Source organism: Cygnus olor, chromosome 3, assembly GCF_009769625.2.
Source record: "Cygnus olor isolate bCygOlo1 chromosome 3, bCygOlo1.pri.v2, whole genome shotgun sequence".
NCBI classification, from domain to species: domain Eukaryota; kingdom Metazoa; phylum Chordata; class Aves; order Anseriformes; family Anatidae; genus Cygnus; species Cygnus olor.
The window spans coordinates 88,691,078-88,795,442 of record NC_049171.1 but is presented as its reverse complement, the minus strand read 5'-3'; the positions used below and the strand labels follow the sequence as shown (position 1 = coordinate 88,795,442).

The following is a 104,365-nucleotide window of genomic DNA, read 5'->3' as shown; positions in this document are numbered from 1 at the left end:
AGGGACACATCCCGTGGCCCCTGTTGGGGGGAGACGGCCGCACCCCCTCCTCGCCTACCCATGCTGCCAGCTACAGGGACAGCCCCGGAGCCCCAGGGATTCATAAAATCCCTCTCTTGCTGGCCTTGGTGGCAGCTGTGCTGGCCGGGACGGTGTCGGGGAGCACGGGTGACAAGCGAGCCCCAGCCCCATGCGGGAGGAATGCAGGCGCTGGGTGCCGGGGGAGGCGAGCGCTATAAATAGTTTGTTTAACGCACCGTGGCCAGGCCCCAAAAGCATTCCCCGTGCTGCCGGCAGCTGCTGAAAAAGGCCGAACCCAGCAGCTGCCGGGCGGCACTCAGCCCCCGGGACCCCCCGGCCCTCCCCAGGGGCAGCGTGCCCACGGGGTCCCCGCTCCCCTCGCCGGGTGGCCGGACCCACGGTGTCCCTCGGGCTCACCGGGGAGCTGCCTTGGTGGTGGGGCTGCTCCCCACACCAGCACCCGGCTGTCGGTGCAGGAGGATGGGGAGGGGGCTTTGTCACCCCTCCAGCCCTCTGCTGGCACAAAGGCCCCTTGTGCCCACGGGAATGACATTCCTGCGGCTGCGGGATGCGAGGGGAAGACGGGGCCGGAGCCTGGGGCAGCTGCTGGGGACAGGTGGGGACGGCCACGGTCCTGTATTAGGCGGGGGGGGGGACAGACACGAGCAGCTGGAGGGGGACCCCCGGGCGGGTGAGCACCCAGGAAGGGGTGCTTCGTGGGGGGGGGAACGAGCCGAGCCACGTCGTGGCATTAGCTGGCAGCTGGGCCCCCACCTGCTGCCCCCCTCCCCACAAATGCCGGGCTGCCAGCTGCTGGGCTGGGGAGGGAAAGGATCGGGCAGCTGGTGCCTACAGGGAGGGAGGGGAAGGGCTCCTGGTGCCGCCGTACGGGGACAGCTGTCACCCCAAAGCCGGGCCGCAGCCTGCCCCACAATGGGGCCAGTGTGCGCGAGGGGGCCCGCGGCTGGGACAGCGGTGACAGCTATCTGCGCCTTCCCCTGCCCGCCCCACCCAGGCGTGGGGACGAGGAGCAGGGAGCCTGGACGAGGGACACGGGGATGGGGACACTCCTGTTCCAGACTCTGGCACCCCCAGGGCTGCGATGCCCACGCCATGCACGCACTTTTGTCCCCAGCTGCAGCCTGCACGGCCCCAAAGGAAGCAAAAGCCACCACCGGCCTCCCCGTCCCTACCCAGGGCCGAGCTGTGCCCCCTCTCTCCCCACCCGCCCCAAGCCCCAGCACCCACCACACGCGCCCCCAGAGCTGCCCCTCACTGGGGGGCTCCTGCGGTCAGCAAGGAGGAGGCCGAGCCGCCCATCCAACGGAGCTCGTTTTATTACCCGGAGCAGGGTCAGCGGGGCGAGGAAGCGGAGCTGCCGGGCGGCAGCAGTGGTTATTGCTGCAAGCTCGTCCTCCGGGGCCGCCGGGTCGGGGGGCAGCCGACTGGCCTGCCTGCCTCGGATGGGCCCTCGCCCACCGCCATGCTGGAGCCACCCCCTTCCCACACAGGAGAAGACGAGGACGGAGAAGTGCAAATATAGTGGCACTGGAGCCATCTAGGTGATCTGTGTGCTCGGTGGAGGAACCCAGGGGAAGAGGGGAGGGGAGGGTGAGAGGATGAGGGAGAAGAAGGGGGAAAACCAACAACTGTGTGCTGGAGAAACGCCCCGAACCACCACCACCACCACCACCCCCCCTTGTGTTCCCTCCCCGGCCCTGCTGGGGGGCAGGAGCCCAACCCCACCATCCCCAGCAGCAGGGGGAGAGGCCAGGGCAGCCCTGGGGGAAAGGCTGGGGTGGGGGCATGGCTGTGCTGCGTGGCTGTGCCCACGTGGGAGGAGAGGAGCCCCACGTGCCGTGCTACGTGGAGGGGGAGCCCCCAGAAATTCAGGGCTTACGTGATGGGGCAAAGCGGGGCGGAGGGCGGGGAGGTGGGAGGGAGATGGTGAAGGCCACGCAGAAAGCAGCCTCGGCTGGAGGAAGCTGACCAGCCAGGGCTCCACGCTTTGGTCGTTCTTAGCAGGGAGGAGTGCAAGGGAAGGGCTTCAGGGAGCGCAGACCTTCCTCCTCCCCACGGCCTGACTTCCCCAGCAGGGCAGCCCTGGTTTTCCAGGACCTGGCTGCCCCTGCCCAAGCAAGGCAGCACCTGCTGATGCCCCCTGGCATGCACAAGGGGTCAGGTAACGCGTGCCAGAGGGGATAGGACAGCACTAGAGCGGGCGACACAAGCCCTCCCTCTCACCCCCACAGCTCCTCTCCCTTCTGGGCAGCTGGCCCCAGCTTTCCCCCTCCCTCCCTCGCTCGCCTCCGAAGCTAGGTGCGGTGACCTCCAGGCACCCCCTCCTGCTTGCCCTCCTCCTCTTCTGGGGTGGGACGAGAGGAGGGGAGAGGTGGAAAACAAGCCCAGCCCAGAAGAGGAGAAGGGCGTCCCCTGCCCGCCTTTCCCCACGCCGAATGCTCCATGGGCGCGGGTGGAGCGAGGCTCACTGGGAGGCAGGGCTGGTGGCTTGGCGTGGGACGGAGCGAGGGGAGGGAGATTGTCCTGTGGCCCCGGACCCGAAGGGAGGCACTTGGAGGGGGCCTGGCCCGCCGGGGTGTCCTAGGCACAGCGGATCAGTCCTGGCTCCTAGCCACACATCGTCAGCAGCAGCCACTGGGAAGGAGAAAGAGGGGGTGAGCAGGGGCTGGTGCACACCGACCCGGCAGCCCACATGAGACCCGAAGCAGCTCCCTTGCCCAGCCCTCGATCTTTTAGGGGTTCTTCCCCAACCCACGGGGACAAAAGGCCTTCCTACCACCCCCCGCAGGTGCCCCACTCGCTTTCGTGTCACCCCCTTGTCTCCACACCCCGCCAGCCCAGGGCACCGTGCCGAGCTCTCACCTCGGCGAAGTTCATGACGGCGGTGCCCGTGCCCTCGGGGTCCATGCTGCGGAAGAACCCTGCAGGGGCACAGGAGCGAGGTGAGCAGCCCGTCCCCCCTGTCCGTCCGTCCCCCTGTCCGTCCGTCCCCGCCCTCCCCACCCGGGGCAGCACTCACTGAACATGGCCTCCAGCTTGACCAGGCAGCAGACGAAGTTGTCGAAGTCCACGCCCATGTCGGCGTCTGCGTAGCGGGCCACCACCACCTGGTGCAGCTTGTTGTTCAGCTTGAAACCTGCGAGGTGGAGAGCGCTCAGCACCCACGGGGGCAGAAGAGGATGCAACTGGGGAAGCCCCCACCCCGCCCAAGGAAGGGAGGGACGCTCTCCCTGGAGCTACAGACCACCGCCGGATGATTCTTAGCTCAACGATCCACCTCAGGCCTCTGCTTTTGCCAGGATGGGACCCTTAGGGTCAGACAGGGACGTAGGCTGGGACAACCCTGCATGCATCCCTAACTCTGAGGATGCCAGCAACCAGCATGGATGGGTAGGAGAGACACGGGCCACATCTCGCTATGACAAGTTGGCTCAAAGCTCACGATAGAGGCTGGTCCCACGCTTCTCCAGCTACCCGGGACAGGGCTCCTACAGCTTCCCTCCACCCAGCCCAGCCTCGCCCTCCCCAGACCCACCAGCTGACTCCAGTGCCATGCGCATCTCGTAGGAGCTCATGGTGCCCGACTTATCCAGGTCGTGCTGGCGGAAGATCGTCTGCAAAAAGCCATCACAGAGGACGTGAAGGGCAGGCTCTCCCCCGGCCATCCCCCCCACACCCCAGAGGGGTGCTTCCCCCTGCGCCCCACTCACCAGCCAGCTCCGGATCTTGTTCCAGAGGATCTGGAACTCCACCAGCCCCAGGCGGGCGCTGCCGTCCTTCTGGGGAGCAGAGAGGGTCAAGGAGAAAGCGGCCAGCAGAGGGGCGGAGTAGCAGAGCAGGCACAGACAGAGCAAAGCAAGCGGATCCTGGCCTCTTTAGGTGAGAGGAAGCATTTCAGCCAGGCCACGCTCAGCCTGCCCAGCTCTTTTTTTCCAGCTTCCCCTCTCCTTCCTGCTGCGTAAGCAAGATCAGAGCCTGCGAGCCAAAGGGAAAGCTCGATGCTTAAACCAGCTGCGGCGCCACTCACCAGGAAATTTGGCTGTACTTTGTCTGCAGGGAGCACACTGCTGTGGTGTGCCCAGAGCAAAAACAGGCTGGCGTGCAAACGGGATGCTGCAGGGCATGGCTGGAGAAGGGCTTGGAGCCGCTTCTCTGCCCTCGCCTGACCCCTCAACCACACGACCTTGTGGGAGCAGGAGAACAGCCCGTGGCTCCTCTCCTTTTGCTCTACACCTCTCATCCTCCACCACTGGAGGAGACTTTTTTTGGGGGGAAAGAACACCAGGTGCTCAGGCACCAGGTGGTGCACGCAGCCATCCCTGGATCACCCTCGGTGCAGCCACGAGGAGCCTTTCCCCCTTCCCCCGGCTGCACAGCCCTGGCACAACCAGGCAGCCAAGCCCCAGTTCCCACGGAGAAGTTTCCCAGGCACCACGCCGCGCGCCAGGAAAGCTGTCCCCTGCCCCCAGTGCCAAGAGGATACATCCATCAGGTTGACCATGTTGCGGCAGGAGTCCAGGCTGAACCCGTCTGTCTTCAGGTCTTTGTCTGAGGAGGAGGAGGAGGAGGGGGGGATACGTGCATCAAAACACGGCCTGCTTAACGGGCCCGGGCCACGGGGAACGAAGAGGGGAAAGAGGGCAGCACTCACGTCTAGCGATGACTCTGTTCAGAATAGTCCTGAGCTCGAAGACGCTGATTTCCATGTCCTGCAGCAGCAGCAGCAGCGTTAGCAGCACCCCTTGCCTCCCCCTGCCCCTCTGGGGCAGAGGGCTGCTCCCCACCCCACTCCCGCCCACACATCCGCGCCTTATTCACAAAACAGCAGGGTGCCACCACATTCCCTGCGTGCCTGGAAGAGCCTGGGCCACAGCTGACCTCCCCTTCCCCAAAATCTGCTCCCATCACACCGTCCCTGGGGACGGCTGGGCTGAGCTGCAGCATTTACTTGTCTGGTGGGTGGCACCAAGAGGCCCCTGGGACGTCATGAGTCCAGAGGAGCCCTTCTTTAGGAAGCCCCTGCTCTCTGCAGTCTGATGGCAAGGGGTCCCGTCCCTTCCCCACCCCAGGGACCTGCCGGGGGCTTCCCAAAGCTTGGCGTGACACAGCTGTACCCACCTCTCCTGCCAGCTGCTGAAACATGTTCTTGAAGCCATCCTCTATGTCATCCTCGGTTATTTCCTCCTGAAGCCAGAAAGGGAGGTTAGCGATCAAATAAAGGCACTGCCCTGCCTCAGAGGCTCAGCAAACATTTGAGGTGGATGAGAAGCCGCTCTCACCTTTGTTCCTTCCCGTGTCCCCATCACCTTGAACCTCCCAGCCCACCTCTGCCACAGAGGCATCCCAAACCCACACAGCCACCTCCTGCCCACAGCTCCCAGCCCCAAAGCCTCAGCACCAACTGAAGGAGAGTGGTGGCCCCTACCTCATCTGCCAGATCTGCAGAGATCTCCTCGTCCAGCTCCCTGGGGGCACAAAGGGGGGAAAGCAGTGAGGGGAGGGCAGTGGGGTCTGCCCCACGGCTCACGGGTACAGGGCTGGCCTGGGCCATCTCGTCCCGTAGCCAGGCAAAGGTGTGGGAGTTGGCCGAAGGCTTTGCAGCAGGGACTCACGCCGTGTCCGACTGCTTCTCGGTGAAGACCCGCAGGACGAAGTCGGCCTCCTTGTGCGGCTCAAAGGTGGAGGGCACAACGATGTACTCGCCAGGGGGCAGACGGATCTGGTTGCTCACCTCCCGCAGGTTGATGAAGGTCTCGGAGCGCGCCCGCGACTGGTTTCGCAGGAAGAAGTCCTTCTTCAAGTGCACGTTCTGGCTGCCCTGGGCCTGGGGAGCACACGCACTTGTGGGCAACAGCCCTGCCAGACAGGGACCCGCAGGGTCTGGGGCTGGAAGAGGGGCACAAATCCAGCTGCCCCACGCCCCTGCAGCTGCCCCGTGGAGGAGCTCTGGGTGTCCTGCCCAGCACGGACCACCCATCCTACGTGAATCCGCCCAGCACCCTTTAGCATCCCAAGCACTGCCAGCCTGGTGGGAATCCCAATCCCCAGGGCGTACACATGCTGCGTTAACCCACTCCTGCCTGCTCCTGTGCAACCTTCCAAGAGCTCTGGCAGCTTAGGACGTACCTCCTCGGGAACCTGCAGGCAGAGAAGAGAGAAAATCAGAACCCCTGTACCTGCACCCTCTCTCTTAGGGCAACAGGATGGGGTATCGCTGACCCACAGACTGGCCAAGGTCCAGGGAGCAGGTCCCATGGAGGTAGCACTGGGGTGGGGGTTACCTCGTAGACAGCGAAGCCGATGGTGTGCATGTCGCCCCCCACTCGCCGCTCCCGCCGCCGGTGCTTCTGCATCAGGGCCACCAAGAAGCTGCAGGCCACCTCGTCGTCCCCAGGGTCATCATCCTCTTCCAGCAGCTTGATCTTAAACTGGGGGTTGATCCAGAACGTGGCTGCGAGGAAGGACACACGGGTGAGATACCTGGCCTCAGCGATGCCACCAAGAGCGGAGCCGCGGGAGGGCGAGGTACCTGGGTGATTTCTGCAGCCCCCAGCAGTGCTCCCCCGGCGCCACGTGCCCTCGAACACCTGCGTGTGCCACCTGCTGAGCTCGTCCTTGGTGAGGGCGTCTGGTGTGAGGTTGCAGATCTCCAGCCTGGAGAACTCCCTCATGAAGTCCCGGAAAGACATCCTGTGGGGAAGCAGGCAGGGGCTGAGGCCATGACGTGGCTGGGGAACGCAAACAGCTCTGGATTCAGCTGTGGCTATCTTTACTAGGTGGAAAGAGTAGATGGGAACCGCCCCAAACCCGCTTCTCAGGGCAGTGAGCTGAACGCTGGGTGCCCTGTGGTGAGACAGGGCTCATGAGCCAGGCTGCCTCTGGTGGGGATGGCACCCCTGCAGTCCTTCACCCCATGAACCTCACTCTTTGAGCCCCCAAAACACCCCGCAGCACGGAGTCCCACATCAGGCTTCCAACATCTGCCTAAGCTGCTGCTCACTGGGTAACCCTTCGTTTTCGTGATTTGGTAAGAAGCAAGTAACTCCTTCCTGCTCACTCTGCATTTCCAGTCCCTTCTCAAGTGTTCGGGCTCCCTCTTTGGCCACTAGAAGAGTCACAGCCAACGTTTTTAGAGAATTACAGGGTGCCAAGATCATCTACACTGAGCAGTCACAACTCATTTAAAGCCCAGTGCTGGGTTTGTACAATAAGGGATGATTGTCCTTCTTAGGAATTTATTTGTGCTTAATTTCCTTGAAGGAAGGGAAATCATTAACTAGATCAGGTAAGAAAATGTTACAGGCTTTCTGGTAGCGGAAACACAAATGATAAACGCAGGTCATGCGCTTTAGGAGAAACACTAAGATCTCTCCTGGGCTCCTCTGCTCGTTCCCAAGCTGGATGCTGAAGAAGAGCAGCCCTTTGCTCTGGCACTCACCAGAACTCTCCATCCTCCATCTTCAGCTGAAGCTCTTCCCTGTCGCTGGGGTCGATGTTGTCCCACTCGGGGGAGCTGGAATAATCAGAAAAGACCATCAGACGAGGACTCCTCAAGGTGAACTGAGACAATCTCAGTGCTACGCGCTTTGGAGCTGGCCCTCAACCGAACCCCTCCCTCACGCTGTGAACTTCCCCGCAGCAGTGTCACGCGAGATACGTCCCAGTTGTTTTTGTGTGCTGCCTGCCAGCAGCTCAGCTGAAGTCCCAGCTGAACTCACCCATCGCTCCAGGCTCCCGTCCACTCCACCTGACCCCAGGGGTTCCTGATGCGGATGAGCTGTTCCTGCTGACCCCGGTAGTTCACCTGCCAGTCATCAGACGCAGGAAGTTAAACCCATGCCACCGGCCATGGCATTTTAGGGCTATTAAGGTCTCATGCAGCCAACTCACATCTCTGAAGGCTGTGACGGAATAGGCATGGCCCTTCACCAGCTTCTTGAAGGTCACCGCTTCCATATCAAAGGCGCTTGTGATCTGAAAAGAACGTGCAAAGCTCAAGTGAATATGATTAAATTCATGCAGTTCTATCCCCACCCTTTTTGAGGGGAGTCTGGGAGACTGCATGGAGAATGACCCTTGCTTTGTAATGCTCCAGCCAAGGGAAGGAGCTCCCTGTACTCGAAAGCTGTTGACCGAGGACAATTTAAAGCCAGTTTCTCTGCCAGAGGACCCCGAAGACCCATCATGAAACCACCCAAACTCCAGAAAGCGTAAGAAAAGGTTTCATGCTTCCCAAAACACAGAACTGTCACTAGGAGCAGAGATTGTCCTTGTGGGTTCCAAATCTCAGAACAGGTTACACAACGGATCATGGTGGTGCACAGCTACTGCTGGGTGCAGCAGTCTCTTTAGCACAAGTACACCCCAGCCACACGTTCAGCGCTGGCAGCAGCTGACCCTGGTGGAGCTGCGTTTGTTCCCACTTTGAATTGCAAATCCAAGGGGTACGGCTGTCAGCGGGGACGGGGATGATGCGCTGTGTTGTTTGTGGCTGAGAGGGAGCAGATGGAAGAGCCCGTTCCAGGTGATTTGCAGATGTTGACCCGAGACATGGCCAGAGCTCTAGGCAGACCCTTGCTCAGCGGCCTGGCCCGAGACGGACATTTCCCACTCCGTTAAAGTGAGACCATTCCCAGGCACCAGGGTGTAGCCTCCGTGCCCACGGGCTGTCACACTGGCTCTGGGTGGGAACGGTGCTCTGCTAGGAGGAGAAAGAAGTCACCTCCCACCCAGTGTCCCAGCAAAAGCACTTACGTCGATGGAGCAGCCCAGCAGGGACCCCCTCTCCAGCGCCTTGCGGATGATGTGGCCCATGTTGCGTGGCGCCCGCTTGAGGTCGTACATCTCCGCCACGCCGCCGGTGAAGTCCTCAAAGCCCTCGGTGGTGCTGCCTCCTGAAAGTGCCTCGTAGCAGCCGTTCAGCCTGAGCACGGGGCAGCGAGAGGGGCACGTGAGGTGTCAAGGGCACACCGTGCTGCCGCTCTGCCCCGTCCCCTATTGCACTTGTGCCCGCTGTGGTGGGACTCACTTGGCATAGGCCTTCTCCAGCAGAGCACTCCAGAACTCGGTGCACTCCGCTGAATGCACGAACAGGAGCTCCCCATCCTTGGTGGGCAGCTGATCATCCACCACCACGTCCACCCACTCGCCGAACTGCCAGATCTGGGGAGAAGACAGGGGTGAGCAGGACAGAGGTGCACCCTGAGCACGCCCCCAGACAGCCCATCCTGCCCCCAGCCCACCGCGCAGGGCCAGGAGCTCCCAGCCCACCTGGAAGTGGAAGATGCCGGCGTAGTCCTCCTGGAAGCTCTGCCCGTGGGGCACCACGCGGTGCAGGAGCTCCTCGTTGAGCGTGAGGGAGCCGATGGCAGCCAGAAGCCAGCAGTCACCTGGGCAAGGAGAGGAAAACGGCGTGAGCTCCTGCTGCTTCCTTAGCCAGGGGGTGGAGATGGTTCGTTCAGCCTGCCCCCACACATCTTGGTGCCCTGCACCAGCCCTGGCCACCCAGCTTGCTGTGTGGGTCTTGAATCTCTCAGGTGTCTCCACCACCAGCCTGTTCCCCTGCCACACGTCCAGCTTTGGCAATGAACCTCGCTCCTAGCCCACACAGAGTAACAGCAGGTGCTTGGAAAGCAGCATTAGCTCAAGGCAGAGAGGGAGCAACCCTCCCTGACCAAAAAAACCTCCCTGGCCTGTGTCCACACCATCACATAGCCAGCATCAACTGCCCCTCCTGCAGTCATTTGCCTAGACCCTCCTGGATGCCCTCCACACCTCAGGACAGTGAGTTCTGCAGCGCAGTTATGCTTTGCACTTAAAGAAAAGTCTTCCCCTGTTTTCAGTCACCAAGTGAGACATTTAACACTGGTGCCATGGCTTCAAGTTGCAAGAAATAACACCGCACTTCTCCTTCCAAGTGCTCTTAACCACAAGTGCTGCTCTAGGCCAGCACTCCTTTTTAAATTCTTTCCCTTGGTTCCCCTTCCTCTTTCGCCTCTAAAGCCTGTCATACATTAGCCTTGAGCATGGATAACCTGTACGGGGCTGTGTTTAGACAAAATGGCATTTCAAACTCTGCCCTCCTAGTGACCAATTGAGAAACACCGCAGTGCTCTGGGCTGTTACATGCTCCAGTTACCACCTCAGGTTTGTCCAAATTGCTGGCTGCATTAAATGTGGTCAGTCCTGAAACCTGCGTGCTGTGCTAAGGTGCACAATGCTCAGCTTGGTCGAGATCAGGAAAACACTGCTGAAGGCAGCCAGATCTGGTTTTGATGGTCCCTGAATTGCAGTTACCAGCCCACCCAGCCCATTTGCCCTACTCTCCTGGCCTCAGCACCTTGGCTTGGGCGACACCCCTGGGGAAAGGACATATCACCACTTCTCCCACGTAGCTCTGCTTTCAGTTTCCTTCTGCCACACCGTGTTGCTTTGCAAGCACTCTGTCACGAGCAGCACATCCTCACCTCACTTTATTACTCCCAGCTACCATCCCTCGCCATTTACCAAGGCAGAGAACTCTTTGGAGCAGCTCCTGGCCTTGTTGGCAGCACACGCAGGGCACAGATCTCCCCTCATCTTGGCACGGTCAGGCTGTGCATGCATCAACCCATTTCTGTAAGGCTTTAACCTAGAGCCAGCAGGAGTCATGAAGTGCCCCCCCACCTTACAGCTTCCACTGCACTACATGGGGAAGGAGCACAGGGATGGTTGCACGTGAAAACGCACTGCTCTTTGGTCCAAGACCTGGGGACAGATCTCCAGCACTCACCCAGAGCCCCCTGGCAGATATCCGTCCGGGTTGCACCGCCAACGATGAACTGAGGGTCACCCACTAATTCCTGCAGGAGGAGGAGAGAATCAGATGGTGGACCTCAGCAGGACGTGTGCTTCTGTGAGGCTGTACCCACCGCAGCTCTGACCCAGGAGGAAGGGTGTATTGCCCCACAGCGATGTGCCCACCTGCCCTCTGCCAGGGAACGCTGCTCGACTGCCACCCCAAGGCCACCACAGCAAAAAAAGGCAAGATCCCCTTCAGCAGGAAACAGCTAGACAGACTGCTGGGCATTCCCCTTGCAACCCCAAAAGTCCCAGTCGCCGAGGGTGACTGAGCCATGCTATGACATCTAAAAGCAGTGGCACAGCCCACCCATCTTCAAGCCCAGGCCTGCTGCCTAGAGGCTGAAGGGCTTGCCAGACACGATGCTCTTCTGGGCACTGCTCTATTTCCTTGGGGAAGGGGCTGTGAAGCACCCGGGGGACTCAAGCACAGTGAGGAGCAGACCAGAGCCAGGCTGCAGCTTGGCAAACCGTGTTAATGAGGATATTGCAGGCGAGGGATACGAGCCCAGTGTGAGGAGAAGCGAGCCCAAAGCTTACCGAGGGGCGCTTCCACTCCACCCCCCGCGTCTTGCTGGAGTGCGGCCCCAGCTCCTTGAACCCGAGGGCGGAGGGGCCGGCTGGGAACTGGGGGTCCCTGAAGAGGGTTCCGCTCTCGATGCACTCCTGTTTGAGGGCCTCATAGTCCTGGTTGAGGTACTTGATGGCGTTGTGGTGCTGGCCGACCCCCTCGGCTCTCAGGCGGTCCCGCTCCAGCCGGGCAGCGATCCCCCCGAAGGGCATCATGGCTGGGCACCGGCAGCGCTACCTCTGCCTCCGCTCCTTGAGGAAAAACAAGCACCGTGAGGCCACAGCAGGGCACGGGCCTGTCTGACTGCCAGCACAAGAAGCATCCCCAGCAGGACCTGGCTTCGGGAGGACCTCCCCAAGCCCCATCCCCGGTGCAGACAGCGGTGCCTGGCTGCTCAGAAGTGGGCCGTGGCCTCCTGCCCAGCTATTTAAGCCTCTCCCCAGGCCTAAGACGCTTGCATCTGGCTCCCGGCGCAGCTTTCTGGACTCGCAGGACCTTCCCCATCCCTGCTCGCTGGCTCCTCCTCGCCCGCCGGGCTGTTCCTCTGCCTGGAAAGCCTGAGCACTGAGTCAATGGGACGGGGAAGGGAGGAGCGCCTCGGGGAGCCGAGAGGCTCCATGTCGGGCGGTGAGGGAAGGAAGAGGCGGGATGGCCCTTCCCCACCACGCAGGGTGACTCAAGTCCCGCTCGCTGAGGAGCGGCCTCCCGGGGGGCACAGCGGGGTGCAGCGGGACAGGGCGCAGGCTGCGGGGCCTGGCAGCACCGGCACCGTCCGCCTCGGCCCCTCCATGCACCGGGCTGAGCCTCCCAGGGGGACGCGGGCGCGGTGCAGGTTATTCTTAGCCCTGTTACTGAAAATACCCCGGGGAGGTTGTGTCTGGTGGCAGGCCGGGGTCACGCAAGCGCAGAGCGAGGAGGAAGGCTGCGGACCCACGGGTGGGACGAGATCGTGCGCGTCGCGGGGCGGTGGGACGTGGTGGCGGGGGGCTTCCCCGTGGCGATGCCGAGATGCTGCCGGCCCCACTACGGGCAGGGAAAGGCAGACAGCGGTCTGGAGAGGAGCCCAGCCCAGGCCGCCCTTCCACGCCACGCAACGCCCGACCGCAACGGGGGGGGGCTTTGCGGGGCTGGCGGCACCGCCACCAGCAGCGGGACACTGCGGTCCCCGCGGGGCACAACACCGGGCACGCAGAGAGACGGCGCCGGGCAGCACCGTCCCGGAGACCCCCCCCCCTAAATCCCGCAGACCCCAAACCCCGCCGCCACCCCCCCGGAGGACGCGGGGCTGCCGCAGCGGGGAGGGGCACTGCTCGGCTCGGCTCGGCACGGCACGACTCGGCCCGGCTCCGGAGCAGCCCCCCCGCAAGCCCACCGGGGACAAGGGGGGGACGCAGGGACTCACCGCTCGCCCCGCACGGAAGCTGCCACCGCCCCGCCCGGCCCTGCCCGGCTCGGCACGGCCCGGCGCGGTTCGGCGCGGCTCGTCCCGGCGGAAGGAGGGCTCTGGGCGGGCAGGATGTGGCGGTGGGCGGCGGCGTTAAAGGCGCAGCCCTGGGGCCGGGCTCCCCGCTCGCCCACCCCACGCGTGTCAGTCCCCCCCACCTCCCCCCCCCCCCCCCCCCCCCGTGACTCAGCGCCGCGCTATGCGGGCGGTGCCCCCGCCTGGCCCGGCCCGGCCCAGCCCGGCCCGACCCCCTGCTCGTCCCGGCCCTGCCTTGTCACCCCTCGGCGGCCCTTCTAAGCGGCTTTCCTCGCTGGCTCCTGTAATCCTTCCCCCGCTGGGGAGCGGCGTCCTCAGGCAGCGGCACGCTTTGCGGGCCGCCTTCCCCAAGCTTTGCCTCGCAGCGCTGCCTCTGCCCGCGCCCAGGAGTCGCCCCTTCCCCGTCCTTGGGCTGCGGGAAGCCAGTTTTTTTTGTCCCCAGGTGGGAAGAGAGCCGGGGGCGCGGGCCGAGCTAACCCGCGCCTTGCTGCGCCCTACCCAACGCAACCGGCGCGCCTGGCCGGGGGCCAGGGCACCAGCCGCTGGGGAAACACCCTGGCTGGGAGCACACCCGGCTCCGTGGGGCTGTCCGGCAGCCCTCGGCTCCCCTCTCCACCTGAACCAAGCTGGGAGACGCGGTCACGAACGGGGACCCCGCGAGCGGCACCGCGCACCCTGCTGCCGGGGTGGCAGGGTTGGGCTGACGTCCGCTATGCCCACCCCAACCCCAAGGCACGCAGCTCTGGGGATGAGGCCGGCTCCCCCCCTCCACACACATTTAGCAGCAGGGCGGGCAGGGAGCCTGCCAGGCTGGGAAGGACGCACCGTGAGAGCCCACAGGCCCGGCTGGGCAGGGCTTGCAGGCGCAGGGGGAGCCCGCAAGCCCCCGGTCCCTGGCAGCACGCATGCTCTGAGCCCTGCTGCAGCCTCCCCTCCCAGCTCCCACCCCCTGCACAAAGAAAGACCGCAAGAACAACAGCTCCTTTTTTTTCATTTTTTTTTTTTTCTTTTGTACACAAATATATACAGGGTATTATACACATCTCTACACAGACGGCGCCAATCCCAACACAGGTCTCCGCGGGCAGCGCCCCAAGAGCAGCCCGGGGTTGCGGGCACCGAGACCGCAGCACCGCGGGCAGCCTGCCGCAGCGGGGCGCGGGGCACGGGCAGCAGGCGGGTGCACAGACACGGACACGGGATCAATACCCTCCTCGCCCCAGCCTGGCACCCAGCCAGGAGCTCTCATCTTGCATGCCCACCCCTGGAAGGGAGGGGTGGCAAACACCGTGCCTCTCCGTACCGGCACGTACTCCAGCCCCGACCTGCCCTCTCCACACCTCCAAGACCCACATTTCGTCTCCTCCACGCCCCCTTTCCTCCGGGCCTGGGGTTCCTATAGAGAGGTGTACAGGGAAGTCAGCTACACCCTCCCTGGAGCAGCCCCGTGTCTCAGGCTCCCCTCCTCTAACAGGGGGCAAGGGGAGAAAAGCCAGCGGTGCTGAGGGCCTGTCCCCACAGCAGGGCTGGGGAGGGCTGACGCTTTTCTTGTTCGGGTCCGTAAAGTGCTTTGAGCTCCAGGGCCAGAGTTGGTGACTGAAAAGGTAAACCGCTGTCCCCTTCCTCCCGGCCCCGGGAGGGCCTGCAGGGCACAGCTCCAGCGAGCCAGAGCAGGAGCAGGCCCCGCAGCCGCTGGGCAGAGGGAAGGGGCAGCGTCAGCGATGAGCACCAAACAGGATGGTGGCAGGGGGTTGAGGGAAATAAATATAGCTCAGTAGCAGGGAGATTTATTATTTTCCTTTACATTTTACACAAGGGGAGGAGGGGAAAGCAATTGAGGGCAACGGGTGCTGACCAGAAACCTCCTCGCAAGAACCTCCACACAAGGTCAAACCTCCCCGCCGGGTGCCAGGGGCTCCAGTCCACCTCTCCTGCCTGCGCCCACCTCCGCAGCCACCCAGGGCCCCTCTCCCATCCTTCCTGTCCCCTCTGTGGCCCCGGGACACAGCTATCACCAGAGAGGGGACAAGGGCAGAAGCAGGCAAGGAACAGCCCCAGGCAGGTGATCAGCCCATTGCTGCATAGGGCCAAAGAGCTATAGCCTAGGCCCTTTTCTCCCCTCTCCATAGCACCCAGGAGACCCCCAAAACAGCCCTCCCGTGCCTGACCGTACTGTGCAGACCCAGGGCAGAAAAGGGATCCACAGTCTGACACAGAAGTCAGGTTGGTTTTTGCTTGAAAGGGGAGGAAAATGTGCAAAAAATGCCACTTAAAATGATGCTGCAGTCCCCCACCTGTGCCCTCGGGGAGCAGGGGCACGATTTAGGGGAGAGGCTGCCTGCGCCTCCTCCTGCCTGCGAGAACCACCCTGGGCACCCCTCACCCTGCAAGGGGTTGCCCCCGTGCTGCTCCCCCAGGGTGACAGCAGTCCCACGGCGGGGTGAGGCTGTCGCCTGCCCGCTGCACACGGGGACTTCTCCGTCACCCCCTCCCCAGCACCTAGCATGTCACCCCATGGGGACACGTGGGCACGGGGAGGAGGGAAGGCAGCACTGCACGTGCAGGTGGAACAAAGCCACCCCATCGTCTTACTGGGGGCTTCCAATACATCAATTAAAGCTTTGTTTGTCACCTTCCTGCAAATCTAATAAATTATTAGTGTTTATGTTTCTCACCAGGAGGACGGGGGGACAGAAGGGGCAGCCAACGAGGCCCCGGAGGTGCCCCTTGTCCCCAGACCCCTCCCCAAAGCACCCAGCCTCCCTTCTCTCCTGGGGTGCTGGCAGGGTCATGGTCCCTTCCTCCCCAGCCCCTGGGGGTCTGCGGTCCGGGTACGTGTTAACAAAGGTAGCTAGTGAACAGCAAGCCCGCAGAGCGGCGCGGAGGTGGAGGCAGGGAAGCAGAGAGCCAGGGGCAGGGCCCCTGCCCTCGCTGAAGGTGGTGGCCCCAGGGGTGGGCGAGGGCTGCGGCTGGCCCCCTCCCCATCTCTGCGCTCCCTTCGGTTTCTCTCTCCCCGTCTCGGCGGGCGCAGCCTGCCCCGCTCCTGGGCCTCCATCCCCTCCTCCCTCCTGCCCTCCCTCCGCAGTCCCTACTGGCGGATCTCATTCTCTATCAGGCTGTCCTCACAAGACTGGAAATCCGTGTCGTTCATGCCGTCGGCGGTGATGAGCTCCTCATCCTGCGACCCCTGCTCCTCCGACTCGGTCGCTTCACCCTCCGGGGAGGAGTCCTGCAGCACTTGGGCGATGTACTTCTGCTGGGGCAAGGGGGGACAGCAGAAACACGCGTGAGCCCAGGCAGCTTCCTGCAGCCCCTGGGGCTCGGGCAGCAGAGCACAAAAGGGTGAAGCAAAATGCAAGCGGGAGGTTGAGCATTAAGGAGCCCGAAGATGCTGAACAAGGAGACTGAGCAATTGGATTCACTGCCCCAGCCAAGAGAGAGGCAGAAAATGCACACACGGCACCCAGGCAGCAGAAGGAAAGGGATGTGTATGTGTGCATGGGGTGTTACAACTCATCACCCAGCTCAGGTGAGGGGCACAGGGCCCAACACCTGCCTCCCACTCTTGTCGGGAGATTCTGGGTGCTGCCTCAGAAAGGCGAGAAGCAAGGAGGGAAAGTCTGTGGACGTTGCCTCCCCCTTTCCTAAACCCAGGTGAGGAGTGCGCCAGGGCCCGGAGGTAGGGACAGGAACTCACAGTGGATTTGGGAGCCGGCAGATTAGTGGCAGGTCTCCCGTTCTGCCTGCTTTCTATGGTGTCCACCTCTGTGTGTTCAATCTGGAGAGGAAAAGGTGAGATTAAGAGAAAGCTGAGGAGACACATTTGTAGCAGCCACACTCCAGCAAGGCTGCCCTTGACCTCTGCACAGGCACAGGAGCAGCGTACACATGGCAAAGACAGCATCCAGCTCCAGGAAGCTTCCTTGGGAACCTTTGCCACGAAGCTGGTGAAGAGATGCTCTACCAGGGAACAGGCTGGGACATCCCCCTCTCCCCCCAAGCCCATTTCACTGCTCAGCTGCACTCCCAAGGGAAGGACCCCCCCACACCCTCGAACCCCTGCCCAGCACCCCAGCTCACCTTGTAATTGTGAGCGCTGAGGTATTTGAAGTGCCCGAAGCAGACGTGACACAGGCAGATCACAATGGTGATCACGAGGACCACAAAGGTGAACATGGAAGTGGGAGCCAGGAACCCTGAGGCAAATAAAAGCCAACGTAAAGTTGTCAGAGCCCGACGGACAGGGGGAGGGCCACCTGCAGCCCAGCCTGGCCAGGGAAGCTGCTCAGCTGGATGCCTCCCAGCCCAGCACTCACCTGTGCGCACAGTGGAGAAGAAGAGGAGCCAGAAGAGGCAGAGGATAGGGGCTGCCACCACTTGGTTCACAGCCCCTGAATGGATCTTCTTGTCCAGCTTGGCAGGCAGGTAGGCATAATACAGGTTGTACCGGTCCACCAGGTGCTTGAGCAGCATGTACATGAGCCCTGAGGGAGAGGGGAGAGATGTCAGGAGGGAATCAACCTCTTTCCCAGTGCCTCGGGGCTAAAGGACATATTTCACCCCCAACGCAGGGAGGCAGAGGGGTGTCGCTTACCAAAGGGGACGATGATGGGGCAGGTGATACTATAGGTCATGACCACAGTGAAGACGCACATCATCCAGGCGTAAGCAGCCCCAAACTGGAACTCGTACGCCTGGTGCTGCCGGAGAGAGCAGAGACCCCTCTGTGGGTGCGACACCCAGCGCTTGGCGAGCCCCGGGGCACACGGCCCCCAGCACGGCACCTTCAGGGGAGGCCCCAAACCTCCCCCAGCCCCACCACTTACTCGCTTGACGTTCCTCCGCTCGGCGGCCGAGCGGGCCAGGCAGAGGCGAATCATGTACATCAGCAGGCCGGGGATGCGCAGCAGGTCCATGGCGTTCCCGATGAAGGCGGAGGCGATGACGTAGTTGACGAAGAAGGCCCCGTTGTCAGGCAGGAACACGCACCTGGGGAGCGAAGAGCAGGCTGCAGGAGATGCTCCCCCGCCACCTGGGGGACCAGGTCCTGGGTGCCACCTTTGGATGCCGCCAAGAACCCCCCCCCCATTGCAAAGAAGGGGCTTTCTTCCCTGCTCCACTTACTCAAATCGCACTGTGGCTTCAGCAAGGAATTTTTTGTCAAACAGCCAGCGGAAAAACACATCCAAGCTGTGGGGGAAGGGGGTGGGAAGAAAAGAGAAACAGTCAGAAGCAGGGGTATACAGACATAGACATGCAAGTGTATGGAAACTGCTCTAAAAAGACCCAAAGCTCTGACCACAGGCCTCATTGTTCCCTCTTAGGATATGTCATTGGCAGTTATGTAAATCAGACACTGGGAAAACCAGTTACAGGACACAAAAAGGGATGTAAGACTTCCCATTCTCAGGCATGTTTTTCTCAGTTTGCCCTGATCCATCAGTATTTTCCTCTCTGCTCCTGGGAGAGGTTGTTTGGGTGAAACAACTATGGGTTACTGACCACAGGAGAAACCACTCAGGTACACGGTAACCTCACAGAAATAAGAGAAACCAATCTCATTTCCCCCCCATTCTATATTTTTTGACATAAAACTGTACAATCCTCTGGCACCTCTAGGGCAAATGATTTCAGTGGAGTACAGAGATCCACATGCAGCAGCGGGACTGAATTTGTCCTCAGAAAGAAGTGTGACCTGTTTACTGGTATACAGCCAAATGCAAATCCTATGAGAACATTTACCTGCCTAGGTCACAAGGTTAAAAGCAGCAAGACATTTTAAACCTGACTGGGAAACTTTGCTGTAGTCACCCACTGGAAAGGCAATTTTTCTGTCTCTGTTGGAGGGCAGAAACCTATTTCTATTCTCAGAAACCGCTCAATTTAGCCAGCGAGGGGCTGTACCCTGAATTTATGGAATGTAGATTCCCCCACCCCACAACGCATAAAGAACTCCCTGTCACAGTAGATCCCCCCCATCCTGCTTCCACCTCCCAGTTTTCCTTTCTTCTCTGTCACACAGCTGCTCTGCCTTGCCCCTAGTCAGTGCTGAGAGCCCATGCTGACTCCTGGCAGCTGAAGCGCCACTGTCACAGGACATTTCTATAACCCCTGCAGGAGGATTTGGGGCTTGCATCCAGCAGGATTCACATTTCCTTAGCCTACAAATAAGAAGACCACCCAGCCGAGCAGTACGACGTACTCAGTTCTGGCTGAAGTGGGGGAAGTTGCTAGTTTTGTGTAAAAGTGTGCACATGTAAAACACAGGGGCGGGAAGTGTCTCCTTCACCAGCATGCCTCAAGCAGATTTTTTATGAGCATCCATCAACCACCTCAGGTTTTGTTGCTTTTCTAGGAACACCCAGGGAAGGGTGGCCAGGACATTTGTGCAGCAGGGCAAGGAGGCGTTGCAGGAGGACCACCAGAGGCGCATCTCAACCACGCTCCAGGTCTCTGTGCTTGCTTGCCCTTCCCTCCACACCTACCTGCTCAGGCCCAGCGAGGGCAGCAGCAAGACCATGAAGATGAGGAAGGTGTAACACTTGTGCATGGTGGTCCTGTTCTCTCCAGACCTGAGGGCGGAGAGAAGGCCGTTAACATTGTCACTCCAGCAGCACGGGGGGTTGAGCAGAGACATGCCCCCGTGCAGCAGAGGTGGGGAGCCCACTGAGTGTGCCCTGCCTGGCCACAGAGGCAGGGGGCTATCGCAGAGGGCTGGGAGGAGCAGCAAAGAGAAAGCTGAAGGCAGGTGGATGCTTTTTTGGGAATAAGCAGCTTCAGTAATCTGCAGCTGCCAGAGACACCAGGTGAAAGGAGCTTATGTTCTCACACATGGTGAGGCCCAGAAGGCTGGAGAAGGGCAGAGCTGCCTAGGAGCCCAGCGTCCCACCCCGCAGCTGGGGCACTGCGTCTTGTACATAAATTGTCTTGTACATAAATTGTCTTGTACATAAATTGTCTTGTACATAAACGCACATTAAAAATACCACAAATGGTTTCACTGAGAGGGATCTGTAAAGGTGATCTGTTCCAGGAGGGACTCTGCTCTCCCATTCCCAACAGACTGCCAAAACTGCTGAGACAGGCTTCCCTTGTACATTCCACATCCACCCCAAGCAGCCTGCCCTAAGCACTGCCACCCTTCTCATCGTCAGGCACTTCCCAGTGTCTAACCCAAATCCCAGCCTTGCCTCTACTGGTACATGAATATGCCCCTTTCCCTCCAAGCTCTGTTCTTGAGTCCTGGTTCTTCCCCCTTTCCTCACGGGCTCTCCCAGACCTTTTATCATCTTGTTCACTCTTTAGAGGAGACTGCAAGCATCTCTGCAGTCCTCAGAGCTGGTGACATCCTCCTCACCAGCGTTTACAACACAGAGCAAAAAAGCTCCACGCATCCTGCAGGACACGTGCCTCACAAATAGCGTGTTTGCTAGTACCGTGCACTTCAAATACTTCAAATTCCCCACTGCCAGAAACCATGGCAACTAAGGCAATTTTCCCTTGGAAAAGCTATGTCCTACACACGGGTACAGGCACAGCACACCTGCATGCTCACCTTAGCCAAGGCTTCCCTTACCGCCTGCATTTCTCATAGCTTTTAGCCCCAACTCCTCCCAGCCTTCCTCCTCTTGCAGATGTACGTCGAGCTCTGCTTAAACTACCCCATACTGTGCAACACCCAGCTAATGGCTGGCAGAAGAGCCAGCAGACCCCAAGGCGACCAAGAGGTGCCACATGACACCACGCTGGGGGTGGACGACAGGAACCCAAGCAAGAGGAACCAGTCAGCAGCCTTCCCTCAGTGGGAAGTGTCGAGATGCCAGGCAGCAGACTGGCAGGGCCGGGAACAGGCACTGGCTGTTCTTACCTCGTCCAGTGCGCTTCGAAGAAGGCAGAGTAATACACAATGGTGGGCAGCAGAGCAGAGAAGCACCACAGCAGCAGCGTGGGGAAGAACTGAGTGATGATGGGGTTCTGCAATGAGGAAGAGAAGAGACCACGCGTTACATGCGATGTGGCAGCTCTCGTGCCCGTCACAGGAGCTGCCTTTGCTGATGCGGAGTCCCCAGCTGCCACTGCACCCTGGCCAGGCTTAGCACCCCTTCCTGGATGCCGGGAGCACATGGCAGGGTGCTAGCCCCTTCCCGGGGGACATCTCTCTTGCTCTCAGGCTGAAGGGACCTGAGGCATGCTGACAACCTCTCCCACTGCCCCTTCCCCTGCAGGGGCTGTTGTGCCTCAGGGTGGCGGGTTCAGTGCTACCCATCCTGCGCCCTTCTCTGAAGGCCTTACGTTGAGGTACTCCACAGGCTTGGTGACGTTGAACTTGTCCATTGTGGTGATGATAATTGCAGGGGTGGTGAGGAAGAAGAGGAGGATGAAGAGGACCACATTGATCACCAGGCAGCGGATCCACCAGATGAAGCCCCGGATGGAGAGGTGTTCCCTGGGTGGGGTGAGGGGGGGAAGAGGGCATCAGAAACAGCCATACCAAGCATCACACACGTTCACGACACAGCCCGGCCTGCATCAACAGGGCCTGGGGCACGAACCCAAGCTTTCCCCTTCTGAGTCAGGGCACAACTCCGGCTCAGCCAGGCAAGAACAACTCCTTTAGCTATCATAGTGTGAGGGTGTGCCCCTTTCTCATCATTGGGGACCCGAAGAACCCCACAGCCGCTCACCAGTAGATGTTCTGTGGGTCAGGGGCATAGCTGACAGTCCAGTTGGAAACGTGAAGGGACTCGCTGCAGGAAGAGGCCTTGGGCTCCCCGCGGCATGCACAGCCCTGGCACTTGCAAGCGTTGAAGTCTTTGAGGATTCTGGAGAAGAAGAGAACAGTGGAGATGGTGACACATAGGGCTAGCAGGGACAAGTTGAGGTGAATGCCCTGGGGCTGGGATCTCTGATTTAAAGGGAGAGCTGTGAGACATCACCTTCCTGGAAAGGGCAGAACCCCTTGCAAGACTCACATGGCTGTGATGGTCTCGTTGTGGAAGGTGACGAAGGCCATCCCTAGAGGCTTCTCGTTCACCTTCTCCTTCTCCCGCTTGTAGTCATCTTTGAGTTTCTCCTCCAGCTTAGTGTAGTACTCGATTGCCTCCACCTGGGCAGAGGGACAGATGTTAGAGCAGAGACCTGAGGATGCAAGCCAGCGTGGACAGTACAGGGACCCAATGCTCATGTTACCCTTCTGCCCAATATCTCCAGCTCTCCCCATACCTCCTCACAGCCCCTGATGACACAGCAGCACAGGTGGCCGCAGGGCTTAGGGTTGATCATAGATGGGGTGTTCTCCTTGCCCTGCAGGTTGGTGAAATAGATTCGCCCGCGCTCAGCTTTCTTTCTGAAGCAGGAGAGTGGAAAGAAAAAAAAAAAGGTGCTCAGAAAAGCTTTCATGGCATAAGATTTGCAGGAGAAGCACCTGGAATGAACTCACTCCCCACCTCCTGTGCAGCCTCACCCCAGCCCTGCCCTCTCTCCCAAACCAGGGGCTGCTTACCTCTCCGCATCAAGGAACATCAGCCGGGCCACATCATAGCAGGGACGTGCCTCCAGCACGGTGCAGTTGGCATAGGCCTCCCTGCAGACAGAAAATACCAGCTCCTCACACACAGCATCAAAGCTGTACCTCAGAGCAAAGCCCACATGTTCAGGCCTTCCTCCTGCCTTGGGATGAACAGCAGCAAAAGCTTGCTGGACAGAAGGAGAGCCTGCAGGCTCTGCTGCCTGTAGTGGGAGCAATGTGAGGGGCAATGGAAGAGAAACTTCGTTTTTTTTCCTCCTTTTTTCTTTTCGGGGGGGGGGGTGGGGGAAGGGGTCAATTAAAAAAGAAGATACAATTTTCTACAAAGAGCATGATCAATGGAGAAGCAGCAGCAAAGCATCCCACGGGTATTGCTGGAGCGCCTCCTGCCTGCTTCTCACACCTCTGAAGCCGAGCACTTCTCATCACGTGCCCTGTCTCACCACTTACCATGCTGACCCCCTATGGCTCTGCAAGATATAGCTGGGCACATCCCAAGATGCTGCATATAGGGATAAAAATTTGCACAGAAAAATAGCAGCAAGATGCCCAAAATGAAAGTGCTCACTGATTTTGACTGCTTCCCCCTCCCCCCCGATGTATTATTGCCATTTCAGGTAACACTAGCACCACTGCACTAAAACATCTGTTACGGAGCAGCCTTCAGTTAGGAACACAGTCAGACTCACTCAAAATGCTTCTTGATCTTTTCTGGCTCGGCATATTTTGAAATCCCATTGATGAAGAGAGTTCGCTTCACCTGGAGGGAAGAGAGCGCAGATAGGTATGGGTGGTATGAAAGACCAGACTGCGGAAAAAAAAAAAAAAAAGTCAACCCCAAGGCCCTGGCCTGAGCTAGGAGTAGGAGAAGGCAGCCCCCACACTTGCAGAACCTTTGCTCCCCATCTCCTATGCTGCTGCTAGCTGTTGGCATTTCACACCCTGATGTGCTGCAGGATGATGGTGTGGGGGCTCGCAATGCAGCCGCCTCAACAGAAATAGGGATGTTAGTAAGAAACAAGGCAAAGACAACTGGAGAAGAGCCCCAAACCCACACAGCAGCTGGAACAACTGAGGAAGACATAGGGCACTCCACATGTCCACCCAGCTCAGGCCTCTCTCATTTCCCCACACGGCATCAGGACCGCTGCACTGGAGGAGATCTGCCTTTGGCCAGGCAGAACAACACGTCAGCCCCGAATTGCTGCAGGAAGCGGGGGTGCTTGGCACCCTCTCCCAGACCGCCCAACTTGACAGGAGGCCAGGGGAAGCTGTGCCTGGGCGAGCGCCCAGCTCCTGCTCACCAAGTCGTCCTCCTTGTAGCGCATCTTGGAGGTGTGCCGGCGCATGCTGTACACCGTCAGCAGCAGGTACAGGAAGGCGAAGGACGTGTGCAGCCACAGCAGGTTATTCCTGGCACAAGAGAGACCGTGCTTAAAGCCAACGCAAGGCTGCCACTGCACCCTGGCCCTTAGGGACCTCCCCACAAAGTCTCTGGGGCCACGAGGAGTGTTACTGGCAAAGCATCCACAGGCCCTGCCAACAGCCTCCAGGAGCTCGATCTGGAAGTAGGGGCAGGGACAGCAGCCTCACGGGAAGGGCAGAAATGCAGCCTTCAAGGAGGTAAGGCTCTGCAGCACGTGGGCATCCAGAAAACGCACCCTGAGGGCCACAATTACCCATCCCATCCCTGCCCACACCTACCCGGAGTTCAGGTTAGCGATCGTCGTCCTCCCAAAGCTGTAAGCGTTGTTTTCTGGGGAGAAAGGCAGACGGGCACGTTCAGTTACACCGAGGGGCTGGGGCACCGAGCTCTACTGGGGAGGGGCATGGCAGGGACCTCACCTGCAAAGCACCCCAAAACCCAAGCTGCCCAGGACAACCCTATGGATACCCCAAGCCCAAAGTGGGACAGGACTGAGGGTTTCTCTCTGTTACCCCCGTCCTAACCTCTGCTCCTCCCTGGCGGACCAGGGCTCCCCGCTCTCACCTAGCAGGTCCCCTGAGAAGTTGACGGGTAACACAATGCCCACGGAGAGCACGCCCACGGCCACCAGCAGCCCGATGATGTGCCTCTGGAAGGACAGGTAGTGCACCGCGTCGCCCCCGCACTTGTCCCGAATCTCGTCATCCCTGCCAGGGAGAGAAAGACAATCAGGCAATCTCCTCCAGCACTTGAGGGCATGCAGGAAAGCACAGGGTGACGGCTGCCCACACGGTGTGAACCCACAAACCACCCCTGGATCAAGCTCTACAGCTGCAGCCAGGCCCTGGGTAGGGACTCCAGCACCTGACCATGAACCAGCCCAGGAAGAAACCTGCCTGTGCAAAGCTCACTGCAGCTCCACTCCCCATGCTGCTGCCCTCTGCAGGGCAGCTGAGCCCATGTGAGCCACACCTAATACGCATCCTTAAGGTGGGTCCCATCTCCCCCCTTGCTAAGGTACAGGACTGCTGATGTGGCCCCACAGAGCTCTGAAACCTAGAAATGCTTAGGAGAGCACCCCTGAGCATCATCATGTGTCTCCCCGTATCCTCCAGTCCACCCTTCGCTGCCGTGGGACTTCCTTGGACAACAGTGCCCCTAGCAGGAGCCTCAGGGAGAGCAGCAGACTGTTTCTGAGATGGGATTGAGACAGAGGTGACCTGGGCTGGGATTTCTTCTCTGTCACCTTGGGTTTGGCTCTGGGACTCCTCATCTAGCCCCGTCTTTTCCTGTCCTCTCCACACAGCCTGCTGCAGCCCCTTCTCTGAAGGGCACCCAAGGGGAACGACTTCATGCAGCTGCATTGTGCTGGCTGTCCCAGCCCGTGCGCTGCCTCTGCTTCTCCCCGCTGTGGGTCCCCCCTGCAGGCAGGTCCCGGGGCACTTACTTTATCCTGAAGATGGCCGTCAGCCAGGAACAGAAGCCCTGTGCAGAGAGAAGACAGGAGGGGCTCACATCACTCTGCGCTCCCTTCTCCCTCCTTCAAAGGCCTGGGAGTCCTTGCACCTCCACAAACCTCACCAAAGAGGGGCCAGACCACAAGCATCTACCCAGACATGCAGAGCCATGGGGACAGGCCCAGGTGAAGGAGGTGACAACTTTACTCCATGGGCCACAAAACAGGCTGGACTCTGCCACGTGGCTGTCCCCCACCAAGTAGCTTGGCCTCCCAGGAAAGCCATGGACTCCCGGATAGCGCAAAAGCTCTCCACAGCCCAGGGATGCCCAGAAAAATCATCACACAGGTACTTCAGCCACAGCCCTGGACAGGAGCTCTGCAGGGGCTGGGAGGGCAGAGCAGGCTAAGCCAGTGCTCCTCAGAGGACACCTAAGGAGAGGAATGTCTCTGGGATGTGGTGGGCGGGAGGTGAAATCCCCAGTGGTCCTACTGAGCCGCACCTCCCCTTCAGAGAGGACTGCAGCAAAAAAGGTAGACGGCAGCATGAGGAGGAGCCAGGCAGTTTTCCCCCCTGCAAGTAGGGTTTCCAAAGCTACGATTACAGACAGGAGAGATGCCCACCAAGCCACGCGGATGTACAGCCTACTGATTTAAGCACACGACTAGAAGCCATGTGGTTACCACGTCTCCACGGGCTCTGTACCATGCTCTCGTACCACAAGGTGTGGGACCTAAGGCTCCGGGATGAGCAAGCAGTGCTGCTTCTGAAGAGCCCTCAGTTCCCACAAGCTGTGGCCCCCAGGCTGCTCACGAGCAAGGGGTGTTTGCCTCCTGCCACTACTCACGTTGTCCCTCTGGTCAAAGTCCACGGAGCTGGAGACGGAGGTGAGGCGCTCGTAGCGGTCATGGTTGTCGGAGTGCAGAGCGGAGGCTACGCTACAATGACAAAGTTGAGGGAGGGAGTCAGAAGGTGAGGGTGAGAGGAGGCAGCTTGGCCAGGAACCGAGAGCACCCAGAAGGCCAGCGGTTAATTCGGGTCAGTTTGCCCCAGGTGAGACGGAGGAGAGAGGACAGCCTCGAAGAGCAGAGGGTAGCAGTAAGCAGAGACCCCTCCTCGGGCGGCACTGCGTGATGGTGCCCGGAGCATGGGGCTGGGCTCTGGCAGCCTCACCGGGCTCAGCTGTAGGTGCTGCTCCCTCTGTGCCCGCATTATGCGTCAGCCCCTGCAAGGAGGGGCTGGGGGCAGCTGCCACAGGGGGAGATCGTGTCTGTTTAGTGCAGAGTTTAGAGAGGGAGGAGGATACGTGAAGGAAAGGGCGCCACAAGAGGGGACAGGCTTCAGGTGAGGGCTGCTGTCTTCCCTTCTGCAACGCAACCGCGGAGACAAACCCAGCAGGGAGGGCTGCAGACACCAGGAGGCAGAAAGCAGCCACTGGGGAGCAGAAGAGCAGGGTGAGTCACATCCCAGCCACGGCTCCCTGCCCGGCAGGCCTCTGCTCTGAGATGTCTGGCCATCCCTCCGGGGCACAGAGCAGACACTGTGACCAGATGAGGTGTTCAATCACGCTGTGTTATAGCGGTGTGCAACCAGCAAAAAGGGCAGAGGAGCCTCCTGCCCCGGTGGGGAAAGCAGGGAAGGAGCTCCAAGAGGCCCTGGCATCAGCTCCCCAGTCCCTGTGGCACCAGCACCCGCAGAGCTCGGTTGCCTCAGGAAAAAGGATGGACGGGAGTCTGGTGGACCACATCCCCACTATAGCAGTGCTTCAGTGCAGGGAAGCCCAGGGAAAGAAGAAAAATGAGCCAGGCTCAGCCCAGCTGCTCCTCAGCCTCGTCTGGGTCTGCTGCCTGCAGAGGTCCCCAGAGAGGGAGCAGGGAGGCAGCTAGAAGCAAATGGCTGTGGGCTGAGGGGCAGGAGAGGTGACTATCCCAAACCGCTGCGCTCCAGACACAGGCAGGGACCTAGATGAAGAACCTGCAGCATCCAAGGCGGATAACAGCCCCCAGTATGAATAAAGGTGGAGGGTAGGCTGGCAAAGGAGACGGGAAAATGGTCCAGAGACCTAAATTAAATAGCACTTGTAAGGTGACAACATCAGGCTGGGACCTTGGAGGTGCGAGAAGGGATATGGCTGATCTGAGGGCTAGAAGTAAAGGGACAGAAAAAAAGATGAAAACACAGTTTCTCTGTAACCAGTACAGGCTCAAGAAGGATCAGATGGACAAGAACCTAGAGAAGAAACAGGCGAGAGACTAGCACTAGAGACAAGGTGGTGACACTAGGGGGAAGAAAACAAAGACACTTGTGACCCTGCAGAAGGGAAGAGGATGGGACACGTGGCCTCTCTCGCAGAGCGGAGCAGCACCTGCTGAGTCCTTAGCTGGAAGCAACACCCAGAGGGGAAAGGAGATTAGCTGAAGGTCACGGGTCTACAGGAGAACAGATTAGACGGCAGCGTACAGCCCTGCAACTGCACGGCCCGACGCCTTGCTCTGCTGCAGGGACAGCTCAAGCTTCAACCAAGCTCTGGGACCCTCAGCCCTTTAAAATCCCCAAGACCCTGAAGCTGGGCACAGGGAAAGGGTGAATTTCTGCTGTCTGCAGCCCTGAGGAGACCCAGCATGCTGACTACGGTGTGCCTCTGGCTCCTCGGTGCTGGAAAAGCACAGAGCAGGGCAGAGAAACACTAGAGAGCGTAACTGCGAAGAGAGGCGTGACTCATGGCTCTCACGATAAGACTACCTCTCACGATAAGACTAACCCAGCTCCATTCCGGGGGATGCAGAGACCATAACCAGGACAACTGGCAGTGCTGTGAAGATGGTGGGTGCCGACCTTGCCAAGGATGGGAAGCTGAAGATGGAGCTTCAGGGGTACCTGTATCTAGCTGGAGGCTTTTTAAAGCAAAGCACTAACAAAGCAAGTGAGAGGTGGATGGGTTGCACTATGCCTGGGTGACAGCAGAGAGCCCCAGCAAGCTCAGGTGAGCAATGGGAAGAGGAACAAGCGGACCCCTGGAGAGGGACAAGCGCTCAGGAGGATAACGGAGGTGACCAAACCCCCGTGCAAGGCCACATCCTGAGCCTCAGAGCATGAGGGCTCTGCTACCTTTAACGTGTTAGCACCCAAGAGCCGCCAGACATACCTGAAGCAGGGCCAACCACTAGTGAAACATTCAAGCGTGAGCAAGGCATCCCCTCTTGTGCCATGTACCACAGCTACCAGCACCTTTGCTTCCACAACTCCGATTGCTCTGCTCCTTCGGGAGCAAAGAGTAGCCACAAAAATATGGCAATGGAGTGACCACCTCAGGCTCTGTGCTGCGGGCTGGCTCCTCTGCAGCGTGTACCGCTCGGCACGTCAGCAAGGCAGGGGAACCATCCTTACTTAGGCAAAAACGCAGCAAGAAAGAGGAAAGAGCAGGGAGGAAGGGTCTGTGACAGTGCTTAGCCGACAGCCAGCTGCAGTCCCTGCGAGTACCCCGTGGGTAATGCCAGGCCAAGGTGCTGGAGGATGCCCTCAGCAGGGCTGAGGCAGGAAGCCTGCTTCTGCTGCATGGGGAGATGCTGCCTTGCAGGGCATGGCGCCAGCCTGGGGTGGGTGATAAGGGACAAGAGCCAGCACTTACTTCGGCCCTGGCAGCCTCGCAGGGGTGAAGGAAAGAGAAAAGTCATATAAGGGCCTGCCAGATGCACCATGCACCTCGGTGCTCCTGCAGCGAGCCTGAGAGCAGCCCTCGTGGCTCACCAGCATGAGGTATGGACCAGGCAAAGGAGGCTGCCCTCTGCCTGGGTGACCCCAGTATGCCACAGGGTCAGGTTGATTTCCAGCTACTCCATCACAGCTACGTTTATTTCCATCAGACAGCAGGACACTGGCAGGTACAGCAGGGTGCATGACATGGCACCCTCTGCCTCAACTGGCAGCTTCTTGGCGCTGCTGCATGCAGGGAGCATCTAAGGGCTACGAGGGGAAAACCAGGGAGTGCCCAGCTGTGGTAGGTGGCTGACACAAAGGGGAGGGGAGGAGAAGTGTGAATCCCCCGAGAGACACAAATCCAAGCCCTGAGCTCCCAGCCACTTAGATTAGTTCAGAAGCAAGAGAGAAAACTGCAAAAGAAGAGAGAGAGAGAGAGAGAGAGAGAGAGAGAGAGAGAGAGAGAGAGAGAGAGAGAGAAAGAGAAAGAGAGAAAGAGAGAAGAAACAAGACCCTGAAAAAACAACATACTATTCCCGCTCCTCTCGCTCCGTCTGCCAGCGTCGGCGCCTGGGGGCACAGAAACAGAAAAGGAGAGGTTACAACCAGGGGAGCGAGCGCTGGGGCCCCTCCGTCGCAGGGCACTGTGCACCCAGCAGGGCTCCACGCCGTCCTGAGGAAGAGAAACCTGCTGGTGGTGAGGCCGGGGAAGGAGACCTTCCCTCTAGAGCTTGATGCTGCCCTGAGCCACAGCACCCTAAAGCCTGCAGGGGCTGCCCAGCTGCTCTCCAAGTTCCCTGTCATCCCCTCTCCTCCCTGTCCCAGGCAGCTGACACACATCTGTCACGAGTCAAAAATCCTGGTCCCCCAAAACACTCATCCTGCCTCTTTGGATGGGCAGCCTCTGCAGCAGGAGCTCCTCCCGAGGATCCCAAACCCGGCGGCATCACTTGTACCAAACTCATCTGAATTGGTAGCACCAAAGGAACTGAACAGGCCAGAGCTCAGCCCTGTCCCAGCCTTCGGGTGCGCTGAGCTCACGGAGCTGATCAAGTGGAAGAAGCGCCAGCCACCGCCAGCGTTAGACCGCACTTTGCCTCCTGCGCGTGACAAAACAACGCAAAGCAAACCGTCCCTGGAGCCCGTATAATGCAGAGATGCAGACCACCGAACAACCTCTCTGCTTCCTCAAGGGGAGTTCCTTGTTCAGCACTGGAGGAAGACAATTGTCCTTCCCGTTGCTGACAGCAAAAGCAGGAATAGCAAGGTATGCTCCCAAAAGGAGCCCCAAACATCAGCCTCCAACACAGAATCACCATCACCAAGGGGCCCTGACTTTTGCTAGGAGACACAGTAGCCCAAACACACCTTAGGCAGGGAGGATGAGCACCAAGACTGATGTTTTAGCACCTGGGATGCAAGCTAAACCCCCACTTGCACAGGAGCAGATAACACAGGCCCTACAGCTCCCCTGCCTGCTTCGCCACGGTGCTACCTTCCTGACAAACTAGCTCCACGCACTGCCTCCAGAAGCGAAACGAGAGGGTTGCTGGACACGTCCCCTCTGCCATCCCTGCTCTGTCCCCACAGAGAGGTCCACGCAGCCCTGTCCTGTTGTGTCATGCTCCCAGTGTCAGCACAGGTCTCCTGCTGCAGAGCACGGGAGGGATGAGCTGCAGCTTGTTCACTTTTCACCCTGCCAAAAACGCCTGGTGGCCCACCCCTTTCACCTTGGGGAGAAAGAGCTACCTGGGATGAGCTCCATATCTGCACCCTTCTTTTCAGCCTCTGCTGTCGGGGCAGGTCCCTGCTCCAGCTGCACACACATCACACACTCACGCTGCCAGCCAGGCATCCTGGCCATCCCTGCCTGCCGCCCTTCCTGCCTTAGCTCCGAGAGCAATGCCACCACACCTGGAAGCGCAGCGTGGCAAGAGCTACAGCCAGCAAAGCCACTTCCAGAGGCTTAGCAAAGCCTTCACCGTGGCAGTCCTCGCCATTCCTGTGACCTCTTCTCCTCTCTCCTCCCTCTCGTGTTTTCTTTTCTTCCCCCCTCTCCCATGCTTACCTGTCAGCATCGGTCACCAGGGCCAGGCGTCCGTAGTCCCAAGCAACTTTACGCAAAATCGAGAAGACAAACAGCAGTGCCTGGAAGAGAGCAAAGGGAGAGCCGTGAGACAAAGCATCACCCAGAACATTATCTCTTTGTCCTCCGCCTGCAGAAGTGCGGGAACGGGGTTAGGAGGGGACAGAGCTGCTCAGAGGCCATGGGACAGCATGAGTTCCCGGGGCTGTTGAAATCGTGCCGTCTGGGTGGCGGGTTGGATGCGGGAGGCAGAGGTCGGGATGCAATACACAACTGCTAAATCGGCCACAGGACTGAAAAAGCCCTCAGGTCCCAAGGAGGTGAGATTATGGCTGCAATGTCTGTCGTCCTTCAGTTCCCACGGAGGAACAAGCCAAAGCTCTGGGTTGGTAAGGCTGCAGGGACTTGGCACCGTAATTATGCAGCGGTACTGGGGTTAAGTCAAGGCCGAGGAACACGACCAGGGCCGCAAAACCAGCCAGCAGCAAAGTCAGGGATGGAATTCGGGACCTCCAGCTCTAACCACTAGGCCACGGTCCTCCCCTTCCTGACTACCTCAGGGGGAGAAGGTGCCAAAGCAGCAGCAGGCAGACTTACGAGAAAGCACATAAAGTCGAGGGCTAGGACGGTGGGCACCCCGCCGAAGGGCAGCCCCTGCAGCACGGTGCTGCGGATGCGGGCGCTGTAGCAGTAATCCTTGGTGCTGTTGCTGCAGGAGGCGGCTTTGCAGGTGCCCCCTGCTGAGCCCAGGGTGGCGATCACGTAGGGAAGCATCTCTACAGCTTCATCGTCTTCCCTGGGGAAGGGAGAGAAAGGGCTGGTTAGATGTGTGCCTGCTGGGTAACGGCACAGCCCCGCTAGAGCTGGGGGCCAGGAGCTGGTCCCGCTGCGCACACTCCCAGAGCCTCCCTTGCCTGCTCCCCAGCTCCCATGTCTTTTTGGCGCAACTCTTCCTCACCGACTACTCCTTTTCCCAAAGGTACTGTCTCCCCGCACCTTCCCCCTCAGCAGGGAGGGCATTTAGCTACAGGAAAGAACAAAAAGGGTGGGGTGGGCGTTAAGTCACGCCTGGGTGATGGAAACGAACTGCTACGGGACAGTTGCTGCATCATGATCCCACCATTTCCTTTGCCTGGCTGCGTGCCATTAGCTTTATGAGGCTGAATCACCGCGCTCTGCTCGCTGCAGGCCTCAGCCCCACGCTCCCAGGGCCCCCATCAGAGGCTGGTTCCACCTCCTCTGCGTTTTTTCCTTCCTCTGACTTGCAAGCGCTGCACAGAGGACAGAGAGGAGACTCACGATCTGCTGTTTAGCTGGCAAAATTTTTTTTTTTTTTTTTTAACCCAGCGCCCTCCCCAAAATGCTACGAGACCCTGGGCTGTGCTGCAGCCAGCACAGTGGCATCACTGGAGATGGGGAGATCTTCCTCCCCCTGCACAGAGCAGCTCCACGGGAAACGCAGAGAGGACCATGCCCAGAAGGCAGCGGGAAAGCAGCAGGCGGCCAAGCCACGGGATGGCAGCTGGCAATTAGCTGGGGAGCAGCCAGGGGAACGCACCCTGGCTGAACCAGCGAGGACTCGGAGCTCCACAGGAGGCTGCGAGAGCGATGGCAGCTGGCAGAAGAAGGGACAGCAGGCTGCAGGGGAGCCTGCCACCAAGCAGCCCCGTGAGAGCATCACCACCAGGCCAGGGACTCGGCCGAGGGAAGCTGTGCGCTTCGGAGCGGGAATGGTCGTGCCCCTCTGCTTTTACCTGAGCGCCAGCCTAGAGGGCCCGCTGCAAAGAGAAATACTTGTCGCCCCTCTTTTTGGGGGAAATCTCACAATCTTTGAGGTCTGAATGCCTATCTTGCTGCAACGAGTTCCAGGTGTTGGTTGCATCAAGTAAAAGACCGTGCTGTCCCACCCCAACTCCGCTCCCTAGGATGCCTTCCCTGAGTCTCCTCCTGGGACACCTACCACAAAATCCCCTCTCCTTCCCACGGCACGGGTTTCCTCCTGCTCCAGCCCCCCTCACCACACACCCCAAGCACTGCCCGCCCTCTCCTGACCCCTACGGCAACGCAACCAGGAGCGCACACCATAGCCTGGCGGTGGGAGACGACCTTGGCTCCCAGGACAGCGTTCTGACGCTCTCAGCACCTCTTACGCAATTCCTCCTGCGTCTGACCGTGATTTACTCCTCCGATCGCATCCTCACATGTTGAGGAAAAGTGCCTCGATGACCGGCCCGCGGCGGCCTCGCCCCCAGTAGCCGCGCTAATTTAGAGGCCAGCGCTGTCCCAGGACAAATCCTTCCTTCCAGTACGCCTTGCTCCGCACTTCTCGGTATCGACCTTCTCCTCCCCTCACGGCACTTTGCAGCCCGTCACTTTGGCATCATTTCATCCTGACAAACCTGAAAGCCCTGCAGCTTTCGGGTACCCCACTACACACCTTTTCTGGGTCGTTAATAGCGGAGAACCTCGTCCTTGTGCTTTCTATCACGCTGGGAATTGCTCAGCCACTCCTGGGCTCTTTCTGGACCCTTGGCCAGTTTTTGATCCAGGACTCTACGCCTCCTCCGACGGGGGGCTTTCTTCACCATCTTTTGTGGGGAATTTCAGAGGTTTTCTAAACTCCCAAGCAAATCACACAAGCTGGTCGAGTATTAGCTATTACTGCAGTGAAGTACCAAAAGACTCGCAACAGATCAGGGAAGGATGATTTTCCTCTGCAGAGACCAAACCATTCACCTTGTTCCTGCGTGTTTTATAGCCCCATTTTCAGTCTCCTTTCTTAAAGAAACAAGGCTCACGCACTCATTGCCCACAACACTACCATAACCATTATTTGTACAAACAATTAGGCATTCGAGACAAACTTCGCAAGCCTGTGGATAATGCAAGCCACGTTTTACAGAAACAGGTCCCACAGACGTATTCTTTTTTTTTTCCTAAAGCCTAGAAGAGGGACTGGAAGCGAACCTTCCCAGCAGAAAAGCTGTGGCTTACACCCAAGATGTATGCTGCCTTTGAGCTTGCAGGGACGCCAGGAGCATCTCTTTCCTCCCAGCCCTCCAGCCTCCGCAAGCACAGCCGGCAGCAGGCCAGAAGTGACCTCCTGTCACATCCCTCCAGGTCAGACCCAGCTCCTTGTGGGGTTACGGCGTCAGTTAGGCACCCGAGTTCCTCGTGCCCCCTCCCCTCTCAGCAGGCCACCTCTCCGCGAGGATGAGAGAACCAGTTCAGATGGGGGAACGCCACGGGCTTCAGTGAGGGGCTCCATCCTGGCCTTCCAGGCAGGGGACGGCATCAGGCCAGGAGAAACAGGGTCCAAAAGGCAGCGTGCGAACTGCGATACCCCTGGTGTGTAAAAATACCCCTTTCCCCGCACTCGGTGGGGTCCCTGGTCTCGAGTGCACCCCCTGGACCTGAGCAGGGCAGGGCACAAGGTTTTAGGCAAAGTACGGGCTGGAGAGGCGCTCACAGCAAGCAGCCTTGTGGCTCAGCAGCACGCTTCCTAATTATGGGACAGAAATCCCCTCCAGCAGTGCAGGAGGGAGAAGGGGACTTCTCCAGCAACAACCACAACATTTCTGTCGTTTTCTCTTCAGGTCCCACCGCCCGTCTCTGGAGGAGGACCCAGGTGCCTGAGACCTGGCGCGCAGAGGCGGTGAGGAGCTGCTGCAAACCCTTCCCTGACCACGAACACCGCTGCCCACCACAGCACGGAGCACAGGGACCCCAAGACACCAAACGAGGTTCCGTGCGAGCCCCAGAGCCCTCCCCTCCTGCACTCTGTGCATTTGATGCTGACTTCCCCCAAACTGCAAGGACAGCAGGGCGAGACTTGCCAGAAGGCATTTTTGGCTCTTACTCAGCAATACTGAAGTCCATCCCCTTCCCTACGAGGGATGGGGAGGAACAGAAGTCCTCCCCCCCTGCCACGAGGACGCCTGTAGAAAAAAATAAATCCACAAATCCGGCACATGCCTGCGCATGCAGCCAGCCGCAGAGACGTAAGCACGCAGGCGACGTCCACTTGTTCTCTCGCCGGCAAATTTTAATCAGCCCGTTGGTAATTAGGAAAGGCGTGTCTCTTTACGGCAACGTGACGGCCTCACGAGAGGCCGCTGGGCACAGAAACGGGCAGCGGGGTGGCAGCAGCTCCGAGGCCAGGGCACTGCGGATACAGGTCAGTGAAGAGAGAGCAGGGGCTCTTCTCTCATCCGACTCTCTATGGGTAAGACGAAAGGCCTCAGAAGGAAGGGAAGGAGGCTCGTGGACTAGCAGGAAGCCCTTCTCACAGCACAGGGAAGGAGCACACAGCTTCCCAGCTGCAGAGAGGGTGGGGAAGCCGCCACGCTTCAGGCCTGGCACGGGGCTTTTGGGCAGCCGAGGGCTGGAGCAGCGCCGACGCGCTGGGCGCGGCGAGGAGGAAGGCGACCCGCTGGCCGTGGGGCAAAGCGTCAGGAAGCAGAGGTGCTACGGGCGCGTTTGGAACGAGCACGGACACGGTGCCGAGGCACACACAGCCGGGATTAGCTCTCTAGTACCGGAGAGGGAGGGCCCCGAAAGCCCTGCCTTCTCTCCATCCCCTCCAGCCCGCACACGGAGCTCCCTGCACGCTTCACCGTCTGCGTAAGCCAGCCAGGCGGCCTCCTGTTGCAGACGCCGGGCCTCCACAGCTTCCATCTGGCAGGCTCAGCTTCTTCAATGCAAAAACCAAATGCAACCTTGCCCTAGGTCCAAAGTCCTTCCAGCTGGCTTTGCATCAGGCCTCGAATATAGGAACCTGGGTGTCTTTTTCTCCTAAAGGCAACTGAGACCTGCAGAGCTCATTTTATGAGCAAAACGGGAAGGCATCATGTTTTCCCCGCCTGAATGCAAAAGGAAACTCTTTCGTACATTTTGTCCTGAACCTGCTGGAGGGTGATCCTGAAGGGACGCATGTTTTGAGGCTCCCGCTTCCTTCCCAGGGCTCAGCATCGTGCTGCTCCTTCGTTTCAGAGGCACAGCCAAAGATGTCTAAAGAACACCTTCCCCTGGGAAAACCACTCTGTGAGCTGGCGAAACCCAGCAGCAGGGAAATCTTCAACCAAACCATTTTCTTGCTACACTTCCGCCTGGACAGCCCTCCCTTGACTAGGCTACACAACCCCTTTTCTTTCTTGGAGACTATTTTCTCATCCACGACCTTCAGTAAGGAGAAGATATTTTGCCTTCTAACTTTCACGAAGGCCAGGGAACCTTTCCATTTCATGACTCTGGCCCCTTCAGGATGGCCTGATCACCCGGGACAGTCGATCACAAAACCTTGCCCTGGAACATCAGCAAAACCCTCCATCCTGCCTTCGCCCCCTGGAAACCATCTGCCTTGCCTAGCGATACGGATTTAGCTCCAGACAGCCAGGTCTTGTTTATGTCTTCCTGCAGGAACTCCCTCCAATCTGTCAGCAGCGCTTTCAAGTTGCACGGTGCCCCGAACATAACGTACCCTGCCAAGCGGGGCTGCGCCGGAGCTGTGCCGCGGCTTGAAACCCCGCTACGCTGTGGTTTGCTCTCCTCTTCTCACGGCTGACTAGTCTGCCGCCAGCCTAAAAGCTCTCGGGTCTCTCTTCCCTGCATTTTGCTCCCATGGCCCATCTTGCTGGGTGCTCCCGGGTGTTCCCAACAGCTTCCAGTCCAGCAGCCCCGGACAAGGGGTGATGGTGTCCCTCGTCCCCTCTGGGGATGTTCACCCACCAACACCGCCACGCGACGGCTCTGCTGCCCGGCAGGACGGTCCGGCTGCCTCCGTCCGATGACGAGGAACCAACGCAGCGCCAGGCACCTCCAGGACACTTACAAGAGGTCTCCATCCCCACCTTGTTTGCCTCCTGCCTACACTACGGCCTGCACGCTGCCTCCTGAAACACCGCAAGTCTCAGCTCCTCCTGGACACCCCTATGGGGCCATCCACGTGTCCCACTCCAGTCCACATCTCCCCTCCTCTGCCATCGAGGCAAAGCCCAAACCATCCACTGCTTCTCCAGGTGCAATCCAGCAATCGGCTCCCAGCCTGCACGGCAGCGTCACGGCCAACCTGATCTGCATTAAATTTTGAGCGCTAGATTTCATGAGTCACCAAATCAAACGCTTGGGTTCCAAATATATCTACCTGTCACTTTCCCTTCGAGCTCCCAGGCTGTACATCTAGCAGAAAGAACCCGAGTTTGTCTGCCAGCCTGTACTTCATAAACAAATCCTGCTTACTGTTTGGCCTCCCTTATTTCCTGCAAGCACATGCTCGACGTGATACAGCAAACGCAACACACGTTTAGCGGTGAGACTGATGAGGCGCCGGACTTCTCGCTGTGTATTTTGCAGAGCTGTGGCCACGGGGTGACCAAGCCCTGCTTGGGAGCTCCTTGGTGCTATGCTTATGTGTGTAAGGCCCCCAAAACACCTTCTGGTTTATGGATCCCAGTAGCACACGGGCTGTTTCGTTTCTCTGGGGGAGAATGACTACTTATCGGGGATCTTTGCTGCACAAATGCCACTTCTCCTTCACAGTGCTCAAAAGCTGAACTGTTCAGGTGCATCACATCTGGCTCGGCTGAAACACAGATCTCCCTGGTGGTCTCTTACTCTGAATTTTAACACTCCTCCTCAATTTAAGTGATCAAAAGCCATCTCAACAGTTTTGCACAGGTTCACATTTTTAGCAGAAGCTCTGCACCTCTCATCCCCACTTCCTTTGTTCATCAGTAAGCTCACCTTGTCTTGGAGCTTCTTGTTTATCTCTCATCTTAATCCTCTCCCTAGGGGAGCATTAACATACCTGCCCTCCCTCATGCCCTGTATCTGTCCCCTACCAGTCTTCACAGGCTGGATATTCTCATATGCGCCCAGCTTTCCTTCCTGAAGTGCAGGATCTCTCTTTCCTAAAACCAGGTTTCTGAGCTAGTCTCTCAAGGTCACATTCACTGTTTCCTCCTCCTCACTTCTGCATGGCAGGAATCTACCTCCTTGCAGCGCTGAGCTCAAATACACAGGAATTTTGTCCACTGGGCACAATCGCAAGCCCTTACCTACAGGGCGATCAGCACTTCCACCAAGGAAACCCTCAGTGATGCAAGTCACCGCACGATGCCGAGGAACATCTCAGTTGTCAGAGCTGCCTCCCCAGGGGCTGGCAGGATGTGCTGCTGCATCAGCCCTTTTCCGCGGTCCTTACACAGACTGCAGCTCTGAGTGGTTGCGGGCAGGGATGGCCTCACCTCTTCCTCGCTGCACTGCTAGAGTAGTGCTTGCCTGGCAGGGTTGGTCTACAAAGGACCTCCAGCGCGGGCAGGCAACAAAGGGCAATGTAATCGCAGCCCTGCGGCACGCGGAGCCGAGCTCTCATCACGGCTGCACGCTGATAAGAGGTTCAGCAGCCAAAGCAAGAGGAGGAATGAAGTCAGTTGTTCCTCAACAACAGCCGACATCAGCAAAGGGCCCTCCCAGCGAGAGGTCTGGATGCGGCCAGCAAGCCAGGACAGTTAGAGAAGAACATCTAGGAACCGGCACTCTGCATCCAGTGGGGAAAGCTCAGTGCTGACACAGCACCTGGTACAGCCACACGCAGCAAGGTGACCTTGGCCATGAGAATGTCCAACCCGGGACACTGAGGCACTGGGAAATCCTTGAGGTTTTACGACACATCGTTCCCCGCACATACCCTGTCTCAGCAGCTACTGAACTCAACAGGGAAGGCAAGAGAAGTTGCCCAGTCCACAGGGCAGGGCTAGAAGACGAATTCTGAGTTCCTACTGCGAGCTGAATAAGTAACAAAGGTCATAGCAGAGCAAGCTGGACACTAAACACAGCCTTGAGACTCACCCTGTCCCCGAGCCCTTATCCACACAGCTACAGATAGACGGCTGGGCCCCTCTCGGTGTGTCAGTGCTGGAAGATGTCCTGGTTCCTCTTCTCCAGGACGCTTGCTCTGCCGCTGCCAGAGGGGCCTACACCACAGACAGGGAAACCCCTGCACCTGCTGGGCAGCACGAGGGTTGAACTCCTCCTTTTGAGTTTTTGGGTAGATCTCGGACTGCCGGGCAGGGGTCTGTAGCCAGGAGCCATGCACACACACCAGGCTGGGGACGCTGGGCCCGCAGCCAGCCAGCAGCACGTGAGAGATGCTGAGCGGGCTGTTCTTTTCACCGGCCTCTCTCCGCCCTCTGGGCTTGGCAAGAGGAGCCGGGCCCAGCCTGGGAACACAGGGAACAAAGTGCCGGTCGGGCGCTGGGCACGGAGCTGACGGCACCCGGCCAAGAGCAGGGACACAGAAGTGGCACTTGAAGGCAAGCGGCCCGGCTCCCAGAGCCGCAGATAAAGGTGTGGGAGATAAAGTGGTTGCTTAGGCTCGAAGGAGGGCACTGAATTTTAGGCGAGGCGCAGCAGCGCAAGCCTTGTGTCATCTGGAGTCCTATCTCAACGCTAGGATAAACAAAGAAATGGTACTTTAATTGGGCAAAGCCACTTTGAGTCACTGTTTACGCGGAGCACAGCTCCACAAGGGTAAATATCAAACCTAAGAAAGTCCATCGAAGGCTTGCAGGTGGTAACACGGGCTCCTCTTGCCCACAGCCCCTGCTCGCACGTACCAAGACCACTGAAATCCTGACTTGACCTGAAGGAGGCTGATCATTGCTGGATCGCATGCTGGAGAGGATGATCGTGCTGTTCCATCTCTCGTTTCTGGATCAGGACAACAGACCGCAACAGGACAACTACACGAAATGACAAATCACCTGTTGAAGCTGCAGCTGAGGCCTCTAATGCAACATGACAGACCAGCAAACAATCCCTCCGGAGTTTTCCTTTTAGGAGTAAAGTTTGGCCTTCCCAAACGCATCACAGTAGCAGGAGTATAGAAACAATTAATGGATAATGGCATTCAGAGTGTAATTACTAATTAATAACCCAGATGAGGTTGCTGCTTAGTATTTCTCCCAACACAAATCTAGCCTTGGCAGCTGTATGGGCTAATGCTTGTTAAGATATTTCTCCAAGGATCCTCATGCAAAAGAAGTCACCCCAGCTCAGGAAAGCTCCTAAGCACACACTTATCTTGAAATGCTCTCACTGAAGTGATCACAACTTAAACACACAGCTAAATTAAAGTGTTTGCCTAAAAAGGGACAGACTCGAGCACTGTGCTCTGCTTCAAGCACCAGCTGTTTTCCAAGACCATTCACTGACCCCAGGCTACGTGTACTGGTTATCAGCCCAGCCCCAGTTGAGCATCTCATGGTGGAGGCAGCAAAGATCAAGTAGCTTAACCGGAATTTGTCTCTGATGATGAGAAACAGGTTCCTGTGGTACACTTTACAGCGACAACTGCCACATGCTGCCTTTGCATTCATACCCTGAGAGGTCACAGAGCACTCTTTCAGTCACGGTGGGGCCAAACACCTAAAGCCTTGTCTCCTCTCCCTAGCCTACCCTCCCATTTCCCATTACCTTCCAGCACGACTGCCTCCCATGGCGTTCAAACTGTCTATAGCAGAAGAGGAAAGCAAGCTTTCTTTGTTTTTAAATAAACACGGCAGTTCGAGAAGTGCCAACTGTTCTGGTGAAATTCAGTTTACCCCGTTTAAAATCAACAAACATTCAGACATCCTCGTAGCTGTCCCATTTTTGCATACCGGGACACACTTGAACCTTGTTGCCAGACTCGCTACACATCATCAGCGTTAGCGTCAGGGCTTATCAGGCTCTTGGCAAACGCTGCCACACACAACAAACACGGCCTTTGCATCTCTGTTGCTGTTATAGAGCTTTTTTTTCAAAATACCCCGTAGGTATTCCAGAAAAAAAAAAACAAACAACGGAAAAGGAAGAAAACCACCCCCCAAAACCTCTTGCTGGGGCAGGCGATCTCCAGACACGAAGCGCAGAGGCACGCTCCATTACTGTGTGATGGATGACAGTCTCCCCAGCAGGCCCTTTCCAGATCACCGTGCGGAAAGACTCGTGCCACTCAGAGATAAGGTAGGAACCATTTAAAGGACATTTTATCAATGGAGAAGGCACAGCACCACCGCCTCGCCTCACACACTAGTCAGCGTGCTCCCAGGGGGCCTTTAGCCTGGCGCTTCCAAGGCGCCCTCATGGCCCCGAGGGGCCAGCCTGACACTCCAGCAGAGCACCAGGCAGGTTTACCTGCCTTAAACCAGGCCGTGGAAAAGTACAAGGAGGCAGGAGGGCAGCACCTCCTCCAGCCTTCCCCGTGAGGTCGGCCGGCCGCTGCCAAGGTGCCCGCTTGTTTGTGCTCGAGGCCTGTCAGGGTAATCGCGCCACAGCCCCGTAAGCAAGCACCAAGGCTGGAATTTCCCCCCTGGCAGCCTGCCCTGCTCTGATGCCACCTGACTGGCATCCCGATCAAAGCCTCCGAGGAATCCCGAGTAGGGGAATCAGGGCCAGCCACCGCACGTGGGGCGGACGGCAGGGTGCAACGCTGGGACCACGATTGACCCTGCTGGGCTCCGTGTTGCACTTACACCCGCGTGTCACCTCCTGCTTACAGCAGGTCATCAGACATCCACGGCCCTGGCAATGCTGTGGGTTTCGAGTTTGCTCTGAAAATGGCACACGTGTAGGGACATGCGTGTGTGACTGGGCCCAAAGCTTTACCCCACTACTGCAAATTGTGGCATCTTTGTCTCCGCATTAAACACCTGCAGCCCGAGGCAGCCACGTGCACATCACTCCTTCCTGCTGAATCCTACCCACTTTCAGGTCTCCTCAGTGCCCCCATCCACGCATCAACAGGGCTGGGGACACCTTTCCAGGGCCACGCGGAGCAGAGCTGGTGCTCAAGCAGCTTCCCAGCCATGCCCACTGCGGCCTCATCACACCACAGCCGTGCTCACGGCGCCCAGGCCCAGGCCCTGCGATGCCTGCGCTTGACAGCAGGCAAAGCTCCCAATATAGCATCAGCCGCCTATTTATAACACGCTGTTTACCAACACCGAGCGCTCTCTCGGTGGAAGTGAGATGAGTCAAGGGAGCATGAGCGCTCTGGATCCCCCTCCTGCCACGGGAAGATCAGGAGACCACGGGAGGGTGACCTCGGGCTGATCACCTGCAGCTCCCTCACCAATGGAATCGTACTCGAGGGCATGCTCAGTATATATATGTTTTATATCAGACCCCTAAGCTCTGGGTAGATCTTCCTGTTGATTAGATCCACCACACAAGAGCACGAACATCCCCTTTCAGCGTGCTCCAGGCTCTGGAAGCAATGAGTGCCATATGGTCTTCAACACCTGCTTTAACATGGGGGTCTCCAAAAGCCTCCCGACAGCCCGTGACCTTCTTCCAGCAGCTCGATGGAGGGCTGCTGGCTGCTACGGGGCTGTGACAGGGGGGCTCAGGCAGCGCCTGTCTCCTGCAGAGGGACCATGACGCTGCTGGCTGGTGGGCCTCTGGCAAGCACAGCCCCCAGCTGCCACCCTGCCACCCCCATGGAGAGAGGAATGGGATTTCAGGGGATGTAGGCAGCAAGGACATCTGACTGCCTTCAGCAGCAGGCAGAGACGAGCACAACAAAGTTTGCTATGGGTCTCAAAGCAGGGCTGCGTGGGAGAGGGGTTACAAAGCCCAGGCACATGTGACCACCTCTTGTTTTGGGATATTGTCCAGGAGCTAGGCTCCTGAGCAGCAGAAGGCAAGAAGCATTCTCTGCTGCCCAAGGCATACCCCCACCAGGCAGCTAGAAACAGACCCCGCAGTGATGCTGCTGAACTGAACATCCATATGGTGGTGGATCAGAGCCTTGAAGCCCATCCAGGCAGAACAACCAGTGCCAGCTCCTGGCTCCTCCTAAAGCCACCACCGCATTTTCCATTCCTCCCTCCTGGCTGAGCCCAGCTGTCTCTCCATGCCAGGCTCATTTTTAGAACCTCGCATTTTCCTCTCCTTCTTAGAGAACGCTATTGCTTTTCTGCCTTCAAACACTCAGCACACCTCCCATCCCACCAAGAGGGTAATGGACCTCCTGGCTCCTTTCCCCTTTGTCATTTCCTGGATCCATCCTTTATGCCATCGCACTTACCAGCTCCAAATGGACTGGAGAGGACGATTAAGAGGCTCGGATCAATTTCTGAGCTTCCACCCCTCCTAAGGGGCACAGGGAGGGCGGTCCCAGTGGCTTTACCAGAAAGCCTCAGCCACGGCTTGATGTGCGTCCAGTTATAGCCTGGAGCCCAAAGGCCTGGCTGGAGCCCATCGTGTTAACAACAGGACCACAGGACATCAGACGCAGGCCCTGGGCAGCGCTGGCCAGCCACTCGGGTGCTGGGCTTTTACCTTGGCAGGGTCTTGCTGGGGTAAACGCATGCAGACGCCCACTGGGAAGCAGGCCCATGCCCACCCACTCCTCCTGGGTGAGTTACATCTGTCCTGTCCCTGCTCGAGGGTTCCAGAGGATCAAAACTGAGGATGCTTTTGGATGGTTCCCCAGCTGCTTACAGGAGTAACTGCAAAGGCACAAGTTTCAATCTGCCCCCACCGGCTCAGGTCAGCTCTGAGCAGCCAGGGAGATGCCGGAGTGGCTCCCTGCCTGCACATCCAGGCGAGCAGCGTTGTGCACTATGAAGTTTTGCCACTGCTAGTTTAATTCCATCAAAGATCAATGCTCAGGCTCTTCAGGACTGGGTATGTTCCCTGCTCTCGAAGGATGGGGTGATGGCACCGATGGGTGAGTTTGCCAGGCAGAGGAGTTAAGCGCCCTGCTCTGAGCCCAGAAGCATCTCTCACCCACAAAGTCCTTCCTCACTACACAGACACGAAGATATTTTTTTTTTTTCCAAATAGCGAGAAAGAGCACTTTGTCCTAAGGATCTCAAACCCCCACTGACTCTGAAATCCACCTCGCGTAAGGCTCCTGCAGGCAAAACGGGGCATTAGCATGCATGCACCTCTATGTGGGGAGACAGAGCAGGACTAACGAGGCCCCGGTGCTGGGGTAGGAGGAGAGGGAGTTGCCCCAAAGCTCTGCTTGGGGCCTCCAGAGCCAGCTCGGCAAGGAGGTGGTGTTGGGAAAGCAGGGCTCTGCAATCAGCAACACGCAAGATGGCATCTAGGGAGGGACGGGTTCAGGGATGCTCTGAAAGGCTGGGAGGCAATTAGAGGTTGATAGGGATGATCGGGCAAGCTGAAAACAGCCATGGGGATGGGTGGGGTACAAAGGAAAAAGCAGGCAGGCATACTTGCTGTGGGCCAGGCAGGCTCCCAGCACTCCAGCAGCTTTTCAGGACCAGGCTGGGTGTTCCCGGTCCACACACCCATTCAGCCACAACACACAGTCCTGCCCGCACCACTGCTTAGATGGGCTGCAGCACACCTTCTCTGAAGAGGTCCAAAAATCCCTTTTCTTGCCCCAGGAGATGCAGCGCAAACAACAACAGACAGAGCACACGTGCCACAGCCCAAACAGCAAACCCCCCGGGGAGCTGCCTGGAACTTGCTTTGTTTCCTTTTTACCAGCCGTGCACTTTCAGCACTTTTCCTACCAACAGATCAGCCACTTCCACGCGTTTGGGGAACTCACTAAAACGGCACGTCTCCACTACTTTGATCACCCCACTCCTTTCTCTTCCCTGCACTGCTCACCCCCAGCCAGCCGCCCTGTCTGAAGCGCCAGGCCAGCCCCAGACACCTTCCAGCACCGCTGTCTCAGACAGGGAGGCAAAGACCCAGTGGATCGACGTGTCTGCACAGGCACAAGCCTACTGACGGAGGTGCAGTTCTACTGGCAGAACCGCTTCTCGGGGTTTTGAGGTGGTGGAATAAGGCAGACAGAGAAGCTGGAGCATTTTTGCCAAACGAATGTATCAGCAGAGCAATCAAAAGAGGCGATCCCACACACCGAGCCAGCCTGAAGACTGCAGGTGTTCTGAAGGAGGCACCTAACCCGCGCTGCAGGCACGGCCCAGGTGAAGCATCGCCAAAACACCACAATATTCTCCTTCCTTCATCATTCAAGAGTTGCGGCCCTCACGCCGTGCCCATCGGAGAGCTGGGCTCTGGCTGCGGCTCCACGGGTCTCTCCCGCAGCAGCTCAGGCCACAACTCTTGGTAACACAGCCCCCCGGAACAAAACGCACACGCGTACCAAGGTACTTCTTGCAAACCAAAACTCTGCTCCCATCCAAATGGAACAACGCTTGAGAGAAAACAAGAGAGTGAAAACGCTGTCTATTCTTCCCCCCTCCTCCCTTAACAGGCATCAAAGCATTTGTTTTCCCTGACTTGCAGTGATAGTCAGCAGCTATCTGCCAGCTTTGAAGTTCCCCTTACCGCAAAGGATAAGGGAGCGTGGAGATATATATTAGAGTGCGATGCCACGAGCGCTAGGCAGTGGGGATTTACGCGGGATACATCCTGTCAGGCAAACTGGATCATCTTTATTTTTAACAGCATTACAGCGTTAGTGGGTGAAAGGGAAGTCGTGGATGTAGCGAGATTTTAGCAAGCCATCTGCTGCAGCACCTCACCCAACCTCCCTCCCAAGGTTTGTTCAGCAGGCTAAGACAGAGACGTTGCCTCACGGACTGGAAACCGGCCTAGTGACCCTAAGTAAAACAGCAGCTACAGGTGACAAAGCCCTGGACCACGGGCTGGCAGGGGGGAATCTTTGCTTTTGGTCATTATTGTCCCTGAAGCAGGCGGTGGGTATTCGTCCGGCCAAGCAGCCGAGTGCCACAGGGGAAGGGATGCCATAAATCACCCAAAGAGTCGGATGGGTGATGGGCTGGGGCAAGGAGAGGCACATACATGGAGAGTGGGTGTAGGAGAGCCTGGGCATCACCCTGTGTTAGGTGAGGTCAGGCTGGTGCTTGCTTTCTTTTTTAGAGATGCCTCCTCACAGGGCAGAGAAGCCCCAAGGAAAGGGCTTGGGCAGACAGCAAGGCAGGAGCAGCGAGCAAGGGAAGGCTTCAAAACCCAAAAAGGGGTGTGCTGAGAAAGTGCTAACAGGCTGGAAGAAAGGGGCTGTCTTTACAGGGACCTCCACCTGAGCAAGAGAAGGGAGAGCTGTCTACACGGCTCAAGGTGATCGCAGCCCAGCACCCCACCACGTGTTTTTCTCGCCACTCTCTGCGGCCTGGCATCTCTACCCCTCCGAACTAATGATACACAGTCATGAGATGCATTATGCTTATGCAGGATAACCGAGTCCCACCTTAATCTTTTCCTTGATTAGATAAACAGATTGATCTCCTTCTGTTTCTCACCATAAAGCTCCCTCTCCAGCCCTCAGATCCTTCTGTAACTCTCCTGCATTCTCTTCAATTTCTCAACATCCTTTTTCTGAGCACTGACACTGGATTTAGACGGAGTATTTTAGTACCAGTCTCCCCAGCACCTCCTACAGAAGCAAAGTCATATTCCCATGGCTACTGGCTGCTTCCTTTCCAGGTAGCAAACACTTCACTTAATGCTGCCAGCCTGGAAGCGGCCTTCATAGGTTATCTGGCGAGATTCTGCGCTTTGAGGTAGAGCCAGCTATAGCTTGTCCATAACCATACAGGCTATAACTCGGCTATACGAGCTATAACTTGACTTTTTGCCAAACTGGTAAAAATCAAACCAAAACACAATACGAAACATCCCGCTGTAAAACAAAAACCCACCCCCAGCCTTCAGGATAGCCTCTTCTGCTTCAGCACCCCAGCTGATGGTGATGCCGCCATTAGAGGTAATTTCCTTTGTTACAGGTAAATTCCTGCCCTGTCTTCCAGAAGCGCACTGCTGTACCTGCTGGAAGACCAAGAAGCTCCCTCTTCCATCTTTCCTTCCTCAGGCTAACCCAGTCCCACTTCTTCCCATCCTTCCTCCCACATCATACTTCTAAAGGCCTTAATAATTTCTGTTGCTTTCCTGGATACTCTCTGGTTTGTGGACATCCTTCAAAGCACTCCATCTACATCTGAGCCTAGTCCTTCAGCAACACCTCACCTGTGACAGGGGCAGCAATAATTACATCCCGTGCCTTAGAAGTGACACTCCTAACATACACGAGGTCTGCCTTGCATTTTCCTCCCCCCCCAGCAAAGCACCAACTCATCCTGCTCAGAAGTCCCAGCCAGGGTCTCCTGTCAGAGAGGAACATCAGGCCACCTTTTTAATGGGGCTTTTCAACTGGTTGTGGATCCTCCTGAGGGATCCTCTTGGGATCTCCCTCCACTAGATGTTCTCTGAAGTTGCTTTAGCTTATTCTATAAGCACTCTCAGGTGGATTTCATAAGGCTTTGTCCACTTGACCACATCTAATTTACCTCAACAGTCATCACCTGTTCCAACCTGTGCTTAGATTCACTTTTTACAATTAACTCCTCTAAGTCCCTCATCACCCTGACCTTCTCTGCCAGGTGAAGACGGTTCCTACTCACTGTCACCTTTTCTTTGTTCTCCTTTTCCTCTCAGCCGATTCTTCCCTCTGTCCGACACACCGTTTTGTGTCCGCCACAAATCCAGCTCCTTCCTCCCAGATTTATAACGCTGCAACTCACGCCGACTCCAGCTGCCTTCTCTGCACCGTGAGTAATAGCGAGCCCCTGGGCAGTTACCGCAGCTCAAGAGGCACGCAGTAATTTGTTTCCAGCTCTGTGCCTCAAGTGTAGAGAAGAGCCCAGCACAACCAAATCACTGGCTTGCAGACATAGTCACCCTGGGGAAGACGTCAGCCCTGCCAGCATCACCCGAGAGCCTCCAGAGCACAACGGTTTCACACAAAGGGAATCCAGATGATACACAGAAGGCAGGGGGATCCAACCCTGTTAAGGTCTTCTCTGGACCCACAGACACTATATTTTTGGTTTAAGAGCCTAGGTATTCTCTAGCCAGCTGCAGAGACCATCCCCAGGCTGTGTCACTACGAGGCTCTGTCCGACCTCCCAGTAGAAGACACCAGCTGCTGACGACTATTTCAAGCAGCAGACGAGGCCTGCTGCCATCTGGGTTTCCTCTAAGTAACAGATAATGCCAAGATTGTCTCATTCCCTGGCTTTGAAGGGACCAGAGACAGAGCCTACTAACGGCCCCTATTTAATTAGCGAAAGCACCGAGCGCAGGCCAGAGCCCCGCTGGCTGCCACCCCGGAGCTGAGATCCGCAAGGAATTTAGCAGGAGCATCCTCCGAGGAAGGGGCAGGGGTGTCAGAGCCAGCAGGTGCTTCACACACCCAGCCGGGGCTCAGAGGGGGAGCTCAGGGAACACACACGTAAGGCTGGGAGAGGAAAGGCAGGGCTCCGGAGGCTCACAGCCACCGCTCTTACAGCCAGGGAAGGGAGAGAGGCTCTCGGGCTCGCTGCTCGGAGGCGGCAGGAGCTGGGTGGCTCAGGACGCGCCTGCAGAAGGCAGCAAGAAGAGCCAGGCTGAGCGCTGCCTGCAGCTTCCCAGCGCTGATGCAAGGCGCTGCCTTCCCAGCACGCCGGCCCTGAAGAGACCCGGCCCCTTTCTTCAACGCTGCAACACCGGCATCTTCCCAGGGCAGGCTGCACAAACGGGATTCTTCAAAACCCTGCGCCGATCTCTCTGTCAGGAGGTGGTAAGGGGAAAAAACAGCAGAACCCACCTCTCCTCCCTGCGCATTAACTACGTGGGCAGAGGCTGCCGGCACCGGCACAATCAGCCCGAAGCATGTCAGGAATAGGAGACCTCGCTACGACGATGCAGAGGGCTGTGCCAGCAGGGTCCCCACCTTGCCAACCTGAATCTGCCCGAGGAGAGCACTGGTTTCCTGGGAAGGCAGAGGAAGGAGAATGGCGGGCAGCATCGACACACAGCATTAAAGGGGAGAACGGGAGCCTTTCTGGCGCTGCTTGACAATCACGAGCACACCCAGCTTGCTGAAATAACCCAGTAAGGGGAACAAACGCTGCGGAGAAGCCCGGAGGAAAGCATCCAGCACCTCACGCTTAGCGAGGGAGGCCGGGGCTTGCTGCAGCCGATCGGTATCTGGAGCAGAGGGCAGACACCCAGCTCCACGCTGGAGGAACACGAAGCGAGGAGGCAGTGCCAAGCACAGGCCTGCAGCCTCGGAGAAAAGCCGCTTCATACTGCAAGCCTCGGCTCCACAAGCTTGGCACCGGCATCATGGATCTTGCCCTCTTTCTCTTGCAGAGCGTGTCCACGTACACACATTTGTTTTTATCATTCCTTTGCTGTTCTCTAATCAATTTCTTGCTAGAAAACACATCAGGCCCAGCCCCTGAACCCTCTCCACTGCTACCCTGCGGCACACGGCCTCCATGAGAGCTGCAGGCGGAGGAGCTCTGGAGCAGGACATGCTCGGGGCAGCTCCTCAGGAGGCTGGTGAGCAGGAATCCATCTCAGTAAGAGCACGGCAGCACCAGCCCGCTCCTTGGCTGGGCTGACCAAGCACCAGGGGGTCCCTGCTGAGCCCCACTTTGTGCCTCTGCCTGGAGCAGGGAGGATGGGAGCAGCATATCTCAATGCGCAGCCCAAAGCACAGAGCCTGAGCCCTCTCTGGGTGGGTCAGGGTAGGTAAATCCTGCCTGCAAAATGGGGGAAAGGGGGGAAAAAAAGACAACTCCTGTTTCTCCCGTTTCCAGTGGTTGTAGCTGTCACGCTGAGCTGGGGTGAAAGCGGAGAGCACGCTTGCAGCAAAGCGCTTGCTTCCTGCCTGCCCAGCCCAGACACGGGCCTGGGGAGCTGGGAGGAGGAGCAGGAGACCAGACAAAGGCGAGCCTTCCTCTGAGTCACGCAGCATCCCGGGGGGACGCTCCCGCCCGGTGCCTCCGCGCCATCAGGCGAGAACCGGGACTTGGTGGGGCCGGCTGGGGCCCCTCCTTGCTGTTGGTGGGCAGCGAAAGACCCGGTGCCACGGGAAAAAGGCCCTTTCTGGCCCGTTACCACGGGGATGGAGATGCAGCCCAGCACATGCTGGGAACCGCCGAGCCACCCAAACCCAGGTGCTGCTGGGGAGCCTCGGGGAAGGCGGCTTCAGGTGCAGGGGTGCCGCCGAGGTCTGCTCCCCTCCCTCTCTCCTTTGTTCCCACCCTCGGGGAAGCAGCTGGTGGGTTAAGAAAAAGGCCTTAGCAGCGGTGCCGTTGTTAAAGGACGAGGAAACGAATCCCGGAGGCGGCTCCGTTTCCCAAACATCCCCATCGTCACGTTCCATCTCTGCACCAAAAAAAGCCACGGGGGAGATCGGGCCCAGGTCTCCAGTAAGCCCCATCATCCCTGCCTCCATGAGGGGAGCGCAGAGCCCGCAGACCCTCTGGTATGCAAATCCCCCGTCGGGTCCATAACCGGCCCCAATCAGGCACCCCACGGCGGGCAGCGCAGATCCCTAACGCTTCCCCTGGGGACCCCCAAGGCCCTGCGTTCCTGGATCACGGCATCACGAGGATGTACGCGGGGGTACGAGCCCCGTACCGGGGGCAGGACGGCAGCGGGCTGTAGGGCTGCGTGGGAGCGGGGTGCTCCGGGTACCCCTGGCTCGGGGGAAGCCCAGCGGGCGGCGGGCAGGAGCAGCAGGGCCGGCGGCACCCCCGCAAAGCTGCCCCGAGCCGGGGCTGTCCGTTCTTGGGAAGAAGGGATTTGGGGCTTTGCCTTGGAGGTGAACGTCGACCCGCGAAGGCGAGCTCCCAGCCCGTTTTCTCGCTGCGGAAAGCCGACAGAGCCGGCCGGGGGGAGGATGGGGGGGGGGGGGTGTAAGAGGGCAGGAGGAGGGGAACAACGAGCAGCGGCGGAGCAGTCGGCGTTTCTCAGCTTAGAAACGGGCGTTTCTCAGCTTAGAAATCGGCATTTTTCAGCGCAAACCGCGGATATTTTTCCCTTTCCGCCCCGACCGGTGGCACCGGGACGGCAGGCGGCCAGAAGGGCACACAGCGGAGCACCGCAACGCCCCGAAAACCTCCCCCCCCGCCCCACGACCACGGCACCCCCGATCCCCCGGGGTTACCGGCACGCAGCCCCCCCCCCTCCCGCCGCCGGGGCGCCTTACCGGGACCCCACCGGGACACCGCGGAGGGCTCGGGGTGGAAGGAGCCGTCCTGCGGGCTAATGACTGTCATTAAGCCCCACGCCCGCCCCCAAGATGGCAGCCGGCGCCCCCGCCCCGCCGCGCTCACCCGGTGCCAGGCGCGGACGGGCTCCAGGCTCCCCCCGGCCGCCGGGGCCGGGACCGGGACGGGACGGGGAGGGAGGGGGCGGCTCGGCGCCGCTCGGCAATCTTCGGCTCCGCTCGGCGAGGGGAGGGCCGAGGGGGCGGCGGCGCGCATGCGCACCGGGCGGTGGGAGCGTGAGCGGCGGCCTCCGGAGTGAGGTGGGGCGGGCGGCGGGGGGCAGGGAGGCGGGGGGGGTGGAGTGCGCGGTGAGGGGGCGCAGCGGGGCTTTGTGCCCGGGGAGGGGGCACCGAGCCCGCCCTCATCCCCCCGAGCCTCCCCGCGGCTTCGGGGCGGTCAGGCGGCGAGGCTGGGTGGGATTCCTGCGCCCTGACGGGCACACGTTTCCCTCGGTGTGTCACGGGGACTCGGGAAGTGCGGGCGGCAGCCGGGCTGCCTGTCCCCAAAATGTGCCTGTGGAGGAATTTGGGGAAGGAGGCTGCGTGACGGGGCTCTTGCCAGCACGGGGAAGGCTTGCTGCTCGTGCGGGTGCTGCGCTGAACGCAGCCCGCTGTGTGTCCGCCATGGTCCATGAAGCTCCCCAGGCTCACCCCTGGCAGGTCTGTGGAGCCACAGGAAGCTTTTAGCACCTCTGCGACCCCCTTCCTCAGACCTCAGCCATGCTGGGGGGGCTGCACGTAGCTCCCTGAACCCACACATGACTCCGAAATCCACCAGGAAGGAAGGAGCTGGCTGCTGGGCTGCACCTCCAGCCCCACGGGCCACAGCAGCACTGCTGGGCCACCCCTTGCCTTTGGGTCGCAGCCCTGCACCCCTTGCCTTGACCCTAGTCAGGAAGTTGTCCTATCTGTAGCTTAATTTCCTGCCGGTACACTGGCAATAATCCCCTGCTAGTTTAGTACAGCGCTGTGGATGTGAATATATATAATGGATTAAGGTGCTCGGCTACTGGAACAATAAGAGCCGTAAGTGCCTTCGAGCTGGGACTTCTGGATACTTAACGTATCGAAAGTAAGTTTGCCGTTACAGGTATTCAGCCCTTCTTTATCTGCTTTTCCTGATTGTGAAAATGGGGTTAGTGTGTTTCCCTTCAGAGCTGTTAACAGACGTACCTGTAATGAGCTGCTGTTGGTAACTTGGATCAATAAATATCCTGTTTAATAGCTAATCCTATTCATAAATGGAACCCAAGAAGCCTTAATTCCTCCGTGAATCTTGGCCTTTCTGCCTGTCATTAATGCAAAACCAATTATGTCTTGGTAATGAATATCTTGTGTATTTTTAACACACCCAAGCCCTTAATCACATCGCTTCCTTTATGAGGAGGGCCGTGGATGGATCGAGTCCCGTAGCTCCCAGCTGGCTCTCGCAGCTCACCCTGGCAGACATCCTATAAATAAACCCCCAGTGCCAGAGCAGGGGGTGAGGTATTTGCATGGTGCACATTGTCTTGGATTTATTTCCTGTGTTTTAATGATGGATGACAGATGCAGTTCAAATCTTTGCGGTGCCCAGAGCAGGTCTATTTTGGTCTCGTAGAAGAATAAAGGGCACGTTTGGCTCTCACTGTTGCGCTGTTCAGATCAAATTGCTACTCTTAAGGTGAAGAATATTTCTTCCTGTTTCATTTGGTATGTTTGACAGCAGGCTTTGGCTGGTTGGCCTTAGCACATCCGCTGGTTTTCCCTGTGGCCAGTTTGTGTGGATGAGTTACTAGCAGAAGGAAGGAACAGAAATTACTGAACGACGACAGAACTACAGATCTTGATGGGGGAGTAGGGAGCAAGTGTCATTTCCAAAACTTCTCATTAAAAAGGAAAGCGATACTGAATCGCCAGCTAACAGCACTATTTAAAAGTACTTTTACTCTAGGATGCAGGCAAGGTAAGAATGACATCTTGACTGGTTTTCAGGCTGTGCACCAATTGATTAAAAGCTTGGTCAGAGCCCCTTCACTGTTCCATCGAGTGTTCAGACAGATCTTTGCAGTGCTCCTGTGAGCGTGTTAATAGTGCAGATTCATACCGAGTGCTGTTGTGAAGCACTTTTTTTTTTGCTGAAATGGAAGAGAGTCTTCTTATCCAGTGTCTCCCAGTGTTTCTCTTGAGATGTTCTCACTTTGAGCCAACGCAAGTCTGGGTCACCAGTGAAGGGAGAAATTCAAGCCTCGTGTTTTGCCACATCCCTTCGGTCCAGCATTTGTGCGGCTGTGCGATGAGGTGGCTCGGGGTGCTGATCCGGCTGAAAACAGTTCCTGATTGACGCACATGCTAGAGCCAGCACAGGGGAAGTGATGGACACGTGCGTTGTGGGGACACGGGACTCTTTTCTTGGTGCTTCATGCCCCGACGTGGGTTCAGAGCCAGTATCCGGAGATGTCCTTGCTTCGTATTGTCTCCCTGAAGAGGTCTACTCTCGTGTTGCATGTGGATTACGAAAATGTTGTGTCTGGCCCACTTCAGTTACCTGGGATGAAGTTTTCCAGAATTCTCCATTCAAAAGCCACTGCAGCCTGCAGTAAATATAAATCACTCCTTTAATCTCCTGGGAAAACGGTGAAGTTGGTAGCTTTAGTACGGCACTTGAAAGTGGTGCAGTGGGTAAACAATTTGCAGAGGTTTGAAACCGATGAAGAGTTTCTTTGTTGAGCGGTTTCCGGATTTGATGCGAGCCTGTTGCATCGAATGGGGTAATGCTGAAGGGCCCTCCAGAAGGGAATGTTTGCTGTATGGATTACTGCGTGTTCAGACTTAGCGAAGTAGAAATTGGGTCACCTCGGTGAATATTTGATGCGCAGATTCCTCACCCCTTTCTGAATCTTGCTCTGAACTCGGTCTGAAGTCCGTGCGAGCTTTTAACCGGTACGTGGAGCGGAGAGAAGCAAAGCACGGTTCAGCTTTCAAGAAGTGAGGTCTCTCCAACCACTGCTGGAACCGAGGTGCTGTTTAACGCCGCCCTTGCCTAGCGTGAACAGCTCCGAAGCTAATCCTGCTTGAGCAGGAGGTTGGGCTAGACGACCTCCAGCAGTCCCCAGCAAGGTAATTCCTTGGCCAGGAGCGTGGAGGTGACGAAGTGCTGAGCAGCGGGCCGGTTTCCGGGCCCGGGGCATGGCAGAGCGTGCTCCTCTGTCAGCTGGGCAGTGCCACCAGGGGTCTTGTGGGAGTTCCTACAAATCTTCCTGTGCTTGAAGGTTGCGGGGATGCCCTTGCCATCCACCCCTGAGCACCGAAACCCTCCGGGAGAGCCGCCTTTGGAAGCAAACCCAGGGAGCACGGGCTGAGCGCAGCCTCCTCGTGGAGCCCGGTTCGGACTTGCTGGTGTGAGGCAGCTGCAGGGCTTTCATCTCCATAATGGCACCGACTGAGTGCTCGTGTGGCACACGCGTTGTGGCAGAGTGAATGACTTGTGTGCCCTTCAGAGCTTGGTTTGGTGCTAGCTCCTCAATGCAGGGGGAAACAGAGGGGCAGAGGATATCAAGTGCCTGCTCACAGCCACGGGGCGAGCGAGGCAGAACTGGGTCTGGCTGAGGAGAGCCTGGAAGCAGACCCAAACTATCATCTGTTCGTTTCTGGAAGGGGAGCTGCCATGTTATGATAGCTGAAGGTGTGATTCGCTGTTCGCAAACCCACTTGCACCCTTGCATGCTGTGCTCGGTGCCACAGATGCATTCTTGCCTTCCTTCCACCCCGAACCTTCCTGCAAATTGCAACGTTCTCCCTGTTTACTCAGTTCCTACCAGGATGCTTCGTTCCAAACAGTCAATCATACAAAGTTTCTCAGCGTATGACACATCTTACTGTGCCGAGGAATAATTCCTAGCAGTGAGGGGGTACTGAGTCATGTGGAAAAATAAACAGTCCTTGGACACTTAGCGCTGCTGATGCTTCTGCCGGTAGTTTTGTAACTCCAAACCTTCACTGCTGCCACAGGGTAGAAACAAACGTGACTCCTCCAGGACCGGGGTAGGGAGTTCAGGGTTTGGGCAGCACTTTGGGACTCCGGCACGCGGCCCTCGAGCACGCTGAGCTGGTCGTGACGTGCTGTCCCTGTGGCAGCGGACAGAGCGTGTGCCTGTGCCTGCCTTGGTTCAGGGGCCAGCAGAACCTCTCCTATTCAGTCTTACGTAGAGGTGAGCAGGCACGTCCTCCCCTGCTGCAGAGGTGACCGTGGGGAATGGAGGCCGGGGCCATGGTGGACTCCCCAAAAGCATCCGTCAGTGACAACAGAGCTGCTGACTTGCTGCTGCTTGCCTAGTTCTTCTAGAGGGCTGCAAGGCTCGGTGCGATGCTGGAGGATTTAGGAGCAGTATTACACCCGGGGGTTGAGTTTCCCGCAGGGAAACAGTACACCCAAGTGCAGAACGGGACACCTGCTGTCCTCCCTGCCGACGAAGGGTGTGGGTTACAGCAAGGGAGCCGAATCGAAGCTGCTTAGGAATCCTAGCAGCACCGAGTTCAGGTAATCACGCCGTGGTTGCCAGCAACGCTGTAAATACTGCAGGGCCTTGTGTTTGTTAGGACTGCGCATCTAGGTAAGGACCTGTTGCAAAATTGCAGCCTCTTTGGGGTCTCGTTCAAGAGAGGGAACAGTGCAGGTGATCTCTGAACAGAAGCTCTGAGTCACGTGGAGATTTTCCGCCCCACAGCAACGTGGCTTTGTTAGCAAATGAATGCAGGCTTTGATTATGGCTGATCTTTGTTCCAAACCTGCCCGGGTGACAGGTGAGATGACTTGTCACATAGCTGAGAAGCACGCCTCGCTCGGGGAGCGCTGCTGCAAAATGGCTGTGGTGCAGATCTCCAGGGCTTCTCGTCCAGCTCTCAGGTAATGCGTTGCTCTGCAGGACGCTGCAAACCTTAAAACATATACAGGGCCCCAGGTAAGCAAGCACTGGGGGAAAATAAAAAGAATAAAGAGAGAGTGAAGATCTAGCCTGGCTTTTGCTCAGTTGTAGTCGGAACAACCGAGGCTGTGTCTCTCGCAAGGCTCTGTGGATGTTTTTTCCCCCCAGAGAAGTTAGATCGGCTTTATTTTAAAATATAAGAAAACTGTTTTACAACACGCTGCTCTGGAATTTGGCCCTGTGCTCCTCAGAACTGGCAAAGGGAGACGAGAGGTCAATGTATTTTTAACGTTTAAACAGGAGAGAAGCAGAACATGTGCCGGTTACGCTGCGGAGGGCCAGGTAAGCGTGGTCACAGCAATGGCTGCAGCCAGAGAGAAAGTCGCAGCTCTACCTGGGCTGGCCTGCAAGAGGACGGGATCCAGATCCGGGCTGTTTCCTCCCCTGCTTGGATCTGTCTGGCAAAGTGATCTGGGATCAGATAAGCCGCAGCGACTGAGCCTGAGCGTGCAGGCTGCTCCCCATCAGTTTGACAGAATGAGGTTAGGGAGCAGCTAGGGATGCAGTTAGGGAGGCGGGCGTGGTACAGGCAGAGGTGAGCCCTGTAACCCAGTTCTGCGGCAGCCGGGGCACTGTCGGCTGGGGCTGAGCAGGCACCGTAAAGGCACAGGGAGCTGTTCCTTCTGGGCAGGCTCTAAACAAGGCTGCTGAACACCTTGTGTATGCTGCGAGGGTCGTCGGTGGAGGAGCTGTTTTGTTCCTCGTCGAGCACCTCGCTTGCGTAAGCTCTGATATCGCTCTGGAGAGTGTCTCTGGCTTTTTACTTGGTTTTATAGGTAACACTGGTAGCTTTTGCTGGTCACTCCGGTCTCTATATTAGAAACTGTTCACATCCAAAATTCTCAAACCCGTTTGTTGTTAACCTGGTTCACAGCGCACAGAAGGACCTTCAACCCTGGGCACAGAAGACTGCAGTATGGGGTTACTGAACCCAGCTTCATAGTCTAAGCATCTGAATTATTGTCTGCTGAACCTGGCAGAGGCTCTTGCTCTGCTGTGTGGCACGCTAACGATGCCGTTAGCGCTCTGTGCGCTGTGGATTGCAATGTCTAAAGAGTTGCTGAGACTCTAGTGTGACATTCCCATAAGAAAAAGGAAGTGAAACAAATACTGTGCTATTTCCAGGATTCATAATTCTCTTATTTCTTCCACAGGTTGTGTTACCAGAATCCAAATGGCTCTCTTGAACAGGCAGTTGGGTTTTTCCTTAACCCACCTAAGCAGCGCAGTCATCCAGCGTCACTTCAGGTAATTTTCAAATCCTGCTTTTGTTTCCTTGGGAGAATTTCCTGATTGAAAGAGATGCTATTAAGTAGATCAAGAAGAACATAGAGTATTTCTAGTTTTAAAAGGATAATATAGTCAAAAAATAGCAGAGATGTCTCTTCGCAGGTTGTAAAGGGAGCCCAAACACAACAGCAGATGCAGGTTCCTGGCAGACAGAACACGGTCTGAATTCTGCATTTTTCCTGTGCTGGAAAGGAGATTTTCAGGCCTTAGATGGTGATGCAGAGGCCTGCAAGCAGAAGATAAAAGTGCTTGTGTTTCTCAGCCAAGTGCAAAAAAGCAACAGCCAGCCCCTGCTGATGTAAAGCCAATTACATGTTTAAAATTCCTCCAGAGTTTATCATTTCTGCTATTTAGAACAAGAATAACCTGAAAACTGATTTCCTTGTACCTTGACACCGTCCATTTTGGTATTTTTCTTTAGGTGGTTGTTCCAGGCTCAATGCATTTAAAACTTGTTAAATTCATTTACTTCTGTTCTCCAGTGCCTTGCGCAAAGCCTAGATGGTCATCCTGCGGTACGCTCGGTGCGGTACACTCTAGCATTTAGCTCCCTGAAGGGCTTCAGTCTGCAGGGTGAGAATAGTCGTTCCTGTGATTGTGGCCTGTAAAGGGGATCAAGAGAGTGCCCAGGGCTGGGTTGTGTGGTAGTCCCAGGAGCTACTGCTGCTTTGTAGATTTGGTCCTGCCTAGGTTTCCCCTTCTCCTTCCTGCAGCAGCACTCACGTCCCTTTCCAGCTTCCTCCTGCCTTCCCTGCTGTGCAGCCACAGCCTTGCAAGCGGAGCATAAACTGTGATAAAAGAATAGCTGCTCCTGGAAGGGAGGCTGAATTATTTCTCAGCTTATCCCTGCTGCTCCCAAGCGTACTCAAAATCAGATCTACCAACTTAGTACCGTTTAGTGTATTCCTGTTATTTCTTACTCCCGATAATTGCACATTGCAAGCAGATACAGAAGATACTGCTGCTCTCTGGGTTCCTGCCACATGGGGAAGGTGATGATCTGTTAGATTCTAATTGGCAGCAGCTTAGCAGAGCCACAGCAGGACCTCAGAGGTCTGTCTCGCTGAGAGCAGAATAAGGTGAGAGCACCTCATAGATTTCACTGAAAAGATTGGTCAGAAAAGTCCTTATTGCTGGGGAGTGTCTACAAGACCAAAAGAGCCCATCTTGAATCTTAGCTTCCTCTAGGCTATGGCAGAAGCAATCACATTTTTTTTTGCTTGTAAATTGAACTGAATCATCCACAGTTGCTAAAAAAACACACAACACAACAGTAAATGCAAGCCACTCTACACGCCATCTTTTAGTCATGTTCAGAGTAGAACGGTTGTTTATGTTTGACATTTAGTGAAGAGTGTGCAAAGCTCAAAGTAGCATCTGGCTTTCAAAGAGCGCACTGAATGCAGTAAATGTGTCACCCGTATGGTATGTATATGTTGCTGCCGTCTTCTGAGTGGTTTGTGTAGTGACCAAGATCCTGTTGCTGGGTTTGCCCCTTGCTCCCCAAGGGTATTAGGGAGATCTGTCTCTCATTCTTTCCTGTCTTTTGCCAGTATCACCAGAGCATGCCAAGCAATACAGAAACTTACTCGTGGTGCGAGTGGTGGACAACAGCGCCTTGGGGAACACGCCCTACCACCGGCCACCAAATGTATCCATGTGTATAACAAGACTGGAGTTGGCAAAGTAGGAGATAAGATTCTTCTGGCTATCAAAGGAGAAAGAAGAAGGCTTTGATTGTAGGGCACAAGATGCCTGGCCTTTCGCATGACACCTAGATTTGATTCTAACAACGTGGTACTCATAGAAGACAATGGAAATCCGATAGGGACTAGAATAAAACACCCATACCGTATACCCTGCGACAGAAAGGAGAGTTCTCCAAAGTATTGGCCATTGCCCGCAACTTTGTATGAGGTCTAAAAAAGATTTCTGGCAATACTGTTCATGTTTTATAATTCTGTAGCTGTTCCTGGGTCCTTCCACCTAAAAAGGTTAAGTGTGAAAAAGCTGAGGTTCATCAATGGTTTCTGTTCCTGTTTGTGAATTGCAAACAACTAATTTAAGTATTGAAATACCTTGTTTTTCTCCAAAAGATGGTTGATTTGTTTTGTGGAAATGTCTGTAGTGTGTTTGGGAAATGCTACTTCACTCTTAACTGCTCTGGTGGTGTTACTTTGGACTCTAACCATTAAAATGAGAACATGAAAATCCTTGTTGTGTTTGTACTTCTTAGGCTCTCTTTTCCCTGTTTCTGCCGTTCACTGTTCTGCTGGAGCAGGGCACTAGGCCCCAGTCCCTGGCGGGGTGACTTTGGGGCCTACAAAAGGGCTTTCACATCTAATGGAGTAGGAGAGATGACAGCAGTATGGTGTCATCTATCACTATTGGTGCTTTGAGCACATTTAATAAAAGTGTTTGTTTCCACATCTTTGCCTAGGAGAAAAGTCTGTAGGAAAGGTGGAACTGGGAAAGCACGATGGCCTACAACTTTACTGGTGGTGGTTGAACGGGATATGCCGGAGATGGGGAAGAGGAGGGTGGGAGGGGAAAGGGAAAGTGATAGGTTTGAGATGAAGCCTATGCTTTCCACTGGAATCAACCTCAGGAAATTAACTTTGTCTTCTCTGGACAGCACGAGGGCTGTGCTCATACTGAAACCTCCCTAGGAAGAAACTTCCTTTTGGACTGCTTTTTGGGACTGCGTCAGGGAACCTAGGCTAGCATGTTACCTACTGCCAACAGGCAGCGTGTGCTGGTTGGTGAGACCAGCTGTTGTCCACAAGTGCCTCCTCAGCTCAGGCACAGCAGTTGGAAAATGCTGCTGGGTTGCTTTCAGTGCTAACTGTAGTCCCGGAGCCACAGAGCTTCCTTTAAATGGAGCCAAGCAGAGCAACTTGGTGCTCACAATGGGTAAAGGGACATGGAAATAGCAGTGCTGGGGAAGGGGAGGCAGGAGATGCAGCTGGCAGGAGGCTGCCTTGCTTTGGACCCTGAGCCTGCTCTTCATGGATCTGATGGCCAGGGCAGCTGCTTGTGCCTCGTCCTCCCCTTCCCGCTGTGCTGGGAAACTTCATCAGCGTGGCTTTGGCTTCAGGAGCAGAAGAGGATCTGGAGGACAGCAGTGCTGAACTACACCAGATGTGACCGGTTACTCCTGGCAGGTCTGTTTGCCCTGTGCTCCCCGCTGTCCCTGTCAAAACCAAATCGTCCAGAAAAATGAGAGCCCTGCACCTCCTCCTACTCCATTACTTCAGGCAATGCATTGTATAAATACTTTGCATTTAAATTTAGCTTTAACCTGCAGGTAGTGGCACTGTTCTCCTTAGCACAACTTCCCTGTGAACTGGAGGGACCCAAGCCTACGGGCTGCTCAGTTTGGTGCAGAAAACAAAATTGGCTGCTGCTTGCAGCACATTATTTGTCTGCTGCTGTCTGTGGGCCAGTGAATGCTGGATGTGCTGCTCCCAACCCTCCTAGGCCCTACAGGCATTACCAGTAAGCCCTCAGCCCGCCTGCTTGACCAAGCAGATGCACGCCCGGCTGATGTCAGTCTTTCCAGTCTGTCTGAGCACAGTCGCTTTCAAGGAGAGACTTTCTGTTCGTGGAGGTGACGTGGAGGCTGCTTTGCGAGGCGGGGCAGTGAACGAGCTGAGCATGGCTGGGTTCCCCCCTTTTATTTCCTAGAAGAAGCTGCAATTGCTGGCTGAGCGTCCCTGGGCGTGCACGCCGGCCTCTAGTGGCTCCCTGCAGCCGGGGCTGTTGGAGAGGTGCTCTGCAAGCCTGGGCGTTGAACTCTTCTCCTGCGAAGATGGGACTCCCTAAAGCTGCTCCGGTTGTGGTCCTGCCCCGGTTCAGTGAGCAGCTGGAGCTGTCTTTGCGTCCGGCTGTTACCTGTGTGATTTTACTGGGGTGCTATGAAGTACAGCGGAGTCAAACTTATAAAACAAAACAAAACTGTTCATCATCTGCCTAAGATTCCTTTACATTCCTGAGGATGCATGTGAACCTGCTGTATCAGAAGTGGAAATACTTAGGAATTCCCAACACAAAGCCACCTGGAAAAGCGTGGCTTTGGCTTCATGAGCAAAATCAGTCCAGGCGCATCTCAGGGCTAAGTGGCTGTGGTGAGCGCTGGGTACACGGGGCCCATCCTGGCAACTGAGAAACTTTATAGGGGCAGACATGGTACTGGGCACAGCTGCAGGGGGATAAATCTACCAAAGTTCGGCTAAGGAGTGGAAAAAAAAAGAGTGTATGTGTTTATGCATATTTAGGAAACTTAACAGCTCTGCATTTTTCCTTTAGAAAACCTTCCTCAACCTTTGAAAGTCCCCCAACCCCAAGAACCACACAAACAAATACCTTTGTATTTTTAAAAGCAAATCACAAGACAATTAACAAGTGGGAGAATAGATCTCCCCAAAATCTTTTCTTTGAGAAAGAAAAATTGCCTCCATTCACTTAAGGCTGAAAAATCTACTTGCCAATGCCACTTGTACCAGGTATTTAGTTTCTGTGCAAAGGCCACCACAAAGTGGAAGAGAGGTTCACCCCAGTACCTATGGTACCAGCTCACCCCGTTTGTAGTTCACCTAAAGGGCTATTTTACTGTGGGTTTTGTTTGTTTGTTTGTTACTTTTATTATTTTTTTTTCTTAGCAACAACTCCAGCCTTGAAGCAGTCTCCTGGTAGGACCCGGGGGCCTACACACAATTCTTGTTTTTCTTATCCTAGACGTAAGGACTATTAGTCCCTCATGGGATGCACGGACCCTGCTGTTTGGATATTAAATATTTCACAGAATATTTGCTAATAACTTTCCAGCATTTCACAGGGGAAAAGTTCATGGGGAGAGGGCACCAGAGGAAGCAGGGAAGACAATGGAGCAGACGAGAGATTAAAGCGCGGAGAGGCGCTTTATTTGTAAGTAAACTGATATGTGGAGCTAAATTCCTTCACGTGGGGACTTAATGAGCAGCCGTGCAGACAGCTAAGCTAAGCACATCCCGCAGAGCAGCTCCTGCAGCTCGTACCCCTCTTTTCCTGACGGCATGACGATGGCCTCAGCAAGACTTTTGGCCTGTGGTGACAGGCCCGTGCTCGGCAACCCCCAGGCGCTCGCCTGCGGCACCTTCTCGCTAGGGGCTCTCCTCTGAGCGGGCCCCATGCTGCAGGTCCCCCATCTTGTGTGGCACCAGCTTGCTGGGGGCGTGTGGCCTGCCCCACGCTCCACTCGGGATGTGCTGAGCCTCCCGAGCAGTGGCTGTGGGGCTTCGTGGGCTCCATCTTGCGGCATCCTTCCTCTGCCAGCCGGCCCGCGGAGCCCTGCGAGGGGAGGCTTTTCCTTCAGCTTCCACCCCGCTGGGAAATCAATCTGATTGCCTCTGGGGGTAGCAATTCTTGCAGGCCCTTTCCTTGAAGGTGGCCGGCGGTCTTCTCCTTCTTTGCTCCCTGTTTGTGCTCATTATTCTGCCATTAAAACGGTTTTATATGGGAAAACTGCCCAGCAGGGGATGGTGCTGAGGAGGCAGTCTCTCAACTCCTGAGCAGCCTCTGGGGGAGCTGTGAGCCGCTGCAGAGAGAAAGGGAAGCCAGAAGCCAGAGCCCTCAAAGGGCCTTTTTTTTTTTTTTTTTGCCCCTAGGACATACTGCTGTGACCAATGTGCCTCCCTGGCCAGCCCTGCCCAGGGGCCTGTTCCCCTGTGTTCAGATGTGGGGTTTGCATCAGATTCAGCTCCTCCAAGGGTGCCTGTTCCCTGGGTGATGGCCAGGACTTGGTGTCCAGACATTCTTTGGTGGGAGGTGGGGGACAGTGGTCTTCTTGGGGCGTCCTGTGTGGGTAGGGAGAGATGGCCTCTGTGGAGATGCTCACCCGGAAAAGATGTGGGGCAGGACTCTCTGTCGAGCTCCAGGGCCTGGAAGGAGACAGGCAAATACAGGGGATTAGCTGGCCATGAGAAGGGGTGTCCCGAAAGGAAGCAGGCGAGACAGATTATCGCGGAGGGATGCCGCGGGGAGCTGATGTCTTCCATCTGCTTGGAGACAGAGGCTGGGAGACAGAGGCTGGGAGACAGGCGGCCCTGGCTCGTGACCCTGTGCCAGTGGGGTAGATGGGCCGCAGGGCTGGGGATGGCAGCTGGGACTTACGGGGCTGGGAGGAGGGGGACACAGCTGGAGGCTGGACTTTGGTCAAAAGCAAGTTGCTGGACTTGTAGCCAGCCCTTGGTTGGTGGGGTGAGGGCGGTCAGAGGGGCTAAATCCTGAAACTGCAGTGAGCTGCATGTCCCAGAGCAGGAGGTGGGTGCTGGAGTGGTCCCATGGGGGGCCATGGCTTCAGTTTCCACCTAGCCACCCAGTCCTGCTCCTCTCGGGGACCACGACCCTCACCGCCCAGCTGCCACCATGGTGTGGGTCTGGTCTCTGTGCCCACAGCCAGCATGAGCAGACGATGCTTCTGAGCAGCAGAGAGAGGGCTGCCACCTCCTGCTCTTCTTCTGGATGTGGCTGTGCCACCCAGGGGGAGCAAAGAGGACCGGGAAGCAGCGGGAGCCAAGGCTGCATTTGTTCATATCCCGCAGCTACTGCTGGGGATAGGCAGGGGGCACAGGGTGCACCAGGAGGATGCGCAGGAGCAGGACACTTGCCCTGGCAGCCTTGTAAACTCATTTTCTGGATGTAAGCTTCTCAAGCGTAAGGAATGCAGTGGTGAATGATACTGAGTATGTTCTTAATGCTGTTGCATAAATCAGCGGTGGAGCCTCAATGAACTAGCGCATGCTGGGCTGGTCAGCTTATCTCAGAAGCTGTCAGGGGTAGATGACAGGAATTTTCCTATGCCTCTCGCAGATACACCCTCTAACAAGAAAATAGAATTGGAAAGCTCAAGAGTGTCTAGCTTGGAGAGAAAGAAGATTAATGAGGGCTCATGATAGAAGGATAAAAAGAAGGAGGTGGAGAAAACACATCAGGCACATCCATTCTCCCTGTCTGAGAGAGCAGTAGAGGTGACATCCTATCAAACAGGCTGGCAGAGGAAAGAAAATCTGCTTTTTTTTTTTTCTTTTTTTTTTTTTCTTTTTTTTTCTGTCACCCATAGCACAAGTTACCCCACGGAACTCATTGCTCCAGGACACCAGCAGGAGTAACTGGTTAATGCAGCTTGAAACAAACTGGACACTCACCTCCATGGCAGTAATCATATGCACGCCTTCCCCAGAAGGTTGGGAAGTGATGTGCCCAGTTATTGAGGTGTGGATGCCACAGGCAGGCTGTCACTTGGGTTTCTGGAATACGAGCTTGCTTTGGAAATGTCTGAAGGCTATAAGCTCCGTGCACCTAACGTGGTTCTAACAACAAACATGCAAGCCCCAAGCTATGGGGCTGCGTACCGGGGTGCTCCTGTGGCAAGCTGCAGGTTTGAACCAAACCTCCTCTGGAGGGCCGCTTGTTGGACCCTGTCGTCCCATGTGGCTCCTCTGCTTTCCTGTATTAGCTGCATCTCTCAGGTTTAAAGGATTCATTGCTCTGGTTGTGTGCAGCCCAGGTGGCTGAGCTCTGCTCCAGACAAATCTGTGTTTGCCTTCCTCTTCCAACCTCAGCTCAGGATCACCCCATGCATTCCCTGGAGATCCCCATCCACCGGGAGGGTGGTGGGAGAGGATGGGGTTCACTGACAGCACAAAACCCATTGCTCTGACGAGCAGACGAAGTGAGGAGAGGAGGTGGTAGGATGGTAGATGTTATCTCAGCCCTTGTTTCCTGAGGTTTATGCTCGGCTCTTGGCCCTCCTCCAGGAGGCCCTAGACAGCTCTGGGCAGCCCTGAATCTGTGTTTTGTGATGCTCACAGCAGCAAACAGCTGGTTTAACTGGCTTCTCCGGTCTGCCACTTCGCCCTTGATGTACCTAGGCTCTGCCTTGCGGAGGAGGGGACCTCACCTGCAGCCAGGTGAGCTAAGGACAGGGACCTCAGGGGCATCAGACCCAGACCCACAGAGGCAGTTCCCTTCTGGTTGGCTCACGCACTGGGACAGGGAGGAAAGAGAAGCCTCCCGCCTTCAAGAGGGGGTCTCCAAACCTGCTGGTGTCTCCGCTCAGTGTGCTGACAGCATCTCATGTTGCTTGCTAGCAAACTCGATGTCAAGATGCTCTGCTCAGGGTTGGCAGGTAGCATCTTGTGTTTCCGCTGAAAGTCGAGCAAACCTTAAGACTATAAAGAACCAGGACATGCAGAGTTAATGGACTGTCCCGTGCAACATTTGGACCACCTGAAGGTGGGCTCATCCCCATTCTACAACCTCTAACTCCAGCTGTGTGGGGTGGCCGAAGGATGGGGAAAGCCCTGGGAGACCCTCGCTGTGTCACCAGCTTGCATCACGCAGGTGGGAAAGGGGCTCTTGCAAGTCGAGAGCAAAGGGACTGCATAACCAAGGAGGCACATGGGGCAGGTGTAAACTGCCCTGGTGCTCTGGAAAGGCTGGGTGCTGCTGACAAGTAGAGGCTAGTGAGGAGCTGGGTGAGCTTTTTGGGATATGTGGGATGGACAGGGGCTGTGTATCACCTCCGGGATTATAGTTATGTAGTTTGCAGAAGAGATGCTACGGTGACTCCTTAAACTGTGCTGCTCAGTACTGGACCAAGGACTTGCGTGGTCTTTGGGGAATATCTGAGCCTTCTCCATCCCTTTGCTTCACCCTGGCTGCTTTCCTGTGCCCGTCCCATTCAGCAACAAACCATTCAAACCAGGCTCAGGCCCTATGCCCAACCAGTCCTACGCACCCCGCTCACCCCTGCTTTCCCCAGGCTGTGCTTCCAGCCCACCCCGTTCCCTCTCCCTCCAAATCAGACGTACCTAAGGCACCGCTCTGTCCAAGAAGCCACGTCTGTGTGATAAGCCTGGCCCAGATACTGGCCACGAGGGTGCAGAGATGTGGTGGGGCTATGGCAGCTGCTGGCTCAGAGGCACTGAGACATAAAACCCCGGCTGAAAGTGCCCGGTGCTGCGCAGAAGGGTTAACAGCCCGCTCCCTCTCTGCTTTGGGGAGCTTTGTTCATCGGAGTATTAAATTCCACAGCTGTAAATAATCTGCAGCAGGAGAGATTATCAAGACCCTGGGAAGAAGCAGCTTTTATTAATAAGATCAGTTCTCCCTGCGAAGCATCACGTAGTCGCTCCCCACCCTTTCCTCGCTGCCTCGCGATGTCGCACCTCACCAGGCATTTCCGAGGGCTGGTGCTGTGGCTTCGCACCTCCATCCCCTGCCATCCTGGCGGCCAAATCCTTCCATAGCTCTCCCTCCATCTCACCGGCACTGACCACAAATGGGGCCCTTCACAGCCATCAGTGGCACGGGCCAAGGCTCCTCTGGAGAGAAACACCCCTTGCCTTGTCTGAAATGTGGGATCTTTTTTTCAGGAGCATCCCGGCAACGTACCAGGAACATGGGAAGGTGACAGCTCCCCCAAGGGGGTGAGGAACCACCCAAGAGGCCAAACTATGCCTGGCTCTGTAGGATGCACACGAGGGCCATGCCCTCCTTCAAGCCTCCCAGTCCATGGGCATCCCGCACTTCCCCAGCCTGATTCCTCCCCAAGCCCAGATGCCCCCTGGCAGGCTGCTGAGAGGGGCTGACATCGGGGGGCAGCAAATGCTTTGGGAACCCCCTGCTTTGCACTGGGCTTTCAGGGCACTGCAGATGTTTGCGGGAGCACCCTGCCCATGGTGGTGGTGCACATGGCGCACGTGGAGCACCGGGCACATGGGAAGTGCCCGCAGGCACCACCTCATCCTGCTGCTTTCCTTGCAAAGCTCTCAAGCCCAGAGCTGGCCCTGGGCAGCCACAAATTTCTCCCACACCACTCGCCGAGCTCACTCCTCCTCCCCACATCCCCAGAGAAACCTGTGCCCCGCTGACCAGGGCATCTTTTTAATTAAAATCCTTTCTTTGAAATGTGCTGGCTGAACGTCTCAGTTCTCCCCGCTGGGCTCCAGCCAGAGGGACGTGCAGGGGCAGAATATCGCACCGAAATCTCTCTGAACCACAGCCAGTTCGGAGAAACCGGAGTCGGTGCAGAGAAAGCAGCCGGTGGGATCCCTGCCCCTCCGCCAAAGGGCTCGGGAACGGGAGGAGCCCCTGGCTGCCCACCTGGGAGACGACCTGGGGGTGACCAGCTCCGAGCTCCGGGGCTGTAAACGCAGGGTTAGGGGTTGTCAGCCCCCGGGACGCATCCTATGAGCCTGCGAGAGAACCGGGGAGCTGAGCCAAGCCACCCTCCGCGTCCCCGCCACGTCCCCGCGTCCCCGCCACGTCCCCGCGTCCCCACGCGCGGCGTGGCCGTGTCTCCTCGCAAGAGGCTTCCCCGGGCCGGCTGCAAGGCAGGCGGCGGCCGCACGGTGTCAGGCGATGCCGGCCTTTGCGGGCAGCGCTCTCCCAGCGCCCAGCCCGGAGGAGGCGGCCACGGCCCCGCGTGTCGCCGTCCCGCGTGTCCCCCTGCGCGCACCGCGCTCCCGGCTGGCCCTGGCCGGCAGGGTCACCGCGACACTGCTCTCCCGGGGGGGCAAAGCTGGGGAAATAGCAGATAGCCAGCTGTTACCCGTGTCACCTAGAGCCCTGCGTGCTCCTCGCTGCGAGGGGACGATGGTGTGGCTCCTTTCCCTGTGGGTGCCGCGTTTTGTAGGTGCTGTGCGGGTCCTGCCCCGTTTTTCTGCCGGGAGGCATCCCGCCTGCTGTGCCGAGGTGAGACGAGTTGTGCTGGGTCTCAGCCTGCGGCCGCACAGCGCAGGAGGACACTGCCCTACGAGGGGAACAAAGAGGCTTCGGCACTTGCTAGCAAAAGGAGAGGCCAAGCTCGGGGGTCCCCCCGTCACCATGAGGCTGGTGCCGCCGAATGCCCCCCACAACGGAGGCACACGCGAGCTGGACCATGAATCGAGCTCAGCCCTGCCTCTCCCAGCCTTTTGCTTTGTGGGCACTCCGGGTGCAGGGGGGGGGGACCCGTTTTTCCCGCTGGGTTTTGGTGTCGGAGGAGGGGGAGCTGGGGAGGATCCATCGGTAGGGGCCGCGCGGTGCAGGAGGGAGCAGCGGCCCAGCCTCGCTCAGGTGCAGCTCTCCGTGCTGCGCCTCACGTACCGAGACGCTGTCTATCCTCCAGCTATTTACCGCCAGCTCATTTTGCAAACGCTGCACTCGCAAGATTTTTTTTTTTCTCCCCCTCTCTCCCTCCCTCTCCCTCTCTCTCTTCCCCATAGAGATGCTCAGACAGTGCTCCCCATTCAGCCTCGAGAGCCAGCGCTCCCACCTGCGCACGCACCGCACACGCTGACCCACGTGCGGGTCGCTCTGCTGGGCTGCTCCAAATTCGCCACCTTCCCCTTCTCCCACTCCCCTGGCTCCGGTCCCGGGGCGGGGAGCGTGGGTGAACAAAGAGCTCGGTGGGCCTGGGGAGGCTGCTGTGAGCAGAGACGCTGCCAGGGCATGGGCTCAGCCAGGGAGCTGCTGCTGCTCGCCCCGCTGCGGACCACGGAGCTCATGGAGGGGCAGATTGGCACTGGGGGGGTTTCTCCCTGAGCAGGGGCTACGGCTGGTGGCCAGCTCCCATCCCTGTCCTGGCCAGCACGTGCTACTTCCATCTTTTTCTCAAAAGCCTCAAAAGCCTTCTCTTTTTCTCAAAGCCTCAGGCCCTGGGCTCATTACACGAGCCGCTGGGCTTTCACCTCCCCTACCTCCCCATCTCGGGAGAGGACTGGGTGGTTACCAGGCAGTGCCAGGAATCGAGAGCTGAGGGGTTTCCTACAAGTTGGAGGCCGGGAAGCTGAGGCAGATTGCCATCTCCACCGCCCTATTGCTCCTAACTGCTTGGTGGGTGGTGGTGGTGGCCGTGCTGCCCCAGGGGGTGGCGGGGAGACCCCCCAGCTCCACCCATGGCAGGCCTGAGGGGCTGGGAGGATGGACAGACGGACGGACGGATGGATGTGTGGGTGGGTGGATGTATGGATGTGTGTATAGATGGATGGATGGATGGATGGATGGATGGATGGATGGATGGGTGGATGGGGAGACCCCAACTTTATGCTTTGTGGGACACCCCTGGCTCATTGGGGGACACGAGGAGGGGTGGCTGGAGGGCCCCTCGGGGCACTGTGGGGATGGGGGCTTGCAGGGAGTGGGCTGGGGTCCGATGGGGCTGGGGGGGCTCCCGGGCTGCCTGCAGGCCGGGCGGGACGGCGGGGTGGCTGTAACACGCTACGGTAGATGGCAGTGCCGCCCGGATTTTATGAATGGAGGAGGAGGAGGAGGAGGAGGGGAGGCAGATGGACGTGGGGAGGCGGTGATGGAGGGAGGGAGGGAGGGAGGGAGGGACGGAGGGGGGGGGGGGGGGAATTTGCTGGCTGGGCTCCGGCCTCCACCTCCGTTCCCCCTCGCCCCTGCGCCAGGCGCCCTCCCCCAGCCATTAGCATAGGCCTGCCCGGGTTTACATGTCAGGCTGCACGTTGCAGCGGCCGGATCCAGCAGCCAGCAGCGCTGGCAGCCGCCCCGAGTCAGCTGCTTCCCAGCGAGGAGCACGGAGGAGCAGGCGGGCGGCGGGAGGCAGCCCGCGGGCCTCCACTTTAAGGTGTCCTCGCCGAGATGCCACCATGGCTCTGTCACCTCCTGTCCCGCACCCTTCAGCCCTGGGGGGCAGCCCTGGGGTCCCGGCCAGCCCCCCCAGGAGCCTCGCTCAGGCTGAGCCCAACCCCAAGGGTTTTGCACCGGGGGCCTGCTCGGATGCTCCCCGTGCACCCCCCGGGGAGGTTTGGGCAAGGCGAGGGCTGGGCTGGGGGGCACAATTCCGTGTCCTGCCTCTCACAGGAACATCCCCCTGCCCTGCAGCTTCTGCCTCAGGCCCTGGCGGTGCTCGCAGACCCCATCCTGCTTGCCCCCGGCTTCCCACCTGCATCAGAAGTCCCCCTCGGTGGGGAAAGCCGGGAGAGGCAGCTCAGAAAGCGCCTGCCCTTCGCTGCTCGAGGAGCTGGGGGTGAGGAGTGCTCGGTGCTTTGAGATAAGGAGAGGAAAACCCTCCTTCTTCAGGCTCCTGGGGGTCTCTGAGGCATCACCTGGGACTGCATGGGCCCGTAGCTTCCAGCTGCTGCTGGGATTTCCAGCACATTGCTGGCACAGCTGTGGGATGGGCGCGATGGAGGAGCAGAAGCGGCTGCAGCACCTAACCCCAGATCCTGTCCTCTGTCTGCCCTGCCTGTCCCCAGCAGGCACCAGCCGTGAGCAATCGCTGCTTTCCCATCCTCTCTGCTCACTCCATCGCAGGGGTGTAAAATTTCCTCCAGGGACAGCTTTGGCTGTACCTCGGGAGAACTTCAAGTACAAAAATGCTCAGGGGGAGCTCTGGAGAAGAGCCCAGAGAGGGGCACCTCTCCAGGGCAGAAGCTTCAGCATCATTTTTCCCTCCAGCTCTTTGCTCTGGTTCCTGGTTGGGGCACATCCCTGGTGCCGCCACAGTGCAGGGGACCAGGGCCAGGCTGTGGGGTGGGCGAGAGACCCCGCAGAAAGCCTCAGCACAGCCACGTTCAGGATGGACGAGGCTCTTGCCCCCTGGCACAACCGGGGTGCCCGTGGGTGGTATCCTGCCTCCTTGGGAACCACGGCTTCTTGTAGGTCTGGTGGTACCTTCAGCACCATTTGGGCACCGGTTCCTGCCTGCCGATCCCGCTCCAGCCCACGTATTTCCACCTGCCTGACCTAAATTCCACAGCAGTTTCAGCAGGATGCAGGATTTTTCATCACCCCTTGTCCAAACCAGTTGTATGGCATTGCGGTCTGCTGCGAGGTGTTTCTGCGTGCCGCCCTAAAAGGATCCGCGCTTCTGCAACATCCTAAATCCCGTAGGATCCTTTGCGTGGAGTGGGGGCAAGAGGGTGGATTGGGGCACCCCATGGCACCCCCGGCGAGCCTGACTGGAGCAAGGGAGAGCTGCTGCTCTCGCTGTGGGGCTGCGGGGCACCCCGCGTGCTTGCCGAGCCTTCGGATGGTGCCTTGCTCGGGAGAGCTGACGCACCGGAGAGTCTCTGTTTGCACATGAAACCAGCTAAGTATTCACAACCAACTCCAGCTACCGCTGCGGGGAGAGCAGCTCCAAGATACATAGCTCCCTGCCAAGGAAGCTGGGCCTCCGCAGCCTCCGAGGCCGCGGGGCCGCTGCCCTCCGCATCTGCGGGATGCCCCGCAGCATCCCGCAGCCTCCCCGGTGGGGAAGGCACCTCTCTGCACCGCTGCTCTGCTCCCAGACCGCTCTGCATCCTTGGGAAGCGCTCAGCAAGGTGTCGCGCCTGCAGACGTCCCCTGGAGCAGGGTGGGGAGGTGGCGCACGCCTGTCCGTCTGTCCGTCTGTCTGTCTGCGGGTCAGCACCTGCGTGGGGTGGAGATGGAAGGGGTTTGGGGAAGCAGGGAGCAGGGGAGCACAAGTTGCCCGGCACGTAGGTCGTCCTCGGCTAATGGCCGTGAGCAGCTGGCCGGTCTGACACGCTGAGCTCATTAGGAATTTGCCGACACCACAGCTGGGCTCACCTGGCTTGTGCGCTGCCGCCGGGTGACTCTCGCTGCGTGTGACAGTCCCCCAGCCTCCCTGGGGACCGGGAATAGCAGCCAGCCTGTCACACGGCCGCGCTGGCTGTCCCCTGCTGCACCGCCCGAGCCTGCTGTCAGCAACGCATGCCAGCGTCATGAGGTGGCTTCGGCGGCCGCGGAGGAACGTGCTGCTCCTCACCAGCCCCGGGGACAAAGCGGGTGACAAGTCTCCTGACGTGCCGGCAGCGCGCGTGGCCGGGGCATGCTGCTGGCAGAGGGGGCGGTGGTCGTGGCACCCCTCCTCTCCGGGGATCAGCTGGGGTAGCCAAGGGCATGGGGGTGACCCTGTGCTCCCCGCGTGAGCTGGCCCCGATCGGTGCTCGGGAGCCAGCACCGAGAGCACCGAGAGGTGCTGGAGCAGGACCGCAGGACACACGATGTCCCCGGTGTGGGGTAGGCGCGATGTGCAGGGCCCCCACATCCCGACAGTACAGGGGCCTGTCAGCGCCGCTGAACGGCTTTGTCACCCATCGAGGTGGCACAGGTTGGCCACAGGGCTGTCGGTGCGATGATGCTGGCTCGGGGGATCCCAGCACCATCGGGGGAACCCATGGGAGGAGCCCATTCCCGGCGTGTCCCAAGGGCTGTGAGGGGACATCGTCCTGCAGGGGACAGGCTGGGAACCCTCTCGGTGACCGTGACGGTGGGGGGTCCCGTGGAAGACGCACTGGGCACCAGCAGAAATCAGCTGCAGCTGCTGGAAGAGCCTCCAAGAGGAAAAATGGGGAAAATGAATTAGTGCTGATGCGTACAGAGCGTTTGTTTAGGTTTAGCAATGTGGCTCAGAGCTGCCTGGCTGCGGGGCGCTGGTCACTGTGGCACTTGGTGTCGCCTCTCATGGCACTGGCTGAGCGGCTCGGTGGCTGTCACCTCGTGCACCGTTGTCACCTGCGGTGGGAGCAGCTGGTGCGAGGACCTGCTGTGGATATCCTGGTAGCACCAGGGGCCCTGTGATTTTCTGGGCATCGTGTCGTTCACCGGCTTCGAAACACAGACCTCAGAGAAGCCCCTGGCTGGGGAAGGTGGCTGTGCGCCGCTGGCACCAGTGATGCTGAGCTGCTCGAGCGCGCAGGGAAAAAAAATGGATCTATTTCCTGGAAACCTATATAAATTGGAACCATCACCCAGCGAGGAGCGCCGAGTTCGGTTTCCTGATGTAAAGCGTCAGCTACAATAAAGAGAAAAAAAACAAAACAAAACCCAACAAAAAGCTCCCGGACCACCCACCGCCTGCTGAGCGCGGCCCTGGGGGTGCGGGGAGAGGGAGGTGGGCAGCCCGGGGTCCGCGCAGGTGGGACGCCCGCTGACTGCAAATGCGGGGCAGGCTTCCCGCAGCCCTCCCCGAACCCAAGGGAGCCACCTTAAGAGCTCTCCCTCCATAGGACCAAACGGGATCCGCCAGGCGTTTCATATACCATATTCTATAGCCAAGGAAACCCTAACAAAGAGCCGTACGCTCTCACGTTTCGCTTCAGGCTTCTCCCTGCTGCAGCTGGGGCCGAGTTTTTTAAAATCTTTGTGTCATTATTTCGTTCCTCTTTTGATTCAGCCATAGAGGGACAAGGAGATGCCAAACGAAAAGAATGGGCATTTAAGCAGAACTAGATTGAAGAGGCAGTGTGTGCGCAGAACAACAAGTCTTTTTACATTTCATATGATCTTATACATGGGCTCCATTCAGTATATTTCCCCTCTGTTTCATTTGAATGTACAGAATTAGCCATTCACATCCTCTGGAATTACGTCTCTTTAACATTTCCATTCTGAGCTGCCTCCATATTTTGGGGGCTGGGAGCGTTATTAGCTCGGCTGGGGAAGCGCAGGCTGAGGTCAGAGCCTGTGCTACAGGCTGGAAACGATCTTTTTCTTTTTTTGGAAAGTGCCAGATTTGATGCTCGGTGGCTGTGGTCAGGAAAATAGACGCGTATACACAGATATATGGACGCGTCGGAGCATGCGCGCATCTGGTTGCAGTTGAGGGGGGTCTTTTTCATGTTAATCCTGGTGGATTTATTCCTTCAAATAGAAAAGTGAGCCTCAGCTTTCAGACGTGGGCTGTGGCCGGCCTGGGCCGTGTGCGTGGCCATTTTGCCGTGCGTGTCCGCGTGGGTGCTGCCTCATTGTCTTGGTGCAGCGGGGCTATCGGGAACAAATATTTATCGTGTTATTTACTGAAGCTCCCCGGGTGCTTCTACACATTTAGAAAAACTGGCCCGGAAAACTCGAGCTGGGAGTCACAGGAGGAAATCCAGCGGGGAGAGGCGTGTGCGGCTGATCCTGGTGAGGAGCCGCGGAGCCAGCATGGGCGTCCCGAGCGCACAGGGAACCGCGCCGTGCTTCACAAGGAGAGGGAGCACCTCCGTGCCTCGCGGCTGCACCATGCACCAGGACACCACGCTTTTAGGTTCCTTGTGGCTGTTTGACCTCATCTTAATGCACAGCTCCCCCCACCCCCCCCCCCAGCAGAGCCTGCTGGAGGGGTTTTCCCGGGGCAGGAGCGAAGCCCCCAGCATCTGCGGGCTGTCCTGCGCATCCCTTCAGCCGCAGCCCCGCCTTCGTTTAACCCCGTTATTTATACCTTTCCCTGTGTGTTTAATTATAGCAGGACCTGGCAATACCGCTGGGCTTAACGGTCTGTTGGCGTTTCCATTATGAGCCCAGACTGGAAGGATTATATAGCCAGAGTGTTTGAACTGAGCCTCAGACAGAGACTTGGCATAGGCTTTCAGCGCAAACACAAAGATTTTCAATTGGCTTATGGCAGTTTTGAAAAGGGAACATTTTTCACATGCTTAGCCCCTTCCGTTTGCTTAAGCCGCCTTCCTCCGTTTTGAAAATCAGCGAGAGAGGAGTCGTAATTCACCCCGCTCCATCCGTGACTCACGTTCGCTGCGCAGCGATGCCGTGACCGGCCAAGGCAGGGCCCTCTGCCTTATGAGAAGCCCTGCTCCGGATGATGACCGGGGGAAAGTCATCACTTTCACCCAGCGGGGTCGCACATCCCTGCCTCCACGCTGCAGCTGCAGTGAAAACAGGAGTTGTCTGACCACATCTCAGCAGCGGAAACATGTAATGTCACCGACGTGTCCTGGGAGGCCAGCAGCACTTACCCGGCATCTGCTGTTTTGTCCTCAAGTAAACATCTCAAGCAAGTTAGCTCAATCAAGCCCTAAAGATGCTTTCTCTTCCCACCAGCTGTAAGAGGAGCAGGGGGTAATTATTTCAGCAGCAACACCTACCCTGGGGATGGGCTGGAGGGAGTCGAGAAGCTCCCGTGGTGGGATGCGGTGCATGCATCCGTCTCCACAAGCAGCCAGATTATTCTCTACTAGCATGGGAGGCAGCCCAAGAGCAGGAAAAAAAGCAGTGCCTTCTTTTATGCATGGGAATCTTTGCTACAGAAGGATTAAGAGATTTGCCCACGGTCTCGCAGCAGATTAGGGGAAGCCTTCCTTGGGAGTGAGCCTAGATCCGCACCCGCATGTGAGTACATTAAATAAGCAAGTTGATACAACAAGCAAGGGAATGCCATGTGCTGGGAGGAACTGTAAGTCACACTGGCCAGGCACCAGCTAGCTGGTGAGTTCAAGAGGAGCTGATAGCAGGGAGCATGGGCTGCAAACAGCCTTTCCCTCCAGAAAGCTTGCCTTTGATTCTGGGGGTGCGTGCTCTGTGTCTGCGTCTCAGGGAGAGCTGGTCCACCCGTCGCAGCCTGGCCCGGAGGGATGCTACCCGAGGTGCCCTGGCTGCTGATCCCAGGGGCTGGTGCTGTGCCCCATCTTGTGGGGCGCAGGGTGGGGTGCACACGCCTGCCTACACCCCTGGTGGGCGCATTTGTCCTCCCCAGTGCTGCTTCCCCTTGGAGAAGCTCTGGGTTTGCGAGGCTGAGGAGCCGTGCTAAGGTCTAGCAGAGCACGCTTGGAGCTTTTGAGGCTGGAAGGTCTCGTCCCTCAGCTCGGCCAAAGCTTGCAGCACCGCGGCGAGGAGATGGAGCAACAGCTGGCAGGAGCCGGGCTGCGGAGGAGAAGCTGAGGGCAGAAGGAGTTCAGCAGCCAAATGTCATCTGCTCCTTCTCCTGGTGCCAGGAGCTCCTTCCTGTGAAGCCACCACATCTCCTGTCAAGGAAGAAGCTCCCCCAGGCTGCCCTGCCTCCATCCCTCCCTGCTCCAACCCTCCTTGCCCTCACGTGGCCAGCAGCCCCTGGTCACTCTGCAGCTCCTGTGGTGCACGAGGAGGTGTGAGCATGGTGCTGGGTGGGCAGCAGAGCCTGACATGGCCAGGTGGGGGGACAGGAGGCAGCACCAGTGCGTTGTGGTCACGGCCTGGGGAATTGAAGGCATTTGGCAAAACCATCCGGCTTCCAGGAGCTCGGCTCTGTGATATACAGCAAAACCTCCCTGCAGAACCCAGACCGTGCAGGTAAAACATGACCAAAATTCAATGCAAAGAAATAGCTCCAACCAACTGATAATTTTTATCCGATGTGCCCAGGAAGCCTTTCAAAGTAGAGCTGCATGGAGACGCATCGTTTCACGAAACCATTCACCTGCACAAACGTGCACCTCTGCAGGCATCCCCACAGCTCGGAGCCCAGTCCCATGCCCCTGTCCCTGCAGGAGGACATCTCCCGGCGGAACTGGGACCGACATGGCCCACTGCTCGCCCCATTCTTCCCCTGCCTCACGCTCCCTGATTTCCCTCGCAGATGAGTCACTCGCTGGCACCCCAGCTGGAAGATGGGCGAGTCGCCCCCGGGGTGCTGACACAGCCCGAATGCAAGCCTTTGGCTCCTGCACAGGTATGGATTCAGGGAGAGGAGATGCGTTTCATGAGAAAAAGCAGCCTGGGCTTTCCGTGGGATGCCGAGTGAATAATGGGAATGTACGCTTTGTGTGCGGACCTGGGGTGTTTCCGTGTTTATTTATTTATTTATTTTGAAGAAAGTGGTAAGGAAGTTTTCCTCCTTAAGGGGAACGTAAAGCAAAAGCAGAGCGTGGTCGTGTTGGCTGCTCATCCGTGCAATCCCCTGAAAAGGAGACCAGCAATCCCCTGAAAGGCCGGCTGACATCCACGGAGAGGCTGCCTGTGCTGGTGCCTAGAGCTAATGGGGTATGACTGTGAAGGGGGCTCTCAATGCTGGCGCACCGCAAGGCTCGCAAGCTTCAGATGTTTGCCTGGATGGTCTCCAAACCTCCTGCCCTCCTTTGGGCAGGGGCTGAGGTCAGAGACCTCGGAGCTGCAAGGATTTCAGCGCTGCCGCTTCCAAGCAAAACCAGAGCATCACAATGAAAATAAATAAACAAATAAATCGAGCTATTCTGAGCCTTGGCAACATCGGAGGGTTTCATTTGCACCGCACCGGGCAGGATGTGTCTCTCCCTGTTTGGAAGCAATATCCCCATTTATATTTTGATCGTGTACCGATGAATCCCCTCCTCTGTCTGGAGAGCGTGGAGCCTGCACGCCCCTGCGAGACCCTCAGCTCACAGGTGCAGAGCCCTGCAGGTTCCCAGGAGCAGGGCAGGATGCTGACTTCATGCTGCAAGACTCACTCATCCCCTGCTAGGACGAGGTTTCTTAGTAATATTTCCACAACATGCAGCTTTCCCTCCATGCCTCGTGTCAAAGGAACCTATTTGCAGGTGCGGTCTTCTCCTGATACCCCTGAATGTCAGCCCTTATGCTCCCTACACACCTTTTGGCTGTCACCTCTGCGCATGGTGTGATCCAGGACCTCTTGGTTTTGCCCTGGTCCCTGCCTCACTCAGTGCTGGTGATGCTCAGCAGCTGCTTGCCCCTCTCCCTCTTTGCTCCCCGTGTCCTCCAGATAGTCGTGTGCCCAGGCTTTCTCCAGGGCCGCATCCCTGCAGGATGCTCTGCGTCCTTGGCCATACCCTTGGCTGGCCCCAGGTCTCCCTGCTGACCCCTCACAGAGGCTTGATCCCCTTCCTTTAGCTCCCTTCTCTGCACCCTCAGGTCTCCATCCCTTCCTTCCCCTCCTGGACACACTCTGATTTCTCTTCAGCCAAGCCCTCACCCACACCCTCTCTCCTCCCAGCATTTCTCGGCTCCCTTCCCCTCCTGCCTGCGCTGCTCCATGCCAGGGTGAGGAAGGTGCGGGTGCAGGACCTGCCCCGTTCCAGGGGGGCCCGGACCCACACCATTTCCATCTGGAAATCCCACTCGGCCCCTGGCTGGAGCACATCCCGAGTGGGGAAGGCAGGCAGGGAACGGGGCCGGTGCGCACTCAGGCTGGCTTAAGGCAGCACATGTGAAACGGATTATTTCAAAGGCTTGGCCCAGTTTGGCGGCAGCAAAGGGTGAGTCTGTGCTCCACCAAAGGCCTTCCCTGCTTCTCCTTTTGCCAAACTTCAGGCCCGCGTGCCAAAAACATGCCGCTTCGGGAGCTCTTCAAAAGAAAGGTCATCAGATTTCCCTGTAGCAAAAGCAAGAGAAACCAAAGTATTTCCCCCTTACAATGTTCTTGGAAGCAGATGAATCATTTTGGCTGAAATTATATATTTTACATCTATATTTATGTAGATAGTTCAGCGTTAGGCAGACGACCAGCAAGACAGAGATCAGCCCGGATGGTTTGAGTATGGCCCAGTGAAAACCGGCTGAAAACCGGTGCTTGGAGCAGGAAGGGTGGCAGCGCGTCCACGGTGCTCAGCAGGACTGGACCCATCTGCAGCATCTGCCCTGTGTCTCTGCTTCACGGAGCAGAATTCCTGCTCTGTCAGGGTGCAAGGAATGTGGGTTTGGAGATGGAGCAGACAGGGCAAGGTTGCTGCCGCGCAGGAGGGATGGGAGCTGACACCCGTGCTTCCCGGCTGCCTCTTGGTGCAGCAGCTGCAGTTCTCACAACCACCACCCCCACTTACTTACACCCCACCTTCTGTGGACCCACAGAAGGTAATGTGGTGCCCCCAAGATGTGCTGAGCAGCCTCTGAAGGCAGCAGAGCCCGGCCATCCTTGCCCGTGGTGGCCCGTAGGCGCTCAGCACCGTGCCTCCTGCCAGCCTCAGTCATCTGCTGATGCTCCTCGGTCTTCGGCCGGCAGAGGCCGGCGTGTGTGAGTCACCAGCCCCTGCTGGCCATTGTCCACCCGCTCCATTTGGTGCCGCGCTGTGTGTGTGAGAGCGCGCTCCCCTCTCCCAGCTGTGCGCGCTCGCCTGCCAGCTCGCGGCTGATCGAATTTGCAGCTGTGCTGGGTTTCGCCTCTCTTCTAGCTCTGAGAGTCTTGTTCGTGGATTAGGGGGAAAGGAGGAGGAGGAGGACAAGGAGGAGGGAGGGAAAATGAAAAATAAATTCATAAACCAACGGAGTGAGAGATGCCCCGTAGAAGGGGATGTTTGCTTCCAGAGCTGTTTATCCCCCCGGCAGTGTGGTGCGCTGTTGTCCCCACCGCGCCTCCACCACCAGCAGGCAGAAGATGCCACCTCCCAAAAGCTTCCTGGAAGATGAACGGGGTCCCTGTTGGAAGCCCCCCTGCTTTGCTCGGGGGATGCTAGCTCCTGCAGGCACCTTGATGCCTGCAGGATGCCTTGATGATGATTCCCGAGGGAAACTGAGCCCGTCTCATGGCTACGCGCTCAGTTCGGCTGCTTCTGGGGCTGCTGCCTCTCTCCCCATGCTTGTGAGGGAGGCCACCTCACCTGCAGATAGATGGACTGGACCTTCCTCGGTAGGCACCATCAGATCTTGACCAGATCTTACGGCCCACAGAGCTCAGAGGTGGCGGGGGAGCAGGAAAATAGGTGCCATTGTGGTAAAGTGCCTTGTGACCGACATCTAGGAGCGGATACGGAGCAGGACAGCCCCTCCAGCAGGAGCTGGCTGGCAGCTGCAGAGCTGGGACACGCAGCTGCATGACCCTGAAGCCTTTTTCTCTGCGGTGGGTGCACAGGAGGTCTCAAGCCATGGCGCCTTGCAGGGGAACAGCGAGACGTCCCAGCGCGGGCAGTCCCATCTCCAGGAGGTGTTTGGAGGTAAGCTCTGCTCCCCACCTGCTCCCTTTGCAAAAGGTCAGGGGCTCGGGGTGGGCTGCCCAGGATCCTGGTTCCTGGTGCGTCCCGTGGGCCACATAGCCCCCAGAGGGTCTTGTGTGCCAGGGGGTGAACTAGGAGCTGTTTAACAGCTCGAGCACCATCCTTCTCTCCACTGGGGTGCTGGGGACTTGGGTGTGCCAGCCCAAAGCTTTCCTCTGTGTGTCACAGGAGACTGTGCCAAATGGCCTCGATCCCAGTGTGTCCTGAAAAACCTGCAACATGACGGCACCCATTGCACGGGGTCTTTAGAGGACCGTGAGAAAAGGGGTGTTCTGGCTTTTGGGCCACCCGAAACAGTATGGGTCGTGCTGCGCATCATCTTGATTCTCCGCAGCTTATGGTCAATGGGTTTGATGAAGCCTTCAAAAGGCCCACAGTCTTCAAAATGTTCTGCCCCGGTGACGGCTTCCCTGAGCAGACCCACTTTTGGAAGGGGCCGTTCTGATTTCCTGATGTTTGGCCGTGCTCATCCTCTCCCTTCCCTGGCAGCAGCAGCAGCAGCCCAGAGCTCGGCTCTGCTTTAGCTGGTGTGGGTGCAGGTCTGCGGGCTCCGAGGGCACCCCATCTGGGGGACACAGGTACAAAAGAGATCAGAGAAGGCCCTGGGGACACGAGTCAAACCAGGACAGAGCAGCGGTTGCCCAGCAAGGGGCTGGAAGGGCCTTAACTTCCTCAGCAGCTGGGAGCCGGTGGGTGCGATGGGACAGGCGCTAGAGGGGTCTGTGCAGGTATTCAGCCAGCTTGGAGCAGCACCAGGATGACTGTACGGCTTACAACTTATGTGTATGCTGCAGACGAGGAAGGAGGTGTTTTCCCAGCCTTTCTGGCTCACAGCTGGAGAAACGCTCTGGATGTGGGGCGAGATGTCAAGGAAGCACTTCAGCAATGCCCCCTCAATTTTCCGAGGTGCCTACGGCCTGGAGGAAGGAGCTCCCATGCCCTTGTCCCCAGGGGTGTCCCTCGCCACCGGCCCGACCTGTCGCACAGTCCCTGGACTTTCCCCAGCTGGCGGAGGCTGGGGGTGGCTGTGGCAGGGCTGCTCTAATCAGGGACTTTGCCTCCCACCCCAGGGTGCAGGAAGTAACGTGGTGGCACCTCCTGGCACGGGGCTTTCCCTGCCCGGCCGGGAGGGGTGGCACACGGGAAGGACGGTGTGGGAAGGGAGGAGGGCATTGCAGCCCTTGTACCTGACCCCCCGTGCTGCTCACAGGGAGGCAGGGTGTGGGAAATTTCTCCTGTCCTCCCCTTGCCCCCATTTTGAGGGGCGAGAGAGCTGTGGTAGCCCACGTATTATGAGGCGGGGGGCACATCTAGCACCCCAGCTCAGGAAGGATGTGTGGGTGCTGGGCAAGGAACCCAAGATCCATGCCCATCTCTGCAGCCCCTAGTGCTGGGAGGCCGGGGGGCAGCGGGAGCCCCCAGGCAGCCCCTGCAGCCCCTCTCCTCTCGGGCACAGCCCACGGAGGGGCAGCACAGCAGCCACCACTCCTTCTCCCCTTCTCCTCGGCGGCGTGGCGGTGGGGAAGCCCGGGCAGCGTCCCACCGGGCGCTGAGCCAAACCGGGCTCTGACCACGGCCATTCCCCCTGCCACCTGCATTCAGCCCGCTGCCCCCTCCTGCCACCCGGTCCCGTCCCGCGTGGGTGTGCGGGGACCTTCCCCCGGCGCGGCGATGCTGCCAGCAGCCCCTCCTCCCCACCTGGGAAACAGGCTCCCTTCTCTTCCAACCCCGCTGTGCAGACACCAGGCTTTGCACGTAGCAAATGGAGGCGATTTCCTCCTTAGCGGCGGCACATGGAAAGTATTGAGCTGTGTGGGTTTTTTTTTTTTCTTCGTTTTTTTTTTCTCCTTCTGTATTTTTTTTTCCCCTTCCCTTGCCCGACAGGCTGTCAGCGTGCTGTTGGACGCGGTATTATAGCTCCCACTCTTCTCCGCTTGTGTACATCTGCTCCTGGTCATCCTGCGTGGTGCTGAATGTCAGGAAATGACTTAATCAGAGAGCCAGCACGGCCAGGCTGACATGGACAGGGCAGGAAGGGAGGGAGCGGGGGGGAATCGGTGAGGGTATTGGGAAGCGGGGGAAGAAGGAAAGGGGTTTTTGGAGATCCCTTGTGCTGCTGTTCCCCCAGCAGGAATGGCCTCTTCCCCTGATACTGCAGAACAGGGCAGAGGGATGGAGCTGGGGGGTGCTGAGGCTGCACCCACAACAGTGAAAAGTCAGCCGTGGGGTGTGTGGAGGGGAGGCTGGGATGGGTGACAGGCTGACCCGCACCTGGAAAGGAGATCGTATTTTAGCTGTGGGGTCTCCAGTGTCTCCCCGTTCCAACCTGGGTGGTGTCTACAGGGTTGGTTTGCACACAGAGGGGGCACAGGGATACTAATTTGTTCACTTTTCTGATGGGATATTATCTTCCAGTAACCAAGGAAGGTGAAGCCACCCAGCAAGTATTGGAGAAGAGCCCTTTGCTCATCCTGCACATGGTTGGGGGCCAGAAGCCAAATACGTTGCGTGCATTTATGCGTGAAATGCCCATCAGCTGGTGGGGCTGGGATGGGCAAGGAAACCTTTTGCTGGCTGAGATGGGGGCCTCTTTAAACACCCAGCACTTGGTGTCATCTGCCCTGACAGGGACAAGAAAATAAATGCCAGGGTCCCAGAAAGGACAGGCGTCAGTGGTCATGAACTCAGGGTAGCAGCCAGCTTAGCACTGGTGCTTGTGGCAGCATTACGAGGACTTCTGCTGCCATAGTCTTGGAAGAGAGTCTCTGACCCCAGAGGAGAACTGGGGTACCCCCAGCACAGCTACGCTGCCTCTGAGCCAGGGCAAGGGCAGGCACAAACCAACGTGAGGTGGGCCTACAACATATACAGACACCTCCGAGCTGGTGGTGCCAAGGGTTCGTCACCACACGGACATGGTCCAGGCTCCATGTGGGGGGTAAGTGACTCATATGGAAGCTGGTGGGACCGGAGCCTCATTGCTCTTGGCACTCGGGGCTGCTAGATTTAGCGCTAGGTTGGGTACATCCTTCACGAGTGGCAGAGAGAGTCCTTCACAGCACGCTGTGCCATTTGTGCATATGCTCTCTGGAACAAACATCCTATGAGCCTGAGAGCCCGTCCCCTCCATCAGTACCCTGCCATGTGTTTGAGGAGTCAAAAATTTACCGTGAATGCTCAAACGGCACGGGGAGAGGGGTGAATTTTTGCAGAGGGCAGCTCACTGGCTTGTCTCGGTGCCTGGGCTGCCACTATGCTTTATTAGCCACCAAGGGGCTCCCCTATTTCTGTGGATGTGAGCAGGGCAGGTGGAGCCCCAGGCCTGGAGCCCCAGTGCTGCCCTGGTCCCACTTGCAACCTGTGGTACGTGAGGGCCGGAGCAGCGCTTCGGGGAGGAGGCTCTCCACCTGACCGTCTGCTGTTTGTCCCGTGGACTGTTTCCTTCCTCCAAGTTAGCGCCCATCTGAGTCATGCTGGAATCCCTTCCCTGCCGCTGCTCCAGGAGCACGCTGCACACTGGGACCGCTGTGTGTGCAGACCTTGTGCTGTGCCATCCCTCGGAGCACACTCCCCGAGACTCGGTGTCCTCCCACCAACCGCTCTCACTGAGCTGGTTACAAGATTTCTTTCTTCCTTGGCTCACTTTCCATCCAAGCCTGCTCTTTTCTCTCCCAAGATCTGAACACTGTCCAAGCTCTCCTCGAGATCCGAGCCCCGTTCTGCGAGCTGCAGCCCCAGAGGTGGCTGCATCCCACCACCCAGCCAGATGGATTTGGCCTTTAAATAGCCCTCAGAGTGGGCTCTCAGAATGGGGGAGACCTTTGGGCAGTGGTACGGGGTTTTCTTTGCTTCCAAATGCTCAGCAGCATCCCTGCATCAAGGCATCATGCATTCCAGCCAGGACCTAGCACAACGGAAAGGCATAAGCAGCACATACGCACAGTTATGGTGGTGACTTGAGGGGCTCAGACATTCAGATGCAGAACTGCCCTAACAACCTGGGCCGATCCGAACACCACTGGTGGGCTCAGCTCTTGGTGGCCAATGGTGGAGGAGGCCACCATGGGGTGACGGGAGATGCAGCCTGTCAGGAGCCAGGGGAGTGTCCAGGAGGCGGCTGTGTGCTGCCCACCCCAGCCTCTGTTAGCTGTGGGACACATCCCAGGAGGGCTCATGTTTTACCACCCCTCTGGCTGCAGGCACCCACACGCCAGGTCTGCCGTGAGCTTGGGCAGGGACATACAGAAGTGGGACGAAAGGATTTGGAGCTGTGTCCCCAGCAGGCACCTGGAAGGAGCTGACACCAGCTCAGAGCAGGTTCCTGGGCACAGGGGGATGCACAAGTGGTGGCTGCCACCCTCCTTGCCATAACTGAAAGGCCTGAGGTGGCTGGGGCGTGGGGGCGGGATCGTGCTGCCTGCAGGCCCCAGGCGAGGCTTAGTCAGAGCCCTGCCGCCGTACGTGCAGCATGGCACCGAGACGGGTGTGAACCTCCGTGAGAGGCAGGGAGGGAGGGCTGTGATAAACCGGCCTGGGTAATTAATTCCCACTCCCGATTACATGTTTGCCCTTCAAAATGTGTGTGTGTTGGCATGAGCCTGGGCAGGGCTCGGCCTGGCATCCAACAGGCACCTTCTTTTATCTGGGCTACTTCATCAAATCTGTTAATTGTATCTCTCTCAAGGCCTGGGCTCGGGATGGAGATTTCACACCAAACAGCGAGGGCTCGTAAAGTGGCTCCCAGCTGGGCACTGAGCTCAGCTCTGGGGCTGCGAGGAGGAGAAAGAAACCTCCCGGAGGGTGATTCTGTCCCTGGCTCTCTGCAGACCCCATCGTGTTTGGCAGGCTCGGTGGGGAAGGAGTTTCCCACACTGATGACCCCTAAAGGATGTCCTGGCCCTGCCTGGGTCAGTCGAGAAAATGTGGACGTCTGAGGCTTGGAAACAAGTCACATCTGCAGTGGTTTTGAATTGGGAGCAAGTAATCTCCGTAAAAACCTTATCAGGAAATCAGGAAGAGAGGCTTATCCCAAAATATATGGGCTTGCCTCCAAAGCTCCTTGCATAGCACCGACCCAAGGGATTGCATACCATGTCTCTCCTGCAGGAGCTGGCCACCTAGCTCCCAAAGGCTTCCAGGGCTCCCAGTCTGTCCAGCACATGCCCACTGACAGCTCATTAATTTCCCATCTCTTCCTCCTCTGACACAATTATTTAAAAGTCTCTTTGCAGCCCTCCAGGCGTCCCACCCTCTTGCTGGCTTCCCTTTTCACAACTCTCTGCAGCTCATCTCTCTTTGCCCTGAGCCTCCCTTCAGAAGAGCTTCATAGCTGGGACCCAGGGTGGAGATGCACTGCAAGACCATGGTGGCCAACCGCAGGCTCCTCTCTTGTGTTATAGCCTAGATCTGTAGCCTCAGGCAAAGATGTTACATGATCCTAAAGGGCCACGGGGGAAAGAGCTGTGGTCTGTGCATAGAAAGGGCAGCATCTGGGAGGCCCTCACAGGGCTGGGCTTGGCCAAGGGGCTCCAGATCAATGGGCTGTGCCAGCAAGCACAGGCTTGCTTCTCTTTTGGCGTGCTTGTCTCTCAGTGACACAAATAATAACAATAAAAGGCTTTGCTGCTTTTTGGTGTCCTACACCTCTGGGCCACACCTCGTGCCTGGAGCTGATGGGGCCGTTTTTGACCAAGCGCTCCTCCTGCAAGCAGAGCCCCTGGGGCCGGGCTGCCTCTGCTCTGCGGCACCGTGGCAAGGAGGTGGTTTGGAGGTGGTGTGTGGGGAGCCTCTCCCTGGCACATGTGGGAGGGAGCATGCAGGCACATGGTGGGATAGCAGGCAAAAAGGCAGTAAGGACTGGCCGGGGCAGTGGGGACAGGACCTGCCATATCCCACGGGCATCAGGAGGCAACGAGGGACCACGCTGATGATGGAAGTGGAGGCACCTTGGGACATCTGTGGTGGTCACATAGGCTTGGAAATCACCTCTCAGCTGGCCAGTGCTTGAATCACCCCAGCGGCACAGCGATATTCAGTGCAGTTTCATCTCTGTCCTTTCCAAGCAGGGCCTGCTCCCTTCCCCCAGCTGCCCTGCCCGCACTTGCTGAGGGAGAACCCGTCCCTTTAATTCCAATCACAAATCCTGGAAATGATTAGCGGGCTGTCATCACTCAGCCGCACCGGATATTGGGCACGGGGCATTTCCGTCCCCTGTAATTAATGGTGTGCAGGGCTGCCTGGATCTGCGGCGGGCAGGGGAGAAGCAAGCAAGCGGTGGGTGTAGCGCTCCCCTGCCTCCCCCTCTCACTGCCCAGCTGGGAAAACCACTGGACCAAAAAACGGGGCAAAGAATAAATTCATTCATGGCTAGAGGTAAAGACAAGGCAAAAGGGTTCACCAAAGAGTTGGGCCTCTCCTGTCTGGGAAAAGAAACAGAAAGGAGCTCTGGGTGTGGGGGGGTGGGGGGTGCTGGAGCAGTCCCCTTCACCGATGCGCAGCACTGCGCTTTGTGCATCCCCTGAAGAGCCTGGGAACTCGGTGGCCCGATGGTCCCTTGTTCCTTCCCGGGTGCCCAGGGGCAGCTGCCAGCTCTTGCCTGGCGGAGGGGATGTCAGCTTCACACCCCAGCCCTGCCTCGCTCCCGCAGCCGCCCTGCAGCTTTTGTTCCCCCGCTGCCTGCCCCTTTCCCAGGGCGCTCTGGCTCCATGGGCTGCGTGACTGCCAGCTGCCTAGCGAGAGCGCTCTCTGCCCCGCTTGAATGCTATGCATCCATCCAGCAGCCTCCCAGCCATCCGCTGAAACGCCTCATTGTGCAGCTGGCCGGGCTACGTGAGCCTGGCTACGTGGAGTCTGCTTTGCTTTGAAGCTAACTCTTCCTTTTGAGTCAACAGAGCTGTGTGGTGCAATTGTAAAATTTCCCCTCGTTGGCCAACCTCCTGATGTTAACAAAGGCTCCCTGCTATGTAAACAGGCCAGATGCTGTGGGACGCTGTCTGCAGGCTCACGTACCCTATTCGCACCATGGGAGATGCTCGAATGGCACCTGCAGGCACCCTTTGCTGGGCAGAGAGGGACAGAGGCTGCATGTCCCCCGGCTGCAGCAAAGACATGGCTTCTCTCGTCCTCTTGCTGCTGACCTTGGATGAGGCTCTCCCTTCCTTTCCTATCAGCCAGCCCTGCTGAAGTCCTGGCTGAAACCACCTCAAATGTGGTAGCAATTATCTAGGGAAGAAGGGGTGAGGTTCCAGATGAGTAGGAAGAAAAGTCAGACATAGTACCTGGCCTTAAAGGAGTGGAAATGCAGACCCGGGACTGCGTATCTTCTGGTCCCTGGAGCAGATGAGCTGCTTGTAAGACAAGATGAGAAGTAATAGCTAATGTGGATTTGTCAACAGCCTGATTGCCTTCTACAGTAGGGTTTTGGGGCAAGGCCATGGGAGATGAGGAAGCTGCGTCCTAGCTCTGATATGGCGAGCTACTTGCCTGGGTGTTGGATTGAAAGATGCATGTTACATTTGCTGACGATGATCGGCCATGTGGTGGCTGCAGACCCTTTGGAGATCAGGACGGGAGTCCTAGCAGATTGTGATGTTGGTGAAGTGGATATAAACAGGATGCAATTCAGTAAGGGCAAATGCAAGCCACAGCACTTAGCAGGATAATCAGCTCTATGCATATACAAGGGGGCAAGAAGGCCTTCAGGAAAGGACATGGGCGTCATTGTGGTGATGGGTGTCATTACTGACTTGACAACACACAGATGTGGAAAAAAAACCCAAATGTCCCTACTAGGACCTATAAACAAAAGTGCCATAAAACCACGTGTGCTGCAATCATCCCACTTCTTGCAGCATTAGAAAAGCCTCATGCTTTTTGGATGCGCCCACTTTTGGACAATGCAGTTCAAGAGAGGTGTAAACCTCTTAGAGCTCACAGTATGATGAGCAGTCTAGCAACCATGACCTATGAGTAAAGGTTGAAAAAATTGCATTTGTTTAGTCTGTCTAGGAGAAGAGGAAAAGGGAAGAGTAACAACGTTCAGATTTGTAAAAAGTGTCTAAAAAGGAACAGGATAGATTGTTTTCCATCTCCAGGAGGCATACAGTCAGGCAGTCAAAATAATTTTACAGCTCTTTGAGCCGTTAGGTGCTCCTGTCCCCTCCAGGCAGAGTGCTTTCTCTAGAAATTTCGAAAACCAAGGCAGTCAAAGGCTCCTAACTCTGCAGAACTGGGGGCAACCAGAAAGGCTCATTACATCATTCCTGTCTGCAAGAATCAGATGAGAAGACTTCCTGAATGGATTCCTCATCTGGTGCTGGCTAGATATCAAGTAAATTTAGAGAAGTGATGGATGAAGACTACCCTTTATTGTGGCTCAAGCTAAACCACTAATCCAGGGCAAATTGCAAGTTGTGGGGTAAACATCAGTCCTTGAATGAGCTTTTGTGAAGGCAAGAGAAAGAAGGCCTAGTCGCCTCCAGACCTTGCAGAGAGCAAAACAAAGCTATCCCTTCAAGGGATAGGTGGGAAAGCCAGCCCGGAGGAGTCCTTCAGAGCTTCACCAGGAGGCTGTTCAGGGCAGGGCTGTGCCACATTTTCACACAGGCCCAGCACCGTAGCCTGCACCTGTGCAGCTTGCACGAGGAATCCCCTCATGCCTGTGCTGCGGGGCACACAAACTGCCCCCCCCAAACCCAAACACATGGCGGAGGTTGGCTGAAGCCAACGCGTGCCTCTGCTGGAGGACATGCACGCTCACAGAGGCTGGGTGGAGGCCGGATTGAAAATCTAGGCCCTGAGACTCGATGACACAGAGAAGCCAACCCACCGCATGCATGAAGGGAGGCATTGGCAAGGAAAGGGCTGGCTGTTGCCTAGATTACAGCATTGAGGCGAGGGAGGCCACTGCGGTGTAAACATCTGTCAAGAACAGAGGAGGGCTGGAGCGGAGACATTCCCCACAGGTTTATAGGATTTTCAAGGATCTGAGGCCAATGATCCATCTTCTGTTCCTCGGTGATTTCGCAGATTAGTGACCTCAGTGATCTCATGACCCTTTAATTAAGCATTGTTCCAAACTCCTTGACTGAATCGCACCAGGGTAACAGTGATGGATCAAACCGAGGGGAATACCTTCCTCCAAGGATTCATCTAGCAGGTCAAGATAAGTTGATCCCAAGGGGAATGCAAAATTCCCCATGCTTGGAAGGGAGAAGAAAGGGGTCTCAGAGGAGAACACAACAGAGACCTCGGAAAGTACCTTCTCTGGCTGTCCTGCTCAGCCAAAAGGGAGCTGCCCCAGCATCTGGCCGAAGAGGTACATGAGCATCCACTCACGTAGCAACCCTCAGGAGCTACAAACAACTCTCCAGAATTTCCCAGCTTTCACTGGAAACCAAAAGGGACTGTATCTACACTATTGATTTCTACCAGCCAGCACCGCTCTGCTGCTCGAGGGTGTGAAGCGGGGAGACAAGCTGCACCAGCCAAACGTCTTATAACATCTCATTTTGGTATCTGGCAAGCCTGTTCGGGGGGTTGAGCTTGGAGGAGTATCACGACCTCCTCCCCTCCATGTTTGACCGTGGTGCTCAGGAGAATGAGTCATACGTTTTGCATTTGGAGCTCCTCATCGTTCCAACGGAAAAAGCCATGCTTCCGGCATCCCTTGGCATGTGGGTTTCCATTCATCTGTTGATGGCTAGGCATCACGCCATCCCCGGGACAAAATGGCTTCTCCTTCGCTCCTCTGCTATTAGCTTATCCCTCAGAATTTAATGAAATTCCTCCAAGATCCCCAAGTATTTTGAATAGTCTGTCTTAGCAGAAAGAGCTCAGAGCCTGAAGATTTTTCTGTCGATCCCTCAGTGCACTGTGGCCGCTCATGTCCACCCATGGGCATCACTGGCAAGTCAGAAAGGCTACCTCTTCCTCTCCCTTGATTTCAAGAGATTCACCTTGATTCCAACTTGATTTTCAAGTTGACAACGTGTTGCAGGAGTAGATCAGGCCCTTTAGGCCGCTCCAGCCCTGTGTCATCAGGCAGCAGAGGTACATCCAAACCTGCAGCCCATCAACAGGCACTATGAGCAAAGAACCCTCAGGAAAAGGTTAGGAAACACAGTGTCCCCCCTTTTTAACATGTGGGGGGAACATCAGGTGAATACATATCCCAAGTCAGGCCCTCCTGATCCAAAGAAGCCAACCAGAGCTGTGCAGGTGGCCATCAAGTGGTCCCCGCACTTTGGGGAAGCACATGAACACATCTCTTTCTGGTTTCTAGCTTTCTCCTCAGCATGGACAAAACCCCACAGACACTCCCCTGTTTCACATGAGGTGGTAAACAAGCCCTGGACCTCATCCCTTGGCTCCAGGGCATGCAGTTGCGAGGCTCCTCTGATCAGTGTGGGAGGAAGGGCCTCCACCCTCTTTATGGCTGCCCTGTAATGAGCCCCAGCTGTAAGCCTCTCCCTTCCATGCCTGGAAGCCCAGGCTGGCCTTGTGGGGTGGGGCACGGGCTGTTTAACCCATTCCCTGGATGGACACACAGACAGACAGACGGATGCTCTGCCGGCTTGGCCAACAGGACTGCCAGAAAGGTGCCAAAAAGCTGGTGGTGCAGAGGTGGCTGGCTCCATGCGCCAGGGGGGACGGCGATGGTTTTGCTCACTCCTGGCTTGAAGGCACCCAGGGGAGCTGTCCCCATCCCAGGATTGTCCCCGAAACCTTCTCCACGGGGGTGTTCCTGGTGGCTCCTGCCAGCATCGTCATGCTGGGGACATCCACCCCGTGGACATGCACGGGTTGCCGCAGGATGCCCTCTTCTCCCTGGGCCGAGCATCCCAGCAGCACCTGGGACTTTGGCTCGGTCTTTTAGAAATCTTTTGTCCATTGGAGAAAACCCGCGGAGAGGAACCATCCCCGCCTGGCCCTGGCGTCCAGGCGCAGGCGAGTGGCCAGGCAGCCGCTGGTGTGATGCCTACGTAGCACCGCGCCACGGAGACGGGGCAGGGGATTCCTGAGGTGACGGGGCTGCAGCGCGAGAGCGGAGCGGCGCGGGATGGTGAGAGGCTTTCTCTGCTCGTATAGCTAATAGACTAATTAGCAAGGAGCTCGAAACTTGGCCGTGTTTGTTGTCAAATGCAGGCCCCTTTCCAAGTGGTGTTAACAGCCTTCCCTTTTCACTCCGGGCACATTGTACAGCCGGTGCTTTTCTGCCGCTTCACAGAGGATGCTTCATTTAGAAATGGATATAGGCTGAATGGCTATAGGTGACAAAAGGGTCAGGAGCGAGGGGTGACCAGGAGGCGGGGATGAGGCTGGGGCTGAGAGAGCAGCAGGAGGCTGGCAGCAGGGACGGAGGGGGCACTTAGTGGGCTGTGCATGATGTGGAGGCAGGCTGGGGATGGCAGGGGGCTGCAGGGCACGATGTGCCAAGGAAGGTTGGAGGGGCTGGATGAGCCGAGCTCTCCAGGGACATAGTAGCAGAGGGGGGTGCCTATCACAGAGAGGTGCGTGTTGGCAAAGGTGCATCTCCAAGCGAAGGTACAGCTACCCTTGCTGTTTGCCCGCTTCTAATTAAGATGCCAATGTTTAAACGACCCCTTTGAAAACGCTCCCCTTTCACACAAGAGACAAAAGTTCACACGGGCAAAAGGCTCCGGGCGCTGGCAGGACGCTGGCAGCGTGCGGGCGAGGGGCGGGCGAGCTTCCACGCCGCCGTGCTGCCAATGCAAATCTGCAGGCGCAGCTGAGCCGAGGCCAGGGGGAAGCGGGAGGGTTTCCGTCGGGTTCCCACAAGTGCAGGAGCTGTGGCTGTGCCTGCCATCACGTCTGCCCACTGCCTTTGTAGCCAGCCTGGATAATGGTTATTCAGTGCTGGCTGGAGCAGGGAGTCTTGCCCCCATGGGGCCACCCCTCCATCCGGACACCTGGCATGTCGATTCCCTCCAGCCTCCCAACTGGCATGCTCCAAACTCTCCAAACTGAGCAGGAAACCTGGCTTCAGCTTGGGAGAGCAGGGCCGCGGTGCTGGCAGGATGATGCCTTCTGCCTTCCTCTCGTGGGACAGCACTGGTCCCTGCCCAACAAAAAAAGTGGCGATGGGGCAGAGGAACGAAGGCAGCAGCCTGGGAGATGCCCACAGTAGTGCAGCCTGCCCTGAGGACACCTACTTGCTGGGCGAGATACCTTGCTACATCCCCACAGTGATTTTTGCAGCGAGGAGGAAGGTGAGGGCTTTGCAGGAGCCTGTGTGCAACCCAGGCTGGAGGCAGGGGAGATGCCTGCAAGCCTGGCTGTTCCTCAAGTGCTCCACAGTGCCTGGAACAAGGTATAATCGACACCTTCACCACACACTTAAACATTGCCTCAGCCAAAGCACCTGCCAGCCACACACAAATATTATCTGGGTGTCACAGCAAATACTGGGCTCGGGGCCGAGAGCTTGCCCAGGCTCCCCCCCAGCTCCATGAAGGTTACATGCCCACGGCTGGCTCTCCCGCAGATGCTTGCAATGACATGGCATCGCTGCTGCTGTTTTCCTTGGACGTGGGCCGAAGGCTTCTGGAAAAGCGGCGTGGAAGGCAGGTGATGTTGAGAGGGCAGAGGGTGCCCTGCCGACACAAAATGGCTCATGTCTCAGGCACAGCCGGGTGGAAACTGCCCCAAACCTCAGAAGCAGGATGGTGGTTTGGCAGAGGCATGACTCCGTGACAAAAGCCATGCCTGAGAATGTTTGACACATCCACACTCATACATGAGATCCTTGGAGCAAGAAAATACTTCCAAAAGCATGTCCCTTCCTGCTGACACCGGAGCTACAGGAAGGATTGACTCCCTTTAGCAGAAGATAGGAGACGTAATATCAAACCTGTTATTTGAGCCCTCTTACACCCTGGCCATTTACCACTGGGACTTGGCCTCTACGATCTGTTTGCAGACCACCCAGAGCTCCAGAGCTCTTCTCGCAGACCCGAGATTAGCCAGCCCATGGGCTCCTTGGGAGCTGGCCACAGCGTGTGGAGTGTGACAAGCCACCATGTCACCCTGGGGGAGCTCCTCTCCCCGAGTTGAGCCACCAGCGAGGCCAGGGGGACTTCTGAGCTAGCCATGCAGCCTGCCGAGGGGCCGAACCTCAGCACTGACAAGCTCAGGATCTTGATATTTGGCCCCTGGGGCTGAAGTTTTCCGTGAACGTCAACTTCTGGTCTGGAAAATGAGCCTGGAGACAGGGTCGGGTTTCCAGCTGAGAAGAATGAATGATCTCACCACCAGGCAGGTTATTTCCAGAGCGGCGCTTCCCAAGCGGAGCGTCCTGGTGCTAAGCTCCCCCAGAGCAGCGCTGGCAGTGCGTGGCGGGGCCAGGCTGCTTCCCAGTGTGCCAGCTCCGCTTCATCATTTCCCTTCTTTCTCCCATCCCCTGTTAGGGATTTCAGTGCACAGACCTGGCTGCTTCTGCATTTCCTGCTCCGTTCTATGTTTGCCTTTCTAAGTCTGGACGTCTCCTCCGTTTTCCGGATGCTGGTAATTCCCACCCATTCATCTCCCTTTTAAACTGTGCTTGAGTTCATGAATCTGTTAATTTGCTGCTCGTTTGCAATCCAGGCCTAGAGGCTGGGCAGCCATGGAGGCAGCCTCTGTCCCAGGTAGTTCTCAGCTTAAAACACCCCTGCAGCCCCCCTTGAGCAACCTCTTCCTTTCCAGTCCTCCATCCTTAACTCAGCTGCTTCCTCCTGCCCCTTCCCCTATCTGTCCCAGTCACTTGCGTCACCCTTCACCCATGCTTTCTGCTCATTCCTGCTACTCCTCCTGCTACTCTTGGTCCCCTTCTTCCTCTCTGCTGTGACATGATTGAGGCCTGTCTCAGCTGGCTGCCTCGTTTACAGGAACGTGATGGCCACCGAGCTTTGTCACATTCTATAGCTATATATTTATTCATCTGCTTCAAGAATCCTGGATTATTATCACCCCTTGCACATAAAATGGGTATTTTGCTGGTACTGGGAGTTTAGCTTACAAATGTGCTGCTGCAGTGTGTGAGTAAGGGGCAGGGGCAGAGCCAGGCCAGCAAAGCGCAGCACGCACAGCAGTGAGAAGAGTTGTTCAGCAGTGATCGTGTCTCAGGCGTGCTTTTATATAATTAACACTCTTTTATGCTTTTGCCCTCCAATAGCTGGAGGCTAAGTAGAGGCCTCTACAGTGGATAGCTGAGAAATGAATACCGTATTTACCAGCACAACCGGGGTGAACCCAGAAGCTGATGTTCCTGCCACCCCATAACATTTGCTGCTCCCTGGCCTTGGCTCTTTTCATGCTCCCCTTGCAAAGAGCCGGGGCTCCGGGGCAATGCCCAAGTGGCTGCTCTGCAGGTGGTACCCAGCAAAGGAGTGCTGGCAATGCTGAAATTTGGTGAAAGCAAGCACCAATTGCCATGACACCATGCTGGCAGCCATCAGCACGAGGGCCATGGCTGCAGGGAGCTGCTGCAGAGCACTGCGTGCTCCCCGGCTCGTGGGACACCTCACTGTGGTCACGCCAGGGGTGTTTTGGAGCAGCCAAGCCACTACGTGCCTGCTGCCCAGTGCCTGGTATTACTGGGACTTTCCTAGCCCAGCGGTGTCACCCCCAGCGTGTAACCGTTACCGACGACTGCTGACTCATGGGTTCAGCACACCTCCAGCTCTGCAGGCTGCTCACTGCTGTCCAAAACAGCTGGAAACCTCGTTCATTTCTGGGAGATGAGGAGGAGAAGGAGACTAGGACTTAGTTAACTCCCAGATGGCCCATGATACAATGCACAGGCGTGCACAGGAGTACAACATCTTAATAAATCCTTCCCTTCCCTTCCCTTCCCTTCCCTTCCCTTCCCTTCCCTTCCCTTCCCTTCCCTTCCCTTCCCTTCCCTTCCCTTCCCTTCCCTTCCCTTCCCTTCCCTTCCCTTCCCTTCCCTTCCCTTCCCTTCCCTTCCCTTCCCTTCCCTTCCCTTCCCTTCCCTTCCCTTCCCTTCCCTTCCCTTCCCTTCCCTACGGATTTGATGTGAATGCAGAGGAAAGCATGCCTGAGCCCAGAATGTGAATTTGGAGAGACATCTGTGAGCAGGGTGTGAGCAGGACCTCTCTTTGCTCTGCCCCCTGACCCGAGGCCACTCTGCGGACGCCTCAAGGGCACGGGAGCCGGGCCCGGACACAGCGGCAGGCAGCAGGGCAGCAGCGTGATCCCGAGCATGGCATCTTGGGGACACATGGCCTTGGGATGGCAGAGGTCACGGTTTCATTTCCCAGAGCCAAAACCAGCCGGCGGGTCGGGATGCCAGAAAAGCCCGCCGGCCCAGGGGGAAGAAGAAGCTGGTGATGGCCTGGATGGCCGGTGCCTGCGGTGGGGATGTGCCGGCTGGCACGTGCCACCCGTGGCCAGGTGCAGCCCCACCACCACCACCGTGCTGCCTGCCAGCTCCGGGGCTGCCAGCGGGGACGCTCGGAGCAGCACGGCTGCCACGGCCCTCGCACGCCGCCGGCCGCACGTAGGTGCCCGCAGCCCCCAGCGCCCTGGCAGCGGCTCCCGGCCTCCCTTCTTGTCTGCCTGCCAGCCAGCATGCCCCGCGTGCTTCCTCCCGCTCTCCTTTTGCTTTTTTTTTTTTTTCTGGTTTATTTTGTATGTTTATTTTTTTCCTCCCTTCCAGTCACTCTGCAGGGAGAAAGAGGGGATGCAAGCAGTGGAGGGGACAGGAGAAGGGCTGGGGGCTCCACTCATCTGTCTGGAAAGCGATGGGTGCTCACTCCTCTGCTACAGCCGCCTCCAGAGAAGTCACTTCCTTCCCTCCCTCGGCTCTTTGTTTCTCCCCACAAAGGCAGAGAGGATGGATGGGTCTCTCCCAGCAGCTGCTGTGCCTTGGACTGCCTCTTGGTTCTGCTGCCGCTGCCCGAAGCAGAGGGGTGCTGCTGAGTGCTAAGCCACCGCCTCCCCTCCTTCCTTGTGTCACCTCAGGGGCCTGGCAGTGACCCACAGCACTGGCCATGCTGCCCGAGGTAGGTGGCGAGCCCATCAGGAGGCTGCACGAAACCTGGCCTTGGCTGTGACCTGGAGCTCGGTGGCAGAAACAGTGTGAGACGGAGCTTGCAGGGCCTGCGCGCTGTCTGGTGGGGACAGCCTCAGGGGTGGAGGGGGGACAAAAAGGGACGTCTCTAGGTCTGGAGACACCAGGGCCCCTCCGGACATTGATGGTGTGCAGAGGCTGCTTGCCATCGTGCCTGTTGGTGTCCCCCATGACTTCCAAGACGACGTCCATCACCCCACTGTTCCTTCAAATCCCTGGCCCTGTTCCAGCCTGCACCGAGACCTTTCTCCCCCAGCTTTTTCTTAGGGCTTTTGCTTTCATTAACCTGTGAATCCTGTTCACAGCACAACACACTCAGCTGTTTTTTTTTCTCTTTCTTCCTTTTTTTTTTTTCCTTCTCTCTTTCTTTTTTCCTTTTCCATTTTTTTCCCTTCCAAAAAAATCTGTCCTCTTGAGGTCTCTGGCTGGGAACCGAGAACTCATCCCTCATCCAGGCAGGCTCCAGGTTCCCGTGGTCGCTGCCTCAGGTTTCCCGCTCGCCCCGCTGTTCGCGGTCCCTCCCTCCCTGTCGGTAAGAGGAAGAGCCAAGGGCATGACTTTTCCCTTGGACCTTCTCACGGCGAACGTGCCTGTCTGACTGTGCCACACGGCACAACCTTTACTCGCCACGGGAGTGTCTGCTCACGTCCACATGCCCACAGACGTCAGGGGGCAACCTGCCCCCGTGGCACCTCATGCCAGCAGTGCTGCCCCATGCCAGCGGTCCCAGCGTGCCCGAGGACTCGCTCCGCCGGCACATCCTCCCCAGCAGATTTATCCCGTCCACGCTTACTGCAGGCTCCTGCAGGCAGCCAGATGGTGCGGTCACCTCCCCTGCTGCACGTCTGCAGCTAGTGACTCTGCCCGTTGTGCTCCAAACTTGGTTAGAAATCCACATGGCCGTGTTTCCCCGGGCAGATTGCCTTGAGGTGGCACCGCCGTCTTACACACACCGGCACTTGTGGGTGCTGTTGGACGCCACGGTGTGTCCTCAGTGCCGAGGGTCATCTCCCTTCCCTGATCCATGTTTCTCCTTTGGCTTTTACCCCTTGGTTCTTTACCCACGGATGTTCCTGATGAGCTCCTGACTGTCATCTTCCACCCCCCAAAGTTACTGCCCCCCTCTTCCTGTCTTGACCATGACCTGCCAGGGGGAACTGGGAGTGTTATTGTCATAGATGACAACAGACTCCCCCTAATTTTCTCCTGAGCATGTGCAGATGGGGCTTTTCTGTTCCCACTGCTCTCTCATTTCAGAGAAACTGGTCTCCCTGTAGCTCTCAGGACTGAAGAGCACAGTCGTGCCTGCTTGGACAGCTCGGAGGACACCTAGCCAGCCCTGCCAGATTTGAAGGTGTTTTTCACCTTTTCACCCTGTTTGTTCCTGTAAGAAGAGACATGTCCTTCCTCCTTGAGTCCAAAATCTTGCTCGAGCCAGCACTGGCTTTCTTCTATCATCATTCCTGGAGGAGAGTCTCCTGGCCTGCACGTATCTTTGGCTCTCTGAAGTCATTTGTGAATGTAGCAAATCTTCCTTCAGCACGAGATTTGCTTTGTTAGCAAAGGAAAATCCCTGAATTTCTTGATATTCTTGGGGCACTTCTCCAGGACTTTAGTCCTGGTACCAAAAGGGCAGCATGGCTGGTGCTGATTTCTTTGTGTCAGCCCAGGGTATCTCAAGCTGTGCTCTGACAGCAGGTCAGTAATGGGGCCAGTCGCTCCTTCTGGCTCCTGTGGATGACTATATCAGGGCCAAGCACCATGCCAGTGAGCTTCTTTTAAGGACTGATATTCTTCTACATAGTCAAGTCTCCAGCAGCCTATTATTAACCTCAAATCCTGACAGCTTGATTCACATTGCCATTTTAGTCGGTATTTTCACTGACTCCAGCACACAACAGCTGCACTTCTGCACCCCTACTGCCTCCTTGCACTTGCTCTGAGCCCCCTTGCCTTACCAGGCCACTTTTCCCAGCCTCATACCCCAAAGAAACCTGTTGTAGCCTTCACTTGTCTACAGAGAAGAGGACATGAGTGGGGTTTTCAGCCAGCCTGCCCTAGTTACTTGTCCCAGCAAGCTGGGGAGTAGGGCCTTGCTCTTCCAGATGGGCAGCTGAGGCAAAGTGCCATGCCAGCAGCACGTGGGCGGCCAGCAGCAGAGGCATCATCTGAGTGCAAAGCTCCAGGCTTAGGTCAGGAGAAATGTCACCATCCTGAAGGACAACAGCAGGACGATGTGCATGCTTTGCCCAAACCCAAGCAGCTGCGTCACCGCTGATAGCAAGAAAGCACGAGAGGAGTTTTGCTAATAAGGATTAATTATGAAGCTGCGCCTGAGCTCAGACCTCCTGCTTAGAAAGTCCCTCTGCGTGTAAGTGTGCAGCGATGACCTTAGCGGGGCAAACCTCAGCAACAGCAGGAGGCCTGAGGGTGCCAGGCAGAAGAAGCAGAGACCAGCCCCTGCCAGCCCATCTCTGCGGAGAGGTGAAGCAGGCGTCCAAAAATAGCCCGCCGCCCCAATGCCAAGAGCAGCAAGCCTTTGATAAACAGTGCAAAAATAACCGCTGCGGGAAAGACACCGCCGCTCCTTCCATCGGAGCCTGGTCTGCTTCAGAGCCCGTGTTTGCCTTCCCCTGGCCCTGCCAGCTCCCACCGAGCGTGTCTCTCACGTGATGCCGCTGCCAGCGGGTGCTGGCCCCGGCCGGCAGGCGGGTGGCCACGAGGGACCGGTGAGCCGCCGGGCTATATTTTGCTGCTGCGGCAAGGGTTTGGCTCGGCCGCGAGCGGGGAGGCAGCCCTGCAGGGATGTGACCCCGGCCGGGGCTACAAGGTGCTCCTTGCCTTGTGGCTTCCCAGCCCGCTGCGGACACAAGGGGATGGCTTGTGTGGGTGTCAGGCGGAGAGGGGAAAGTGCAGGGAGGTCTGCCGCGGGGAATCAGAGCCAGCGTGTCCCTGAGAGCCCTTCCTGGGGAAGGGGGGTGGTGGGGGACGTCTGCCCTCACCTGGTGCTGGGACACAGTGGGGCAGAAGAGAGGGGTCCTCCCCACATCCGCTCCCTAGAGGAGGTGGGACTGTGCAGGGTGGGACAAGGTGAGTCCCCTGGGATGCTGTTTCTGCATGGTGGACCTCAAAGCTCTGGCGACTTCATTCGCAGCCCCAGCCAGCAGCAGGGCTCGTTGCACCAACGTGTGCTCATGAGCAAGGCAGTCACAGTGCTAGATGAAGGGACAATGTTTATATCCCCCTCATCCCAGTGCCTTCACGAGCATAGCCCTATAGCTTCAGGACACAGACCCTGCACAGCTCCCTTGCCTCACCTGCCTAGCAAAGCCCCCTCCAGAGAAGCAAGCAGCAGGGCCTGGAGAGAAGACTTCCCAGCAGACAGAAAAGCTGGTATTTTGGAGGGTCATTGTTCTGCTCTCGTGGGAGGGGAGAGACAGGGAGGTGGGGCAGAACAGGGGCCGGCCATCCCTCTCCAAGCGTTGTCACCCCGGCGCAGCAATCCTTGGAGAGCCCTGGCCGTTCGGCTGCCAGCAGGCAGGAGCCAATTAAGGGCAATTAGGGTGGAAGCAGAGAAGGCGCCCCTTTAGCAGCCGCCAGAGCGGCCGCTCCGAGCGCTGGCAGGGCTCCACACTGTAAGGTTACTGGAGTTCTCCCTCGTATTGTCCTTGGAAGGGGTTCTTCGGGGCTGTCTGCACGGAGCGCCGACATGAAAGAGAGACCTCCTTTGATGTGTTCACGTAACCAGCCCCAGCACTTCTCCAGCACTTTCCCCTGCTATTAATTACCTAGGCCGGTTACCCCAAAATCCAAGGACTCCCAGGCAGAGCGGGACCCCCCGGGGCACAGATGTGGCCTCTGCCCCACGCAGTGCCTCGTCCCTCACCAAGCAAGAGGCAGGGAGCAGGCAGAGGAGTGCTAGCAGCTCTCGGTTTAGGGGAGGACGGGAGGCTCAGCCGGGCTAGCGGGCTCGCTCACAGCCCCGCGGGACATGGCACGCACCCAGGGCTCTTCCTGGTGGCCCGCATGCCTAGCAGCGGGGTACGGATGGTCTCAAAGCCTCCCTCCTACCTGCACACACTGCCCCAGGAGACCAAGTAGTGCGGAATGGCCGCGGCGGAGCTTGCAATGGCTTTGATGCTTATTTTGTCCCAGCATTTACAACCCCCTCTCATCCCCCCGCTCCTCCCCCTCGACCACCCCTTCCTCCCCTACAGCTCAGGCAGCTGAGGAACAGCAGAGGCAGGGGACGGGACAGCTCTGGTGTGTGTCATGAAGACGTCCTCTTGGCCCACTGCAGCGATGCTCTCCCGATTCCCTGCTCTGCAAGGCTGAGTACGAAGTGCCTCTGGGCAGCAGTGTCCTGCCAACTTAGAGATTGCACCACGGCACAGAGTTTCCTAATATACGTTGCCCACAGCACCGTTATTCCATTTTCCCCTCCCCGTTCCGTGTTTGGACAACCCCTCTCCCTCCCCTGGAGTCACACCTCCCCGTCCTCATTCTCAGGCCTTGCCGCTCCCATCTTGTGTCGCTTCCCCCAGGCAGAGCTCGGTGTGCTGAGCTGCTCTCACTGCTGGAGCGGGGAGAAGCTGGAAGAGAAAAGAGGTGCAGATTTTGCTACCTGGCAGAGAACTACGATGGGATGGGCAGAAAGTCCGTGGTAACTTACCATCCTCACGGATTTTATATTTTTTCCTGTATCCATGAGCTGGATGGACTTCAATTTTGTCTTGATGTGGGAGAGAGCAGGAAAGCCTTCAACTCCAGACATCAGTCCTTTTGTCTGCAGGCTCTGGGCACTGTTGGTTTGGCTGAGGTTCCCTGCAATCCTTTGCAAAGAAGTAGCCCTACTTAGGACTTGCCTACTGGGCAAGTCCCTTGCTTTGCCACCCTCTCCATTTGGCTGGAAGGCTCTTTGTATTTTTCAGCCATGAAAGCCTGCTCACTGAGGCAGCACAGTGGGAACAGCATGGTGCCTCCTGGTCTCCAAAGGGAAGCTGGCCCCAGGGCACTTTCCATGGGTTTGTCACCCTCAGGTGCCACCTCCCATCCTCTCCGAGCAGCATGAAGCTGCTGACCCAGGACGAAACAACCTGTGGTCTCAAGAAGTGAAATGCAGCTTTGAAACCTCACAGTGGTGTGCACAGCAGGACACTGCTCGCTAGATCACCGTATGTCCCCAGTGTCCAAAGCAGATCCAGTTTGGAGATGCTGCTCTTGCCACCAGCTCTCAGGACAACTGTCTTTGTGCTCCTCAGTCTCTGTGGAAAGAGGAATGATCTTGATAGTTTCCTTTCCCACCTTGTCCTGCCCTTGAGACTGCAACTGCTGCAAAGCAGAAGCACAAACGGACGGATGCAGACCTTGCTCTGCTTCATGAAAATATTTTCAGTGCTGTCAGATTTGATAAAGCTCTTTCATTTACAAGTCCTACCCGTTGACCACAAAACACCTGAGATCCTCTCAGAATTTTTGCCAGCATCCGAGGTGCTTTTGTGTAGCTCCAAAAAGGAAATAATGGTCTTGGAAAAGCTCCTAGCAGCTTCAGAAGGGATCCTGGGAACTCGGAGGGTAGTTACAATACAGAGCTCAGATGTGCTCTTCCCACACGTGCTATCTCCTGGAAGCCAAGGAGGGATTCCTGGGGCCAGGAGGAGAGAGTGGATGCCACCATGTGGCAGCAGGCTCCCGAAAGTGGAGCTCGTGAGAGCCTGGGGCCTGGCTCATTGCTCAGGCTGGAGGATGGCCTGGCCCTCCCCATGCACAGCTTCAAGGAGGAATTACGGCCTTCCGTGGGCTGACGGGGAGGTACTGTACCGGCATCCCCTACCTTCCCCAGCGACACCAGCCACCCACTCAATGGAGATAAGATTTATTCTGCAACTCGACAGCCCTGGAATTTACTGTGGTAGCCAATATTTGTCAGAGAATTGTATTCCAGAACCAAAGGCCCATTATTCACAGTGACAGCCTGCAGAACTGAAAACAAAGAAAGAACAAAGTCAAATCAAGTAGCTTTGGACATAAACCATCCTGCCTCAAGGCAGAAGACAACTTCTAAGCGAGAGAGACAACTTCTAAGGGAGGAACTCTTTTGGCAAGCACATTATCCCACTGCTGCACAGCTTTTTGCCTTTCTCTCAGCAGCAACTAAAAGCAGCCTCCACAAAATACTGGGCTAGATGGAGACTTAATTTGATCCAGGCTGGCCACTCTTATCTTCTATATTTTCACTGTAAAAAAAGAAAAAGACAAAAGAAAAAAAAATGCATCTTTCTGGCAACGAGGAGAGTTCTAAATATTTGGAGCTAATACAAAAAGATGCAACCACATTGTTTGTGGTCTGAAGTATGCTGCAACAACAGGCTCTGAACTGCCTTCTATCAATAGGCTGCTAACTCCAAACTCAGCAATGGCAGCTCGGGCCTTAGCTTTCTTCACTACTGGGTGTTGGCTCAAACTTTTGTCCAGAGAATGTACTCACCCCCTAACCTCTTTACAGTTCTGCTTGACACTTTCTGCCTCCTAACCATCATAATGCCAGTTTGTGCCCACTCAACAGCCCTTCCAGGGTGTCGCATGCAACAGCTGCACTCTTCTGTATATATATAACACTGTTGGCTTGAAATACATTTGAGTTTCAAAAAGAACAGCATGGGGACAACTACCTGCTTGATTACTTACTCAAGCTATTCCCACATTGGGGTGCTGGCTGGACAAACAGACCTTATATGCAGCAGCAAGCCCTCCAAACCAAGCTAAGCTCATTTCAAAGCGTAGGCCTGGCTGCTGCAGCAGAGTTTTGTGGTGAGTCTGGGGGTGCTGGCACTACTGTGCTCACATGGCCATACCCACCGGCTGCGTGGCTGCAGAGCTCATCACCACAGGTCACCAGGGGCAGCCGCCTAAATCGGCTTAAACCACGGCTGGCCTCAGGCCCCCGGCTGTGCCACCCATCCCAAGGAAAGGCTTCTGACCACTGCGCAAATTCCTCCTGTGGTCTCTTTCGTAAACCTCTGCTCGGCTCGGAGAAGGGCAGGGAAGGCAGGCTGTGGTGCTCAGCGGTCAAAGAGCAGCCATGTCCCTGCCCTACGACACAGGGCTTGGGGTGATTCATGCTCCTGGGGATTCGGCCTCTGTTGGTAATGTGCAGAAAGCCAGCTCAGCAGCATCGCCAACCGGGGGGGATGCTACTACCAGCACGGCACCAGGCTCAAAGGAAGCCCCCTCCATCTCCCAGCACTTTCTTCACAACCTCAGTGGAGATGTGTGGAGACGGGGCCGCTTCTCTAGGCTGGGCTGGTGTTTCTTGACCCTTCTTTCTTTGAAAGAGCAACAAGCATCCTCGGGCCTCCCCAGAATGGGCTGGGTTGTGTCACGTTGCCTTTGCTTTCCCTTCTCTGCCCACTGCCTGTTGTCTTTGGCCCTCTCCTGTTGCGCATGAGGATGGATGTGTCTGTCCCCATGTCCCCAGAAGTTGTCTGCCATCATCCTGCAGCCCTGCTGGCATCTTACAGACCTCATATGGCCCTCAGACCGTGGGCTAGGAACCACTGGGCGGGTGATGTCCCTTGGGTTGCTCTCCTAGGAAGGCCAGGATGGGGATGCCGTGCAGGGCAGGCAGGTAAGGGAGGCGCAGTGAGGGCTGGCGGTGGAGGGGGAGGAGAGAGCTCTCACCAGCCCCACCACACTCCAGCAATCAAAGCCCAGCCTCTGTAATTAATACTATTTAGCCCAGGTTAGTAGCAGAGGAAAATGTCTCTTGTCAGCCTGGCTTTGCCCACTGGCCCTGATTTAGCAACATGAAAGCATTTTTTCTGATTAACTGTTCACTGAAGGAGATAAAAGAGATGACCATGAAATGTTTTCTTTAATGTGATGAATGTAAAGGGACTGGTAGGGCTGGGAAGGGGGAGAGGAGAGGGGAGAGAGGGCTCCCATAGCAGATGGGGCTGTGGGGAAGGGATGTGGGGCAGAGCCGGGGGGCTGGGGTGGGCTGGGGGTGTGGGGCAGGAGTGTGTGGGCATCCACCATAAAGCCTAATAACTGAAGCATTTATGAAAAGAGTGACTATGAGAGAAACTGCAACTGCTACAGATAGGCACGCATATATATATATAGATAGCATGAGGTTTCTGAAAGGGTTTGATGAAGTCACAGTCTGAATGCCAG

The 104,365-nt window shown here is 57.2% G+C and overlaps 3 protein-coding genes and 1 long non-coding RNA gene across 13 annotated transcripts; 1 reads left to right on the top strand and 3 right to left on the bottom strand.

Annotated features, from left to right (window-relative positions):
• Window positions 1–1,340: 1,340 nt before the first annotated feature.
• CAPN11 (calpain 11) lies at window positions 1,341–13,010 on the bottom strand. Its single transcript, XM_040552872.1, has 22 exons — window positions 12,855–13,010; window positions 11,422–11,704; window positions 10,814–10,883; window positions 9,313–9,431; window positions 9,071–9,204; window positions 8,797–8,965; window positions 7,933–8,016; window positions 7,761–7,846; window positions 7,481–7,555; window positions 6,572–6,732; window positions 6,324–6,493; window positions 6,169–6,180; window positions 5,655–5,866; window positions 5,468–5,507; window positions 5,161–5,226; window positions 4,694–4,751; window positions 4,526–4,590; window positions 3,753–3,821; window positions 3,578–3,656; window positions 3,062–3,178; window positions 2,905–2,963; window positions 1,341–2,676 (listed from the first exon to the last, which is right to left on the bottom strand). The coding sequence occupies exons 2-22, from the start codon at window positions 11,665–11,667 to the stop codon at window positions 2,650–2,652; spliced, it is 2,118 nt and encodes a 705-aa protein (XP_040408806.1). The 5' UTR covers window positions 11,668–11,704; window positions 12,855–13,010; the 3' UTR covers window positions 1,341–2,649.
• An 899-nt stretch (window positions 13,011–13,909) lies between these two features.
• TMEM63B (transmembrane protein 63B) lies at window positions 13,910–51,418 on the bottom strand. Of its 10 annotated transcripts, none has more exons than XM_040552864.1 (24): window positions 51,241–51,418; window positions 31,721–31,919; window positions 31,106–31,185; window positions 29,569–29,607; window positions 26,189–26,279; window positions 25,332–25,369; window positions 24,449–24,591; window positions 24,163–24,214; window positions 23,763–23,871; window positions 23,148–23,218; window positions 22,435–22,515; window positions 22,155–22,278; window positions 21,905–22,038; window positions 21,617–21,754; window positions 21,225–21,378; window positions 20,800–20,906; window positions 19,418–19,504; window positions 18,057–18,122; window positions 17,759–17,921; window positions 17,527–17,632; window positions 17,249–17,416; window positions 17,013–17,128; window positions 16,630–16,710; window positions 13,910–16,188 (listed from the first exon to the last, which is right to left on the bottom strand). In XM_040552864.1, the coding sequence occupies exons 2-24, from the start codon at window positions 31,895–31,897 to the stop codon at window positions 16,021–16,023; spliced, it is 2,493 nt and encodes an 830-aa protein (XP_040408798.1). In that variant the 5' UTR covers window positions 31,898–31,919; window positions 51,241–51,418; the 3' UTR covers window positions 13,910–16,020. The 10 variants fall into 10 exon arrangements, with proteins under 10 accessions (XP_040408798.1, XP_040408802.1, XP_040408800.1 ...); XM_040552868.1 differs by having other exon boundaries at window positions 13,910–16,185; XM_040552866.1 differs by having other exon boundaries at window positions 51,114–51,242.
• Window positions 51,419–55,221: 3,803 nt separating this feature from the next.
• Window positions 55,222–59,638, top strand: MRPL14 (mitochondrial ribosomal protein L14). Its single transcript, XM_040552891.1, is given in 7 exon segments — window positions 55,222–55,363; window positions 57,292–57,385; window positions 58,981–59,020; window positions 59,022–59,073; window positions 59,076–59,144; window positions 59,147–59,193; window positions 59,195–59,638. Coding segments are annotated over 6 exon segments (438 nt in total). The 5' UTR covers window positions 55,222–55,363; window positions 57,292–57,311; the 3' UTR covers window positions 59,351–59,638.
• A 3,427-nt stretch (window positions 59,639–63,065) lies between these two features.
• LOC121068449 lies at window positions 63,066–67,688 on the bottom strand. The gene is made up of 2 exons (XR_005818888.1): window positions 66,280–67,688; window positions 63,066–63,345 (listed from the first exon to the last, which is right to left on the bottom strand). It is a non-coding gene; the product is annotated as an uncharacterized LOC121068449 (long non-coding RNA).
• Between the last annotated feature and the right edge of the window lie 36,677 nt (window positions 67,689–104,365).

Excerpts from the sequence above, each read along its gene's own strand:
- CAPN11 (XM_040552872.1), bottom strand. The coding sequence starts at position 11,667 with ATGATGCCCTTCGGGGGGATCGCTGCCCGGCTGGAGCGGGACCGCCTG. Across the intron at positions 8,966-9,070 it reads CTGGAGAAGGCCTATGCCAA|GCTGAACGGCTGCTACGAGG; the intron begins GTGAGTCCCACC and ends CCCCGTGCTCAG. Across the intron at positions 7,847-7,932 it reads CCGTCACAGCCTTCAGAGAT|GTGAACTACCGGGGTCAGCA; the intron begins GTGAGTTGGCTG and ends GATGACTGGCAG.
- TMEM63B (XM_040552863.1), bottom strand. The coding sequence starts at position 51,183 with ATGACAGTCATTAGCCCGCAGGACGGCTCCTTCCACCCCGAGCCCTCC. Across the intron at positions 25,370-26,188 it reads ACTTTGACCAGAGGGACAAC|GGCTTCTGTTCCTGGCTGAC; the intron begins GTGAGTAGTGGC and ends CTCTCTGCACAG. Across the intron at positions 22,039-22,154 it reads TCATCAGGGGCTGTGAGGAG|GTGGAGGCAATCGAGTACTA; the intron begins GTATGGGGAGAG and ends CCCTCTGCCCAG.